Source organism: Sceloporus occidentalis, unplaced genomic scaffold (assembly GCF_023333645.1).
Source record: "Sceloporus occidentalis isolate IW3139 unplaced genomic scaffold, rSceOcc1.0.p SCAF_6, whole genome shotgun sequence".
Lineage (NCBI taxonomy): Eukaryota > Metazoa > Chordata > Lepidosauria > Squamata > Phrynosomatidae > Sceloporus > Sceloporus occidentalis.
Window position 1 is genome coordinate 72,065,799 of NW_028316986.1, and position 144,179 is coordinate 72,209,977.

Sequence of the window (144,179 nt, forward strand, 5' to 3'; positions counted from 1 at the left end):
AGGGCTGCAGCAGGGAGGGGGACAACTGTGTTGTATCAGTGGAACATAATGATTAGATTTAGGCCTTTATGACAACAGAATAAGTTAGGTGATGAAGGTAGTAGCATCAGCAAGTGCCTCTGTATCATACAAAGTATTTTGTGTCTCAGCATGGAAAAGTTCAATTGGTAGAAGTTCAGTTTAGAAAATGAATTCAAATTACTTGGTCACATCTGAAAATCATTGTCATTGATTAGCTTTTTTAAAACGCTGCAAAAGAGATTAATGTACAGGATATGGCTATCTAAGAGTAGTAAGTCAATGACCTGGATGACAGAATTGGGAGCACACTTATCAAATTTGCAGATGACACCAAATTAGGAGGAATAGTTAATACTCCAGAGGACAGGACCAACATTCAAAATGATCTGAATAGACTAGACAGCTGGGCCAAAGCTAACAAAATGAAATTCAACACAGAGAAATGTAAGGTACTGCACTTAGGGCAGAAAAATGAAATGCACAGATATAGGATGGGAGACACATTGCTGAATGAAAGTACATGTGAAAGAGATCTAGGAGTCCAAGTAGACCATAAGTTGAACATGAGTCAACAGTGTGATGCGGCAGCTAAAAAGGCCAATGCAATTCTAGGCTGCATCAATAAAAGTAGTGTCTAGATCAAGAGAAGTAATAGTGCCACTGTATTCTGCTCTGGTCAGGCCCCACCTGGAATATTGTGTCCAGTTCTGGGCACCACAATTCAAAAAGGACATTGAGAAACTGGAGCGTGTCCAGAGGAGGGCGACTAAAATGGTGAAAGGTCTGGAAACCTTGCCCTATGAGGAACGACTCAGGGAGCTGGGGATGTTTAGCCTGGAGAAGAGAAGGTTAAGAGGTGATATGATAGCCCTGTTTAAATATTTGAAAGGATGTCACATTGAGGAGGGAGCAAGCTTATTTTCTGCTGCTCCAGAGAACAGCACCCGGAACAATGGATGCAAGCTACAGGAAAAGAGATTCCACCTCAACATTAGGAAGAACTTCCTGACAGTAAGGGCTGTTCGACAGTGGAACAAACTCCCCCGGAGTGTAGTGGAGTCTCCTTCCTTGGAGGTCTTTAAGCAGAGGCTAGATGGCCATCTGTTGGGGATGCTTTGATTTGGATTTCCTGCATGGCAGGGGGTTGGACTGGATGGCCCTTGTGGTCTCTTCCAACTCTATTATTCTATGATTCTATACCTTTACTATGGTGGGAACAAAAATCCATATTGTGCATCGGTGATCTTCAAAAGAACAAAATATCTACATTAAAATCCATGGAGGTCTTCAAGGCTTTCTAGTCACTTCCTCTGGCAAGATGTAGAAAAAGGAGGCCCAAGTGGGAATGGGCTTACTTGATCTTAAAATCTGCTGATGAACCTCACTAGTTGGTTTCATCATGTATTAGCTTTCAATTTGAATGGATTTCTATGCTTGCTGGGAACAAGAGAAGCAGTAAAAGGAAATAAATGATTATGCATTTTGAAAATATACCCCTCAAAAGTCTCTGTCCCGATTTTTATATCATGGGAGTGGCATACAGTATTTCTATAGTACAGTATTAACTTCCATGCATGCTTGTTTTGTATGTGTAATCTGCCACCTTGTGGTCTGAGAGCAGCTGATGTGGCCTCAGATTATTTAATTTAAAACCATAACATGGTATTATGTAGCATAGCTTTTCTTTTACCCTGAACTAATGGCCCCGTGACTATAGCTTTATCATCAGCCATTTAAAAACAAATTACAATACAAAATTGCTTGTGCCACATGAAATCCTTTCTTTGCAGCTGTCGCATACAGATCACAGGAAACTGTAAGCCTGAGGGCAGGGAACCGTCTAACTAAAAGATTGTATGTACAGCGATGTGTAAATTTACAACGCTATATAAATAAAGGTTAATAATAATAATGAATGAAATTGCTTTTCACATTTGGTATTCTCATGACATCACTAAGGACAATTAAGTCCATATTTTTGCAAGAGTATTGATTTTCTTTCCCAAAAAGGAGAAAATGTTCAAGAAAACTAGGAGGTAATTTATGATCAACTTTAATGGGGATAATCCAGGGCAAGATTTGAAATCAAAGCAGTTTCCAAAATGTTACACTGATAAGATTGCAGTAAAAAGATTTTAAGTTTCACTTTGTTTTTGAGGAAGAATATGTGGAAATATGCACAAATATATATGTCAGGTGGACTAAAAGATCAACCACCCCCCACCCCAAAAGGAAACATTTCCCAGTGTAAGTTCTTCTATATGCACCCCTGTGAGAGAGACAGCAAAGAGTAATTTTATCACACAAATGCAAGTAATTGGAAGTACAGAGAATCATGGGAATGCTAACATTCAGACTCCTTCCTCATATGGAAATGTTTACATACAACTCAACTACCAAGTGGTTATATACATAGTGTGATAAATTACCATTTGGTAAAGTCATGTTTAAACCATGTCTGATTTTCCTCAGCTCATTTCTTTGAAAACTGATTGCATGAAATATTTTTACTGTGGCCATATTTGCCAGCACTCTCTTTATGGGCAGTTCATTGATTGTGCTTGGGTTGCTTGTACATTCAATCCCTACATGGAGTAGGGGGCAGTGTGCATTTAATCCCTACATGAAGTAGGGGGCAGTGTATACCTGCCAGCCCTGTATCCACAGCCATATTCTGCAGTGGCCCCATTTTCCTGTGCTTGGCACAGCATGTGAAAAAGAGCTGATGTGTAGAGAGCTTTACAACTGCAGTGGGAAAGCTGTATGTAAATTGCTGTATCTGGATAACCTTCTCATGCATTACTCCCAAAACACAGTCCTAAAGCCTGGGATGGCAGACATGGTCCTCCCTCTGGGTAAAATGCAGGGCGGTTTAACTGTAATTGGATGCTTTTAACTAAGAAGGAGGCCTGACTGGATGGAGATGTTTGCATCTGGCTAGATGAAACTTTCAACCAGGAAAATAATTTTTAAAAATCTTACTACAGGTATCAGTTTTTATTTTCCCAGCAGATTATCATATTATTTTCATTTTAGATAAGATTTAATCTGTGTCTCTATTCCTGATTCTGTTACTATGGAAATCACTGAAGAATAAAATGAGCACAGTAGCAAAAAGTTGGAGATGCCATGACCTGATGATGTCTTTTTTGTGCATCAAAATAAGAAATTATCCAAAAAATTCTGGTCTAGCCATAGCATTATCACTTTTTTTGCCTTTCCTCCATGCCCATCTGGTTGCATATCCTCATACAGACCTAAATTATTTATCCCCTTTGTTCACTCTGCATCTCATACTGCCTTTTTTCAGGTAACTATAGCAACATGCCTTTAAATATTCACCTGCTGTTAGTTCATTTTTTAAAACGGGGATTTAGACCCAGGACAGATGGAGTGATTCAACGGTGGGAACTGACCCAAATTCAGTAAGCTCTGAGCTATAGCTGTCCTTTATCAGTGCTGATTTCTGCATCTTGTGATAAAGAAATATGTAGAATCAGGCAATTGTGTGGGAAAGACCAGGTGTCTAAAAGGAGGGCAATATGTTTCTACTACAGTTAAAGTACAATTTCCTGCCTGGAAATGGAGTCTAAATTCTCAAATTCTGAATATAGTATGAGGTGTTAAGTACTGTTCCCATTCATTTTTATTCTATGAATTGTATACTGTAGTGTAAGCTTTCTTACTCCTTTTTGAAGTATGTACTCTAGCCTCTATATCAGGGATAGCCAAACTGCGGCTCTTTGACGTACAATGTACAGCTCATGGAAATAGGTTGAATGAACTCCTTTTTGCATTACAATTCATATAAAAAAAATTTTTTTTCAAGCTTTATAATTATTTATCGGGTATAAACTGAGAGTCCGCTGCATTAAAACCAAAGTTTAATATTTGTGGTGAATATATTTCAGTATTTAAATTCTAATGTTAATGCTAAATTTGAGTTGAGAATTGAATAAATTTTTGGATTAGCAAGGAATGCTACTGGTTTACGTATTCTATATGTTTTGACTAGGTATTTTGTTGTTCACTGCCCTTGAGTCGGCTTCTTCGACTCATGTCAGCCAAGTGAATAAGACAACTCTAAGCCCCCCATCTTCTACTGCCCTGGTTAGGTCCTGTAGGCTCATGCCCATGGCCTCCATATTTGAGTCTATCAATGGTATGTGGTCTTCTTCTCCTTCTATTGCCCTCCACTTTCCCTAGCATTATTGGGGGTTTTTCCCCAGTGAGCCATCTCTTCTCCTGATGTGGCCGAAATATGACAACTTTAATTTAGTCTTCTTGGCTTCCAGGGAGAAGTCAGACTTAATCTGTTCTAAGACTCATTTGTTAGTCTTTTTGGCTGTCCACGGTATTCTTGTCACTCTTCTCCTGCACCAATCTCAAATGAGCTTATTTTCTTGGGTGTTCAGCATGATACCTTTGCACTTTAAGCTCTTGTCTAGTTCTTTCATAGCTTCCCGTCCCAATCCTACTTGTCTTCTGATTTCTGCAACCCCCCTTCTGATCAATGATAGCAAATTTTCATTGCGATTTCCTTGTCATCTCCCTTGAATTTCTGTAGCTCCTCAGTGGTGATAGAGCCGGCTTGTGCCAGTTCTTCCTATGGAGGCTTGCTTTGTATACATGCACATGCAGGGGTTTGCAAAACAAGGTGAGGGACAAGGAAGGCACCAAGCCAGCTACCTTTAGTGGCCAACCGAAACGCATATTATACTTGTTGCAAGCTTTCAAAGCTCCACTGGCTTCTTCATCAGGCAAGATGTTACATACCTGACAGGAGAAAAATTAGAGATGTTAATAAGATGCCTGCATTTTGTTGTTTCTGTCCTTAGTTAAGATGGCTGGCCCCTCCTCCTCTGGCCAAACTCCAGGAAATTTAAAGTCCGTTTGCATATCAACAAGGACTCCTCTTTAGCAAACCAATAGGTCTCCAAAAATGCAGGCGTCTTACTAACATCTTGAATTTTTCTCCTGTTTGGCTTGTGACATCTTGCCTGACGAAGAAGCCAGTGGAGCTTTGAAAGCCTGCAACAAGTATTTTGGGCATTTCAGTTGGCCAATAAAGGTATCACTCTTTGGTGGATTTTTGTTTGAATTTCGTAAATGGCCAACACAGCTACCCCTCTTTGTTTCCTAATAAGGCATGGTTTCAAGACCCTTAACCATTTTGATTACCCTCCTCTGGACCTGCTCCAATTTGTCAACATCCTTTATCGCAGTGGTTCCCAACCTGTGGGTCGGGACCCCTTTGGGGGTTCATGGGGGTTGCCTAAGGCCATTGGAAAACACCTATTTAATTACAGTTATGAAGTAGCAATGAGAATAATTTCATGGGTTTGGGTCACCACAACATGGCAAACTGTATTAAAGGGTCACGGCATTAGGAAGGTTGGGAGCCACTGCTTTATCGAGGAGGGAACAGGGAACACTGGTTGGGCGAAGGTGTTTCCGGTTTTCCTCGACTCGTGACTTCCGGTGTGCTCTTCTCTGACTGGCCGGCCGAGCGGAGGGAGAGCGAGGCGAAAGTGCTGAGCGTTGGCCCTGGCGGCCATGGAGAAGCTCCGGCGGGTGCTGAGCGGGCAGGACGACGAGGAGCAGGGGCTCACGGCGCAGGTGGGAAGGGAGAGGGCACTGCCCCCGCCGCCCCCCCCCCTTTCCCCGCTGCGCTTCAGCCTTCTGCCCTGGGCAAGTCACTCCTCCTCAGGGAAGGCAGTGGCAACGCTCCTCTGAACCAGGGGCCAGGCGCTCTCCTTTCCCAGGCCATGCCCTACTTTCAGCCTCCTCCTCTCCAGGACCAATTCAAAAATGTCCTCCGTTGGGAGCATCTCACTAAGAAGCGGGGACTGACATTCCTGCTGTTATTTGGCCACATCCTGCTTTTTTTTAATGCCCTACGTTTGCAGCGATAACATCTGGTCACCTTCCTTTCTTCCTTCCTTCCCTCCTCCTTTCCTTCCTTCTTTCTCCCTTCTCTTTCCCTCCCTCCCTCCCTCCCTCTTGCCCTCCCTCCTTCCTTTCTTCCTTCTTTCCTTCTCTTTCCCTCCCTCCCTCTTGCCCTCCCTCTTTCCTTTCTTCCTTCTTTCCTTCTCTTTCCCTCCCTCTTGCCCTCCCTCCTTCCTTTCTTCCTTCTTTCCTTCTCTTTCCCTCCCTACCTCCATATTTTCCTTCCTTCTATCCCTCCCTTTTTCTTTCTTTCCTTCCTTTCTTCCTTCCCAGGGTGATCAGACCTCCTCTTCCAGAAGCTCCATTTCTAGGACCTACATTTCAGCCTTCTTCTCTCCAGGAAGAATTCCAAAAAGTCCTCCATTTGGAGCATCACTAAAAAGCAGGAATGCATACGTCTATGAGTGTTTTTCACTGTTATTTGGTGACATCCTACATTTTTTCTTGAGCATGCTACATTTTCTGGTGCCTTTGCAGTTGACATCTAGACACTCCCCAGGATCCTGCCCCGCTTCAGATTACAGCTGGCAAGAGTTGTTTTGTGTGTGTGTTTGTGTGCCTTCAAGTTGTTTCTCACTTATGGCGACCCTCATACTTACAGGGTTTTCTTGGTAAAATTTGTTCAGTGCAGGGTGACCTCTGAGGTCCTAACCTCAAAGGAGGACAAAGCACCATAAAAATGTAGGGCATCCAAGAAAAAATGTAGAGCCTGACCAAATCAAAGCTAAAAATACGTAAATATAAGTTCTTGCTCTTTAGGTACAAAACACTTTTAACTGCCCTGGATCAGGACTAGGGAATCCTGGGAACTATAGTTTATTGGTGCACCAGAGCTCTGATAGAAGGCTAAATGTCTCACAAAACTACAGTTCCCAGGATTCCCTAGCATTGATCCAGGGAAATTCAAGTGGTCAATTGGATTATTTCTGCAATGTGTTTTGGACCTTTAGTTGTGCTCAGAATGGAGTACCTTTTGGAATTCGTCCTGAAGGTTGAAATGGAGGACATGGCTTGGAAAATGAGGATGTCTGGTCACCCTGGTTCAGAGGAGGTTTGCCTGGTGCGAGCTGGGGATGGAACCATGAACTCCTGAGGCCTGATCCAACACTAAAAACACTACGCTGTGCCTGGCTCCCTAAATGGGGGAGTGGTAGCAGCCAGCCTCAGAGGATGGCAATGAATGGCAAACCCCCTCTGAATTAACTTGCCAATGTTAAGAGAGCACCACCACTACGTGTCCTCCTCCTCATTATCAAGGTGAATTCGTATACACTACTCTATGTGTAACTAGACCCAACAGCATTGTCCCCATCAGAGCTCTCTCACAAACCAAGTTGAATATTTATTTAATTAGAGTACATTTGTCCTTCCTCATTCGCGGACTTGGGAACTGTGCTTTTGGTCCTTTGTGGACAAGAAGCAGGGAGGGACATAATGGGGCGTACATGCAGGAGTGTGCCCCATTATAATCAGTGGGGTTTGAATATCTGCTATATTTCTTATTTGTTGGGGGGGGGTCTGGAAAGGATCCCCACAAATTGGGAGGAACGAGTGTATTTATACCCTACTCTTCACCCACAGAGGCTCTCAGAGTTGCTTACTGATTGCTAATTGGACAGTTCCCTGCCCTAAGGCTTACAATCTAAAAAGACACCACACAAAAGGGGAAGGGAATGTCAGTGGGGAAGGGGATCAAGTCCATTACATACTACCATTTCCTCTTTCCATCCAAGGCCATGGTGTTGGCAGTTAATAATAAATAATAATAAATTTTATTTATATACCGCTTTTCCAAAAATATCAAAGCGGTTTACATAGAGTTTAAAACCAATTACAAAAACATCATAAAATAGATAAAACCAAGAGCACTAGATACAATATATAATCTAAAAAAATAATTCAATCAATAGGGTGAGGTAGAGAGTCAATGGGATCAGAATACACTTCATTTTCCAGGGTGGAAGGCTTGACAGAAGAGGAAGGTTTTAAGCCTCTTTTTAAATGTTTCCAGGGGGGTGATAAGACGGAGCTCATTGGGAAGACTATTCCAGATTGGGGCCGCTACTGAGAAGGCCACCTGGGAAGTAATAACATATTTAGAAGGTGGAATTTCCAGCAAGTTCTTCCCGGTTGTTCTGAGTGTGTGGGGTGGATTATATGGCGAGATGCGGTCCCTCAGGTAATTCGGGCCCAAGCCATGTAGGGCTTTATAGGTAATAACCAACACCTTGTATTGCGCTCGGAAGCAAATAGGCAGCCAGTGCAGATCTTTCAGAATAGGTGTTATATGGTCAAACCTGGAAGCACCGGTGACCAATCTGGCCGCCATATTTTGTACTAATGAAGCTTCCGGGCTTGGTACAAGGGTTGCCCCATGTAGAGCACATTACAGAAATCCAAACAAGAGGTTACCAGAGCATGTACCACTGTTTCAAGGTCCCTTTGGCCCAGGTAGGGTCGCAGTTGGCATATCAACCGAAGTTAAAATGGGGGGAAGGCCATTCATCTTCCTCTGAGGCTACACATGGTGGAGCTGTGCCTGCCTCTCCTTCTCTCCCTCCATGATAAAGACAGTGGCAGTTAAGATAGAGGGAGTATCTTTCCTCTGGCTCTGGGGCTGCTAATAGCAGATAAGATGGATGGAGGGCCTTTCATCTTCCTCTGGGTGTAGGCTTTTAAAGCCATAGGGTAACAATTAAGGTGAAAGAAGGGCCTTTCATTTTCCTTTTGGCCTAGGCATGGTGGAGCTGTGCCTGCCTCTTCTCTCCCTCCAAGGCCAAGGTGAATACCTCACCAGACTACAAATCCTAGGATTCTATAGAATAGAGTCATGGCAGTTATTGGTGTCAAACTGCTTTAATTCTGCAGTGTGGATACACCCATAATCAGCAGTGAAGGTTTATGATATTATGTCTTTACTTGAAATGTTTTTATCTGTTGTACATCATCTCAGGTGGGTTGAAAGATAACCAATAAATTCTTTAAATAAAATGTTCATCCATTCTGCCTGTTGGTGTCCTTCGACCAGCTAATCAACCAAATGCTATCTAAATGCAGCCCCCTCAGGACCATCCAGATCTGTTAGGGTTATGATAATAGACCTGAGGGGTGGACTGCAGGAGGGAGATGCAAAGGATAAACTTTGTTCACCTATTGGGATCAGATCTGAAGTTAACAGCATCTGTCAGATCGCCTATATCCACATAGTTATTTATACTTGCAAAAACTCATTTAAGTTGTAACAGGCTTGCATTGTATGTTTTCTTGCAATACCTTTGGATGCTTCAATGAGGCAAGGTTCTAGTAGTTTCTGGTTTTATTTTTCCAAAACATTTGCTCCAGTGGAATCTCTGCTCTGAAATATGGGTGCCTTTTTCTCACTTGATATTATTGTTGAATTGTTATTTTTCCCTCCTTGCTGCCTATATAAGGATAAAGAGTTGGATCAGGAAAGGTAAGTTAGGTGGTCATTTGAAAGTTTTAGCTATCTATTAAGACTGTTAAGACCATTCAAAGTTTGTCTTCAGTCATTGGGCCAATGCCAAAACCAATATCTAGTTTTCCATAAGAGTTGGAAGAATTAAGGGTGAGGACTGGCTAGAGTCAATGCTACTATCTCTTTTTGGTACAGTTTTCCTCAGGAAGGAAATGGAAGAGAAATAACCAGGGGATATGCACATTTTCCACTTATTTATAGTTGCCAATGGTCTTGTGCTCCTTGCTTAGTAAAAAACGTAAATATTGTACATTTCTTTTTTAGCCTAACTAAAATCAAAGCAGACATATAATCTCTTAGACCTGATTGACATAAAATAATGGGGGGTGGGGGGAGAGCTCAAACACGATACATATGGCATGCTAATTCCTGCATAGTTCTGATGTGGGAATGATAGGACTGAGTAGGGCAGGAACTGTTTCTTCCTGCAATGAAGAATGTAGCTCCTACCTCCAGGAAATGGCACATTTTATAGCACTTGGAGAACCATCCATTGTGCCCATCTGACTGATCTTGTTTATTCCTGTTTTTATGATTTCTAACAGCCCAAGGCAGCAACTTGCTCAAAGCAAACAAGAATGCTTCCTTTTTGCATAAAGCTAGAGAGTTCTATCTAGTATTTTCTAGCTTTTGCTTCTTGAAAGTTCCAATCTCATGGCTAAATATATATTTTGTTGCCCTTTTTAAAGCAAAAGCATGCGGTCTAGAACAGGGGTTCAGAATCTGTAGGCTTCATTTGCTCCCTGTGTGTCCCCCCATGATGGGATAGGTAGCTGTTCCTTGTTTTCCTGGCTCACTGTTAATAACACTTATTGGTAACTGGTGAGAGATGGAAATGATCACTAGGCTTCAAGAAACAGTTGAGTGGAGATTCATGCTGAGAGAGGGAGAGAGCATGTGTGTGTGTGTATGCATATCCATATGTCCTCAACCTCCTACCAGCACCTGATACGCTTCTCAGACAGAACACTTTCGGATTTGTATGAGAAAAAAATGTTATATCTACTTTCGTCTGGGGGCGGGGATATATATAGAAAAGTAGTATAATAAAAACACTATAGCACTGGAAATAAATATTTACCCTTAGATACCATGTGTGCTCTTATTTAGTTATTCACATGATTTAAATCATGATTTAAATTGCTAGTGGAATCACCTGTCTTGCACAGCTTCATTCCACTTTAGTGAGATGAAGAGAGTTTTCCATAATGGCACCTTTCTATCCAAGGCACAGTTGGGACATGCTTTGTGCTCTCAAAATAATTTGACCAGCAGAGATTATCTCCTTACTTAGAAACATTGTTTGTTTGAATCATTTTTCCCTGATAAGGGCAATACATCTTGATTGGCCTTTACACTGGGTATGGTAAAGACTAATTTGTTCTCTTAATAAAATTCACTTTCTTCTTTTTTCACCCAAAGGTGTTTGATGCGTCATCTCTTAGTTTTAGTACTCGAGTGAAATGGTTTGCCATCTGTTTTGCAGGTGGCATTTTGTGTTCTATTCTTGTAAGTATATAGTTTTTTGAGCTTATGTTTATACTTGTCTTTCCTTTCTGTTCTGGGACAAATGTTGCACAGATGCATCAGTTCTTCAAGTTAGATAAATGGTCTGTTTCCTTGTTCAAAAAAATGCTTAGTACTGTCTTCATGGCACTTTACCACTTCAAAATGAAAATAAGGCAGTGGATGTTGGAATATTTTTTACATCTGAATCTCCATGTCCCTGACAAACAATCATATCTGTGTGAAGCATGTACAGGGTGTCTTTTGTGTGGGAAAGCAATTCAAATAGGCACTGTTCCTGGAGATTATGATTGTTTAGGAACTGCGTGTAACAGTGTGTGTTAGGTACACTGCTTTTCACTTGAAATTTTATCATTTGCCTTTCCCATATATTTTGCTGCCTTGAAAGACTAGTGATTGGTCCTATAGGGGGTCAGTGTGGAGGGCTGAAGAGGAAAAGTTGAACAAAATCCAAGGTTATTGAGTCTCATAGGGAGGGCTCAGAAACTGGCAAGATAACGGTTATGTTACAGTAACCATTAAGTTCCTCACAGTGGGAAAAGTACTTAAGGACCATAAATCAGGCAGTAGCTATGAATACAGCAAGGCAAAGAGCCTCATACCCTCAGGTGTTCTGCAACTGAGGAGGATCCAATATCCCACTGGTGCAGTATAACAGGAAGTCTAGGTCTTGATTAGCGTTGGGGCTTTTGCAGCCTCCATTGAAAGGATGCCTATTTTTCTTTCCACTCTTTAAGATACCTGTATACACCATGACTAAACAATTCCCATTTTCCTTCATTTATGTCTTGGTTTTAAAATATTATGTACTCTCAGGGTTTCATTACCTAGTTCTTATTGGTTCCTTGTCTTGTTTCTGTCCTGGCATTGATTCAAATCAGTTCTTGCTGAAATCTTACTGGTCTAGCTAATGCCAGACTCATGAGGGATCTGTAAAGCCCTATATGTCTCAAGTCCAGGCTATGTGGAAGACTGTATTTCCTTGTATGAGCCAGAAATCATCAGGAGGAGCCCTTAATTCAGTCCCACCACCGTTACAAGCATGGATGGTGGGGATGCAAGCAAGGGCCTTCTCAGTGGCTGCTCCTAGACTCTGGAACTGCCTTCCTAGGGAAGCCAGAGTGGTTCCCTCCTTGGTATCCTTCTGTTGGCAGAGAAAACCCTTTTTTATTCCAATGCGATTTTAAAACAAAGTTTTTAAAGAGGGTGCTGGGGATACTATATTGCTTGAAAAGGAACTATTTTTAATAACTTTTTATCTTTTTATTTTATTCTTTTTAACTGGAGTTTTGGATTGTTTTAATACTGTGAATAGTTTGATAATGTTCTAATGTTCACTTTTCGCATGGTTTAATTGTATTGTTCTTTTACGTTGTAAGCAACTTTCAGTTTTGGGAGATCACCTGGGTAAAAATAAATAAACAACAAAAAGAGCCAGTTCTGGTTTGACTTGCTTCTTTGCTATGAGCCACCTTGCCTTGGAAAAATTGTATTCCTGTTGACAACCAGTTTTCACTGGTGAACTAGCTAAGGTAGGATTTCCAAGAGCATTATTAGCCTTACTCTGTCCAGATACCTAGTTCTGTCTAACCAGGTCCCTTTGTTTCCCAAAACAAACACATACCACCCTTCTCCAAGACTTAGTGTTCCTCTATAGCAGTAACAGGTCTTTCCATATCCTATCAGGTCTTCAGGATGTATCTAATGAGATCACATGAGAATTATTTTTCATATTCTGTTCCTTATTTTGGAGGCAACCTCCTGTAAACAAATCTTACCAGAAAAACTCCATAATAGGACTACCATAAGTTGGAAACAACTGGAAGGCACACAACAACAAATTTAATTATGTGCCTCGTAATTCTAAGTATGTGTATCAAATTGTCTTGTGCAGTTAGTTAGTTATTTAGATTGGTATCCTGCATTTCTCACTAAAATGAATCTAACGGACATTTTTAAAAAATTGAATAAAACAAATAATTACATTTTAGCTCTTTTTCTAATTGCTATAGAATTTTTATAGAATTTTATAGTGTGTTTTCTATGTACCTTTTTACTAGATCCAAATATTTAATTTTTTTGCTGCTAACCTCTTAGAGGCCGGTTTTAACTCCATTATATCCGATTGCCAGTAGAGGGTAATAGAACAACATACTAGAGGTTTACTGCTGTATTTCCTTCATAGAAATTTAAGAGCCTTCTGTTTAGACTTCACTGCACAGATTAAGTTTGCAACTGCCTTTATTTTGTCCAGGGGACGACAATGCTCTGGCTCCCAGGTGGTGGTATGAAACTCTTTGCAGTATTCTACACATTAGGAAATATTGCTGCTTTAGCCAGGTATGGAAGGATTTGTTCCATGATTATTTTTAAATGATTCATGTCTGTACACCTACTTCATTTGGAGAGAACTGCAAAACTAACATTTTTGAATACTGAGTATGCTATTTTTAAAACATACACATAATAAAAAAATTGACACTCTAAAATTAAAACTGGATTTTGCTATACTGTACTCATTAAAATTCTAAAAAGGGAGGAGGTGGGGGAAAGATGAGTCTTATATTAAATAAGTCCTAGATAACTCTAGTGTCAGAAAATATTGAGACATCACATAACTAGGTAAGAAAGAATGGGGGGTAGATCGAGAGGATGCATTTAGATTAGTGTTCACTTGTATTGCTCTTCAAAAGTATTGGATGCAATTCGTATCACTTTCTGGGCTGGCAGTGGATAGTGGATAGTGGAAATGATAGCCCAGGTATATGGATGGTATCAAGTTGGGGAAGGCTGATATAAGGTTGTGTGCACATATTTTTCAAAACTGAGTAGTTTACTCCAACAGTATTTTTGTTAGTCAAGAATTTTAGTTTCGTAGTATTTGTACTGCTGCTCTATTGAGCAATAACTTCTGCTGTTTCTCTTTGTCCCAGTAAAATATCATATAAATGATTTCTCTTTCACTCAGTAATTAAGCTTGAACTACTGTTGGCAGTGCAGATAGGCTCTTTAAAAATTAGAAAACCATTTTGTTGTTTCAAAATAAGAGCTCTGTCAATTGACAGTAGTGTGTCCTTAGTTTGCTAACATGTCCTAAATCCAGATGGCGGGTAGGCAGGGTTTTTGGGCAACTAATACTGTGCTAAGTGTAACCATACAGAGTTTCAGTCATTTAAATAATTGATAATTCTAATAACATTTAAATAAGAAATGTTACATGAACTCTTGTTTGTAAAATTTTACATTTAGCTGGAATTTCATACATCTGAATCTTTGTCCCCCAGCATGAACAGTCCACACTCATGCTGGAAGAATTGCATGCTTAAACTATTTTCACATTTTTTTTGTTATAGGACAGTGTTTATTCCTTCAAAAAGAGCTCCTCTTTGCTCTTCATAGCACTCATTTATTCCCTCTTGAGAATTCTGAACTTTTCCTCCCTTTGCCCACTCTTGATCCTAGTCATCCTTTAAGCCAGGGGTAGGCAACCCTTTTGAGCCGGGGGCCGGGTTGCTGTCCCTCAGACAACTGGGGGGCCGAAGCCAAAAAATAAATAATTAAATATTTTTTTAAAAAAAATTAAATAAATAAATAAACTGGGACAAATGTAGGACAAAATTTCCAAATGGAGGGCACTTTTTAAATAAAAAATGGAGGACACACGAAAAAATTTGCTGATTTTTTTAAAAATGTTAAGATAAATGCATGTTTCTGAGGCTTCTATAGACAATTGCCCCACCATGCCCCTCGCACGAGACACCAAAGGCCCCGGCGGCAATCGGCGGCAGGACCGGGCTGGGGCCGGTCCCAAGGCCTCGCCGGGCCACACCCGGCCCACGGGCCGCAGGTTGCCTACCCCTGCTTTAAGCAATATGCAGTCAAACTAACACAAGTTATTTTGGGTCATTTAATAGTTGACATGGACATTCTTTCCTTTGTTCCAAACCAGTACTTGCTTCTTGATGGGTCCTGTGAAGCAGCTGAAAAAGATGTTTGAGCCAACAAGATTAATTGTGACAATTATTATGCTGGTAAGTGAATTCTGCTTCACTCCTTGAAAACAACAGAACATAATGTTGAGTGGCTCCTGACAAGGTTAGTAATAGGAATGTGTAAGAATTTATATTGGTTCATAATGTCATATAAATCACTGAGAAGATGTTTAAAATCAAAAAGACAAAAGGCAATTTCTCTGTTCCGTAGAGTAGATTGGTTTGTACTTGGAAGTGAAAACTTGGTATATTGTATATAAAGATGGTGATAAACATTGAATTTATTTGTATGAGCAGAATAAATAATCCAGAAATTGCTTATAACCTTTCAAGCCGTACATGGCTTGGGCCCAACCTATTTGAGGGATCTCCTGCTCCCATATAATCCGTCCCGCACCCTCAGGTCCTCTGGGAGGAATCTATTGCAGCCTTTAAAAACCAGACTAACTGCGCCCTCCCAGAGGGCCTTCTCTGCAATTGCTCCCAGACTGGAACGGCCTGCCGGACGAGATCCGTCAAATTGCCAGTTTAGATAGCTTTAAAAAAGCTGTCAAGACGGATCTCTTCCAGCAGGCCTTTCCTGAATAAAAATGCCCAGCCACAGAATGAATGCCCCTCACATCATGTATTAGCCCACCACTCTGTCCTCGTTATATTTTTTTATGTGTTTTTAATAGATATTTTAATTGTGACATATTTAATCCTGTTTTTATGGGGGGTTGGGACATAATGTTGTAAATGTGGATTTTAATGTGTTGTGAGCCGCTTTGATTGTCTCGTCACAGAAAAACGGAATACAAATAAAAGTTTTATTATTATTATTTATTAATGCTTTTGATGTTGAAATGAACCTTCCCTTCATAAGGTCTGTTAGAGATGAGCCGGGGGTGGGTGGTGGGTGGTGGTGGTTATAAATATTTTAGAAAGCTATGAAACAGCAAAACATCCTTGAAAATAAAGGGAACTTTGTTAGATTTTGCATATGGCAGTTTTACTGGAGTAATGTTGCATAAACAATACCTGAAGTATATGCCAATTTGACACACTTTTTCCTTCTTCAGTTCTCTTTTATACTCACCCTGTGTGCTGTATTCTGGGTAAGTAGCATTAAAGTTTTGTGCTTCATGGTTATGCATTAATTTAATATTAGAAGCTGTGACAGTAAGGTTCATTTTATCTAATTCAGTGGTCCCAAAACTGTACTCTTTAAGGGATTTTAGACTTCAGCTCCCATAATCCCAGACTATTAGCCTACATGATTCAGGCTTCTGGGAGCTGAAGTCCAAAATCTCTTAAAGGGCACAATTTTTTTAATTGAACTCTGTGTAGTCCTTGAATCTAGTGTTAACACAAACTTAAATGTGTTTTTAATTGTGTTCTATTCAAGCCATGGGTTATGTATACCTTATTTACAAAACAAAACAAAAATAATTATGTATCAATTTAATGGTCTACAGCCATGATGGCAAACCTGTGGCACACATGCCAGAAATGGCACATGAAGCCATTTTTGTGGCATGCGAGGAAGAGGAGGGAAAGGTGTTCATCTGTTCCTCCTCCTTCCTGGCCATCTCAGGCTTTCAGATGCCTCCAGAGAGGCAGCAGAAGGCCTGGGAGGGTGCAGGAGGAGGAGGAGGAAAAGGAAAAGGCACATGCTTGTTTCTCCTCCTTCCTGGCTGCCCTTGCATCTTCATCTGCCTCTCCAGAGACAGCTTGAAAGCCTGAGGGGGTGGGGGAAGCCACCAAGGCTTTCACCTGTCTCTGGAGAGGCAGTTGAAGGCCTGGGAGGGTGGGGCGAAGAAGTCCCACCCTCCCACCTTGGAAGTACCACCCGTGGTACAAGGTAATACCTGGTGCTGGAAGGTCTTTTAGTTTGGGTTCATCATCACTGGTCTACAGGATGCTATACTATTGAAAAGGCCTGCATCGGATTTAAGCACCACTGGGTTGCGTTAGCCAATAACATCCAGTTTTCATATTCCCCCAAAATATGTGTTAAACATTTGTGACACTTACAAATTGTTGCAGGCTACAACTTCCTAGTCCCTGGCCCTCATTTACTTTCAAACCAAGATACTAGGGCCCCATACAGACAAGATAAAATAAAGCTGCTTTGGGTCACTTTGGAGGTGTGCTATTTAAATGATGCATGTGTCCTAAGAGTTCGGAAGCCGCACCAAAACCATGATCCAGTCTTAAGGACTGGAGAGCAGCTTTGGAGCAACTTCCAGACTCTTAGGATGCATGCATCATATAAACAGTGTACCTCCAAAGTGACCCGAAGCAGCTTTATTTTGGCAGTCTGTATGGGGCCTAAAACTCCTTTTGTTGAGACTCCTAAATGGAACCTCAGTCTGAGTATTTAGATGTAAGCTCCAGAAATAACAGGGTTAACTCTAATAACACCCTGCCCTTTGCAATTTCCGTGTAATTACCAGTTATTTACATACAATCTGGAGATCAGTCCATTTAACCATTTTTGTTTAAACAAACAAAAAAAGGCTAAACAACCTTTGCCGTTTTGTGTGTCAGCTGAGCCCAAGTGGTATGTTTCAGTACACACTTTTGTGACATGGTGGCATGGAACCCAGGGCTTGTGCCCCAAACAGCCTATAACTAACATTGATGTTTAGTCTAGATGCGCAGGTGACAGACTGAGGAGTTCATAGAGCTACCAGGGCCTGCCCCATTGACTTTAATGGAAATTACCTCCAATTAAAAATACACAGATTTTCAGTACATGCCACTTAAGCCTGCATGCATTAATAGATCTGAGATTATGTTTATTCTCTCTAGTGTAATAAAGAAGCAGTGTGTGTTTCTTCTTCAAGATCAACAGGCTATTGGAGTTACTGATTATACTTGTTGATATAAACACAGCACCAAGTTAATTGTATTTATCTTATTTTCCTTAGTGGCATAAAAAAGGGCTAGCGGTGCTGTTTTGCATTATGCAGTTCTTGGCAATGACCTGGTAAGACTCTAAAAACTTTTTATCACTTCCTACTGTAATATAAAGCTATTTTGTGGTACTAGATAGGTGATATTGCAAACCATGCTAGTGTACTGTAGTCATTTGATTGTTTTGTGATCTTCTAAAAATGTATCTCATCCCCTTATTACAAGGGACAAAAATCAAAATTTGTTTCACACATAGAGCTGCTCTCTTCTGTAACGTTTCAACATCTTGAGTGGTACTAAATAATAAATGTATATATGTACATATTTCATGCTTATTATCTTTATCATTATTACGGTTATAAACCAGCACATATATGTACATAACTGGTTTTGGAATTATGTTCTGGGAAGTCCTAGGTTTCCTTAGCAAGTTGTCAGGAACTCATGAGTGATAAAATACTAATAATGAAGAGTCTCCCCCCCCTCTCAAAAAACCCACCTTGCCCACCACTTTTTTTTACTACATTCTCACTGGAAGGAGAGAGTTAGATTTATTCTAAAGTATCTTTGATGTAGAATTACGTTTCATAAAAGAGAAACATTTTGAGGTACCCACTTGTAATGCTTTTTTCATTTTACCAAATGAAATATTCGGCAGCCCTATCTAGTTCATAGTGGGCTTAATATGCCCTCTTCATGCTCCAGAATTCTATTCTTCCCCAGCCATGTCTCATGTCTTCCATTTTAGAAGATGAGACTCAGATAGAGAAATCCCAGTTATCTTGGAACTCAAAAGTAGGATTTCCCCCCCCCCCCCAAAAAAAAAAAAAAAAGCTTTTTCCCAGTGGGGAATGTAAATAGTATAGAGGAAGAATGCTTCTGTTGTCTTCAGCTTGAAATTGAGGTAAGAGAGGGATTCTCTAAGCAAGTGTAAAATGAAGCAGGCTAGGGAAACGTATACAATATGCTTCACACATACATTGATTGTACTGGCAAGAAACATTTTGAAGTCATAATGTGTAGCAATTGAGAAAAAGGCAAATTCCTTGTTAGAAAAGAGATTTAAAGTAAGACTGCTAGGACTATAATGCCTGCATACACATCTGTATTGTAAATGTATTGAGAATATTGTATACAGTTCTGGCTGCTCTTTCTCACAAAAAGGATATTGGAATTTGAAAAGGTGCAAAAAAGGTATGCATCTTCTTCAGTGCTTTGAGCTTAAATCAAACAAGGAATGGCTAAAGCTTTCAGGGGGAACTTAACAGAAAGTGTACAAAATAAGACATGAAATAAATAAAACTCTCTCATAATAGCAGAATTTGGTATCACCCAAAAAAACTAGCAATAGACACACAATAAAACATTACTTCACACAGTATATAATTCATGGGCTTTGCTGCCATAAGGCACAGTAACGACCGTTTACTTAGAAGGCAAAAAAAGAAAGAAATCAGGGTATACTAGATCCACCTGTGACTGTAGCTCTTCTGAAATTCATTGTCAAGAGAATGTGCCACTGAATAAATTGCTGAAGGGCACTTATGCGAGAAAGCTATCACTTTCAAGTCCTGTTTGTCAGCTTCTCAGGATCATCTGCTTGATTATTATAGAGAAACAGTTGTTTGGCTGAGCAGAGCTGTTTTGATGTTCTTATTGCATATTAATTTCCCTCAAATTAAGAGTGCTTAGGGCTTTTAATGTTCTTTCCTGTATGGAATGTATAAATCAATAAAATGTATTGTTTTCTCTGGCTGGGTTTATTTTGAGGGGGAGGGGGTATTTGCATTGCATTAGTCTGTACTTCTTTGACTTCTTTGGGGAAGTCAAATAATGTGTGTGCAACAAAATCTGAAATGAAGACCAAATCAGGAACTCTTGGCAGTACGTTCAGTTCTTTTAAAAGCTCTTTCGTTCTGAAATGTATAATCTCAATAATTAATCTTATTTATTTACACTTGACTTCCTTGAAGATTGACTAAAACAGGATAAATGACCTAGCATGTTACATTTTTCTCCTCTTTCAGGTACAGTCTGTCATATATTCCTTATGCAAGGTGAGTCAATTTGATTTTCTCACACAAAAATTTGTGATTAATTTGCATTTTTTTAATTTAAAAGATTCTTTCAAGAAAAAGTTCTTTAGAATTTGTTTTTGTGAAATAATGTAGCATATCTTAAAACATTTGTGTTACTACTGCTACCAGATCTTAAACTGAACCTAATCTCCCACCATAATTGATTTACCCCAGGTAGGAACACAGTCCTAGGCAGTAAAGTTATGAGGGGCTGGATGTTTCCCCTCTTTTGGCCTTAGCGTGGAAGGAAGAATGCTCCATCTGCTCTGGAAGCCCTATTTTGCCTAGAATTTTCTGCTGGAAGTGTTTCTGCTCATGGAAATTCCCAAATCAAACTCAGAGGCTCAGGGAACTGGACCAACCACGCTTTATGAGTAGTCACTTGTAGAAAATATATTAATGTGAAATTGTCTTCTCCAAATAACAGAATATTTTGAGTTCTTGGAATACATGGAGCTAGACTACACAATTGTCATGTAGTATGAAAGTTAATTTAATAAAGGGGGGCTAATAAATTTGCACATTAAAAAGTGGCATACAAACTCATGGTGAAATGGTTTGTTTATTTTTCCTTTAAAGGGATGCTGTGATGAAATGCTTCACATCGTGCGTAGGTTAGAGTGAAGAAAGAGGAATGTTTCAACTTCATTTTCCCAAGTTTACTTGTTTCAGCTCCAGAAATGGTGATAATCTTTCTTCCACAACTGGGATTAAATTATGCTAGCAGAATTTTTTTTTACAAAAATGTCCATACCACCTGTATATCAGTAAAACTTTAAATGCATACTTAATGATTTATTTACCTCATATAATGGTCTTAAAACTGTTGGATCAGATTCTGCTAACATAATTTACTCTCAAAATTAGCCTTTGTCCTTCAGGTAAAATGTATGTAAATACTTTTGTCTTGGTTTTGCTATTTATCTTTCCTCTTTGTGCTTTATTTGTTATATGCTTTCCAAAGACCTTTAATATTATAAAATGAAGTATTTTATTAAATTTATAGCTAATGGAGCTCTCTGAAATGTTTAAACTTGTATTCTATGGAAAGGTTGTGAACTTGTAGTAAGACTGTTTTTAAATACATGAACCTTTTTTTTGTTAAGCTTTTTAAGCTTTTTAAAAACCACCTTTTTATACTGTGATACTTTAAAAATACTTGACAAAAAGTGCTTATGAGTAATATATTAAATCAGTGATTACAAAATAAATATAATTATTTTAAAATGCCATAGAGATACTCCTTTAATTTGTGAATGTAACAGACAGTATGCTTTGCAAAACAATTTCCTTTTTAAAAGTGGCATATCAGTTTACCTGTAATTCCACACTGACCCCCTCTGCATTATGACTATTGGTCCTTGGGCTCATAAACTCTTCTGGCACAATTGGATTAGTTGTATATTTGTAGTGACAAACCATGGAGTTATACAACAAAAAAATACAACAGAAGAAGGCTAGCAGCTTATGCACTTTTAGCATATCTTACCAATATCCCAATGAAGTTATGCTGGATCCCAAGCTTGGATTTCTGCAAAAAAAAGAAGAAGAAGAAAACCTTTGTGATTTTTGTTAGTCCCTCACAGTTGAGGAATTACAGTGTTTAGGTCACAAAATCGAAACCATTTAGTACACAATTACCATATAATAGATTAATGGATCCCAAGGTTAAAATCTTTTAAAGCAATAGGTAGTGAAGACAGTTTCAGAGGTTAAGATGTTCTTTGTATCCAGTGATTCACACTTTGTTCTAAACCAGTCACCACATCTTTGTTGTTTTTGTTTTTGTGTGCCTTCAACTCATTTGTGACTTAAGGTGAACCTAAGACAAACCTATTACAGTGTTTCTCAGCAAGATTTATTCAGAGAGGGTTTGCCTTTACCTTCAGCTGAGGCTAAGAGAGTGAGATTTGCCAAGATCACCCAATCAGTTTCCTTGGCTAAGCAGGGATTCAAACCCTGGTCTCCAGAGAAGTAGTGCAATGCTCAAACCACTTCACCATGTTGACTCACAGACGCCACATAGCAGTTCCTCATTATTCTAGGAAACAGAAGCTTGTAATCCTAGGACTTTTGCTGGGATCCATGTTGGAATCAGTAAAATAAAGAGGAAGAGATTCAAAAAGGAGAGAGAGAGTACTAGTGTGCGAAAAATCCCACACTTACTTTGCAAACAATTTCATTGTTTAAAGGTGCAGAAGGCAACAAGAGGATTGACTATTTTGGATTTTAGCCTTACCATAAGAGAACTGGTCAGCAGAGTAGAATAGTGGAATCCTTGGTTGGGAGTGACATTGTTCTTCTGGAATTTGTTATACAGAGGAAAGTGAAAGCCACACATAGTCACACATGTGCTCTGGACTTTAAGAAAACTGATTTCAGTAAGCTCAAGGAAATACTGGGCGAGATTCCTTGATCAAAAATGTACAGAGTGAAGGATGTTCATGATCAATGAGAGTTTCTTGAAGGCACAGTTGCAAACAATTCCGATGAGGAAGAAAAGTAGAAAATGTCTTAACACTAGGGTTGATGTACAAAGAAATTTCAAATGAGCAAAATTTAAGAGAGACATACAAAAGCTGGAAGAAAAAGGAAATACCAAAGAGGAATACATACAAGCCAGTACTTTAGCTTGCTAAATAGGATAATAGGATAAAAATAATGCAAAGAATATGGATGGATGGATGGATGGATGGATGGATGGATGGATGGATGGTCGGTCCAAGAGGAAAATGCTAAAGATGCTTTTCTCCTACTGTGTTGAGAATATTGTGAAATGCTAACGGGACAGAGAGAAGGTGGAACTGCTCAACACCTTTGCTTCAGTCTTCTCTCAAAGAGAACAAATGATATAGTAAAGGAATGACAGTTTGGAATAGGTAATGAGGAAGTACAGGAATACCTAGCTTCTCTAGTGTCCAGGACCATATGAGTTGCATGCAAGGGTACAAAAGGCCCTGCAGATGTAATCTCAGCTACTGTCTTGGAATTCTTGGGACAACAGGGAAGTTCCAACTTCCAGGAGAGTGAATGAGGATGAATTTTGCCCCATTTTCAGGGAGGGGGAAGAGGAGATGACCCGAGCAATTATTAACCTGTTAGTCTGATATCAATACTCAAAAAGGTTCTGGAGCAGATCATTAAAGTAGTGTATGAGCACACAGAAAAGAATGCTGTAATTATTAAGAGCCAGCATGGGTTTCTCAAAAACACGTCATACTAATCTTAGCTCTTTGATAAAGTTAATCAAATTAATCTTTGAGGGAGAGAGAAGGCTGGCCCAGTACCATCAGGGGCTAGCCTGAAGAAAAAGAGCCCTCCCTCCGGTCCATCTGCCTTGGTCCAGGCCTGAGAGGGAGAGAAGAATGCTGGACCTGATTCCCTCCCCCCCTCACCATTCCCTTCTCCTTTTGTGTCGTGTCTTTTAGATTGTAAGCCTGTGGGCAGGGAACTGTCTGTTATCCCCTCTATTGTAAACCACTCGGATTCCCAGTGATTGGGCGGTATATAAATAAAACTTATTATTATTATTATTATTATTATTATTAAATGCTTGGTAGATCTGGGGAAAACAGTGGATGTAGTATATCTTTATTTCAGCAAGGCTTTTGATAAGCCTTCCTTCCCATATTTATACTGACAAGCTTGTAAAATGTGAGGTAGGCTGTGCTGTTATTAAATGGATTTGTAACTGGTTGACCAACCAAACCCAAAGAAATCTTACCACTGGTCCTCTTTATCCTGGAGAAATGTGACTAGTTCTATGCCCCAGGTTCTGTCTTGGACTCAATGTTGTTCTTTATAAATCACTTGGGTAATGAATGGAGGGTGTGCTTATCAAATTTGTAGATGATACCAGATTAGGAAGGGTAACTATGGACAATATCAGAAGTGAAGATAACTTTAAGATACTGAAGAGCCAGACCATAGTTCAAAGGGGGCATAAACAAACAGGAATATACCCAGGAGGATGACCAGGATGTTAAAAAGTCTGGAAGCCTATGGAGAACTGGGCATGTTTAACTAAGAGAAGCAAATATTCTCTGAGGTGATATGATAGCTGTATTTCAGTACCTGGAAGGATGTCATGTAGGAGTGAGTTTGTTTTCTGCTGCTCTGGAGACTAAAACAAGAACAACTGGATTCAAATTACAGGGAGAAAAACCTGCCTTAACATTAGAAAGAACTCCTTCACTATAAGAACTGTTTTGACAGTGGAATCATTTGTTCTCAGCCTCAGAGAGTGGTGGAGTCTCCTTTGGAGGTCTTTAAACAAAGGTTGGATAGCAATCTCTCAGTTATGCTTTGGTTGTGCATTCCTGTGAGGTAAGGAGTGGTATGAGTCTTGTGGTCTCTTCCAGCTCTATGATCCTGTTTTTTTTCCCTAACTTCCAGTCTCTACCCTGACTCACTCCACTATTGCTTTTACAATGGCTCTCCTAATTCTATTGCAGATTTTCCACAGTATGTGTAGCTCAGCCTGGAAATCAGGGGCCAAGTGCAAGATGTGCTTTCCTGTGGCTTTTGTGATGCTCTTTACTGTGTACAGAATTCAAATACAGAGCCGTGTTTGTCTGGAAAATCAGAATGCCAAGGGATCTTGTAGCACCTTTGAGACTAATGGAAAATTTCCTGTCACTTAGGATCAAAACACACTGCAGAAATAACCCAGTTTGAGACTGCTTTAATTGCCCTGGCTCAGTGCTAGGGAACACTGGGAAGTGTAGTTTGTCATGGCACCAAAGCTCTCTGACAGAGAAGGCTACATGTCTCACAGAGCTACAATTCCCAGAATCTGCTAGCACTGAGCCAGAGCAGATAAAGGGGGTCTCGGATTGGATTATTTCTGCAGTGTGTTTTGGACCTTAGTCTCAAAGGTGTTACAAGATCATTTGCATACTGATTTCCTGTGTGTCCATCTGCATACTGCAAGAAAGTACTAGAGCCAGAGCAGGGTCCTGTGCCCCCCCCCACCACCACCACACACACACACAAAGGAGGAAAGCAAAGTTATGCTGGATCCCTGCAAAAACAACAAAACAAACCCTTGGATTTCTGCAAAAAGCAAATGAATTGATCTAGATCAGTGATTCCCAAAATGGGTGGCACACCCCTCGCTGGAGGTGGTGGAAGGATCCGGGGGGTAGTGAGGGGAAAAAGGGGTTGCAGAGGGGCCTTAAGTCAAAGTATTGGTTTGCAGGAAAGACCAGGGGAACCAGTGGTCTTTAGGATTTAGGTCTTTAGGTGGGGATGAGGGTCACATTAAAATTCTTTTCAGGGATAACTGGGACATCCAGGAGTGACCACATTACAACAGAATGAAAATCACTCCAGTGGCTGCCAATGAGTTCCTGGGCAAAATAACAAAGTGTTGGTCATTACCTTTAAAGACCTACATGGCTTGGGTCCAGTTTACCTACAGGATTGCCTTCTCCCATGTGATCCGCTCTGTATGCTCAGGTCCTCTGGCAGACTTTTACTCCAGTTAGCCAAGACTAGGGAGTTTATCACACGGGAGGCTAAGTGCCTCAGTCCCATGCAGGAATGGGATTTAGATCCTGGAAAAATCCTGCAGAAGTGGGATTGTTTTCAGACTCATTGGGGGCACTGAGCATCAATGCAAAAATAACCTGCACAGAAAGTGGACAAAATTGGCCACTTTTTACTTTGGGGAGAATCCCAAAAGTAAAAAAGCAGGATTAATGCTCAGTGCCTCTGATGCTGTGTGAAAACTACCCCCATTTTGTGGGACATTCCTGTGCCTGGGATAAAACCTGTGTGATAAACTCCTAGGTTGGCAACTGTCCGCCAGAGGACTTTCTTCATGTGGACTGCCCTCCTGGAAGAGACCCAGCAGCTGAATATGCTCTCTGCATTCAAAACAGCATTGAAGACCTGCTCCTTCCAACAGGATTCCCAGGTGGTTTTTAAATGGTGAATTTTCAGCAATGAATTCTAAATGTGAATTGTTTTAATATGTGTACATCCTGAACTTTTAAATGGATGTGTATTTTAATTGATGCGTTTTAACTGATGAGTTGTGTCTGTTACCTGTTCTTGCTCCCTGCCTTGGTCCATGCGGGGAGGCAGGTACAAAACAAGAATAATGGTTGGGGGTTTGGGTGGGTTTTGGGGGCTATGTGGCCATGTTCTAGAAGACTTTATTCCTGATGAACATGCTGGTGAAATGTCAGGAAGAAGCTCTTCTAGAATGTGGCTGCATAGCCCCAAAAAAACCGCCCAAAAACGATGGGTGCCAGGCGTGGAAGCCTTGGACTTCACCATAATAATTGCTGTTTGTAGAGAGGTTTTGAGAAGGAAATTGGCAGCATGAGCTTTCATAGACTTCAGCCGACTTCCTCGGGTGCAGTTGTTGTTGTTATATTAATATTAAAACTTGTGTTATTAGTTCCTCGCAGTTGGAGAATTGTGGTCCCCAAATCCCAACCGTTTAGTGCAGCAGATGCATGACTGTCCATGTCTTTGAAGCCAAGGGAGAGTGTGAAGGCACTTTGGAGGAAGGGGCGATGCTCTTGGCACCCAGTCAGCCCCCCTTCTCCCCCTCCCTTTTGGTGGGCCTTCGGAGGTCCTTTCCGACTTTGGACCAGGGCTTCGGTCCGAAGCACAAATGCGCTTCCTGCCCGGAAGGGGCCAGGCCAGGCTCACTCCGCAGGCGGCCAAAGGCAGGAGAGAGAGAGAGAGAGAGAGAAAGGAAAGGGGACCATCGCCGAGCTGAAGGAGAGGAAGAGGAAGAAGCAGCCCAGGAGGAAGGAGAAGCGGAGGAGGAGGAGGAGGAAGAAGAAGAAGAGAAGCAGCAGCAAAGGAGGAAGAGGAAGAGAAGGAAAGGGGAAGAGTGATCTTGTAGCATCTTTGAGGCGAAGGAAGCAGAGGAGGAAAGAGAAGAAGAAGAAGAGAAGGACTAGGGAGAGGAGGAAGAGGAAGAAGCAGAGGAGGGGGACTAAGCAAAGGAAGAGGAGGAAGGGTGATCTGATAGCATCTGAGGAGAAGGAAGCAAAGGAGGAGGAGGAGGAGGCGGTGGGTCTGCATCTGGCGGGGGCCATGCACTCCCTCCCCCGCCTGCCCTGCCCTCCTTCCCCGGGGCCCCGGCTGCAGCCCAGGAAGCCCCTTCCCCTTCCTCCGGCTGCGTCTCCTCCCAGGCGGGCTCCCAGAAAGGGCTCTTCTTTGTCGGGGCTGCCTCCTGCCTCGCCCTCCCGGCCCCTTCGGAAGGCCCTCCTGGGGCTCCCCGTGGCGGGGCTCCCCTCCTTCCCGCCCGCCTGCCCCAGCGCTCCCCTCCCGAGGCCCGGGCCCAGCAGCCCCCGCAGCAGCAGCAGCAGCACCGGCAGCCATCGGAGGGCAGCCCCGGCCTCGGCGGGATCCCTCTCGCCTCCTCCTCCTCCGGCGGCGGCGGGCTCCTCTCTCCGGGGCGCCGGGGCTGTGGCGCTGCGCTCCTCGCTCAGCCTCCCGCCTGAGGCCCCCCGGGGGCTCCCCCGACGCAGCCTCCTCCAGCAGCAGCAGAAGAAGAAGAAGCAGCAGCAGCAGCAGCAGCAGCAGGAGGAGGACCAGCGGCAGCAGCCCCTGAGGCCTTTGTTTCGGAGCCCCCTCCTCCCCAAGGACCCCCAGCAGCAGCAGGAGGAGGAGGAGGAAGAGCCCCCAGGGCCCCCCGCGGGGCCGGACGAAGGCCTGGTCCGGAGGTGCACCGAGTGGCTCCTTGGGGTGGAAAGGGCCGCCCGGGGCCGGAGCGGGAGGCTGCAGCGCCTGCCCCACCTCAGCGCACCCTGAGCCCGCCCTCGCCCTCCGCAAGACAGACAGACAGACAGACCGAGACCCCCAAGGGAGACCTGGCACCCACGCCGCCGCCGCCGCCTGCTCCGGGACCAGACCCACACGGCGGGCCTTCCAGATAGCCTTTGGCCACGGCCTGCATTTTCCGGTGCCTTGTCCTCTTTCGCAGTGATGACACCCGGTCACCGTCCTTCTTTCCCTCCTTCCTTCCTTCTTTCACTCCTACTTTCATTCTTTCCTTCTCTCCCTCCCTCCTTCCTTTCTCCTTTCCTTCCTTGCTCCTTTCCTCCCTCCTTCCCTTCCTTCCCAGGGTGACCAGATGTCCTCCTTTTCCAGGACCTGCCCTACATTTCAGCCTTCTTCTGTCCAAGAGGAATTCCAAAAGGTCCTCCATCTGGAGCATCACTAAGAAGCAGGCATTTCTATGTCCACAAGTGGTTTCTTTAGCTTTTGTTTGGTCACATCCAACGTTTGCCTTGAGGGTCCTCCATTTTGCAGTGCCTTGTCCTCCTTGGCAGTGAGGACGTCTGGAAGGAGACCCACAGAGGACCCTCGCAGCGTCCTGCCTTGTGCCTCCTGTGCCACTTGCTGGCTACAAAGTGGGCTTCTTCCTCAGGCTGGATTGTCAACTCTTTTGCACTGAAAGGAGGCTTTATTATTATTATTATTATTATTATTGTCTAAGAAATAACACAGAGACATTCCGTTATAAACAGGGTAACAAGCAGCCAGATCTCTCTTGAAGAATTTGCCCAGACTGTAGTCCAGCAGTTTGCTAAAGACCCAGCAGTGGCATCATTGAAGGAGTGGAAGGGGCTGCAGACTGCCCTGGTTGACAGAGACCCAGAAGAAGGGTAACCCCCAGTTGGGCCCTCCAGAGGGGCATATGTGTGCCCTTGCCCACTGATCCAGCCCCAGGCTTCCTCCCAAGGAGAAAGCCCAGGGATAGAGGAGTGTGCCCTTTGGGTCACTGCCCCCCAAGCACCCTCCACACGTACATCAAGTGCTAAAGTGAATGCTAGACATGGGCCTCCTGGAAGAGCTGAGAAACTAGAGCATGTCCAAAGAAGGGCAACTAAAATGGTGAAGGGTCTGGAAACCATAAAGCCCTATGAGAAATGCCTTAGGGAGCTGGGGATGTTTAGCCTGGAGAAAAGAAGGTTAAGAGGTGATATGATAGCCCTGTTTAAATATTTGAAGGGATGTCACATTGAGGAGGGAGCAAGCTTGTTTTCTGCTGCTCCAGAGAACAGGACCCGGAACAATGGATGCAAGCTACAGGAAAAGAGATTCCACCTCAACATTAGGAGGAACTTCCTGACAGAAAGGGCTGTTCGACAGTGGAACACACTTTTTCCTTGGATAGTGGTGGAGTCTCCTTCTTTGGAGGTCTTTAAGCAGAGGCTGGATGGCCATCTGTGGGGGATGCTGTGATTGAGAGTTCCTGCATGGCAGAATGGGGTTGAACTGGATGGCCCTTGTGGCCTCTTCCAACTTTATTGTTCTATGATTTTTGGATACTCCAGGGGTGGCGGTTCTTCTTTTTAAATTATTTTGCCTTTCTCTCCCACCAGAGCCATCACAGAACAGGAATAAAGGAAATCAAAGAAAAGGGGAGCAATTGATTTTTTTAAGGACTAATAAGAACAATAAGTAAGAAATAATAAGAATGATACAAGACAGATTAAGAGCAGATAAAAAGGTCCAAGAGAAGGAGAGAATAAAGAGAGCTCTGCTCTGGGCAAAGGCAGTGTGGGGTTTTTTTAATGTATTTGTTCCAACTTCTATAGAAACAAGTAACTGACGGTGAGGCTGGCCAGGGAGGGACTCTGACTCCATCCACACTGCAGAAATAGTCCAGTTTGATACCACTTTAACTGCCATGGCTCAATTCTATGGAATTCTGGCAGTTGTAGTTTGTTGTGATTCCCAGTATTCCATCACATTGAGCCATGGCAGTTAAAGTGGTGTCAAACTGGATTATTTCTGCAGTGCAGATGCATCCTAAGTGTGGTATCATGCTTGGTTTGGGCTGATGCAAATTGCTGAATGTGACAGAGAATGGTGGGTGTAATGTAGCCCCTTTGGGAATAGGTTGTTACAGTGACTAGCCAACAATAAATGTTGTCATCTAGGTCAGTTTAGCTTACTTTGGTAACATTTGAACAGGTGTGTAGCTTTTTTAAAAAATTAGTCGCTTAAAAACCTTGAGAGGCAGATAGATCTGTTTTGTCTTACTTTCTTTTAACAATATTATCTGAGCTCCAGGACAGCATAAGGAATGACAGAGAAACCTGTCCCTCTAACCTTCCTTCCCAGTTCTGTAACCCAAGACTGCAAATGTGATGAAAGAGCTTATATGTTATACCACAAATTCTGGTGGCACACAGAAACATTTGTTAAGTACAAAAATTTGGCACAAAGTGCTCTGTAAAAAGATCAGCTTTTTTATTCTTCAGAAGAGTGAATATAATGTAAATGAAGACTAGCACAGTGATTTTGTAAATTTGTAATACAGGTATTTCTATTTATTTGAATAAATCATTAACATTGTTTGTGATTTGATTTGGTAAGGTCACTGCTTGAGCACTCTAAACTGTTATTCCCATTGAAGGAAGGAAGAACATTGGTGAAGAGGATGGCATGATCTAGCCACAGTTAAGCCTGAAATTCACATAACTTGGAGAGCTTAAAAGTACTTAATACTGAAAAGCTTATGTCCAGCCTGACAGCCACAGAAACAGAGAAGGAATGAAGATGTTTTTATTGTGTGTTTCAACTTCATAAAACATATGGCTGTCTTTAAAGACAGTCCAGTTTAATAACTTAGCAGTCCACACTGGAATGATAACTGGGCATTTGAGATATTTGCAGATTAAGACGCCAATGTTTTAAAAGGGAGGGGTCAAACATTGTAGAGAGTTTGTGAGGTGTATATAAAATAGCAGGTACTTCTGGTTGTAAAACTTATTTGCATACCTATTTTTTTTTAAAGATTAGCAGCAGATTTCCTTTGTGTAATGCTTGTAAAGGATCACCAAACATTTCTTTTCTTGCCAGTTGTGATGGACAGTTTCATATACATTAAGGTAATCACAACAGAGGGTTATACGTGGAGTAAATTAGCCGGAGGTGGTGTGTTAGGATTATCTGAATAAGGGCAGCAGCCAGTGTTCTGTAAAGAGGAAACAATGGTGAGCTGGCTCACAGGGTTGAACTTTTTCATATGCCATCATATGATATGGCTTGATCTTGCATGGGCGAGAATCAGCTTTACAGAAGACCTATTCCTGGTGGCAATGACAACTACAATAAATTTCTTATCAATACATGAACACCGTCATTTACATTTAAAAGATTATCCTTGGTGTTGCTCCAGAGACGGTCATGATGAGCATCTGCCCTTCGAAACTGACCACTACCCAGATTGGGAGACTTGGATATGCCATGTTAAGCATTTCAAATAAAGGCTGCTTCTTCAAATAAAGAGCTGGATTTTTCAGGCTGATTCAGGAGGCTGTACTAATGAAGCTGTGTGTATATTTCGTTGAGAGGAGGTTTCAGAAATAAGGGACTATCAGTGAAAATACTTGTCTCTAGTGACTCCTAGTCTGACTGACTAAAAAAGTGGGTCTACAAAGCAGGGCTTAGAAGCCAATGTCATTGCGCAGGCTGTGTAGGCAGACTTTCCAATAATCTGGGCTGCAAGCCATGTCCTTACTTTCAAAGGGGTCTAGGTACAAAAATGCTGCGACACAATATCACTCTGGCATCTTCTGATAAGTCACACTCTCTCAGCCTCAGAGGATGGCAATGACAAACTCCCTCCGAGCAAACTTGCTAAGAAAACCCTATGATAGGTTTGCCTTAAGGTTGCCACAAGTCAAAAGTGACTTGGAGGAACACTACAACAACATTTTCCAACCACCTGGTCCCTAAACCAACATCTGAGCAGTTGTAATTTGTGCCAGATGAAGTTTATAAACTATCTTTGAAAGAAACCATAACGTTTCATCTAGATGTAACCAGTGCATGAATGAACAAATCAGTTTTTCAGTTTTATATGGTTCCTGAATTAAAAGATTATGGTAGTGGTATGGTCACATTCATAGTTCTGTACTGAATGCATAAGAACTTGAAAAGTGTAAACTTAATACATGGATGTAATATAAATGCTGGCATGCTTAGTTTTTAGGCTTGTGAAAGTCAATGGGGCTGCTTGTGCTCTTCCCATGAAACAATTGCATAATTACTGGAGGCAAATGCCAGCAGCAGCTGGGAATGGATCTCTGACAAGTAAAATGGTGTGACTGAGAGGATAGCAACCAGGGCACTGTCAACACATGAGGTCATTTTGCTGCTAAATGTTAATTACAGCAAGCCAGCTAGAAGTGAAAGGTAGCCCAGGTCTGTGCTGTAATTGAGTTCCATAAGAAGACATTTGCGTGTAAATTGGGATCTGCCGTCACTTTTTAAAAAACAATAATAATTCACGAGCAAGATTCAGTTTCGGACTTAGGGATACAATAGCAGGACTGTTGAGAGCATTTTGTGAGCATTTTGCCAGAAAAGACAGAAAACCATGAGCTTGCTGCAAGGAAGGTGGATGCACATACAATAGCTCCAAAGGACCAACCCATGGGAGGCTGTTGGTGCACTAGGACCCCTCTGCAGGCAGAGAAGAAAGTCAGCTTGTAGGGGGTGCTTCCATCCTGGGTGGCTGTGGGAAACTCCCCTCTCCATCATAGGCCTCCTCTCAGAGCCTGCAACAAACAACGAAGTACTTGATTTACAGTTTCACCCCAAATCCACAAGACAGTGATACCTTTATTGGACCAACCGAAATGCATTTTATAAACTATTTATAAGCTTTCGAAGCTCCACTGGCTTCTTAGGCAAAGGGTTTAAATGATACAAGAGAAAAAAAGGAAGGAAGGAAGGAAGGAAGATGCTTGTTACAGCCCTGCGTTTGATCAAGATGTTGTGGTTGCCCTCAGTTCATCTGATAGAGCAGGGTATTCATGGAGGTGCCCCTCTCCTCCTCCTCCTCCTCCTCCTCCTGGCCCTGGGGCTGCTGGGAGATGCAGTCCAGGGAAGAAACTTTTAAATCCCATTAGCCAGATTAAAAGCTACTGCTGTGAGGTCCCCTTTTTGTCTCAAATCTTTTGTGAAGCTACAAGCTCCTTTGCTGGGAAGAAATTCCTCAGGAAGTTTACAAGCTTTTGCATCAGGAAAAGTGAGGCTTTTTGGAAGCGGTGTGTGTGTGTGTGTTTGTGTGTTTGTGTAACCCCCTTCTTGCCCACAGGGCGCTGGCTGCGAGGTTCCTCAGGCTTCCTTGCCAGGAATTGGAGGCTCCCGACCTTGCTGAGGTAAGGCAGAGAGGGTCCCCTTCCTTCCTGGAGCCTGCCTTTCCCTCAGAGGCTGCCTCTTGCTGGGCGGGAAGCGGGTTAAGGATTGGAAGGAGAGCCCAGGGCCTCTGTGTTGCTGAGAAAGAGGAAGGAGGGAAGCTATAGTCGCCTCTTTCTTGAGGAAGCTTTCTTTCGGAGGAGGCGGCTGGGGCTTTGCTCTCAAGGATTGAAGCCAAGGGAGAAAAAAGACGTCCATGTTGTGGAGCAATAACACCTGCAGTCCACCAAACAGGGATGCTTTTATGGGGCCATCTCCAAATGCACAACACACCTTTGGAGCTCCACTGGCTTCTCCATCAGACAAAGGGGTTAAAAACCACATAGGAGCCACTGGAGCTTCCAAAGCTTGCCAACATGTCTTTTGCTTGGCAGGCTCACAACTAACATTGTCATATCCCCCCTCCCCCCCAACTCCTGTATGATTTTTAACACCTTTGGCTGATGAAGAAGCCACTGGAACTTCAAAAGCTTGCAATACTGATTTTGCTTGGTGGGCTTTTGAGTAATGTTGACACAATTCCCCCCCCCCCCCCCCGTATGGTTTTTAACACCTTTGTCGGATGGAGAAGCATTGGAGCTTCGAAAGGTTGCAATACATATTTCGCGCTGCAGGCTCTTGTGACTAATGTCATAATTTCCCTCCACCCTTGTATGGTTTTTGACAGCTTTGCTGGATGAAGAAGCCACTGGAGCTTTGAAAGCTGGCAATGTGTACTTTGTGTGAAGCAAAGCAAGAGGACAAGGAATTCAAGGGCACTGCCTTGGCGTCCGTTTTCATCGTTCTTCGCCTCACAGAAGGAAAATAGCACCCCAAATCCACAAAACATAAAACTTAAATCAAAAGCTTCACAAACTTTATATCTTCTTTAAATGGATCTATATTTAAATTATCAGACATTATACCTTACTCATATATGATTGTTCTCTTGACGGTATTTCTTTTTTAATTTAATTTTAGGGATGGGGTGGTTTACATTATGGTCACTTTAAAATTATTTTTGCTGTATGATTATTTTATAGGTAAATATTATTATATATTATTAAATATTAGGTGACTTATATGGTTTTATTATTCCATTGGATTGTTTAAAATGTTTAAGTGGATTGTTTAAAATTGGAGTAAACATAATGTATCAGTTTAGTAAACTTTTGCATTATTGTTAAATAAGCATTCATAAGTACCAGACTTTGCTTCATGACCAACACAACTACCCCTGGATATGTTTCACAGAGGAAGGTGCCCTTATCCTCAGCCATGAAGAGGAAGGGTTGCCTGTCTCACCAACCCTCAGGATTTGGCAAAGGGGGGGGGTGCTTTCTTTTGCATGACAACTCCCACAATTTGCAGGGCCATTCATGTGATAGTAATTGTAGTACAGAACGGCAACTGTTCAGGGTTGCATCTAGGTCCAAAGATCTGTGGCCATGCTAGCTGGGGGATTCAGACCATTCTAATCCAAAGAAGTAACTTTTCCAAGCTTTCCCCTAGCATTATGCTGGACTACTGCTGGAGCACTTCCTTTGGAAACAAGAGATCCCAGGTTCAGTTCGTTTCCAGACACACCTCTGGCGGACAGACCTACCTAGCAAGATGTTCCCAGTTGGGTGGACAGCATTGAGCTTAGATGGATCAATGGTCTAAAACTGTTACAAGGCAGCTTCTTATATTCCCATTAACCCATGCAATCCCCTTCTGGACATGTTAAGAAGAATAGTATTTCATATTGCAAAAAGTCTAGTTTTCATGATCTGAACTGCAAATCTTCATTTGTGTTTGGCAAAGTGAATAGGGATTTTTTTTAAAAAAATGTAATATGTCCTTCTTCTCAAACCAAAGAGTGTCCCAGCAATGTTACACTGTGCTGAATAACTTCTTTTGTTTACTCTGCAACAAAAGCAGTTCTGTTATTAAACTGGCCACAACAAATTCCAGAAAACAAAAAGCAAACAAACAAAACAAAGCCTACCACCGTTAAGAATATTTAATATAACGGTATATCTTGCTGTGGGGTAGACTATGCTTCATATAAAATAACTGCAGCTCAAATATATTTAGCAGCATTTGCTGGACCATCCTGGGTAAGTCATATTCTCTTAGAGGAAGGCAACAACAAATGTCCTCTGAATAAATCTTGCCAAAAAACACTACAATAGGATCTGTATAAATTGGAGTTGGCTCAAAGGCACTTAGCAACACTTACAACAATAATTTTCTAGTGTGGATAAGTAAGAATGAGTTGAGTAGGAAGGAAGGGAAATGTGTGCACCTTTATGTGATTGTAGGTTATATATTGCTGTTGTTGTGTGCCTTCAAGTCATTTCCAATTTATGGAAACCTTAAGGCATACCTTCCACAAAGTTTTCTTGGCAAGTGAGTTTCCATGGTTGAGCAGGGATTCAAACCCTGCTGTACAGAGACCTAGTCTAATGCTTAAACTACTATGCCATGCTGCAAGCAGATGTTGTGGGATATTTTTGAAGATGTTTTATTTAAACAAAAAGCTACCATGTATATATAACCTTTTTGTTTTAATAAAACACCTTCAAAAATATCCCACAGTATCTTCTTGCTTTTGCTTTCATAGTATCAGAAAGTGAAATACAATGAAGAAATGGATAAGCTCCTCATATGTTAAAAAATATTACCAACAGCTATGAGATTTTATATGAATGGACTGATCTGGCAAATGTTCCCATCTATTCAGATATCAAACTGATTTATTCTGTGTTGATATTTCTACTACAGTTCCTCTTAAACTCCTGTCTGTTGCTAGCAAGTGAAAACATATGCAGTAAAGAAACTGATAATTTAAGTGTACAGGCAGGAGACCTATTTGATAACAAGTGTAGTGTGGTGAGGGAAAGGATCCCAACAACTCTGAAAAGGAAATGAAAAACCAGAAATTTTTAAAATTGTTTTAAGATTTGGAAATCTCCAGTAGTTGCTGTGGTAACAGGCAGAGCTGAAGTGTTCTGTTGGAAATGTCAATACAGTAGCTGTGGCACAGACAGAGTGTGCCTCAAACAAATTGAAGGGTCCTTCATTGAAAACAGTATTTGAACCAGAACTGTCAAAATGTTCCTTTGAGAAGAATAATCCTGAAGAAAAGTCAATATTTGCAATATGTATGAAGATGGCTGTCTAATCGATTAACCGCTGACTAACCATTACTCACAAAAATGTAACATTATGCTTTTGTAGTGAGTGGTTGGACTGACAGTAGCAGCAGCCTATTTGTTTAAACTAGGCTGGTGCCGGTGCAGTACTCTGAGGATTGAGTTGCTCAGGTAACCAAAGTAGTGCTGAGGTGAACAATGCCCTGTACTGGAATGGAAGCATTTTTACAATGCCTAATGTTGATTTATGAGTTGCATTCTCACCTAATTAGTTGTGGTAATAGTGTGTTCTCTTTGATGTACTCACAAAGCTTATTTACTTTTGTCTTTCCCAGTTAAAAAAGCAAAAAACAAATGGTAATGTGAGATGGCAACCCACTTCCATCCTTACAAGAAGAGCACACTTCCTCCACTTTTGGATCGTTACCTGCCAGTTAATTTCAAGAATCAGGTAATCCTTTCAAAGGAGTCATTGTTTATTAATATGTTTTGCAACATGATCATGAGTGTTGTAATAATTATATCTTAATTCTTGGGGTAACATTATAGCATATAACTATATTGTAGCATTATTAACAGATTTTTTTTTTAAAGGGACAAGGAAGGAACGGCCAAAACCATCTTTATCAAAGGGAACTCTTTAAAAAAATGATTTTGTGGACAATTCATATAAACTTTTAGAGATGGTTAATATCACTATGCACAATAAATATCCAGCCATTTAGGAAGAATATTAATTTGTTTCAGGCGTTTCAGAATCATAATGAAGGTTTCCTTGACAGTGAGGTTGCTGTTATCAATGACTTGGATGAAAGAATAGGGGGCATCCTTATCAAATTTGCAGATGACACCAACTTAGGAGGAATAGCTAATACCCCAGAGGACAGGATCAAAATTCAAAATTACCTTAATAGATTAGAAAGCTGGGCCAAAGCTAACAAAATGAATTTAAACTCAGAGAAATGTAAAGTACTGCATTTATGGCAAAAATAAATAAATAAATAAATAAGAAATACATAGATATAGGATGGGGGACACCTGGCTGAACAAGACTATGTGTAAAAGGGATCTAGGAGTCTTAGTAGACCACAAGTTGAACATAAGTCAACAGTGTGATGTGGCAGCTAAAAAGGCCAATGCAATTCTAGACTTCATCAATAGAGGTAAACTCATCTCTCTATATTTGCAGCTTTGATATTTGCGGGTTTGATTATTCATGGATTTGATTAATATGTTCTCTCTAGGAATATCTAGGTCCTCCAGTGCAACTCTATGGTCAAACTAGAAGTTGCACTGAAAGACCTAGAGATTCCTAGAGAGTAGTCTAATAGGCATTTGTAGCTCCTCCAGTGTGGTTCTATGGTCAGTGTCTGTCAGACGTTGACCACAGAGCTGCACTGGAGGACCTAGAGATTCCTAGAGAGGTGTCTTTTCAGGTAAAAAAATGGTGTTTTTGTTATTTGTGATTTTTAAACATTCATAGGGGTCTTGTTCCCCTAACCCTAGCGAATATGGAGGGACAAGTGTACTACATTAATGGGGTCATCCAGATAGATAGATAGATAGTGTGGTGAACAGACCCACAAACCAGCCAATCACCAGCCAGAGGCCATAAGCCAATCAGGTGCTGGCTGGGGGATTTTGAAGGTTCCATGTGGCAGTTGGTTGTGGCAGTTGGGATTTGACAGTTAGAACGAACAGTTAGCTGGTTGGGATTTGACAGTTGGGGAACAGTTAATTGCGAGTGAGGACAGAGTTCCCAGAGTTCCAGAGGGAACAGTCAGTTAGGGTTTGGTTTGAGACCAAGAACGGTCTGCTATGTCCAGTGAGGGACAGTGATATAGTTAGAGTCTGAAATTGAGAGACTCAAGAGATAACTGAACTCTGGAAGCGGATTGTGGTTATTTATTATCCTGCGGGATACAGGAGCCTGGATGGCTGAGTTAATAATAAGAATACAAAGATACATCTAAAACTAAGTAACCAAGAAAGATTAAAATAGCAACTTCATATCCATCATACTTAATATACTTCTGTTATTCAAATAAACTTTTATTCTTGTTTTGAAATCATTTGACTTGCGTTGTGAGAACAAACCACACTATGCTTCTGAAGGTGTGGGACATCATATTAATAAATAAATAAATAATTTTTTTATTTTTATACCGCCCTTCCATAGATCAGGGCGGTTGACAGCAAAATATCAAACAACATATACATCAGGGTTAAAAACAATTACACACAAACAGAATAAAACCCCCGTTAGCCAGTCCTCTTTGCCACAGAAGAGGAAGGGAGGCCCACTGGACTTTAATCGGGGAATGCAAGCTGAAATAGAAAGGTTTTTAGGTCCTTTCTAAATTGGGCCAGGGAGGTGGCCGAGCGGAGCTCTGTGGGCAGTGTGTTCCAAAGGGCCGGGGCGGCGATGGAAAATGTCTTCCTCGCGGTGGAGGTCAACCTAGCCCCTGGCACCTTAAGTAGTTGCTGCCCAGATATTCTGAGGGTGCGGGACGGAATGTACGGGGAGAGGCGGTCCTTCAGGTATCCTGGGCCCAAGCCATTTAGGGCTTTATAGGTCATCACCAACACCTTATATTGTGCCCGGAAGCGAATAGGCAGCCAATGCAGATCTTTAAGCACCGGTGTAATATGGCTGGCCCTGGAAGTTCCAGTGACCAGCCTGGCTGCCATATTCTGTACCATTTGTAGCTTCCGGGTTTGGTATAAGGGTTGCCCCATGTAGAGTGCGTTGCAGAAATCCAATCTCGAGGTTACCAGAGCATGTACTACCGTTTCAAGGTCCCTCTGGGCCAGGTATGGGCGCAGCTGGCGAATAAGCCGAAGCTGATAACAGGTGTTCTTGACCGTCGCATTCACCTGAGCAGTCAGGTGAAGCGATGAGTCAAGAAACACCCCCAGACTGCGCACAGAGTCCTTCACAGGGAGCGTGACCCCGTTCAGGACAGGTGGAACTACCACCATTCCTGGACCAGGGGAACCTATCACAAGTACCTCCGTTTTCTCTGGATTCAGCTTGAGTCGGTTTTCCCTCATCCAGCCCATTACTGACTCCAGACAGGCCACGAGAGGAGAGACACCATCCCCGGTCACTGCATCAGTCGGAGACATAGAGAAAATTATTTGGGTGTCATCAGCGTATTGATAACCCCGCGCCCCATGTCTCCGGATGATCTCTCCCAGCGGTTTCATGTAAATGTTAAATAGCATGGGAGACAGAATGGCTCCTTGAGGGACCCCAGTTATAAGGGCCCTCTCATCGGAGCACACGTCTCCCAGCTGCACCATCTGGGACCTCCCAGAGAGGTAGGACCGGAACCACTGGAGCGCAGTGCCCCCGATTCCCACCTCTGCCAGGCGTCCCAGAAGGATACCATGGTCTATTATATTAAAGAACAGTGTGAATCCTTCACGCAGATACATTGGTGGCAAGAGTAAAGATAACAACATCCCAAGAGTTGCCACAATATTAGGGAGTAGTTGAGTGACTGGGTGTCACTGTGACATGCCACATATTTTGGTGGCAGCGGTGGCATGAAAAGACCCAGGTTGCTGTCACCTAAAAGAAATTGAGTGTTGGTAATTTAAGTGGTCATCATAGATAGATAGATAGATAGATAGATAGATAGATAGATAGATATTACAAATCCCAGGTTTTCATAGGATGGAGCCATGGAAGTGAAATCAGCATCAAACTGCATTAAATCTGCAGTGTGGCAGCAGCCATACTTACACTACACAAACACTGTATAGGATCTTGGCAATTGTATTTGTACGGGAGGCAGACGTGTGTGTTTCAGTGCAGATCACACAACAATTTGTATTTACTGGACTCTCCTTGCAGGTATTGCAGATAGGTAAAATAAACTCCACAATGTCCCCGCTGTATGTACATATTAAGACAAACATCACAGAGTCAGGTGGCACCTGAAGTTTCCTTTCCGTGCCAAGTGATCTGTTGCCGCCTCTTTGGGCTTTTATTAATAAACTAGCAGTAACTTTGTGTGTGTGTGTGTGTGTGTGTGTGTGTTTTACACCGTAAGCCATCTTGGAAAGACATCAGCCTTGAAAAGGCACCCAAGAAATGTATTAAATAGTAAATATATTCACGATCATAGATATCTCGTGTTGCACACCAGTGACTTCTGCAAAGAATTCATGCATTGGAAATTTTATTTCTCTTCCAGCATTCTCTCTTTACCCAAGTGATGTTTAGCTTTCTTCCAGGAAGGTGTAGAAAACCATGTTGTCAAGGGGAGGCCATGCTGGGCCATGCTGCTAGCCCCATCTTCAGTGGACTAGTCATTACTGAAGGAGTTTACACAAGAGGGTCACGATGTCCTTTTCTATTTTGTCCAGAGAATCCAACGTGCATTTCTTGGCATAGTCGTGACGGGGAAGGTGAGGCATGTCGGCCAGGCTTGCATCCTCGTCTATGACCTGGGTTTAAGAAAACAACACTAAGCGGTTGTTTGGGGAAAGCATTGGGAGATCCGGGATCTGAGAAAGAAGTCTTGCAACGCGATTCAGTCCAAAGATATAGCCACATTAGTCTGTAGAATCAGTACAGTGGAATAGAGAGATCTTGTAGCCCCTTTGAGACTCACTGAAAGAAAGAAGTTGGTGGCATAAACTTTCTTAGACTTAAGTCTGCTTCCTCTGATGCATTTGGTGCATCTCCAGGTGCATTTAATGCATCTGCAGATGCATCTGAGGAAGTAACCTTAAGTCTAGGAAAGCTCATGCTGCCAACTTCTTTCTTTTAGTGAGTCTGAAAGGGACTAAAAGATCTCTCCACATACGGACACAATTTAATGAATCTGTTTGGAGCCATCGTTTCAAGGCCAGACGGGGCCTTCTTGGTGGTTGCCCCTACTTTCCAGATTCCAGAAAGTCCTTCCCAGAGTGGCCAGAGTGGTCCTCTCCTTTGCTGTTGTTGATTACAGATGCCTTCAAGTCATTTCCAACTTATGGTGACCCTAAGGTGAACCAGCTGATTTGCTCTTGAGGGTATTTTTCCTTTGGTTTTCTCTGAGGCTGAGAATGTGTGACTTGCCCAAGATCACCCAACTGAGCTGGGATTCAAACCCTGGTCTCCAGAGTGGTCATTCAATGCTCAAGCCATGATATATGTATATAAAATGTATGAGTGTTAAAGCGTTGGACAGAGATGTCTGCTTTGGATATACTGTATATGCATGAGTTTTAAACCCGCTGGGTGAGTCACAGTCTTTCAGCTTCAGAGAAAGGCAAAGGCAAAGTCACCTCTGAACAAATCTTGCCAAGAACACCCTGTCTGCCATGGGAGATTCAATGGCTCCAGATCTCTGGCTCTCCCAGCCCTTCACCTCAGCTTTGTTCTGATCTGCTGAAGGCTGTATGTCCTAAGTCAGGCAAAATATGAAGCAACAAAATCCCACCAGGCTCAGTATCCAGACTCCGACTCTGCTCCAGCCACTCTCCGGAGCCTGGGTATACACTTGCCTTCTCTGTCCATGGGTCCCATGCTGTCCTCCTCCACCAGGATCCAAATCAGGGCAGCTGAAACCACAAAGTAGCAGAGGGCAAACAAAGTCATGGTGACTGACTGGCTTCCCAACTGCTCTGAGTGACCAGTCATGACATTGTTCCAGTGACCATTAGAGACATCACAAACCCCTGGACTCTATGCATCATGACCAGTGCTTTACAACCTTTGGCTCTCCAGGTGCCCATCATTCCTGACTTGTTGGGCACCATTTCACACTGCCAGGGTAGCTGGGCTGGTGGGGATGGCCAGCAATGTACAACGTTCCTTATATTTGTGGCTGCTGTGGCAAAACTACTCCAAAATGTGGTCAGGAAATAAAGCCAGTGGTTGTCCAGTGGGACCTTGTTATCCACTAGTATTGGATTCCAGGACCAAAATCCATGGGTGCTCAAGTCCCCTTAAATACAATGACAGATTAAACTGGTGTCCCTTATACAAAATGACAAAACCTAGTTTGCTTGCAGGATTTATATTATTTCTGGGTATTTTCAAGCCATGGATGGTGGAATCTGTGGATAAAAATATTGTGGATGCAAAGGGCTGACTGTACATCTTGCAGATCCTTCACCATTTTAGTTGCTCTCCTTTGGACATACTCCAGTTTCTCAACATCCTTTTTTAATCGTGGTGCCCAGAACTGGACACAGTATTCTAGGTGGGGCCTGAGCAAAGCAGAATACAGTGGCACTATTACTTCTCTTGATCTAGACACTACACTATAAACTTGTCCCTCCATATTCACTATTCACACACACGCATGCTTGTGGAAAAATAATGTTGGAAGGGAGAGGTAATACTTTATTTGCCAATGCAGTCTCACCCAGCCCTGTGGCACTTGGTTCCTCTTCCAACTCTATGATTCTATGATTCCTCCAAATTACATTTGGCACCCATAACAACATTGGTGGTCCTCATAGATGGGGGCACATCAAATGTAGTTCAATGCTACATCCAGGTTTTGGGGAGTCCTTGGACCAGTCATCATCAGTGGGTCCCTTTTACTCGCTCAGCATCCACTCTTATGGCTGCTGTCACCTGTTACTTCCCCTTCTCTTTTATGCTTGCTTGCAAAGAAGCCTCCCTTCCAATGTCAGCTTCTCCCCCCCCCCCCCCACTGGGCTCAGAGACTAAATAGATTACCGATCACAGTACACTCTTATAGCTCTACTATTCCACTGCTGCTTCCTGTTGCATTCTGGGAATTGTAGTTTAAGGAGGGGCATTTAGAATTCTCAGCTAGAGAGTTTTTAGACCTCACTGAACTAAAACCTCAGAATGCAACAGGAGAAAGCCAGAGCAGTAAAAGTGGAATAGCAGCACTATAAGAGTCTAGTGTGGAAATGTGGTACATGTGAACCTAAATGGCTGGTAACAAGTGCCTGTGATGCTACAGTGGAAATATGCAGAGACTAATAAAGTTACTTGGACCACAGCTCTCAGAATTCCTCTGCTAAATATCCATGCTTGCTGGAGGAATCTGGTGTAGTTCTCAGAAAAAGCAACTTTTCTAAGCTTTGGAGATAAGCCACAGGTGCAACAACCATGCATCCTTCTTGCTTTAAAAGTCACCTCCTCCCCATTGTGAACATGATTGAGCTATAAATATGTTTGACCCAAAAGGTTTTCTATTCCATTGTCATTTCAGCCTAAACCTAACAGGGATCCACACAGTGATTATGGTGGCAGGGATCAAATGCAGGAAGTTAAATCATAGAGAAGTTGTTGAACATAAGCAATGGGGCTGGAGGAAGTCACTCTGAGCAGCTTTTTAAAAGCCAAAAGCCAAAGAATGTAAATACTGAATGTGATTGGGGAATGGGGAATTCCGGCAACATGATACTGCAACACAGAATGCTCTTGTATGGAACAAGAATACTGAGGATTAAATTTGTACAAGTGGTCTATGATTGGGATGGCAGATGTAGACTTCCAAGTGTTGTTGGAGTTCAGCTCCCATTACTTTGACCAATTCAAGGCAATTTTCAGGGATGATTTGACCTGAACTTTAGAAAGATTTCAAGAGGCAGGGGTTCACTATCCCTGCTATAGAGCAAGAAGAGAAACAGTTATAATCATAGAATCGTAGAGTTGGAAGAGACCACAAGGGCCCTCCAGTCCAACCCCCTGCCTTGCAGGAAATCTCAATCAAAGCATCCACGACAGATGGCCATCCAGCTTCTGCTTAAAGACCTCCAAAGAAGGAGACTCCACCACTCTCCGAGGGCGTTTGTTCCACTGTCGAACAGCCCTTACTGTCAAGAAGTTCCTCCTAATGTTGAGGTGAAATCTCTTTTCTTGGAGCTTGCATCCATTGTTTCAGATCCTGTTCTCTGGAGCAGCAGAAAACAAGTCAGCTCCCTCCTCAGTATGACATCCCTTCAAATATTTAAACAGGGCTATCATATCACCTCTTAACCTTTTCTTCTCCAGGCTAAACATTCCCAGCTGCCTAAGTCGTTCCTCATAGGGCATGGTTTCCAGACCTTTCACCATTTTAGTCGCCCTCCTTTGGACACGCTCCAGTTTCTAAACATCCTTTTTAAATTGTGGTGCCCAGAACTGGACACAATATTCCAAGTGGGGCCTGACCAGAGCAGAATACAGTGGCACTATTACTTCTCTTGATCTAGACACTATACGTTTATTGATGCAGCCTAAAATTGCATTGGCCTTTTTAGCTGCCACATCGCACTGTTCACTCATGTTCAACTTGTGGTCCACTTGGACTCCCAGATCCCTTTCACACATAGTTTCATTCAGCCAGGTGTCCCCCATCCTATATCTGTGCATTTTATTTTTCTGCCCTAAGTGCAGTACCTTACATTTCCCCGTGTTGAATTTCATTTTGTTAGCTTTGGCCCAGCTTTCTAGTCTATTTAGGTCATTTTGAATTTTGATCCTGTCCTCTGGAGTATTAGCTATTCCTCCTAATTTGGTGTCATCTGCAAATTTGATAAGTATGCCCCCAATTTTGTCCTCCAAGTCATTGATAAAGATATTGAATAACACTGGCCCCAGGAGAGAGCCCTGTGGGACCCCACTGGTCACTTCTCTCCAGGATGAAAAGGAGCCATTGTTGAGCACCCTTTCGGTTCAGCCAGTCAACCAATTACAAATCCATGTAACAGTTACCTTGTCTAGCCCACATTCTACAAGCTTGTTTGTCAAAGGCCTTACTGAAATCAAGATATACTATATCCACAGCATTCCCTTCATCTACCAAGCTGGTAATTTTATCAAAGAAAGAGATCAGATTTGTCTGGCATGACTTGTTTCTCTGAAACCCATGTTGACTTTTTGTGATTATGGCATTGCCTTCTAGATGTTCACAGACTCTCTGTTTAATGATCTGCACCAGAATCTTTCCTGGGATTGATGTCAGACTAACTGGACGATAATTGTTGGGATCCTCTTTTTTCCCTTTTTGAAGATGGGACAATGTTTGCCCTCCTCCAGTCTGCTGGGACTTCTCCTGTTTTCCAGGAGTTTTCAAATATTAATGCCAATGGCTCCGATATTACATTTGCCAGTTCTTTTAATACTCTTGGATGTAGTTCATCTGGTCCTGGAGACTTAAATTCATTTAGATTAACAAGATATTCCTGTACTATCTCTTACTTATTCTGTGCTGAACTTCCCCTATTCTGTCCTCTGCTCCATTATCCTCAGGTTGAGCACCCTATTCCTTTTCTGAGAACACTGAGGCAAAGAAGGTATTGAGTAATTCTGCCTTTTCGCTGTCCCCTGTTAGCATTTTGCCATCTTCTCCATGCAGTGGCCCTACCATTTCCTTCTTCTTCCTTTTGCTGTGGATATATCCAGAAAAGCCCTTTTTATTGTTCTTAACCTCTCTAGCAAGCCTGAGTTCATTCTGCACTTTAGTTTTTCTGACTTTACCCCTACACATGCCTGCTATTTCTTTGAATTCCTTTTTCATGATTTCCCCCTTTTTCCATTTCTTATACATGTTCCATTTAAAACTTAACTCAGTTGAAAGTTCCTTAGTCATCCATCCTGGTTTCTTAAGACACCTCCCATTTTTCTTTCTCATTGGAACTGTTTGAAATTGTGCCTTTCAAACTGGAATACCTGGAATAAAAATGGCACACAACTAGCACTAATAACTGCCTTATGCCAGTATTAAGAAAGTACCCTTGTTATCGTAAAGCAGGGGTTCCCAACCTTTTTGACTCACAGAGCCCTTATTTCTATGGTGGAGCCTCTAAGAGGCCTACCCTATGTTTTACAAGTTAACAATGTTTAGGAGTGTATATACAAATATATCTTATTCTTTAAATTAATTCTGTTTTTATCTCTTTCATTTTCCTGGAGCAGCTGTGGAACACCTGAGAAGTGCACACAGAGTTCTAAAAGCTCCTTGGAGTGGAATGTGACATTGTTTCAAAGCTGGATGTATTTAATTCTTTCTCTCTCCAATTTCTGCCTCAGCTAAGCCTTGGTTTTTGAGCCAGTAACAAATTGAGGCTGTTGTACTTTGGCCACATAATGAGAAGGCATGGATCACTAAAGAAAACAATAATGCTAGGAAAGGTAGAGGGTAGAAGAAAGAGGGGAAGACCACATACGAGATGGATGGACACAATCAAGGGGTCCGCAGGCATGGGTTTGCAGGGCCTGAGCAGAGCAGTGGAGGACAGAGAGTCTTGGAGGTGTCTCATCCACAGGGTCAACATGAGTCAGAATCAATTTGAGGGCAGCTAACAACAAAAAAACATCAATATATCCTTAAGCACATCTGTGGAAAGGCTTAAAGTAGAATAGGGAAAGCCTTTGGCTAGATTCCTGAGATAATTAAAAACACTTATTTAGTGGCAGGTCATCTTCAAAGCAACAGATAATGAGGCTGTGTTGTAAGTACAAAGAGGGAGAATGAAAGCAACAATATGCTAACACACATCATGCATAATATTGCCATAGTAACAAGGTGATAAATATAGCCATTCATTGCAAATGGGATGATAGATACATATAGATTTAACATTAAATCTAACTGAAGTCTTTCTTCCAAGTGCTGTAGCATGACTTGTACATACACTGCTATAAGTTGTTTTTAAAATAATGTTTATTAAATGCACAGCTTTATAGCATAAATTACATAGAAAGAAAGACTACTACACAGAAAATAAGCATGGTAGCCAAACTAGCTGAGCTTTGTGGGGGTTATTGTCTAACACATCTGGAAGGTATTGAACTGATCTCTTGGTGCTCATTGAAAAAAACAGTAGCCACTGAACTCTGTTGGCCTAATCTAATATGAGAGAGTTAATGTATTAAAAGAGAGCCAACATGGTGTGGTGGATTAATGTTGGGCTAGAATTCTGGGAGACCATGGTTCGAATCCCAGCTCACCTCAGCCCAGCCATGGAAACCTGCTGGGTGACCTTAGGCAAGTCACATTCTCAGCCTCAGGGAAAGGCAGTGGCAACCTCCCTCTGAAGAAATGCTAGCCAGAAAACCCCATAATATGACTACGTTAAGGAAATGACTTGAAAGCATAGAACAACCACCATTCATTAAAGCAGGGTGAGACTATCTGAAATGTGGGTGTTCTTTAGCTGAGTTGGTGAAAAATACTACTTGATCTGCAACACCTATTGTTTGTCTCAGGCTAAAGAATATACTATAGGCAGTCCTTATTGGGGTACATCAGTGTGCTCCCTTCCTTTTGCTGTTCCCCAGGGTAATAATATATAGGATTTCATAACATCAACATATGTTTGGCTAGCATTCACCGAGTGCAAATTTATCAACTACTTTAAATTTTTCCAGCAGCTCACTCAGGCTTTTGTTGCCTCTTCTGCTGCTTTTGTAAACTTTGAGACTTTGCACAACTAGACCTTTCTGGGAATAGCCAGGATTATGCATGTTTGCAGTGTGTCCTTGGTAGCAAAGAAATGCACACAATGTGAGGAGAGCGCTTGCCAGCCTGAGCAATGTGCTTATTAAGCACTGCTGGTTCTCATCCAAAGGCAAAGATTTTGCAAAAGGGAAAAATAGTTTTAGAAGTTTATAGTCTAAAATCATATCTTTTATAAACAGATAATTTACCTTCAGAAGTAATTTCAGTTTCACATAATTTTGCCCATTATAATTACTTCAGTCATTTCTGCCTAAACTTCAGTGCATTATATTCATTTGTGTTAATATAGCACATTGTATTCAGGGAAAAGAATATACTCTAAACAGCCTTCTGATGCTGAATTTGCTCTCTGTTTTAAAGATGCTTTTTATTTTATTTTTTTCAATTTAAATAAGTCACCCCAAATTCTTAAAATGGGTTAAATGTTCCCTTTTAATTTATTCATTCTGAGACACAATTTAACGCTTGGTGTGAAGGATGCTGTTATTCCTAGTGAAAACTGGTGTTCATCTTATCTTTGGAGCCCCACTGGGTGACCTTAGGCAAGTCACACTCTCTCAGCCTCAAACGAGGGCAGTGGCAAACCTCTTTTGAAGAAATCTTACCAAGAAAACACCATGAAATAGGTTTGCCTTAGGGTCACTGTAAGTTGGAATTGACCTGAAGGCACAAAACACACATATGCTAAATTCAGAGCTTGGAAGAATTACTACAAATCAGCCAAGCCTTCCAATACAATCACATCTGCTCAGACCCACAAGATAAGAATGCCAAGCTCAAAGAATTACAAAAAGCATTACTCAAACTACAGTACCCACCACATGAAGTAAAAAAAAAATCATGTAAACAAGGCATGACTTGTACCCAGGATTGATCTATTATAGAACAGATAGAAGAGAGAAAACGACAGAACACCTCTAGTGGTCACGTAGACCTCCCAACCAGGACCACTCAGGCACATCATCAATGAACTACAGCCCATTCTGGACAATAATGCCACTCTTTCAAGGACTCTTGGTGGCAGACCTTTACTCGCCTACAGACAGCCTTCAGACCTCAAACAGGTACTGACCTATGGGAAGACACATGACACAGATGGGGACACCAGTACTAAGCCTAACCACAAACCAAGATGCCAACTCTGCCCCACACATTTATCCAGAAAATATCATCACAAGACCTAATGGCATCACCCACAATATTAGGAGGACCTTCACATGCTCATCCTCCAATGTGATTTATGCTATACTATGTAGTCAATGCGCATAAGTACTCTACATCGGGCAAACAGGCCAGTCCCTGCGCCAGAGGATAAATGGACATAAATCAGACATTAGGAAAGAGAATGCACAAAAACCAGTGGCAGAACATTTCAATCTCCCTGGGCATTCCATCTCAGACCTCAGAACATTTGCTAGAGATACTGTAGCACTTTCAGAGTGGGGGGGAAGTCAGATTTGTTTGGCATACATATTGATAACAAAATTCTGTAATGGGTGAAATAGAAAGTAAATGTGATGCTAGGATAAGATCCAAAATTACTTCATTTTCTATTTTTAAATTATCCAGATCAATTCAAATCAAGGAAAGTCAGAAACAGGCAATAAAGGAAGGACAAGGAACAACAACCAAGCTTTAAGTAATGAAGAGAAAGAAGAGCTCATTAAGCAAGCTCTGCAAGAAAAGGTAATGCAATCTGATATATATATATATGTGTGTGTGTGTGTGTGTGTGTGTGTGTGTATATATATATTCAAGGATATAGCCATGTTAGTCTCTTGAAGCATAAAAAGGAGGAAGGGGGGGAAGGGAATGTGGCAGCACCTTTAAGACTAACTGGTTTTTATTTTAGCATGAACTTTCATAGATATAAACCCAGTTCTTCAGATGCAGTTGCTGTTGTCAACTGCCCTTGAGTTGGCCCCAACTCATGGCAATCGTGTGGATGAGACATCTCCATGACTTCCTATCCTTCATTGCTCTGCTTATGTCCTGCAAATTCAGGTCTGTGCCTCCCTGATGGAGTCTATCCATCTGATGTGTGGTCTTCCTTTCTTTTTGTTGTCTTCTACCTTCCCTAGCATTATTGTCTTTCCTAGTAAGTCATGTCTTCACATGAAGTGGCATGCACCTGTTCCTCTTTTTTCTTCCACCCTGCTGGACCTTCAGTGTCTCTGGGGAAGTCCCATTGGAAGTCCCAGCCCCAGAAAGCAGAATTCCCACTCCCTGGAAGTCCCATCCCCCCCCCCCCCTGGAGGTCCCCCCCAGCACAGGGTAACACCCAGTGCAGGAACACCTTTGAGTTTGGGCACTCAGCCTCTAAAACAGGGGTAGGCAACCTGCGGCCCGCGGGCCGGATGCGGCCCGGCGAGCCCTTGGGACCGGCCCCAGCCCGGTCCTGCCACCGATTGCCGCTAGGGCCTTTGGCGTCTCGCGTGAGGGGCATGGTGGGGCAATTGTCTATAGAAGCCTCAGAAACATGCATTTATCCTAACATTTTTAAAAAAATCAGCAAATTTTTTCGTGTGTCCTCCATTTTTTATTCAAAAAGTGCCCTCCATTTGAAAATTTTGTCCTACATTTGTCCCGTTTTATTTATTTATTTAATTTTCAAAAAATTATTTAATTATTTATTTTTTGGCTTCGGCCCCCCCAGTTGTCTGAGGGACAGCAACCCGGCCCCCGGCTCAAAAGGGTTGCCTACCCCTGCTCTAAAAGGTTCGCCATCACTGCATAGTCCATAAAGCACATGCTGATCTTCTTCTTGCTGTGCTCCATTATCCATCATATGTTTGCAATGTGGTCCTTAGTGCCTTTTCCTTTTCTGAAACCCTCTGGCACCTCTGATACAGAGTGATATTAAAGTGTCAGGTTGTAAAATTTATTTATACACTTGTGAGAATAGAATGGGATAGAATGTAATAGGATCCAAAAGATGCAAACTTTTTGAAGGGCTGGGCCAAGTGATACAACTCTTTCAGATCTATCTATACAGTGATCGCTCCCACACCTATATCAATATGCTTTATAACCTGAGGCTTTAATATCACCCTATACTGTATTTGAAGAATGGGGATTGTATCCACAAAAGCTCATGTTAAAATAAAAATCAGTTAGTCTTAAAGGTGCTGTCACATTTTTTTTCTTCTTCTCCTTTATTCCTCCTTTATGTGATGTGATTTTTTTTCTGCTTGAGGAGGTATCGTTTAGAATTTTGTCATTTTGAATATGGAGAAGAGACAGTCCTAAATCAATTCTATAGCAGCTTACAGGACCAGGGCTGCATTTGGGACAGACTCGGGATGGACCCGGGCAGCGATTTGGTGGCGATTTCCGTGTGACAGGATTTGGTTGCCTCCCAAATTGGCACTGAATTTGGGAAAGGTAAAATGGGGTTTTAGCCCCATGTGATAGGGTGCTAAGTCAACTTTTAATGCTAGTCACTTTGATTAAATTCAGCTGTTAAAGCCATTGGATTCAGGCCAAAATGTTCTCTTTGCTAGACCATAAAGCATAACCTGACAAATGAAAGGAACATGGTCAAAAACACACACACTGTACTGTATTGTGATACCAGATAGGTTCCCCTGTAGTGATGCCTTAGGGTGAATAGAAACCCTTGAAATCCCTGCTGTGATGAGAACACGTTGCTTATTGTTGGAGGTTCTGATTAAATGGAAAAAATTCCTGATGAAGTTTGTTCCTGTCTTTCCCACACCAGCTTTCTTCTACAAATAACTGAGAAAGAAAATAGATTTTTTGTTTACTGAGCCCCAGTCTTTAGACTGTGGTGTTATGTTTAGGGTAGTCATGGCAGAGTTTGTGGTGCTGTGACCTCTCTGAATAGATGGAGTATTTTCACTGAAGCCTGCACTATTTGATTGTAGAATTCAGGTGTGTGTCATTGTTTTATTGTTATGTACTGATCAAGAAATTCCAAATGATCTAAAGCTGTCTTGCTCATTTTAGGATCATATGTTCTGAATTTTCTAATAAATTAATGGTCAGGCTGTGTGATCTTTGTGGGAGCCATAATTAGCGCTCTTGACCAGAGCTTGGAGATTTTACCTTTTTGTGGGACAGAAGTTCCCAGAATTCTCCTGCCTGCATTTCCATCATTATCAATACACAGAACCACTCTAAGGCCCCATTCCCACTCACCTATTTGCCCTGGATGGAACTGGGCAGATTCGGATCCCCCCTCCCGAATCTCTCTGGAAGAAAGTGCCAACTAAATTTACCTTTAATCAGGGTAATTTTACCCATGAATGCCATTGTAGCTCTTGTAGAGACTTCACATTTGCGGAACCGGTTTAAAATGAAGGCGTCTTTGCTGTCAATCAAATTTAGTTCTGCTTTAGTCAAAGTGACGTTTCCTACAGCAATTGGGAAACCATATGTGTGCTTTCCCCCCTCCTTTTTTTTAAAAGAAAACAGGCGGCAGTATGCACGTATTTTGTCAAATTTAAAAACCTCGAGGTGTGTGTGTGTGTTGTGTGTATTTGTGTCACTACAGATTATGGATCTTCCCCTGCCTCCGTTTTCAACCCTAAAATGCAATCTAATGCCATCTCTGCATCCTCCCTCCTTGCGACCCCAGAATGCCTGATACACATACAATTATTATTATTATTATTATTATTATTATTATTATTATTATCCTTACCTCGGAATGCCATTTCTGCATTCTCTTGCTTTCCTTCAGCCACCCCAGAATTCCTTACAGACAGAAGCAAAAGCATTTGCCAAACTGAAAGAGAAACATTTGTAACATTTGCACTGTAGCATTAGAAAAAAAGCCTCTTGCAAAGTGAGTGCTGGGAGCAAGGAAATGTAGCACAAGCAGCCACATTCTATCTATATATGTATCTACCTGTAGCAAAAAGCATGCACATAGTCTGTCAAAAATAAAAAATAAAAAGAGAGAGAGAAAGCTGCCTGGTGCAAGAGGGAGGCTTGTTCCATTCTGTGCCCTCCTTCTGACCTAATTCCCTCCTCTGAACTTGACCCTTCGTCCTACTCCTTCCTTCTCCTCCTCCTCCTGCTCCGTCACCCCAATTGCCCTTCATGGCCCCCTTCTTTCCCCCGGCTCCTTCCTTCTCCTCCTGTTCCTGCTTGGTGACCCTGATTTTCTTGACACCCTTTCTCTAAGGCTCCTTCCTTTTCTTCCTGCTCTTGCTCCATCACCCCAATTCTCTTGGCACCCTTTCTCCAAGGCTCCTTCCTTTTCCTCCTGCCCCTGCTTTGTCACCCCAATTCTCTTGGCACCCTTTCTCCAAGGCTCCTTCCATCACCTCTTGCTTCTCCTCCGTCACCCTGATTCTCTTAGCACCCTTTCTCCAATTCTGCCCTCTGCCCTCCCTCTGACTTAAACCCCTCCCCTGAACTTGCCCCAATCATGATCGGAGCCAAGTTCATGTTCTCCGGACCTGGTTTTTTCCAAAAGATACAGCTTTTACTCCACTTTCAAAAGACCCATGCTAAGGTGCATTTGCCCATGAACAGGTGTGAAAGCCTTGATTTCGCTTGTGGAAGGATCAGGGCCAATATGAACTTCCCATGGTTAATTCATGGTTAGATCAGGGTGCAGAATGAGAAACCTTTAGAAAGCACCTTTTACAAATACATTTACTCTGGTGCTGTGCGAAGTGAATTAACATGCTCATGTTAAGGAAAATCATGTAATAGTAATATATTAGATGCTAGTTTATCCCTTCGTTGGAATATAGCTGCCAACCTACAGACATCATAGCACCACACCATAATAATATGAACAATTATTCACAATATTGTGACTATTGGAATAAATATTGAAGTCCCAACATAGCTTGGCTATGCTAAAAACCAATAAGCATTTGGAGATGCATGGATTAAAACCAGAGTGGGCAAGAAGTAGCTGGCAGTCTGAATTTACTCCCCTTCTGTTTTTATTTGCCCTGATCTCCCCCCCCCCCCATGTTGACATTTGGCAGTGTAGGGTGGAGATCAAGTTTTTGCTGTAAAACAAAGCACATGAGGATTGTGCACTTAGGCCCTGGACAGATGGGGAGGAAAGGGCGGCGAGATGCTGCCCCTTTCTGCCCCGTATTGTTGCCGCAGCAACCGCATGGGCAAAACGCAGCTCCTTTCCGTGCCGTTGACAAGGCACCATTAGTGCCCTGGAGTGGTGCGGTGATGTCTCTTGTGCACCACGCCATTGGGACGCAGCACACAAAGCAGGTCATTGGCGTGCATGCCATCTGAACACATGTGCACCAAAATGGCACCAGGAGAGTGCAGAGCGTGCAGACACTGTGGTCTCCCGAGCCCTGTACCAGGCCTTAGCGTTAAAGCAGAACTATCCTTCCATTGCTGTATCACTAAAAATCTGGGATCTATGCAACCCCTATCCAGATGAAGCAGGACTAATGCAGCCCTGGTCATAAGAAGCTGCCAATTTACGGATTACAGGAAGCATAAAAAAGGATTTTACGATACACTGTAACACCAATGGTCTTTTTAAAACTTTTTTTTTTCTTGAGGCTTAACTTTTTACAATACCCTTTAAGACATCAATCCACCAGTTAAAGGTTGCAGGGTAACTTCATCTGTCAACTGAATGAGAATCAGCATTATTCATATTTTGGGGAGAAATACCATAACAGCCTTTGCCAAACACAACAGACATTGCTGTTTGGGGCTGAACTTTATGACAGACTGAGTTTGGAAGAACTGATTTTTTGGAATACAATTCCCAGGATCCTCAAAGCCAGTGATCATGCCAGCTGGAAAATTCTGGGAGCTGTACTCCTGAAAAGTATCTTTTCCAGGCTCTTTCTTAATGTAGAGCCAGTGTCACAGATAATATGTTTGCAAATCTTATTTATTGTGCAAGGTGGGTTGAACTGTAATAGAAAGACACAACAGTAGGTGGCAGTGCAGAACTACATTAGGTGAATAAGCATTTCCAAAATAAGATACCATTGGTATCCATTCAGTTTGGTTCCAGGACACCTTCACCTCCCCCGCTCCGTGGATACCCAAATCCATGGATGTTCAAGTCTAATTAAATAAAAGGGTTTTGGAAAATGATACCCTGCTATATAAAGTGGAAAAATCAAGGTTTGCATTTTGCAATTTAATGTATATATTGAATAGTTTTAATCTGTGGATGGTTGAATCTGTGAATAAGGAATTCATGGATACAGAGGAGCAACTCTAATAGCAAAAAATAAAGTACTCCTGCCCCCTCTCATTTTTTCTGGCCACGGCAAGTGAATGCTGGAAAAATGTGGTATTCATAATCTAAAACACTTCCTTGATTAATGATGTCTGAATCCCATTCAATAAATACTGTTAAAAGGAAGATTTTATATAATGTATTGTAGTTATTTTAAAAGAGGTAGCCAAGTTAGTCTTTTTTCATAGAAAAAGAGAGAAAGAGGGGAGGAAAAAAATAGACATACTACCTTTAGGGTTTACTAATTCATTCCAGCTTTAATGGGTTGCAGTCCTTTTCTTGAGATGGTCAATTTTAAAAGTGCCACAAGACTTCATATTTCCCTTCCCTCTAATAATAACCTCATTTGGGAATGCAGAAAATAGCCCTCTGTACATAGTATGTCATAACTGTAAATTAAACACAATACTGCTACAAATTGAGTTTAATTTTCTTTATGACAATTTCAAAATCAAATATAAAGGACTAATCTTTTTTCTGCCTTTCCTTCAGTGTTATCTTGAAACCTACAAGAACCTGCATAAGTTAAGGAAGATCTTATGTGAACGTTACAGGATTCTGTTGAATGAGAAAGTTCAAAAGCAACGAATTCAGATCAAAATGTTTGATCTCAAATTCCAACACAATCTTAAACAGAAAGCAAAAAAGGTAGGAGGTAGTATTCTGTAGAAGGAAAAGGAGATGTTGACTTGCATTGGCTTTGTGATCCCATCAGATTATTCATTTTTATCAATACATAGTTTCTAGAGTTTTCCACTATTGTGGAAATATTGCATACTACTATAATCCATAAAACTATTGTTGCTTTGGGTTTTGCAGGTCTGTATTTTTGAGGGGCAACCTGTATATTTCATATTCAAAGTAATTTGCTAAAATCTAAGTTTATTGCCCTGAGAAAACAATAGTAAAATAAAGGATTTTAATTTTCTTTAAATGCAGTACATATCATTAAGAATAATGCCCTGTCTTTCTAAAATGCAACAGATATTTAGATGATTTCAGAGACTGGACATAATCATGCTCTACATGTATGAAGGGCAGGATGTGCAAAGACTGCTGCAGGAGGAGCAGTCTTGAGGGCTTCTTAAAGACACCTTTAGGGCTTTCATCCTTGTGTGTGTACAAAGTCCTTGCCTGTGCCCAAATTGGTACAATGAAGATTGAGAATCTGAACATGAAACAAATGAAACATATGGAAACAATTTGAAATGCTTTCTTAATTAGAAAAATGAATAAATAAAAAAAAGGGGGGGAAGCCCTTTACACCATACGTGGCTTAGTCTTTCTTTATTTATTTTGTGCAATATAAGCTGAAGATTTAAATGGGAATGGTTTACCTATAGGCTGTTGTCCTAAACACACTTACCTGGGCCTAGGTCCCATTGAACTCATGAGCAGACATGGATGGGACTGTGCTGGTAGTTTGACCAAGTGTTCTTTAAGCACTGCTTCTAAGTGAATTTCTTTGATAATGTACATTTGGACTGACCACATATTTTTTGCAGATTTAACAGAAAACATAGAATAAAGGGTTTTTTAAAAGCAAAAAACACCAGCAGCTGTTTTCATATATTCATTGTTTCTACTCTTGCCACCTCTCAACTTCTCAACACATTATAATTTTCAGAATTTTCCTTCAAATCTCAACTGGTATTTAAATATTCCTTTGTAAATCTTGTTATGTGTATGAAAATAAGAATTAGGATTCATCTCCAAAATGATAATATTTTTCACTCTTTGTTACTCATAATAATAAAGAAGAAAATCCAGAGTCTAACATTGTAAAATGAGCTTTCACCACTGTTTTGAAAATTCAGCTTAGTTTTAAGTAGTAAATGACTACCACCAAAGCAATGAACTTTACTTTCACAAGACTTCTTTTTTTCTCCTCATATTTCTGAGGAGCACAGCCTGATTTTCTCACTATGAAGAGAGAAAAGACCCCTTCTGTCTTAAGAAAGCCAATATATCAGGCTGTCTCCACAAACCAAAGCAAAAGTAGAGATCGTAGTCTTATTAGCATCCTATTAATATGTGCATAAAATGTAGTCCGTGTCTCAGCCCAAATACACAAATTGGGAAATCAAAGAGAAATCCTTCACACCTTTTGCTGGCTTCATCCTGAACTTTTATTTATCTTAAAACAACTTCCTTAAGAGAATTTCCTCTTCTAAAGGAAACACTTCTCCATATTTAACAGGCAAATACCACATTGGGTCCCTTTTACAGCTACAAGATACCTGAGGGGCCAGAAACTCCTTCAATTGGGATCTTTTGAATTTTTAACTGCAGTGAATTTTGACAGCAATAAAAAGAGCAACATTGAACAACAGTTTCAACTTTATTTTTGTCTCTAGGGAGAAAAAAGAGAGAAACATTGCTCTTTTTTAAAAGAAAGTCTGTCTTCCTTTAGAATACATCAGAAATGGTTGTTTTTAAGCTATTTTGACAAATAATACTTTGATAGTTCCAGGCAGGTCGATTGGAAAAGTTCAGGTGTTCTTGCTGTAGAAACCAATTTGAAAATGTAAGAGTTAGCATGAGTAACACAAAAGAGATGCAGTCATTTAAGGTAAATCTGTTTGTTTATTATTGCATTTATATGCCACCTGCCCCTCTCCCATGTGGAACCCATGTTTGTTCACAAGTAATAAAACAAAATCAGCTAAAAACATTAAAATAAAATTAAAACATAACATTAAAAGACTACCATATTAAAATCATAAATTAAACAATATAAAATTATCTAAAAATATAAGTTAAAACTAGAATATAGTCAGCCCTCTATATCCACAAATTCTTTATTTATGGATTAACCATCCATGGCTTCAAAATACTCCAAAAAGATATAAATTCCAAAAAGCAAAGCTTGATTTTTCTATTTTATATGAGGGACACCATTTCATTACCCCCATTGTATATAATGGGGTTTGAACATCCATGGATGTTGGTATCCATGGGAGTCCTAGAACCAAACCCCAATCGGTACCACGGATCCACTGTACCTCCCCACCCCCATAAGAATGCTCTCTGAAAGCAATTCTGCATTAAAAGCCTGCTTGAACAAAATGGTCTTTTCTTGCTGGTGAAAGGAAAACAGAGACACAATATTTTATGACACAGTCAGGGTGACCAGGCATCTTCCTTTTCCAAGACCTGTTCTACGTTTCAACCTTCTACCCAGGAAGAGTTCCAAAATGTCCTTCATTTTGATCAGGACTAAGAAGCACACATTTACTTTTATATGAGTATTTTTAGGTTTTATTTTGTAATACACTACATTTTTCTTGAATGTCCTACGTTTTGTGGTGCCTTGTCCTCCAGTTCTGAAATGCCTGTCTGTTGGAGATCTAGTTTTCACCAACATTGGTTTGATTCTGGAACCAAATTATAACTTGGTTTTTCATAAAAGCCTTTGGCAGATATACCTCCAGGTTTAAAATGTCAACTTTTTAAGACTATGCAATTGTTTAATACATCTTTCTATTATTTTCATTGCTTTAAATTTAATTGTAAAGTTTAAATGTGGACTGTTTTAATATGTATGTGTCTTTTTAAAAAACTAATGTGTGTTTTTAACTAGTGTTGTGTATTGGTTGGTCTGTTGTTCCCTGCTTCGATCCATGAGGAGAGGTGGGGAATCATAATCATAATTATAATCATGATCATAAGAATAATTGATATTTTTATTGTTAAGTTGAAGGCTTTCATGGCCAGCATCCATAGTTTTTTTGTGGTTTTTTTGGGAGATGTGGCCATGTTCTAGAAGAGTTTATTCCTGATGTTTCGCCAGCATCTGTGGCTGGCATCTTCAGATTTCTGTCAGGAATAAACTCTTCTAGAACATGGATACATAGCCCCCTCCCCCCCAAAAAAAATTCCCACAAAAAAAAAAACTATTTTTATTGCTGTTATTACTATTTGCAGATAGTACTTGTCATGATTATGGATGTAATGTAGCAGTGTAATTCCAGATCAAGGCAGTTTTGCTATAAAGGCCCTTTGTGGTTGGCAAAACAGCTGCAGAGATCAGTACTGGGGTCACATTGAGATAGGGAAAATAATGCTGTTGAACCATTATTTTTTTAGATCTCTAGTTGTATCCATTGTGCATTAGTATGAACAAGGTCCCTGGGGGATCCATCCCACTCCACATGAGACCCAAAATAGAAGAGATGACAAACAGTGAGGAGTCGTGAAAATCAAAATTAGAAATATACTTACAATTTCATAAAACTCATTTCTGAAAGGTTGGAGGCAAAATAGATTGGAAGAAGCCCTGAACCTTATAATCCAAAACCTGAAATCGCCACTCCTGTTAGCTTCCAGAAACTGAAATTGGCCTGGATTCTGGGAAGGATGCTGGAGTCTGCAAACACTTCCTTTGGGGCTGCATGTATCCCATGGGCCATATCCCTCAACATGCAATAGCAGGAGATACTGAGACCCACAGAAATGTAAATCCCATCTTTGTGTAGACTAATCAGACCTATTGCTGTATAAATATATGTATGTGTGTGTGTTGTGTGCCTACAAGTCATTTATGATTTATAGTGATCCTAAGGGGTTTATCATGGGGTTTTCTTGGCAATGATTTGGTCAGAAGAAGTTTTGCCTGTTCCTCCCTCTGAGGCTGAGAGAGTGTGACTTGCCCAAGGTCACCCAGTGGGTTTCATGACTGAGCTGGGTATTGAACCCTGGTTTCCAGAGTCTTAGTCCAACATTCAAACCACTACACCATGTGACAGCATCTTTATAAGCAAGGGAATATTTACTATAAGCTTTTTATGGGCTGCATTTTATTAGCAGTGGGAGTGACTCAAAAACATGTTGGTGTGAGAAACATTGTTTTCTGAGTGATGACACTTCATCTTTGAATACCTCCTGGTTGAGATTTGGCTGCTCCCTATTTACTGTCTCTGCATGAAAGACTGAGTCAAAGAGGAGTAGTGTCACTCCAATCACTACTTATGATATTAAGTAGTTATTATAAACACAAAATATGCAAGTTTAAGATGTTTTTCTTATACCTAGAAATGCTTATATCAGGAAAAATCAGAATGCAACTATAACATTACCAACAGTTAAACAATACAACTGACCAATAAAAAAATGGTTAAAAAATAGGAAAACAGCAAGCAAGTTCCACATTAAATCTCTTCTGAATTTTTCTCATTTATTTCTTTTTATGAGAAAAATTTAATTAGAACTGTAGTGTGTAATTCTTGTGTTGTTTTTCTTTTTTAAAAAGAAAAACCCAACAAAACCTTTTATTGACTTCAGCTGTATTGTATTACTGCTTTAAGTAATTGTTCAGAGGACTACTGGCTCTTTGGGAATCAATGCATCACTCCTACATATTAAGCATGTTAATTTGATGTCAAAAGCACACTGTAAGAGTACACAATAAGAATACGAAAGCACACAATGAGAATACAAAAATCACAGTGCACAACTGCCCATATTCTATCTCTAAAATACTGTTTAACTTTTTAAAAATCTTTGTGTCCCTCCCCCTCCCCCCCCACCCCTTATTCCATTGTGGAAAGGATACAACATTTACTATGACAAGAAAGAAGTAGGCTACGATGAAATGACAAAGAAATGTGGGCAAATGCTCTTCTCCATACCATTTGAATTTCAGTAACTTTATTGGTACTATAAAGTTTGAAAGTGTGGAGAAAGTTAAAACAGTGAAGCAGCAGTAAAAGGATGCAGATCCTCCCACCCCAATAAGGGCTTGTTTTATCTTTCATAATTTCTTTACAGTCCCTGCATATGAACAAATTGCTTTACCTTTCACAGCAGCTTGATTCTATCGGAATTGTCCTTGGATTTTTATTCAATTCCTTGCCTCTATAATATCACCAAATTAATGCCCAAATCCTGATCTAGTCCCATATAAATTAAGTGCTTGCTGACTTTGGTTTAAATAATTAGCATTATAAAATCAAATTCTTATACAGTATTTTAAAGTGTTGTAATAGGAAGACCAAATTAACCATCGGCCTGCCTTTGATCAGTAGGCAGGTTTGAAATAATGGCTTCCAAATAAGTTACAATTGCTAACAGATTGAAGTAGGAATTAAGAACTCCCCCATGAGAATCTGAACTTGGAATAGTTATTTTTGGGGACTACAATTTTCAGACTCTCCTCCCCAAGATGGCCATTCTGTCTAGTGGGTTAAGGAAGCTGCAGTCCCAAAAAATAATTTTTCCAATCTATTTTTACGTAATCTTGCCCGAACAGAGAATTTGCTAGGCTGCTGTGGGCCAGCCATTCTCTTTCAGTTTTAGCCATGCATTTACAATATTGGGGTCTTGATAAGGACCAACCTTCCTCAGTTGTAATTATTAAACAAATGTGATATATGCGAATCATTGTATAATAATAGTTACTTCTAATGCATTTCAAGAAGAAAATAGTATATTTCATTAATTCTCAAACAGAATCAATTCTCTATATGACAGCACTCTATGGTATTTCTAATTTAAAGTTGTGGGTAATGGAAAAAACCTTGGCTAACATCTGCCTTCCAAAATAGCTAATACTGAGTCAGATAGACTGGTTGTCTGGTTCAGATGTAATAGCTATGATGTTCTGCTTCATAAACGTGCCACGGCTCACACGCTTGTCTTCCCTTCTTTTATGTGTCTTAACAATACATTGGTAAGATCTCCCAATTCTACACTTACCAGCTTCTTGTGAAGTCAAAATCTGGTTATCTTTGATTAGTTTAAAATAAGTTTGGTGAGAACAAACCTGGATCTGAAGCCACCACTGATCTTAGTTTGTTTTCATTAACCATATATAAAAAAAGTCAAACATTAAAGAAACCACAGTTCGGCACATTGAGATATCACAGGGGATGGTTTTAAAAAGGAATAGAAAACTGTGAGGCTTCAGATGTTCTTGGTCTGCAACTCCCACAATTCCTAGCCAGAATAGCCAGAATGAGGGATTATGAGAGATTCAGTCCATCTGCTTCTGGACAGCCAACATTTTTCCACCCTTGGTTTAATATCAGGATGGGATCCTTCAGGTTTCCTCCTCTTGTTGTTGTTGTTGTTGTTGTTGTTGTTTGCCTTCAAGTCATTTCCAATTTATGGGATTTTCTTGGCAAGTTTCTTCAGAGGGGGTTTGCCATGGCCATCCTTTGAGGCTGAGAGTGTGAGTTTTTGTAGCTGAGCCAGGATTCAGACTCTGCTCTCCAGAGTTTGTGTCCAATGCTCAAACCATTACACCATGCTGGCTCCTCTTCCTTGGATGCAAAAAAGAAGAGAAGGGCCTAAACTATCTATAGCTGATTTCTCTAGCTGGAAACCACAGATTCCTGTAACAATGGGATTCAGACAAAATAGGGCAGATTCACATGTTCATATAACTGAGATTTAAGCAAGGGACTTTCTGGCCTAGTCACACATTCAGCTCTTAGCTCAATGTAACAACTATGTCCTGTCCCAAATGTAGACTAGTTAACCTTTTGTATATTTGCTTCCTCCCACTACCTTTCCCCCAGAAGAAATCTGGACCAATCTAAAATAATGACATAGATATTAATTGCACAAAACAAGGACTATATATTTGCTAATAATCTGTTACTAAAAGAACAGCAACTGAATATTGCCTTTTTGAAAAAATGTTGGTTCTAGAGGAATGTATTCAGGGGAAAAAAGTGAGGGATGTAAAACAGCTCTTTCCTTCCTAATTGAAGTGGGTGGGTTTCCCCTCTCCCAAATGACTTGCTACATCCTTGATTTCTTTGTCTGTCTTCTACACTCTCAGTGCATTCCTTGATATGCTTACTGTGATGTACGGTCCATTAAACACAGTGGGACTTCTGAATATATACACATAAAACTCTGCTACATGCATGCCAGTGCCAACTGATCCAATTATCCGTTTAAAAGTAATTCCGCAGCATCAGAATATACCCCGAGAAAGCCAAGATAGTGGACTCAGCTCCAAGGAAAAGATTGATGGTGAATTTTCTGCCTGATGAAACAGAAGTCTTTCCAAAATTATAGAGGACCAGACATATGTTGAGACTAGGTAGAGTTAGTGCATGTGTATATCTTGTTCTCCATTCACTAATCTCTGTTGAGAAGCTTCAAAAGCATATCCAGAATAAAAAAATTAAAATTGAATATTGCACACAGTCATAGGCAAGATTATTTAAAAGTACACTTCCTTGAAATCAATGGAAGTTCCTTCCCTAGGAATGTAGGTTTAGGACTACACTGGTAAACAGTTCCATATTTTTTTTTAATATTGCATGTACCTCAGCATGAAACTTTATTATGGCACTACATGTGTGATGGTAGAAAATTGTTTTATATTAATAAGAAACTTAAGTAGATAATTTTGTTCCACACACCCTAAAGCACAGATAAGAAGTTCAGGAGAATGAAGTCAGTGTATTTGCTTTTTTGTTAAAACAACAAACAAACAAACAAACAAACAAACAAACTAAATTACATTTACATTGAAAGGGGAAAATTAATTTTAAGCTGATGATAAAATACCACTTAAAGTTAGGTTAAGCATGTATCATAAAACCTTATCAGACTGAATCTGGAATAACTGGTGGGGGGAATTTAACTCCCTTTCTCATTCATATCTGAATGTTGGACAGAAGGAAACAAGTGCAAGAATCATTGAAAACTCAATTTCTCATGCAAGCCAACCAAAAACTATTTGTTGCTTTTCTTTTTGTTTTGATCATATACCATGCTTAAAAATCCTTTTCTTGTTTTTCTCTCCCTTACAATCTCATCTTTTTACTTTTCCTTCATGAAGTCCTCCACATTGTTTTGTGACAGCAATATAGATCTGTTATTATTTTTGGAAATAGGGTGTTGATAGGAAAGTATCAGTTACTGAATTGACTAATCTCAAAAGCCCCTTAGTGCAGTCATACTCTTGAGTAAGTTCTTAAAGTCTTATAACCTAAATATTTCACCCCCAACTCTGAGAACCTAAAAAAATAAATAAGCAAATATCTATGAAAACTATGCCTGGGATAAAGAACCAACTAGGTAATGAAAACTGGTATGCATTTAATTAATCTTAACTAATAAATTAATTTTAGAGGAACATTTATACTGAAATTCTAAACCGAGTCATTCAATTCAGTTAATAATAAACCATTTCCCCTTTTTGCTAATAAAATTGATAATTTAATAAATTTGAACTAGTTTGTTTCTATCTCTGCCCTAAGTCTGTCCCCCAAGTTCAGCTAAAATGATTTTCTAGTAAAGTCTTTTTTAAAGAGTGTTTTATAAACAGGAGAGGATATTTTGAATTTATAAATAGATTGCTCTGAATCCATTGTTGCATGTAACTGTAATATGTGTAAGGAAATAAAAAACAAAACAAATGGATTGCCACAACTTTATTTCTTCTTCCCTCAAAAGCATTTTCTTTGGGACAGACAGTAATTGTGACTTCTAATGACACAAATGTGAAGGGAGCTAGAAAAAAACTACAAACAGGTTTATAAGCCTATCAGCAGGAATATGGGGCTACAATTTGCTGGGCAAATGAAACAGCCTGCTTCCTAAGCCTGAGTTTGTGGGCCTTTGGTCAAAGCATCTGGGGTGGAGCAAAAGCACCAGGCGGTTTTAGGAATACCTGCTGGGTCCTAATTGGTGCCCAGTGTTGTTAATGGCTTCCTGTGGTTGAATGTTTACTTGTCATTTGTTTTGAGCTTTGTTTCCCAGCTTTTGGGGGAAGAAATGCTGAACAAAATTTTTTCTTCTTTCTCCAAAGTGTCTCCCTGGCCATAAAGTACCCTTCTGCAAATTGTCTCATGATACGAAATACCTGGAGTCCATTCCACAGTCACGTAGTTATTTGGTAAGATGTTCAATTTTGTTACTGTTTTAGGAAATGCTACAAGTACTAGAAAGTATCCCAGGGAAACAGATTGCCCTTTTAGACCCTTCTCAGGTACTAGAACTTTCACAATGGCTAAGAGTAGAGCCTGGAAGCCTTAGTGGTTGATTCTGTGCCCACCACTTCCAGGGTGTGTGTCTGATAGAAAGTGTCAAAGGATGTGGACTGCAAAAGTATCAGGGGTTATTCAGCCAGTGAAAGTAATCCCAGTAGAATGTGAATTGAATCTTTGTTGTTCACACGCAATTTGAATGCACCTGAGTATGTTTGGGGCAAGGCTGCCAAAAACTCCACTTAGCCCGGGACAATTGATTTTGGTTTTTTCCTGAGTTTTCCTAAAAGATTTGCATTGTGAGCTGTGTATGAATAACTGATGCGAATAGACCCAGAATAAACTGGGATAAATCTCTGCGTGCTTTGAACATGTTTTGAATACATCCACATCATCAACACCATATTTATTCGCAGTGCTAACACGTTTAAGCAACAGAACGCTCAGAGATGCACATAGATGCATTTCTGATAAAAAAATAGTGTTGACAACAAAACTGGAATGCGTGAGTGAGATTATTCACATAGTTGTGCGAACAACAATGATGTCTGAATAACCCTTCAGAAAAGGGCATTTCTGATTTTGATCCTTCTTAAATGCTGTGAAGTACCATTAGTTACTAAGCACTGAAAGGGCTAGAATCTCTACCAAAAGATGTTGATATTTAAAGGCTTCTGTTTACTTGGATAGTTGGCATAATAATTGGTTTAAATAGAATTCAGATTTCTGCTGCTTCCTGTCAGAAATGTCTGGCCCAAAGCACAGCAGCTTGCAACAGTTCCCATTTTTATCCCCAGAAGCATAAAATGAATATATCCCAATCATAAGAAAGTAATTTTTAAACTACTAATTTTAATCTGGGTAATAGATAGCTATTGGATGATATCAAATTTACATAGTGACATAGTGAGTAAACAGAGGGGAATAAGTATCTGAATTATATTCAGATCTTCTTAGTAATTTGTCCTTATGGAGATGTTTTGGACTTTTTTTTGAATTACAAATAGACTCGAAACAGCTACTCACAGCTCATTGTGAAAGTGCCTATTAACTCCAGGAACTAGCTGCTAATTTACATACCTTTATGTTCTTTCTCAAATGCAAATTTTCACTTTTGGATATGCAGTAGGAAAACATTTCATAATCATGAAAAAAGTACTTTCAATTCAAAAGTGGCCCTATATACTATACTATACTATACTATACTATACTATAAACAGTGGTCTGATGCCTTTCCTTTAATAAAAACTGATCTGGTAGATATGAGAGGCTTGCTTCCCTCTCTGGCTATATATATAATGCTCTTATCATTGAGCTGTTCTTTTTTATTGTAGACATATGGTGGCAGCTGTAATAGAAACGTTGCAATTTCCAGAGGAAAGCCATGTAGGCCTGTATCAGGAGGCTTGCATTCATTAACATTTTTCATTTTTCTTGCTAACAATGAAGGAAGGATTTCTGCATAGATGCAAAAATATTTTTGTTTTCTGACACAAAGTGAAAGAAATGGTTTGCCTAAATGAGAGTTTACTTTGTAACTTCCTATTCAGTAACATCTTTCTTTTTGCATATCTCTGGGTATCTACTTAAAGGTGATTTCTGGTTAAAGCTACCATAGAATGATCAGTTATGCTGATTTTACTGGCAAATAAACTTTTTCTTGAACTAATGCAGTTCTAATATGATTATATTACATAGAATACTTTTATGACTAGGGATTGTAATATTTATACTGAACAAAATTAAAAGCTATATACTAAAAATATTTGTGCTAACCTTCATGTAGACACTCATTAATTAGTAAATAGCAGTTCTGCAATGTCAGAGTGTTATTGCTGTTTGCTGTCAAGTCTGTTTTAACTTACAGCAACCCTATGAATGGTAGATCTCCAAGAGCCCCAGTTATCAATAATGTGATGTTTTCCATTAATGTGGGAAAGAGGTGGGTGCAGATGGTATAAGAGTACAGTTGGTCCCCTATTTCCATGGATGCTGCATCCACAGAGTCAACCATCCCTAGTTTGATTTTTTTTAATTCCAAAAAGCAAACCTTGATTTTGTAATTTTATTACGCCATTGTATATAATGGCCCTTGAGAATCCATGGACTTTTGGGATCCATGGGGGTGTGTGTCTTGGAAACAAGCCTCAGTGGATACCAATGGCCCACTGGACACTTCTGCTGCCTTCCTTTTCAGTGTGTGTGTGTGTGTGTGTGTGTGTGTGTGTATATATATATATATATATATCCTCAAAACTTATTTTAGCATTATGATTCCATTTCCTTTGCAAGCCTTGCAAAATCCCATCTGGCCAGCTGCTTTGATTGAAAAGTGAAATGTGTAAAATATCACTGCACCTGTAATATTCACAATGAGACAAAATGTGACACTTAATAAAATAAATCATGTTATATTTGGTGTTGATCTTTGTTAATTTTTTTAAAAAATCGTGTTATATTTGGTTTTGATGTTTGCTAACCAATAATGAAATCTCCATACACTCTGCCTTATTTTTTTTCCTCCAACCTTTTTTCTTTTTTAAGCTCATTGGATTGCAGAATGAATTAACTAAACTTGGAATGATAAAGAACCAGCAAGATTATGAAGACTTTTGGAAACTTGCCTGCAATGGCATTCGTGGTTCCAATCTCAAAGAAAAGCTTCCAGATATAAAAGCAAAAAGCTGAGTATCTACAGATACATTCACTACTTCTACATAACATTAGAGCCCACTTCCATAGAAAAGAATACAAACCTAAATAAACTGGGAAGCAGGTTCATTCAAGTCATTGCAATACCACCTCATACATACTTCTGTTAAACAACTCTTTCCACTGACAAATTTCCCCCTCAACAGTTTTTGTTCCTGACTGGGAATCTGAATTTGTATCACAGCTAATGGGGAAGTTGGAGGAAGAAACTGGCTTGTAAGGGAAGAGTTAAGCACTTGTCTTGGGCCTGTGAATTCTCTTCTCAAAATACCCTCTCTAGATGCTGTGAAGAAGCAATGGCTTTGGGAAATGTTGATTTGGTGTAAATATATAGTAAAGCATGTGCATTACACAAATATTACTGTGTTCATAAACAGAGGGCAAGAGAGTGAGAGTGAGAGATAATTTGTGAAAGCTTCAATACTTTGTGTTTTTATTCTTCAGTGTTTGCTACGAACTCTGTGTTTCTCTCAACTTCAGCAAGACCTCTCCCACAACAACAAGTTAATGGCTCTACAAACAGTAGCAGGCTGAAAAAAGTAAATAAATAAACATTTGGGTTTTTTCTTCTGTTTATCATCTGGGATAAACAATCTACTTTAATATGTGAAGTTTTAATTGTAGTTAGGAATTTATTATATGGTTACATTCCTTCTGCTTCTCAAATCAGTACAAATGAGTGGTATTGGGGAATTGTTCTGATAGACTCTTTTTATGTGACACTCTAAAGAAGTTTCTATATTTCCTACATCTATAAATTTGAACGAAGAACCAACAATAAATACAGTATTCTGTGTTTTTGTCTGTAGACAGTTTAACTTGTTTAGGGCAGAGAAAGGCAAATTGTGGCCCTCCAATTGTTGTTAGATTCCCATCATCCTCAGCCATTGAAAAGAATTTACAGCAACTTTTGCTGTAGGTGGTTTGCACAAGGTTTAACTTCTATGATGAAAATGATGGGACTTGACTTGTTTTGATGCTTCGTCCCATCACTAAGTGTTTGTGTGTGTTTTTGTGCTTGGTTGCATCTTAGGGGTTACCTGTCAACACAGCTTCGGGTGGCTTCCTCCAAGTCTTAGAACTGATTTTCAGAGGTGGTTCTGTGGCCAAGTCTTGCTTCTGTCTTAGCCTAAATTCAGCTCTTATTTCTCCCTTCCTCTCCCTTAGCTTGGAATGGTATTGCATCTACAAGGGAACCTTTTGGGAATGAAGAGCTCCCTATCTTAGGCAGGAAAATTGAACCCCCCCCCCTACTTTCCTATGTCTCTGGATCACAACCTGTGCTCAGGATCTAATGGGGTTGTGGAGAATGGGAACTGGCCAGTTGTTTCCACTGTGGCACATAAAAGGCTTTCTTGTTGTATTTTCCTAAGTCTCATGCTGGTTAGGTAGCCACTCCTTTAAAGACCTAAAGTTTCCAGGAATGGGTTTCTATCACAGTGGGGGTTGGTGATTAGTGGAGCCATGAATCTACTCTAGATTTTAGTTACATGTTAATGGAGTTGTCCATGGTGCTATCACTGGCCCGGGACAGACCACTCCAAAAGGGTGGCCTGCCTGCAGCCTATTTCCCTCAGGAGGGAAGCCTCAGCCGCCAAACCGCACGGCTTCCCTCCAGAGTATAAAGAACCTGGTGTTTCAGGGTTCTTTTTAAGGTGCCAGAGTGATGGTGTGAGTGCACCACTGGCAACTTGAGATGTAATCATCATGCAGTGCCATGCATACGCTACACAGCAGTTACATCACAATGGTGGTGCCTGTGTACACGGGAGGCCACCATTAGTGTGCCGCCACTCCATACTAGGGCTAGGGACTGTGTGGTTGGTGCAGGTCTCTAACCCTAGTATCACTGCTGCCACGCCACAAAGTGCCCGTCTGTATTGGGCCACTGTTTTGCGGATACAGTTCACTACTTTGGATAGCTCCTCTAGAATCTAGCTTAAAAACCAGAATGGATTTGCCACTCCACTGATTTGACAGCCACAGCCACTGTTGCCTGTTAGGCATTCTGGAGAAATGTACTCAAGGTAGACTCAAATTACTTTGCTACCTGAAGCTGAGCTGTAAATGGTGGCCACCATCTCTTCAAGTTAAGATACATAATAACCAAAGCCAGACAATTTATTTTTCTGCATGAGGCAAACAATTTCACAGTACCTTTACACATCCTTGGCAATAGCAACACAATAATAACTACATAACTAAGAATTGGCTGCCCTTGAATGACATCCAAGAGCTGTTGTCTTGTCCAGGAATCATGTCCTAGGCTTCAAGTGGCAGCAGGCTGATCTCTCAGCTTGGAATCAAGCTTGGTAAGAAGAGGCCTTTCTTTAAATAACATTTTGCTTGAGACACCTTAGAGAGAGTAAGGTTGGAACTCTTGGGTGGGAAGGGATGCTCCAAGCTTATTCCCAAGATCCCTTTTTCCCCTTTGCTCTTCTCTACTTCAGTGTGTACAGTTCCCCAGCTGTGCCTTGAGAAAAAACTAACCCAAGCTGGCTGGCTTTTTCACACCTCTATGCAATGATCCCATCACTCTTTCAATCCACTCTACCTAGCAGTGAACTCTGAGCAAGTTGTTATGTTGCTGAAACTGACTAAAGGGTTCAGTTTGTGATTTAGATTGTTTACTATGGTATGAATTCTTCAAAGTAGGTGTGGGTGGCAGCCATGGTGGGCCAGAGGGGGTGGCCAATTTTCTGCCCCTCCAGTCCTCTGTAGGGGTTACATAAACTGCCAAAAATGACAAACTCTGACTCTCTACTTTTGGTTCTGAAAAACTTGGTGTGTGTGTGTGTGTGTGTGTGTGTGTGTTAAAGGGTGCAGCAGGAAGCCTGCAAAATATTTATTAGCTAAATGACCACTCCTTTAGGCTTCTGCAGAAGGACAACCCATCCTCTCTCTCTCTGTCTCTCTGGCCAGAAAAAGAGAATTTTAAGGAGTCTGAAGAGGTCAAGAGCTATAACAACAACATATTTTTTGGGGAGGGGGGTTTCAGGCTATGTGGCCATGTTCTAGAAGAGTTTCCTTCTGACGTTTTGCCAGCATCTGTGGCTGTCATCTTCAGAGAATGCTTTCCTGGAAAGGAGTTGGGTGTGTGTGTGTGTGTGTGTGTGTGTGTGTGTGTGTGTGTATGTATATATATATATATATATATATATATATTGTGACCTGGAAGGCAGGAGTGATTTGCATGTATATTGTTCTGTTGCTAATGGCAGTCCTCAGGGTGGGAGGGTTTGCAAAGGAGGATTAGTGTCTGCTTGATTGGTGCTCATTGTCTGCTGGGAAACCCCTGACCCTGGGAGATTTCTCATCTGCATGAGAAACAGGGGTTTCCCAGCAGACAATGAGCACTAATCAAGCAGACACTAATCCTCCTTTGCAGACCCTCCCACCCTGAGGACTGCCATTAGCAACAGAACAATATACATGCAAATAACTCTTGCCTTCCAGGTCACACAGTGTGTGTGTGTGTGTGTGTGTGTGTGTGTGTGTGTGTGTGTATAGACACACACACACACACACACATCCAACATCTTTCCAGGTAAGCATTCTCTGAAGATGCGAGCCACAGATACTGGCGAAACATCAGGAAGAAACTCTTCTAGAACATAGCCACATAGCCAGAAAAACTCACAAAAAACTATGGATGCAGGCCATGAAATCCTTCGACTTCACATATAACAACCACCTTGGGAAATGCATACAGCTTCATACCTGCTCTTTGCCAATACTTGCTCAAAAGTGTCATTTAAGAGGAACTTTGATTTCACTGTCTGTGGTCCCCCATTTATTGTTGTGCTTTTTAAAAAACTTAAATTTTCCCCCATATTAGATTGCAGTGCTCACTCTAAAACTGTGAGGAGACTATTTGAGATGTTGTTGAATTACTGTTCTCATAATCTCAAACCACCTGCACTATTTGTTAGATCTAAGAGCAGCTGCAGTACAGCTTTTTGTGAGCTATAGATTTCTCAATCTGAAATAACATGAGCACATAGTATTGCATGTTATGTCTGAGGAGGAACTCCAAATTCACCCATGGGACCTCTCCAGACGGGCCTTTTCACATGTAAGGAATGCATGCTAGGGTTGCCTTGGGGCGTCCTTTACAGACGCCCCACAACCCTAGTACGTACTCCGTATGTCAAAATGGCGGCAACCTGTAGAGATGGGTGCCGCCATTTTGATGTGACAGCCACGCTGTGTCCAAACATCGTGGCACGTGCTTGATGTGCTTGCACAGGGCACATAGGGCACCCTATTTTGGGTGCCGGAAGGAGCTCTGAAACAGAGCTTCTTCCTGGGGAGCGCCTCGTTCCCTCAGCCACCAAACGGCTGTGGGAATGAAGCCGGGCGGAAAGGGACCAAGCGACCCCTTTCTCTCCTGGCAGCAGCTCCCTGGGGTGTCCTGGGGCATGAAGCCCCAAGAACACCCCTTTCCAGGCTGGGGGGAAGCAGCATTTTGCCGCTTCCCCGAGGCCTGGAAAGTGGTGGATCGGGGCTTCCGGGGCTGCTGATGTGGCTGCTCAGGCCCCGACCCAGCAGGGAAAGGGCGGGTGCAAGCCGCCCCAAAGGGGCGGTCTGTATCTCGCCAAAGTTTCATTTGAACTGATCTTCAAGAAGAACTCTAATGTCCTTTGATGCTCTTGCAAAGTGAACTGATTGTTGGTAGGTATTTATGGTTAGGGAAAACAGAGTATGGAGTACACCACCAAGTTGATGTAAGGAATAAAATTGGTGGAACATTTTTTAAAAGCCATGCAGAATAATACCACTAAATTCGCATGGAATTTTTTATGTTCCAAGAAAAGTCATAATCCCTTGTAATATCTCTTTTTATTACCAATGCCTTTTGCATCTTTTTTTGCATTACTTATATTACCAGTGCCTTTTGCATCTTTATCTAGGAACCTAGATAATTACAATGATAAAACAGAAATCAGTTAAAATCAGAACATGTCCAGTTTAGACCAGGTTTTTTTGTTTCTGACTGGTGGCTTTTGGAACCTCATAAACAGAGCATGATGATGATGTAATTTCTGTTGTTGATTTTTGTTTCTTTTCTGCCTCTAGTGCTTGGAGACATAAATTCTCTGAAACTTAAGATTCCACAGTAGCTGTATAATTTCAAATTGATAAATCCATCCTTCATAAATTTGTGTGACCCATTAAAAACCCATCTAAGCTAGATCAACTTGTCATACTTCCATGTGACATATTTTCATAAGTGAATTTCTCAGTCAGTTTCTTCAGTTGATTCTGAGTGATTTCAACTCAATAGAATTATTCAGACATATGACAGCATGTTTTACTTTGACTCTGAAACTGAAAGCTCTTTAGACCTTGCTGTGGAAACATAGGTAATTTTGAGTGATTTCTATAATTGTTTCCAAACAGAGAGGGATTAGTAAAGATGTCACCAAACCGTTAGGAGGCCTTTCTAGTCTTTCATCCTGTCCAAGTCAGAGGTAACCCACATGGGCCCTTGTTTGCCTGGCCTAAGACAAATATATCGTAGCTGAATCCTTATTACTGAGAGCCTAAAAAAAATCAGGAGAAATTGTTCACAAATATGTGAGAAGAAAATAAAGTGGAGAAGTGCAAAAGCTCCCATTATAAACTTTGTAATAGTTGAAGGCTGCTTAGAATTGAATTAAAAATTCATTTTAGATTAGAATGCAATACTGAGTGAGGGAGAAAGCTAGGACACTAAAATGGATAAAATATGTATTTGAGAAATTGCTAATTAAAAATAAAGAAAAAATAACTGATTACATCTTTATATGTTCAGGTACTGGAATTCTGTTCTTTTCTTTTCAAATCTAAAAATAAATTGAGTTTAAATTTGAGTTTGAATGTACTAAATCTTTACATCGCTCACTTTTGAATATATTTAGCTTGCTTCATCTTTAAAAATAATTTTACAGGAAGAAATTAAATAGATATTGTGTAGAATGTGGATATGCAATCTAGAGTCCTTCAAATGTTTTAGACTACAGTTCCTGACCATTAGGTGAACTACCATTATTTGAAGAGAGCTGGAGTTAAAAACTCTGGAAAATGCCAGGTTGCCTAACTGTCAAACAGCAAAAAGTTTGAAATGCAAACTAAAGATAAGTCTTTCTTCATATTGCTATATTAACCATATATCTCTGGATGCATCTGCACTGTAGAAATAATGCGGCTTGACTGCTTTAACTGCCATAGCTCAATGCTATGGAATTCTGAGATTTGTAGTTTTGTGAGATACTTAGCTTTCTCTGTCACAGCATTCTGATGCTATAACAAACTACAAATCCTGGGATGCCATAGGATGAAATCCTGGCAGTTAAAACATGGGCACACTGCATTAATTCTTCAGTACAGAAGCAGCCTAAAAAGAATACTTATTACAGAAGCAGTACATGCTCACTAGAATTCTTTTTAAAAACTTGATGAAAATGACAAAAATATGAATATGGAACACACAAATATGCCTAGAGACAAATAGTCTCTTTTTCCCAAAACCAGGAGACAGAGTTTCTCTGACTTTTTAATTCTTTAAAGAATTCAGCATCAATACATACATGCATGCACACACACACACGCACACACAAAGAGCATGTATATATTTTAGGGTGTTGGGGACCCACTTGCAGCCACAAGCTGCACAATACTCATGCCTCTCTCTCTCTCTCTCTCTCACACACACACACACACACACACACAGGTGCTTTAGAGCAGGCCAATAAGGCTACAAGAAGTGCCTTGCTCTATTAGATTGGGACCTATGAAGAGAGAGTTTAAGAGGTTCTGTTTTAATGTAGTATTTTTGTATGTTTTTAACTGTATTTTTATAATGTTGTAAGGCACCCTGAGTCCCAGTCTTGGGAGAAGTGTAGGATGATGATGATGATGATGATGATGATGATGATGATGATGATGATGATATTTCCAACAGAAGACAGCCAGTTACATTACAAAATTAGTGCCATGATTGCCACCCAGCTTTTAATTCCTTTATTGGGGATCTGTGCTGCATTATAATGCTTTGCAGAAGGACAGTAGAAGTGGGAAAAGGACTCAATCCACCTAAATTAGTAAGAAGTCTAGAAGATTTACATTGGCCTGTGCATACAAGTGATTTATTAGTACAAACTCTCACTTTTCCATTTGTGAATCTGGCTCCCAGGTGAGAATATTTTACCTCACCTGTACTTGAAAGCATTTTCAGTCAACTCAAGAAAGTTGTAGAACTGAAAAGAGAAGGAAATTACCAAGAACTTTAAAAATCAAATGTATTTATTATATGATATGCATGGGAAAGTATTGCTTCCATTGTATTATTTCCTGAATGACTCACCAAGAGTGTGGTGCTGAGTTAAATAGGTGTAGAGAATGCTTTAGTACTCATTCACATGTAATCATAGACTCCAGCCACTTCTTTGAATTGAGTTTATGCTACTTGTATGATAAATTTGTGAGTTCTATAAATCTGTTCAAGAAGACACAAAATACATGTCTAAACCATAAACTGTTGCATTTCACCTTGCCCTGTCATTTCCTTCAGTGCAAAGTAATGGTTAATTGGATGGTCATGTAGAACTTGACTCTCCTGTGAAATGACCTGCATTTTTACATAGTGTGAAATCATCTGAATTGTACAGATACATACATACAGACAGACATGTATACATTACTGTGGATGGATAACTATATTAACAAGTTCAAACATAGCTTGCCAGAAGGCTGTCTAAACGATTATAGTAAGAAATGTTTAAGTGGAGGGTGAGATCCTGAGCTTTGTCAGCCATATGATCTAAGACCTGAACATTTAGTTGTGAAGGTATCACTAATGATGTGCTAGTTCTCAAGGATGTATCAGAGTGTTGCAGCTAACACCCGATAATATCGCTCACTCCAGTGCCGGCACACTTTGACTGCTTAGTGCAAAAATCTGTCACGAAAGAAATTCTAAGAGAAACCAAAGAGCTGTGTTTGCATTAATACAGGGAGTTCATCCACACATCACCAGAAAACAAACATTTTTAAAAAACCAATTTAACATGTTTAGAATTTGTTTTCTTTTTTCTTTTTTGAACCTCTTTTTGTTCACAACCATTTATTTTGATGTTTTAATGCCATTCTTGTATAGAAATGTGTCCTGTGTAAATACGTATAGGTATACATTAGATATTGCAAGCAATACTCTCATCTTGTGGGTTCAATAGTGTGGCATCTTTGTACTTGTTTTTTTCTTTAATTGCCAAACATCTTAAGGAAAATTACTATAATAGAAATGGCTTAAGCAATTGATTGGATTTGATTATTTAGGTCATTGATCTCAGAATTTGCACACTGTTTATTCATTCCGAGTCCATTCTTGGAACTGTTCTAAATACCTTGCCGTTCATGAGCCCTTGCTGCTTACAGTACATTTGCAGATTACTTTGTACAGTCAGCCCTCTTTATCCATGATTCTTTGTCCATGCATTCAACCAATAAATTCTAAAAAGCAAACCTTGATTTTGCCATTTTATGTAAAAGACACCATTTTACTGTGGCCTATATAATGGGACTTGAGTCTCCGTGAATTTTGGTAACCATGAGGGTTTATGGAATGTCCACTGTAATGTGTTCCCCACTTTCTTTCTTATTTCCATCTTCATCTTTGAAATGACCTAACCAGTGTCCCATATTTCCTTAGTCTCCAAGCATTGGTTACTCTTCCTATACTCTGCATGAATGCTAATCACTGTGGTTTTAATTCATTCCAGTCAGTTGCAATTGAAATTTTAAAGATTACCAAATGATTTCTCTGGACAGACTTCTTCTTCATTTTGCTTGTGTCTCTAGTTGAGGAGGACAGAGTGATCAGTATCAGCAACATCACATATTTAGTGACACTGCAGATAATTCTGTTCTTGTATTGTTTTCCTCTTGGGCTCCTTTGACATTATCTGCTCCTGATGATTCTCTACCTGCTTCTTAAACCAGTAGTTATTTCTTTTCAGTTTATTCTGATAGTTTTATTGCTTCACTTCCCCCAGTCCTTGAGGGGGGATGCTGTTAGATGCAGTGCTTTGCCACCTGCTGGTTGCCCTCTCTTTCTGGATATTTTCAGTCTTGGTCCCCATCTTGACTTTATTTATACCCAGATCTAATTTCCTATATTTGATCTTCCCATTCTATTTGAGACTAAACCTGTCCCTAAAACACCAACATATTCTCCTAAACAGCTTATCATATTCTCAGTTGGAATCCAGAAATGATAAAGTCCTCTTGTTTTTGTTGAAAGCTTCTCGTATGTTTCTATCATCATTTAAAATGTCATCCAACATGCATTGATGCAACTCTTTTCCTTTCCTGCTCCCTTCTTCCAAGACCAAGTTCAAATTTACCATTAGCTTTTCAGAATTTTAAGAATACCTTTCTTTTTTTCTGCAACAATAATTTAAACCCTCATTCATGTCATGATTATCTCATATCTTAAGTGCAACAATCTTTAATGTTCACATGTATCACATATCATTGTGTTTTTGTAATTCACCTAGCTGAAGTTAAAAACATCACAAAATGATAAGCTTTATACCTTGGCTTTGGGAATAATTTCTTTTAGCTCTCTTATTAGTATGTGTTTAGTGTGGGTGGAATAGGGACTACTTCTGAGAGATGTTTATTGTTTACAGAGTAACAGTAAAATAGATGGCCAGCATGTGGCACAAATTCAGGAAGAATAATATGCAGCCCCCTCTTTGTTCAGCTGGCTTTTGCTTAAACAACCTGTTGTCACAAAGATGTTTGTACATGGATCGAGAGCCAAGATACAGCAGTCTTGTGGTTTAAGATTTGTTGTAACAGGAAACCTAGACTTGTAAATTTACCACATAATTTTCAATGAACTGTCTTTTCTGCCAGTACTGTTTAAAAATTCAGCTGGTTCCCCTCTACAACTTGAGGATTACTACCACCATGGTATTAAAAGACTCAAAAGAAAATAAATCTGTGCTGATCATTTACAATGTCAAGCCTTTCTTGACAGTTCAATTCTTTTTTCAGTCTTGTTTGGCTTATACTTTTTTCCTAGATTATAATAAAGCCTGTGTGCTTGCCATGATTTCACAAATATGCAGAAAGACCTATCCAGTTGATCTTGGCCACATGGTTAGCAATATTCTTATATCACATATACTGCAACCCCACGATCAGAATGGCTTCCACATGGCTCAGAAGCAGTATGAAGAGAATTTCCCAAGTGGTGCTCACGTACCTCATTACTGTCTGTTCCCTAGAAAGACTGAAAGAGAATTCATGAACAATCTGCATTGCTTTTGGTTCCATTTCCATGCAATGCCCTCCTAAGGCTCCTGAAACCAGTGCTGATGTTTACTTTGTAGGGTTAACAAACTGAACATGTTTAAATTTGATGTCATATTTTTCTATATAGTCTCCAGGATGCTAACAAAATAATAAAAAGGTACTGTAGCTTCTATATGCAAAATAACACTGTCTATAAAGTTTCCCCAAAGCTCAGAAAGGTGATTAAAAAACAACAACAACTACCACAAACTAGAACTTCCACATGCTGTGCAGTGGAGTCTGGGAGTTATAGTTTTAAAAAGTCACTTTTCCAGAGTTCTGCCTTTTCCCCAAGGTGAGATTAAGACATGGGTGGCAGGACCACCCCTTTTTCTAGAGACCTACCTCTGAATTCTCAGAGATGTGTTCACTAGTACAACAGAAGATTTTATTTCTCACGTGGTTTATCTGGGAATACCTAGGTAGATATCTGGGAATGCATACCTATCTGAGAATAGGTTCCATGGAACTCAGTATTGTTTACAACTAAATGTTTACAAATATGATCTCAATTTTGTGATGTATGTCTCTCTGCCCGCCAAATTGTTTTTAATTTTAACCTAATGCTGTATAGCATTTTATTGTTTTTAAACTTTGATTGTTTAATTTTAGTTTTAATATTGGGCAGGGGGTTGGGAAGGGATCAATTAGTATTTTATTGTATTTTTAATGCATTTTTACTGTTGTAATCTGCCTGGATTCCTAGTGATTGGGCATGCTATAAATAAATCATCCTCATCATCCTCATTATTAATAGACTTTTTTTTTAAAAAAAATTGCATTTTCCTACCTAGTACTCATAATTTCAGTTACATTCAATTAACTAAGAAAACAAAAATCTTCTAATTTTAAGTTGGATTCAGGATCAGCTATTCATGAATGAATGGCCTCTACTTGTCAACAGTGTCTTTGCTGATTGGAGAATATGTGTCCCATACTTACCCCATTCAAAAGCTTGATATTTCTTTAGTTTGCTTCAGCCATCCCACTTGTATGCACCAAAATCTGGATACAGCCCTCGGCTCTGTCCCTGTTGTTCACTTGTTTTCTTTCTACAATAGAAGCAGAAATGTTTTAATTAATCAAATGGATTGTATCATTCAGGGTCACTTTAATGCAACACAGACACAAACTAATGCTGATAAGTTAAAGAAGTTAAATTTATTTATAAGTACTTCATTTTTTCACACAAACTCATTACTTAGTTTTGCTTCTGGGTTGGTTATTTATATCTTTGGGAGCTTTTTGGTTCGGGAAAAAGGAATTCATAAACAGTATATGTATTTGACCACAAGTCATTTAGTGTGTATGCTGATCAACAAATATTAATCATCTGGTGTTCCTCCTTGTTAATTTTTGTGACAGAGCTCAGTGTCTCCACTGCGGTCTACAGGTACTTGCCAGCCTCCAACTCATCATGAGGGTAAACAGATGAACACCCAGCAAGAAACTGAGCAAATGTTTCCCAAGGTAGGTGAGAAAACCTCAGGACTCTGTTCCCTGTGAGAGAGCTAGACTAAAACTGGTGAGATTCTGGTACTGTTGGAATTCTGATGTGTTATTATTAATTCTCTGGCTCTTCCCCCAGCATTAGAGAATAATCTATCAACACCAATGAAATCCCTGTTGAAACCACTATTTTAACACAGTAAGAAATGTAGCATTTTGCAAATTGCGTTGTATAGAGGAAGTGTAAGAAATAACATAATTTTAGTCATGATCCCATCTGCCCTTCAGATACTTTGATGTGAATTGGTCAAATGTTCTGATGCAATGATCAAATAAGAAATGACAAGTCTGTGAGATTGCACTGGAGACAATCACTTGCTAGAGACTTTAATCTGAAGGCTGTCTATTAAATTCCTTTTTATTTAGAGTTGTAGTTTGTCCTGTCCCACTGTCATATCATGCCATGGCCTTCTTGACCTTGCCTTCTATTGGCTCTGGATGTAGCACTTCCCCCTACAGTTGGTTACGACTACACATTCATGTCAATGGACTACCTTTATCTCTTTGCCTTTAATTTTGTAATAGATGTTTTATATTTAGATTTGAAAGGAAGTTTGTATATTCTGGCCAAAGTTGAGTATATTTAATTTTTTTGTTGTTTTTTTTGAAAATTGAAAGCCATTATGAAATATTTAATAGTGTTTTATTTGGAATGGACTATACCCATGGTTATGAACCCTGTGCGTAGCAGAATATGAATATTTCACTGACAGATCATATAAGCAATAAATGCAAAACAAATGAAGCAATTATGGAAAGGAGTTAAAGTGTGTGGACTATTCCCATAAACTCATATGGTAGAATCTTGAGTAGGAATTACTTTTTTAATATTCCCCCAGTAAAAGCAAAGATGTTCCTTGAACAGAAGAAGCTAGAATGTCAAGGAGAGTATAGCTTACTGTATATACAGTATAAGGAGCCAGTGTAGTGTAGTGATTTGAGTGTTGGACAGGTTCACATACCAGCTTGGCCATAAAGCCCACTGGGTGACCTTGGGCAAATCACATGCTCTCAGCCTCAGGGGAATGCAATGGCAAACCTCCTCTGAACGAATCTTGCCAAGCAAACCCCATGATAGGATTTCCATACATCGGAAATGGCTTGAAGGCACACAACAACAACAACATACAGTATAATTTTTGACTAAACTAGAAGGTTTAGTCAAAAATTGACCAAAAAAAAGCTGGGTCAGCTTATCCACAGGTCAGCGTTAGTACTGTAAATGAACTCTGATCAAAAAAGGAAACATCCCCTTTTCTGACTAGAGTGATGAAAAGCAAGTGCTTAGTCCATGCAAGGACAACCTAAAAGAAGCACTGGTCCTCTCTACTCTCTCTGCTGTGGTGTCACTATGAGCCTTTTTGAATGCCTTGGCAGGAAAATCAAAGGGATGCTGAGCTAATAGAGCAGGGTCAGTGCTTATTTTAGGTTTTCCTGGGATGGATGAAGCTCTTACCTTTCACCACTCTACTCAGGGAAGGGAATAGTTCCTTTCTTGAGAAGTTCTAACACTGTACCTTAATTCTTGCCTTTACATCCTTTTTGACATGTGCACATATTTTTATCCTGCCCATGCCTGGTCACCTCCCCCATCCATTGCACAATCACCATTTATCATACTTCCCTCCTCATCTGTCACGTTTTTAGAGTGAACACAGTTATGCTTGCCAGAATTTTGTAAGTTCTTTGGCATCGTTTTCCTTTGCTTTGTCCTTTACATCTTTCGTTACATGCCCCTAAGTTTTACCCTTGACTTTTCCATGGGTCATATCAAAGTCCAAACTTTTGCTTCAGAATCTGCCCTTGGCAACTACATGTGGTCAACTTATAAATGAGTATATATGGTAAGCAATTCCCTGATCCCATATGTTTCCCAAATGTTAATAGAATACATTTATTTTACATGGGGACGATTCAGAAATGTTGTCCCTTTTCCACTGCATTCTGAAGTGATACAGAACTGTGTGTCTGTATAATGTGATTCTCCCCCCCCCCAAATGCATAGCACAGCCCTATATATAAATCTTCTCTTTGAGGAAAATTTGCATAATTTCATTTATGTGAGGGTCCACTATAATAGTAGCAGTGGTTGCAGATTTGAATAATTTACATAACAGAGGGTTGGTTGTATGTCAGATACACAAGAGATTTGCAACGAATTGTGATCTGTACAGTTACTCATTACTTATATGTCACACATCTGCAAAAAACAAAGTTATGAAGTCCAAATAGAAGACTTATATGATATATTAGACTTTTGTAAGAAAGGGATTCATAGCAATGTTTATAATAACAATTAAATCCTTTGGTACAGAGCTGTTCAGGCTTTTGGAAGTTTGTATTTATTGGGTGCCTTCAAGTTGTTTCATATTTATGATGACCCTAAAGTGATCATGGCAGAATATAATATGTTCAGAGTGGCTTTGCCCTTACGTTCCTTAAGGCTGAGAGAACTTTGTCCAAGGTTACCCAATGAGTTTCCATGGCTGAGCAAGGATTCGAACCTTGGTCTCCAGAGTCTTAGTACAAAGCTCAAACTACTACACCATGTTAGCTAGTGGCAAATATCCCTTTATATCATGTTATAGTGGGAGAAGTTGTTAAAATAGAGCCTTAGAACATGAATGTGAGCATTTTGGCTTTTGGGGATGTATCCACACTGCAGAATTAAAGCAGTTCAACATCACTTTAACTGTCATGACTGTATCTTGTGGAATCATTGGATTTGTAGTTTTGGTGAGGTATTCTGGTCTGCCAGAGAACACTGGTGCCTCACCAAACTACAAATTCCAGGATTCTGTAGGACTGAGTCATGACAGTTCACACTGCAGAAATGAAACCGTTTGAACTGTCATGACTCTGTCCTACAGAATCTTGGGATTTGTAATAATTAGTCCAAGCTCTGCTCAAAACTACTCTATTTCTGACTCTGATAGGCAAGGAATCTCTCTCCCCTCACATTCCTTGGCAATCTTCCCATTTCCCACCAGTGTTCACATGCAGCACTCCATGGAGGACCATGGAATACAGCCAATCTCCTCAGTTTACATCAACTTGCCAATTGCAATACAGTCTTGTGAACTGACATCTAGACTGCACCTCCATTATGCTGCACAAACTGTGCAAAGAGAACATGTAGTTATAGACACTCCATGCTCTCTTTAAGAATATAATTGTCCCAGCTGATCCCACTCCTGCCACTATGGTTTGCATAAAAAATAACACCAGTGGTAATATAATGCAGATCTCATCCACTACCTCATAAAGCATTAACATTCAAATTGTCCTTCACTTTCTCTATTTTCACAGCCTTTTAACAAATCTGATCGTCATCCAACATTACCAACAGGCTCCTCCTACTTATTCATACAGCAAGGTCTCATGGATCTTTAAAAAACAGTTTTAACACTAACAGTGATAGTCTAAACATACAAGCATACAAACACCAAACTAATGTAAAAATGACACATACTTCACATCAAGTAATTATTTAATAATTATACAAAACTACTTCCCTTGTTGCTGGGACATATTACTGTAGTATGGAGAGGCACACATTTTACACTTAAGTCTTCTAACAAGTAAAAAAAAATAGCATAATACTTGGAGGAAGTTTGAGAAGAAGTTCTAGGAAACTGAGGAGTACAAAAGAAATCAAACTTAAGCAAAATACTACAAACCAAAATGGTTACCTTGGTGAACAACCTCCATATTCTAAGATGGGGGTGCAGATCCACTGTCGCTCCAGTAGTTTTGACCTACAACTACCATACTCCCTGACCACTGGCCATGCTAAGGGTGTATCCACACTGCAAAAATAAAGCAGTTTGACACTACTTTTACTGCTCTTTCTCTATACTACAGAATCCTGGGATTTGTAGTTTGTAACACCAGAACTCTCTGACAGACCAGGCTGAATACCTCACCAAACAACAAATCCCAGGTTTCTATAGGAGGCAGCCATGACAGTTAAAGTGATGTCAATCTGCTTTAATTCTGCAGTTTGGAAGACCTGTAAGTCCCAAAAGGTCATTTTACCCCCTTGTTTTCTTTTTTTTAACTGACAGAAGATATATTTAGAGAAAATGAGTTAAATATTCAGTTCTCATGTTTAAAGGTGTAGGAGCTTTGTGAATTACAGTTTTCCTACCCAAGTGACAAGAACAGGTGTAGCATGGCTGCATTGTGAAAGCAAGGCATTGAAAACTGGAGTGGGGATCATATTTTACTTAATCTCCACTTCTTAAATCCACTTACATCTCTGTTTCTTTTCATTAGAGTTTTAAACTATTTTTTTCCAGTTCATGTTTTTCAGCAATCCATGGCTATCATTAACTATGGATAGGATGAGTCCCTATGCTGATGCCTTCATTAACAATTAACAATTCATTAAATTAACAATGGTTAACTGGTTCCACTAGCAATAATTTTTGTCAAAAAGAGTAGGACATGTTGATCCTGCATCTCATTTTTAGTCCATCATACATAGTTAAAGTATGGTTTACATACTTTGGCCTTCCCTGACTGACCTTTGTCCAAACTAGAACAAGTCTGATCTTCTGATTAAATCTCACCACTGTCGCTATCTCTTAACTGATTTTAATTTGTTATTGTGATCTGTATTTATATGTGGTTTTATTGTGGTAATTTTATTCAGGGAGGGAGGGTGAGGGTTGGGGAGAGTTGGGGGTTTGCGTTGTTTGATTATTTTGTATTGTATTAACTTCTGTTGTTACCCACCTCAATCTCCAAAAGAGAAGAGGTGAGATATAAATAAATAAATATATTATTATTATTATTATTATTATTATTATTATTATTATTATTGGTCCTCTTCACATCTATCTGGGTAAAACTCAGTGGCAGATAGAAGCTCCATGTCAGTGAGGTGGTGAATCCATTCCAAGTTTTGGCAAGCTTTTAAAGAACAGGATTCAGCACCTTGGAGAACTCCCTTTAAAACCTGGATTAAAGCTAGACAGAATTCACCTCCCCTGCTGACAAGGGATCTCCTGGCTGCCATAGGTAAATCCCACAGATGGTAACCTTGAGATAAGATATTTCAGCCTCAGCTGCCATTTAGCAATTAGATTTAGGTCTAACTCTGATGGACAACATCCGTTTCCAGTACAGTTGGCCCCTGTCAGTACAGCCAACCTTCCACATTTGCAGCTTTGATTTTTGCAGATTTGATTATTTGTGAATTTAATTGACATGTTCTCTCTAGAAATCTCTAGGCCCTCCAAGAGTGGCTTAGCTGGAAGTTGGCCATAGTGTCATGCTGGAAGATCTAGAGATTCCTAGAGAAAACACTTCTCTAGGCATTTGTAGGTCTTCTAGCATGATTCTGTGGTCAGTGTCTGGTTGATGTGGACCATAGAGTTGTGCTGGGTCACCTAGAGATACCTATAGAGGTGTACTCTCAAGTTAAAAAAGCTTTTTAATTTATGTTTTTCCACTTTTATTGGAGATCTGTGTCCTAAACCACATGTGTTATGTGGCGGGCCCACTGTGTTACATCTTTCAGCAAAATTGGGGGAAGGGGAGTGAGGGGTGAAAGAAATGGCCCCAAAGGGGCAGCATCATGCTGACCCTGAGAGAGACAGATTGGGGCCACAGCAACTGCATGCCATGGCCCCAATCTGGCCAGCTTCCACCACAAATAGGAGCAGAAAAAGTCTGCTCTTATTCGGGGTGGAAAAAAGCCCTTTTGCCTCTAGAGCCAGCTTTTCACCAGCTCTGGGATGAGTGGCATCTGAACACCACTCCCCTGAGTCACCTTGAAGCTGACTGGCATGACTTCCGGCTGACATAATAATAATAATAATAATAATAATAATAATAATAATAATAATAATAATATTTTCCTGCCTCTCCCATTAGATCGCCACACCCCCAAGCCGGCTTTACCAGGCCATCTGTTTTGGCCCTAAGCTCTCTTCATGACAGCATCCTTTCTTCCCAAAACCTTCTTGGGAGGTCTGGCTGGTTTAAGGGTACAGTTAAGAACTGCAGGATGGTGTTGGAAAGAAAGTTTTCTTGTACTGGTGCTGCAAATACAGCACAGTTATTGCTTTTAAACCATAGTTTTTGTATTGTGCCTCATGTTTTAGGAGTCATACTATCTCAGATAAGTTGATAATCTGATTTGCAAAACATTTTTAACTTACTGGTTTTACATTCCAGCTTGGTTGAGAAGTGCATACTCACAAGATATTACATGGGTAGTTCAGTCTGCAACACAAGCAGAGAGGGTTGGTAGATTTTGTTGTTATAATATTTATATATTCTATCTTTTCCCCAGTCCTGGACTTGAAGCAGTTTACAAACACTGAAACAAATGCAGCAAAGCACATTCTGATGTTGTACAATCAGAAAATACTGTCCTGGGATGAATAAAAGTCAAACACCTTCAGCTTGGCTAAAACTAAGTGGTTACTAAATCTCATTGAAAGCAGCAGCTCTTGTTAGTCATCATTAAAGTCTTCCATGAATTATAGTGAGGCATATATATAACCCTGTGCATGTTTACTTTGCAAGCAACTCCTCTTATGTGCCTTGAGTTGCTCTCTAGCAAGCAAAGATGCTTATAATTTCCAGCCTTCTTCATAACTAATAAGTCACAACTCCAGCATTGCAAGGGATTGGACTAAATGTCCCTTGCAGACCCTTCCAGTTCTTTTCTTAGCCAACTTATGCAAAGAGATCTTGTAGCACCTTTGACTCTAACTGAAAGAAAGATGGAAAGAGATCTTGTAGTACCTTTGAGACTAACTGAAAGAAATAAGTTGGTAGCATGAGCTTTCATAGACTTCAGTCTATTTTCTCAGATGCATGCTTGGAGTGGATCATGATTTGAGGAAGTAGGCTTAAGTCTAGGAAAACTCATGCTACCAACTAATTTCTTTCAATTATTGTCAAAAGTGCTCAAGATCCTTTTGCAAACTGATTTTCCAGACTAACACGACTATACCTTTGGATTTGGCCAATGTGTAGGACAGTTAGGCCTGCAGTAGATTTTCCCCTCTCGTTTGACAGCCAACTTAAAACGACATGGAGTTTTCACTGAATAAAACATTTGCAAACTGAAGTTAAATAGAAAGTAAAAGTCTTAGCTGTGGTGTGACTCCACTCCTATGTCTAATTAAAGCCTCAAAGCATTTTAAAATGCTGTATAAGGTGAATCATTTCAGCAAACAACCCTTAACGTGGAAAACCAACACCTTTGCATTGGAGAGAAGCAATACAAGCCAGAATATGTTTCCAAACAAAGAGAGGTGGTCTTCTCTAGTGCAGCTCTCTTTCTTTAGCAGCACAGCATGGGGTGCCAGAAAAACCATTAAGAGACTCATCCTGAGCCTTTTCCCTTTTCCACACCTGCATACCATGGTCCCTGCTGCTGTAACTTTATGGACCATGAGGAGGCAGGTTTGACGCCATGAAACTCAGGGTGAGCTGACAGCTGCAGAACCACAAACAGTAAAATGTAAAGAGGAGGAAGGAGAGATCACCTTTGAAGTCTACAAAAAAAGAATGACTTTGACCACTTCCTTTTTTAATTAGCTGTCTCAGGTACATTAAGATATTAGCCACTAGGTCAGTTGGGGAGAGGAAGATGAAGAAGCAGTCACAATCGATTAGTTTCAGGTGTGGATTTTGAAGCAATCTCCCCTTTCTCCTTCACAACTTAAGGATTGTCCTAGTTGGAAACTAACACTGTGTTTGCAAATGTGTACAATTGCATTACTTCAATCAAAATTAAAGTTGGAATCACATGTCAGGCAGAACAGAACAGTCAGAGTTTCTGAGACTACAGTAAGTGCTCTGAATTGTGCATATATAGTATTTATTATTTATAAGATGTTAATTCAGGTTTCCCTTTACCCAGCTGAAGTTTACTGTACACTTGTAGAAACACATGTAGGGTAGAGTGCATTGGCAAGTTGTAAAGCTCATCCCAACCCATTATCGATTTCCATTTTGCATTTACTTATAAGAAATTGATTTAAGTAAGGGAATGGTTTTTACTGATCCTAATTATCATAAGCAACTGTACTGAAGTCCGTGAGCTTATTTGATGTATCACTATTGAGAGCCCGAACATCAGAGTTTTTCAAATAAAAAATGGGATGAAAGAATGGAAATTGGATAATTTTATCATTCCTTTTTAAGTTGATGCAAAACTAGTGAGCATATGATTTGTATTTGTTTTTTATTTGAACTGAGAATAACTTCAATGCAACTTGTTCATGTAACTGGACCTTCTTTTTTGTAAAGAGACTGATCATCTAACTATAATGAACATGCTTCAACCCAAACCAAACACTTTTATGTTGTTGTTTTCAACTGATGAGGCTTAAATGTTTGATTAACTTTCCTTTTGAGACTTTAAAGTACTTACCTTTGGTTGGATTGTGTCCATAGGGCTAAATTTAATCTTCCTCTTAATTAGAGAAAGTACTGAAATCAATGGGACTTAGTTGAACAAATCCCATTAACTTAATAGGCCTATTCTAAGTGAGAGCCAGCTTGGCTAGTGGTTTGAGTATTGAACTTTGACTCTGGAGACCAGATTTTAAGTCTTCGGACTGCTCTTAGATTCAGCTCATTGCATTAAAAGGTACTCATTTACAGAGAACCAGCATGGGGTAGTAGTTCAAGCATTGGAACAGGACTCTGGAGACCAGGATTCAAATCCCCACTCAACTATGGAAACCCATTGGATGACCTTGGGCAAGTCACACTCTCTCAGCCTCAGAGGAAGGATAAGTCAAACTTCCTCTGAATAAATCTTGCCAAGAAAATCCTATGATAGGTTAGCCTTAGGGTCTCCATAAATCAGACATCTTGAAGGAAGACAACAAAAACAAAATTTACTGAACTAGATTTTAAAAGCCATTACAAAGGATAGTTTAAGCTGAATTCTAGACATTTTAAAATAAGTTTGAAGTACTTAGAAAGAAATGGCAAGCCAGTTTTGAAAGGCATTAGAAGAAGAATTTTTAGAAATGCTTTAATATTGTATTATTTATTAGAGAACCATTATGATGAAGTGTTGGAATGGGACTCTGGGAGATCGGGGTTTGAATCCCCACTCAGCCATGGAAACCTATTGAGTGACCTTGGATGAGTCAACTTAAAGGCATAAATGATATCTTTTATTATATTAAAATCTGTGGTTTTTATTAAAAGATGCTTTTGCACAAACAGAAAAGGTGTGCCATCCTGAACAGCTGCTGTTGAGTTTTGGGGACCCTCCTTAACAGTTTGAGATATGTGTGGGTGGGTGGGTGTCTTTCAGATAGTGAGGTCAGTAAAAATAAGTGAGCTGTGAGCTGTATTTTGTGTCAGTATTAGGGACACTTTCTGCTTATGTAAAAACATCTTTGAACACAAACCTATATGTTATATGTTACTGTACATCCAATGTTAAAGCATTCACCACAGTCATATAACTTGATCCTGTATTTAATAATAACAATAAAACACTGTTGTGTGTTTGTTAATGTCATGTATTTGTTAATTGTTGTTTCCTGCTTCAATCCATGAGTATTATTATTATTATTTTCTTACCCATCTCTCCTCATGGAGCGAGGCAGAGAACAACAACAATTAACAAATACATACCATTAACCAATACATGCAAGCTTTCAAAGCTCTACTAGTTTCTTAATCATACAAAGGATGTTAAAAATTATAAAGAAGAGGAAAAGTTAAATCAGACTGAACACAGACTGTAAAGAAACAGAAAAATCACTTTAGATTTTACATTTTAAATCATGTATCATGGTCTGCAGTAAGCCAAAATTTTTTAATAAGGAACAAATAACTGACATAGATCTGGCTTCTGGTTATTGAAATGAACTTGTCATGCTGTGTGTGTGTGTGTGTGTGTGTGTGTGTGTGTGTGTGTTGGGGCATTAGAATCAGGCTGAAATATACAGTCTGGTCAAATGAAAAAAGCATTCTTTAATCCCTTGATGTCAACAGAAGAGATAGCAATGTGTGTAAAATCTTTATCATCAAAATTAATAAAGTAAACATTTTCACCTTTTTTTCTGACTGTGTCTTGATCTGTACCCTGATTTTTTTTAAAAAAATGTTGTGATTCTTTATCTAGTTACCCTTGATCTTTTGATTAAAGGATGAGGATAAATAAGGAGCATAAACAAAAATAACTAAATACAGTTATCAATTGGACCCTAGAAAACAGGTAATAGCAAAGAGAAGAAAGAGGAGATCCAGGCAAGAAACAAGAGCTGAGAAAAAGCAACTGTCAGCACTAGTCCAGTTGCTAGTCCATTTACCTTGTGCATTCTGGCCCATAACAAAGCTAGATTTCAGAATAAAACGTGACGACACTCAGCAAGTTTGGTTTTCAGCTTGGAACTGGAAATAGCAAGGAGACTGTGCTTGGTCAAAGATATAAAGCAGAGGTGGGAAACTGTATGGCTCTCCAGAATATTACTGGACTGTAATTTCCAGCAGTTCCAGTCAGCATAGCCAACGGTGAGAAATGCTAGGAGTTGCAGTCCAACATCAGGAGAGGAACACTTTGCCCACTCATAGTGTACAACAAATAATTTTTGTTGGAATCAGAATACTCCTTTCTGCATCCTTTCATACTGTCTGTTTTAGGCAAACATTGTTCATGACTAACAAATGGCATACCCTCCAACTGTCCCCACTTGGCAGGGGCAGTCCCAAATAATCCAAATGCTTTTAAAATGTTTCTGTTTTTCTCTCTCCTCCTTCCACTTTCCCCCTTTTTCCTCAGCTTACTTCAGTTACTGCAAACAGTGTTCACAGTGCAAAAGTGAGGAGAGGAGATGATGGAATCTTATCCTTTCCATGATGATCAGGCAAAAGTAAACTGCAGCAGCCTCTCCTAGCTTTTATGTTCTTTCTCATTGATAACTTTTGCCATTTTGGCCACACGTGTCTCAGTTTTCATCTGTAAAATGTTGGAGGTTATGAAATAAGAGCCAGAGAATTGTTGGTAGGAGACTAGTGGTAAACCCCAATCTGGATCAGGAGAATGACACTGGATCAAGGTCATGTCACTGCTTCTCCTTCAGAACAAAAGTGGCCACATCCAACATGCTTTTGAAAAACATATCTAATTCACAGTTTGGCCCTTCTCTACTCAGTGGCTGAATAGTTTCCATTTCCTTCCAGACTCTAATTAACTTCCCCCTGCCATCTTGATACTCATCACTCTCAAGTTTAGCAAAATGTTATACTGTATTAAGATCAGACTAATAGCTAACAGTAGATTAAAATTAGATATTAACACCTTCACTTGAAAATATGAGCCACACACCTACGATTTCATGATTATGTCATCAGTAAATGCCAGTGTGGCCAAGACAAACATGATGCTCTAATATAATAGATGGTCATTATTGGTCCTGTCAAAAACAGTCACTTTGGTGCGTTCCAGACGCGCCAATAGTACATGCTCAGCACGTACTAGGGTTATGAAAGGGTGTCCTTTCCTGACGCCCTAATCCTAATATGTGCCAAGCATGTACAAAATGGCGGCGCCCATGTAAAATTTTGACGTAGCAGACGCTTAGCTTCTGCACGTCGCAGCGCAGAAATGACGCCGCAAGTGCACCATTGGCGCCTTGCGGCATCATTACCGCGCCGCAAAAAGAACCTGCTTTTTGCGGGTTCTTTTTGCTGCGCCAAGGAATCACACGGTTTGTCTGCTGCGGTTCCCTGGCGCATCAAACACTGGTGCTGGAAGACTGCCCTTTTTGGGCGGTCTGTAAACTGCCATAGTCACTTTTTTAAAAATCCAAGAAAGAAACATGATTTTTAAAAAATAAATGATTTTAAAAATGATTATAAAAATGATTTTTTAAAAAATAAATAAATAAGGAGCTATGGTGGCGCACTGGTTAAATGCTGGTACTGCAGCCATTCACAGCCACAAGGTTGTGAATTCAATCCCAGGCAGGGCTCCAGAGTCCACTCAGCCATGCCTCCTTCCATAGGTCGCTAAAATGAGTACCCAGCTTGTTGGGGGCAATTAGCTTACACATTGTAAACTGCTTAGGGAATGCTTAAGTGCACTAATAAGTAGTATAGAAATGTACTTACTATTGCTATTTCTGTTGTACATTTATCAGATTCCTGTGTATTCTGGAAGTCAGATGATTTATGGTTGTTTCAGGCTATAGCTATTTAATTTCACATATTCACTAAGTAGCCATTATTCTTACTCCAGAATACTGTAGGCACTCTGTTGATTGGGAGGGAGGTAGTGGTGTAGAGAGTGCAACTACTCTGTTATAAGGGTTTCACTGGGTACCTGTTTGTTTCCATGTAAGCACAATTCAAAGTGCTGGTTATGGCCTATTAAGTCCTATACTACTTGGAAGAGGCTGTTTGGAATATTGCATTCTTTCATACAAATCTGCCTAGAATTTTCTCAGTCCATCTGCTACTGGATGTAAGGCATGTGAGGGGCTTCTAGGTGGCTGGTCCTGGACTCTGACTTCCTGCTGAAGAAAGCTAGGTTGTCAACTATTCTGTTGTCTTTCTCCCAGCAAGTAGACATTTTTATTCAGGCAGTACTTTGTCATGTGATAAATTCACCTTAGGATCACAATACGTTGGAAAGGACTTGAAGGCAAACAACAACAGTCATGTAACCTAATCTGCTATTAAAGTTGACTGTACTGGTTCAGAGCTGGGTATATATTTCATTGTTGTATTTTATTTTTATTTCCATTTATATTTCTTTTTATGTATTTGTCAACTGTGTGTGTGTGTGTGTGTGTGTGTGTGTGTGTGTAGTTATTATTAACCTCCTTGAGCAAATTTTGGGCAGAAAGGTAGGAGGATTAATTAATCAACTTTGTCCTAAACTTTGATGTCTTCCAAAGCTGCAATAAACAGTACTGATACATTCCAATGGGTAGCAGAATAACCCCTTAAGAAAGCAAAACAAAATGGGAAATTGGATCTTATCTATGATTATTTCTGCTACAGTACTTGTTTGTTTTTGTTTCTTTTCCCCCCTCTGTCTGAACATTTCTTGAAATATCATTGGAGATTTCCTTCTCATCATTTCCTCCCCACAGTTGCTGCTCTCTTGGCTTTCTGAAGTGCAGAAAAGGCATGGGGAGCCATCCCAAACCCAGCAGGTGGTGACTTCTTGGGCTGATCATCATCAGGTTTGCATCTCCCCATTCCCATGCCTCCATTTCCCCAGAGGGTTTTACAGAGGGGTGGGGGTGAGGTGGAGGAGGGTGAGTTCTTGTGTTTGTTCTCTGTCTGGAAGAGACACCCAAATGTTACAGTATGGAGGAGAATTTCTGAAGACTCAAGATCAAGCTGAGATCTGAAGGAGGAGAAAGGGAAGCACTGGCTTTGTTATGATGATAATAATGAAGCTGGGCAGAAAGGGCCCACACAATGGGGCTAGGCTACTGTGCCATCAGCTGCTTCCTGCTAGAGAGATTCACAAGTCTTCTTTACTTAGGATGATTAGAGAACTACAAAGTCAAGGGGAGTGGTAGGTTTCACACTCTTATCTGGAGCACATCTGACTCACTCAACTGTCTGCTCAAGCTAGTTGTTCTTATATTCCTGGTCTGCCAGGTTATATTAAATGATAAAAGTTGATATTGGCATTGCACAGAGTGAGTGCTATTTGTGATCTTGTAAACGGGGCCACACATTGTGTGAAGCAACAAAGTTCTTAACACTGCCATTGATGTAGGTAGGACTTTAAGTTAAATCAGGATTGCTATTCAGCTGGTCTAAAGTCAAGATGCACCCATTGCTTGTAAAGAAGGGCAGGGGTCACTTTAATTTTGGGGAAGGTTGTTTCAGAGAATGGTCTTAACCATTCAGAGGCAGGCTCCAGGTCTGTGTCAACATGGTCTTTATTCCAAAATGCAATTTCCCTTTTGCATTTTACTCCAGGGCACTAGGGCTCTTAAAAGGTGCAATCAAGCTTCCTAATCAATTATGCAGATAAGGAACAGGTTCTTGCCTTCTCCCAGAGAGGGCTATAAACTGTGTCTTACCCTAGCTACCCTTTTCTCCAGATCTCTTCAAAACCTCTTAATATAATAGTGTTTCATCTTTTAGATTATTTAAAATGACAGTGTTTTATGAGAAGTTTGAAAAGCAACAACAATAACAATAGTATAAATTTTCCATCAAAAAATAAGAAGCAAAGCTCATATTCATTATTACATATGCATACTGATCACAGTAAAATATTAGTTTTGTTCCTATGTATAAACTCAGTGTTGAAGTCATGTCTGTTTGAATTATTCAGTTAGAAATCGTGAACTCTGTGCAAAATTCTTACTGGACTGAGAGACAACAGCATGATTTTAAAAATAATCACTCCGATTGGCCATTTTGTTTTTCTAGATAAAATCAGACTACACCAACATAGTGATTCTTAATCATGAATTTAACAAGGGCAGGAAACAATTTGTGGGATAGGCCTTGAACAACACTTGCATTCTAAGTTCTCTAATGTCAACAATAAGACAGCCAGCATGGAATAGTGGTTTGAGTATTGGACTAGGCCTCTCAGAACCTGGGGTTTGAATCTGAGCAAATCACACACTCTCAGCCTAAGAGGAAGGCAAATGACATCTGCTGAGTCAGTTTTGTTAAAAAAAGCCCAAAGATAGGGTTACCATAAGTTGGAGTCCAATTAAAGACATTAAAAAACACATACACATGAATTTCATGTATGTGGTTGTTGTTGTGTGCCATCAAATCATTTCTGATTTATGGTGACATTAAGGTGAACCCCCTCTTGTTTTCTTTTTTGGCAAGATTACTTCAGAGAGGGTTTGCCATTGTCATTCTCTCAGACTGAGAAAGAATGACTTGCCCAAGCTCAGGAAGTAGGTTTTCATGGCTGAGTGGGGATTCAAACCCTGGGCTCTGTACATTGTCCAATACTCAAACCACTATACCATGCTAGCTTTTAATGTATTTGCCAAAAATAAATGTTACACACCTGTGTATATGATATTGCTTTTTGAACTGAGAGCAGAGAAGAGTGCACTGTGTTTCAGAATATACTTCCGGAAGTGTTTGGAAGAGGTTTGAACAGTAGCCTAATTTGAACAGAAAACGTTTACTCAAACTATCTGTTATAAATATGCCACTAGTATCTTCAGTACATTTTGGACAAATATTTGTCCTAGTTCTTTCTAATACAGTTTGAAAAAAATATGTGAAAGAGAAAAAGCAGCAGCAGTAGTAATTTTTATATACAGCTTCAGAATAAACAATGTCATCATGAAACTGCTTCATGGAGAAGGTTGTTAGGGACTTTACATTGTACCCTGCAGTTAAGGCACACACTTCCAAACCAAATGTGCAGATAAAGATTACCATACTTCTTTTTTATTGACTGTTAGAATGAAACATCTGAAAGACAAAGAAAAAATGAAAAACATCTTTACTGTGTGCGCAATATGTATTATTTTTCCCTTCTGAACATGGCTTTATCCAAGAGGTAGGTTATATTCAGAACAAATTACATGATACAATTTGCACATGTTTTGTTTTGTTGTTAAATATACAATTTCATAAGGAGCTTTTATGATTCTATACTCAAAAGATTGTACAGGAAAAGTCTATTGACATCTAGACACTAGCTGGAGCTAGAAGGAGCCGTTTGAGTAGTGATGGGGGAGTAAGAAAATTTAATGGCTTTTTGGGACTACAGTGCCCATCATTCCTTATCACTGTCCTGGCTAGTTGTGGTCCAACAACATCCAGAAGGCCAGAGATTCCCATTTGGGGATCACGGTATCTTTTTTGGTGTGTTGTTTACTTAAGCACCTAGCATCTTTAAATGACAGTTAAACTCAATGTCTAGATAAACGTTACAGGTTTGTGGCTTTTAAAACATAACACACCTTAGGGGATGATGATGATGATGATGATGATGATGATGATTTCATTATTTCATTATTAATAATATTTATTAGAGACAAGAAGCTTATTCCCCCTTTCACAACAAGTAAGGTGTTTGACTAACAAGAAAGAGGACACTTAGAGGTCTGGCAATGGACATCCTTTTTTCAACAAATATAAGCATTTTAAAAAATGTTTTCTTGAACTTATGATAGAGCATTCATTGCCACAGTTTGCAATCCTAGTAAGAAGTGAGAAGCAACCAAAGGAATTGCCTGCCTGGGAAGCCCAGAGTTGTCTACAGTGGACCCTTGTTATACACTGGGGTTTAGTTCCAAGATCCCCCGTGTATCACAAAATCCGTGTATGCTCAAGTCCCATTAAATATAATGACATAGCAAAATGGTGTCCCTTATAAAAAATGGAAAATCAAGGTAAATTTATACTTTTTTTGAACATTTTCAGACCGTGTATGCTTGAATCCGTGTATAAAAAATCTGTGTATAAGAAGGGCCGACTGTATTCAATTCCCACTTATCTTTAAAAGGCCCTGCCTTCTTCCTTTCTTCCTCTGAACGGCTCTAAGCAGGACTCAGTACCATGAGCATCTCAGGAGCAAAGTAACTGAGTAACACCTAGCCTTTCTCTCAATCTTGAAGGTGTGATGAGGAAAGGACCACCAAACAACCAACTCCTAAAACTCTTCCTGCTCAATTCTACAGAAGGAAACTTAGGTCTAATCTAGAGCTTGACAAATGTTATTTTTGGACTACAGTTCCCAGAATCCTCCAGACAGCATGGTAAATGCTTGTGCTAGCTGGGTGATTGTGGAAATTAAAATGTTACTGTTCCTTGCTCATCATATTCAGCACCAGACAGTGGGGATTGTCAGTGTGGTTGTCCCCTGGTAAATGAAAATGTTAAAACCTGCAACTTAACAAATAAATTTATTGGGATCATTGCTGATTTGAATGTGTGAATGTACTGAAGTAAATATTTATTGCTTAAAACCAGTCTAGTAAGGCCTATTGAAATGAAATGAAATTAAGCAACAACAACCAGGAGCCCTTTCATACTACCTAAATTATAGCACCGTGATCCCACTTTGATTCTTTGATTACATCCCAAGAATCCCGAGGTTGGGTTGGTGAGGCACTGGAGCTCTAGGACAGAGAATTATAGATACCCATCCCTAAACTGCAAATATCAGAATTCTGTAGGACAAAACCATGGCAGTTAAAGGGAAATTATACTGCTGTCTTTGGGTAGCATCCATGTCATAACCACTGTCCTCAACAGAAAGCTTGGTAGTATTTGCTTCTTTGTGCGGCATATCTCTGCATATGAGAGGACATGGGAACTCTTGCATTTTATCAAGAGTGATAAAATGTCCTTTTTGCAGTATCCCTTTATTTCAAAAGGTTTAGGTTTAAGAGCATATTGGTATGTGTTTTCCATATCTACATGATAATATTCCACTGACCAGTCATTTATAATATTAATGGCGGGATACAGACGGGCAGGGGAAGATGTCTTGGAGGTGTATTCTGCTGAATACGGAGCCTCCAGACCGCCCGCCCCGGGGGCGTGGCTCAGGAGATGGGACTTCCACATGGGGGGCAGTGAAGACGCCTCACCTGGGGCCGTTTCTGACCCGGAGTTTCCAAACCGCCGCCTCAGAGGACGCTGCAAAGAGAGAGGCAGCTTCTTCACGGGCGGCCAAAAACGGGACTTTTTTTTTCCTTTGCCGGCTGGTGGATGCGCAGCTGCGCAGCTGCAGCGCTAAGCAGCGGCGGCAGAAAGCCTATGGGCACATTTAAAGTGCCCAAGCCCCTTTAAAACTTTTTTCCCCGCTCTGCCCAAGAACAATGGTGGTCTCCTGCCAGCTGGTAATCAGCTGGTGTTGGCATCCTTGCCCGCTTGCACTTTGCCAGTGTCACCAGCATCATGGATGCCTCCTCTCCTTTGGTCCCCGCGCTCTTGCTGAATCTGCAATGCACAGCCACAGCTGTCGCCGCTGCCACCGCTGTCCCCCTGCCATCCCCCATCACCTCCCTTGTACATATGTAAATATTTACAGTTTTAGCGGTTTTTATTGTTAGGTGAAAATGGCACAGGAATGTGTGTAGGGGCTCACTTTAAAGTCCAAACTTTCCAAGCAGCGCATGCGTACATGTTGCTCTAGGGTTAGGGTTAGGGTTAGGGTTAGGGTTAGGGTTACGAGTCTTAAAATGCGCTGCAGCTGTGCTGCAGCTTCCACACCTGCATGGCAGCTGACGCTGCAATTAAAGCCTGACTGCAACCTATGCATTTTCCAGGACCCCAACTCATTATGCGACGCAGCTGACTCGGAGCTTTTAAATGGGCAACTTAAATTAGCGGCGTAGCAATTCTGACGTACCGGTGCAGCAGCTTACAGACGGAGCTGCGCAGCTGCGCATCAAACGGAAAAGAAGTGGAGAAAAGCAGCACCTTTTTAATGCCGCCTCTTCCCGCTTGGGGCGTGCGGGGGGCGTGTTCATGGCGGCATTCAGGTAAGGCCCGTCTGAAGGCTCTACCTTCATGACGTCATGAATACACCCCTTTTTGCCCGTCTGTATCCCGTCTGTATGTTTCAAATTCTGAGGAGTAACTTGGGCGGGTTACAGACCGCCAAAAAATACGTAGTGACTACGTATTAGGATTAGGAAGGTGCGGTGTTTCCGCACCCCCCTAACCCTAATACGTAGTCACTACGTATTTTTGGGCGACGGCCATTCCAGACGGCCACCGCCATGTTTACGTCTTGGACGCATAGCGTCCAGACGTGTCGCAGCGCCTATGACGTCATGAGTGCGCCAGCGTCATAGCTGCGCCGCGGAAAGAAGCTCCATTTTGGAGCTTCTTTTTTGCTCCGTAACGGAGCCACGCGGTTTATAACCTGCCATAGATACATCTTTTCCAGTGGAGCAAAAACCATCCCAAAATACAGTGGTTGGCAGGTAATTGGAAAGAAACAAAAATATTATCACATTTCCAGATCTAAACCTTAGCAATATCTAAGGACTGTTATTCACATCAAATTTGATTCTTGCGTGTATATACCACATTGGCTACATTTACAAGTTGTTGATTTTTTTAAAAGATGATGTTGAAAGACATTTTTATGATACTTTGTAATAGTATCAGTGGAGGTGAGAATCTTATCAGACAAATTCCAGGTCTCTGTCTCTCTTGTGTAAAATATACTGAAAAATGATTTACTGATCTCTTTGCAAACCCTTCCCAACTATAATGTGTTTCCAGTGAACCAGGCAGACAGTAATATGAAGGCAACTAGAATAAAATCTATTGAGTTTTAAAGCAGTTGGTGGATAGTTTTTCTTCCCTCTGTTCATTTTTTTTCTTTCTTTGATAATTATAATAATAATAGTGGTTTATTGATGCTTTCTGATAGACTTCTAGAAGAAAATGGACAGTTTGATCACATCAGAAAACAGCAAACCCTTCATGATCTGGTTAGTATTCAGTCACTACTTTCATCTTAACAGGCTGAGTTGTATACATGCAGAAGTTCCTCAGTAGGCTTCTCCTAGATCATATCCGTGTGCTTTGATTCTGTTTTTCCCTTTATTTACTCCTGTTTTGACATTAAACAATAAATTAAATTTTACTGCATGTTAAGAAATAACAAGCAGATCTAAAATGACTTATTCCTTAAGTACTGCTGGAAATGCTTAATATCCAAAAATTGATTATGATTTCCAACTGTTTATCCTTGCTTACATTCCTGGGTACAGACAGGCCAAATAAATAAATAAATCTAAAATGGAGTGCCAAAGTGCTTCTGTGCTCATATTAGGCAGGCTATGTGATTTTCATAAAGCTTTCCTGTAATGCCAACCACCAGTTATTTCAGTATAGCTACTGTGGGAGAATTTCTATACAACAGCACATAGCTGATTATGAAATGTTTTTCTCAGGAGTAAAACTTAAGAGCACCAGTATATAATAGGGAAAAGGAATGTGATCCCTTCCAGATGATGTTGAGTTGCAACTCCCAGCAGGTCAAGACAGCATGACAGTGTTGAAGGATGATGAGAACTGTATTCCAGCATGATTTGGAGGGCCACACACTCCTTGTACCCATACTAGAGAGTGTGTGGGATTAAATGAATGTCAGATATTAGGTATGGAGACATAGGTCCAAGACACACTGCAGAAATAATCCAGTTTCAGACCATTTTAACTGCCCTAGCTCTATGCTGGGGAATCCTGTGAACTGTAGTTTTTGAGACGTTTAGCCTTCTCTGTCAGAGAGAGTCCTCATGCCACAATAAACTACAATTTCCAGGATTCCCTAGCACTGAGCCAGGGCAGTTTAAAGTGGTCTCAAGTTGGATTATTTCTGTAGTGTGTTTTGGACCATACTGATGTGTTGCACATAGTTAAATTTACTTTACCTGCTCTAAACATTTTTTTTACTCTCTCTCTTTTCTGTCTGGTAGCATTTGTTATTTAATTTTTAATAAATACACTCATTTTCTTGATGACTTTAATATTCAAAATAGCATGTTTATTTCATTTTAAGCATTATACTAACGTTTATTTTCATGGTCTCAAGATGGAATATTTATTTCCAAGTGAGCATGAAGGATCTGGAGTGAATCAAAAGAGAAAGATAGTGGGTGCAAAACAACAGGAAATGCATCATAAGGACACCTCACAAATATTCAGATTTCTAAAAGAAAATAAGACATTGAAGCAGGAGAAAGAGAAAGAACTTGTTGAAATGTAACTATTTTTTTATTTTATTCCAAATTTTATTTGATGACAATTGTTTGTGGACTGAGCTTGTTTTATTTTCCTGCAATATTATTAAGATCAAAGAGAGAAATAGTTGTCTTAATTTTTTTCTAAGTGAGTAATACATATCTTCAGGCTTCAAGTATGCAAGGGTAAAGTTACAGGCATCTTTACTGATGAAGAGATGGAACATCACATCCTGGTGATTGTTTTTAAAATTGAGTAAAAATACTTGTTAAATGTTTCTGATTATTCCATTATAACAAAAAATTCTTAAACATATTAATAATGTAGTATCTAATAATTTTGCATACACACTGTGCTATAAATACTAAAGTCTGCTAATTCTGATTGTCACCATGTTCATGTATATTACTTCATTTTGTGAGGAATAAACACCAGTTGGCATTTAGAAAGTGTATTCCACATAGTGTGGAAAAACAGGGCTCTTGGAATGCATAGTTGTATTTGTTGTTGATTTCGACTCAAGGAGACCCTGTGAATGAGACACCTCCAAGACCCCTATCCTCCACTACTCTTCCCAATTTCTGCAGATTCATACCCATGACCACCTTAACTGAGTCCATCCATCTAACATGTGGTCTTCCTCTCTTTTTAATTACAGTGGACCCTTGCCTTACGCGTAAGGCGAATTCCGCCTATGCTCAAGTCCCATTCATTTGATTGGGGCTCGTGCGCGTGGCAGCACATGCACATCATGGGTGCGCGCCCATTCCCCTGAATGGGACGTGCTGCCCCTTGTGCCCCACACACTCCCCGCGACTTGAGCAAGTGTGCTCAAAGCCGCGTATAGTGCACCCGCGTATAACGCAAGCGCGCTGTACTTCCACTTTACCCAACATTAGTGTATTTTCTAATGAGTCATGTCTTCTCATGATGTGACCAAAGTACGACAGCCTCAGTTTAGTCATCTTAGGCGTGGGACAGACGTGTGCGATAGGGCACCCTCGTCAAGTGCGAGGGGCGACGCTTCCAGATGCCCCTCGCACGTGATGAGGGCGTCAAAATGGTGGTGCCCTGTACAGATGGAGGCCACCATTTTGACACGACAGATGCTTAGTGTCTGCACATCGTGGCGCCATAATGACGCACTGCAAAAAGAACATGTTTTTTGCCGGTTCTTTTTGCTGCATGAGGAAGCCGCGTGGTTTGTCTACTGCAGCTTCCTCTTGCAGCAAAACAAGGCACGGTCTGTACTGGGCCTTAGCCTCCAGGGAAATGTCAGGCTTGATCTGCTCTATGACCCACCTATTTGTTCTTTGTGCTGTCTATAGTATCATCAACACTATTCTCTAGCACCACATCTCAAATGAATTTATTTTCTTTTTGTCCATTTTCTTAATTGTTCAGCTCTCACATCCATACATGATAATGGGGAATACAATTGCTTGTACAATTCTGACTTTCATGCATCGTTGTATATCTTTGCTCTTTAGGACCTTTTCTAGTTCTTTCATAGCTGCCCTCCTCATTCTTTGTCTTCTTCTGATTTCTTGACTGCAGTCCCCATTTTGATCTATGTTTGATCCCAAGTATAGAAACTCTTTTACTATCTCTCTTTCCTCATTGTCTAGATTGAACTTGTGAAGATCCTCCATGGTCATTATTTTTGGCCCTCTCCAGACGGCCCTTTGCGGCGCGTCCACAACGTGCTGGGGTTGCCTCGGGGTGGCGCATGCACACGCCCCGCAACCCTATCACATCGTGCACGCGCTGCTGTTACGCAGTGCCTTACACATGGTGCGCGTAATCATTACGTTGCAGCTGTGCAGCTTCCATACGGAGATGTGCAGCTGCGGCATATATGCGCCGTCTTTGGCACTTTGCGGCGCAGTAAAAAGGAGCCGCTTTTTAGAGCTCCTTTTCTGCTGTGCAGCTGCACCGCGCAATTTGTATGCTGCGGCGCAGCTGTGCAGCAGAGAGAGGCGCCGAGGAGGCGCCTCTTCTGGGTGGTCTGTACCCTGCCTTTGTTTTCTTTATGTTCAACAGTAAGCCTGCCTTTGCACTTTCTTCCTTGATCTTTCTCAGTAGTTACTCTAGGTCTCCACTGTTTTCTGCTAATAGTATGGTGTTGTCTGCACATCTTAAATTGTTGATGTTCCTTCCTCGTATTTACTCCTCCTCCTCCTGTGTCCAAGCCTGATCTTCATATAATAAGGTCTGCATACAAGTTGAAAAAATAGGGTAAAATAATGCATCCTTCTCTGACTCCTTTTCCACTTGGGAACCTTTCTGTTTCTCCGTGTTCTGTTCTAACCATTGCGCCTTCTCCTATGTACAGATTCCTCATCAGGATTATTAGATGTGTTTGCACTCCCATGTCTTTAAGGGCATTCCATAGTCTTTCATGATCTATGTATTTGAAGGCTTTGCTATAATCTATAACGCACATGCTGATTTTCTTTTGGAACTCCCTGCTGTGCTCCATTAGTCATCATATGTTTGCCGTGTGGTCCCTAGTGCCTCTTTCTATTCTGAATCCCTCTTGGACCTCTGCGATTTCTCTCTTCATGTATGGTTGGAGTCTGATTGGAGAATTTTGAGCATGATTTTGCTTGTGTGGGAGATAAGCACTATATAGTTGCTGCAGTCTGTGTTTCCTTTCTTGTGAATGGGGATGTAAATTGATTGTTTCCAATCTGTTGGCCACTGTTTTGTTTTCCATATCTGTTGACATATGTTGGTTAAAATTGGAGTTGATTCTGTCAGTGTGAGTTTAGTAGTTCAATTGGAATGTCATCTGTTCCTGGTGATTTGTTTTCCCCCATTTCTCTTATTGCAGCTTCTACCTCATTTTTTAGAAATTGTGATTCATCTTCATATGTCTCTTTGTTCCATGTGTCCTTCATTTTTTCATCTCTTTTGTATAGCTTTTCTGTTTATTGCCTCCAACATTTTTTTATTCCCTCTTGGTCTTGAATTATGTTATTTGTGTTATCATAGAGAATCCCGGCCGTTGGTTTGACTATCCCTTTAATTTCCAGAATCTTGTGGGAAAGGTCTCTCATTCTTCTTTTTTTGTTATTGTCTTCTATTTCCTTGCATTGGTCATTGTAGTAATTATCCTTGTCTTTTCTCATTAGTCTTTGTACTGTTGCATTCATGATTCTGACTTTGCTCCTGTCTCCCTTTTGTTTTGCTTCTCTTCTTTCCTTTACTGCTTGAAGCATTTTATCTGTCATCCATTGTTTCGTCCCTTCCTTTTGGCTACTATAAGTGTCTGTGTGTATTCATCCTTTATTGCATCTCTGGCTTCTGTCTATAGTTCTTCTCGGTCGATTATGCTTAATAGTGCAAATCTGTTTCTTATATTGTCTATGAATTCTGTTGAGGTGTTGTTCAGATCATATTTTGGTATGATGATTTTGATTTTTTTCTTCAGTTTTACTCTTACTTTTGATATAAGTAGTTCATGGTCTCTACTGGTCTAGTTTTGGCCACAAGGATGGAGCTTCTCCATCTTTTGCTTTTGCTTATGTAATCTATTTGGTTTTTGTGTTGGCTGTCTGGTGACGTCCATATGTGTAACCTTTTTTCTGGTTGCATGAAGAAGATGTTTGCAGTGAATAGTTTATTGTCCTCACAAAAATCTATCAAACATTCACCTGCCTCATTCTTTCTGCCTATATATACCTTTTGCCAATATAGTTGCATATTGTATGAATATAAGTGTACGTTGAAACAATTTTGTATGTTGATGAATATTTTGTATTTTGAGTAATATAATTGTATTTTCTCATAATATTGAAGATGTTCTGAATTTACCTTATAGAATAGAAGATGAGAAAAATAATATTACTCCCTTTACCAAATATGAAATGATTCCTGTGCCTTTAACTTTGGAAGATGTTGCTCTCTACAATCCAGTTTTGGTAGGTTCTTTTTAGTTTTAGTTTTCTTCCTTGACTTTTTGGATCCTGTTGCATAGAATTGTATTAGTAGTTCATATGTCAGAACATGGTATCTGTTAACTCATGAACAAAATCCAGCCTCTGCATGGTTTTTGGCAACAACTACACCAGATTCTTGCAAAGGTTACATGGCAACATGGCAAACTAAACATCGGTATTCCTAGCCTAGGTGATTTGGAAGTCTTTTTCAACTCTGCAATTTAGCAAGGTTATTGGAGTGGGTGCATTACTGTAAAGTAACTCGTGGGCTTTACTACCAATGGAGATTATGTTTAAAAACAAACAAACAGAACAAGTAGAGGAGTTTTCAAACATCTCTGCCCACTTCTACTTTAACTGTATATAAAGTAGCTGTACAGTTCCTGCCAGGCATTTGAAGTTAATCCATAATTAATAATGTATACTATACTATTTTTGTGAAATAAGTAATTTAGACTGTACTGCTATGGTTCCTAGAATGATACCCTGGGGATCATATAATTTTTTACAATCTCTGTCTCCAAGGCAGGGATGTGAAGAAGTAGGGAGGAGAAGCTAAAGAGTGATGGGAAAAAGAGAGAGGGAGAGGTCTGTCCTCAGAGTGGGAGACCCAACCTGGTAAGCCTATGAGGCTGTGGAAATTCCTTAAGCCATGTTTTTTTATGAAGAGCTCAGAAATTCTGGTGTGCCAAGAGCAAAGACAGCCTATGGCCTCAGCAGGAGGTGCCTTGCCTTGAAATGTCAGCATCCCTGCTGCTCAGATCACAATCAAATGGTTTGTGTGAGAGAGATGGAGGAAAAGAGGGACAGCAGGCAACAGATTTTGGACTGCAGGGATCTGTCCCAAAACTGGAAAAGAACTGGCAGTTCCTCCCATTAAAATCATCAGGAAACAAAAGTAAAGAAAGACAATGATCATTAAAAAACAAACATCTTCCTGAAAGAATACTGAAAAACTATCTCGATTCCTCTCATTGTCCCTCTCATAGGATTGCACTGGCCAACATCTTACTTCAAAGGTCAAGAGTAAATAATGTGGGAGAAACTGCTTCTCTTCACCCTGCTGTACATGTAGTTAGTAATAGTTACGATTACAATACAAAAAGTATTATAGAATTGTTGAGTAACTATTTCTCAAGTTCATGCTGTTATTCATCTGCTTATATTAATTTTTAACTGTTGTTAAATAACTTGGACTGTATAGCAAATTATTGTTTATATTAAACGTTTCTTTACATGATTATTTTTAGGAAGCCAAACTTTTAGGCAACTACTGGACAAACTATGCTGACCAAGACCTCATCAACAATAAGGAAAAATATTAATTATATATGTGGTCCTACACAAATACTTTATGGATGATCATGTTTAGTCCTATCATTCCACCTTTTCTTTCCTTGCTTCTTTTCCTGTACTTAAAGCTGAAAATTACTTTTGTTTAATAAGATTGTTCTATAACATTGATTAGTGTGTATTTTGCTTGGCTGAAAAGTTGAACAATGACTTTCTTTTAAAATCTCTTATTATTATATATCATTATATTGCCTTTAAAATTATAAACATTTTTACTACTCCATATATGGGTGATGGTGTTGCTGCAGGGAAAAAAAACATCATGGTAATGTTGCTGGCCATTTCTCTGAGAGATAACAGTATGTCCTCTTAAATTTTCAAATGACTCTGTTTTAAGTCTCAGGTTTTCCAAGTTAATATTATTTATATTTTCATGGATGATGAAGAATAATCACTTCAGAGTGACAGTGTCTTTGCCTTCACAACTGCACTGGTTCTAAAGACAATGGGAGACTTATTAGGGCCCATGTAAAAGATACCACTTTTTCTGGAACACGTTCATCTCAGACACAGTCTTTTGGCCTTTTAGCTTGAGTTGATATCTTCTAAAACTGCAAATTCTTCCACATGTGTGCATGTGCCTTGAAGTTGCCTATTGACTTATGGCAACCCCATGGATTCCATAGGGTTTTCTTAGGCAAGGAGTACTCTGGGGTGGTTTAGTCAGCTCCTTCCTCTAAAATATAGCCCAAAGCACCTGGTATTCATTGGAGGCCTCCTGTCCAAGTAGTAACCAGGGCAGACCCTGCTTAGCTTCCAAGATCAGACAGAATGTGGTGCTTTTAGGTACATATACACCATTTCATAATAGTTTTCTATCCCTCCCACCCCAAGTGAGCTTCAGACTCAAAAAGTAACTTTTCCAAGCTTTGATCCAGCATTGGACTTCTGGTGACATAATAAATCAAGATGCAGAGGAACCAGGAATGGGGCAACCACCCTTACTGATCTCCTCATGGACCCCCCAAACCTGCTCTGGTAAACTCTCCAGAGCCAATTTTTCAACAACTCTAAGGTCTGCAATGGAGATGGGGAGGAAAGGGAAGGAAGTTCAGCTGTGGACTGAGCAAATGCCATAGGAGAAAAAAGATCTAACATCCATATACCAATCACCTGGCCCAAACCACCTCCTGTGCATGAGGGGTCTTCAGAGTTGTGTGGGTTTTTTTGTTTTTTTAAACTAGGCCTTGGCTTGCTGAGTGGTATAGCATTAGAGTTGTATAGCAAAAGTGTCATTTCACTGATGTACTGTAACTCTAAAAAAAAATTTTTTTTTAAAGAAAGAGTAAAAATGAATATATTGTTCCCTTATGCTTCAGAATTAAAAAGAAACCCACTCAAAGTTGCAAATAAAATGTTGTGGCTAGTTTGGGAATTGCCAAAAAATAGTCTGAGACAACAGAAGCATAGAATCATAGAGTTGGAAGAGACCCCAAGGACCATCCAGTCCAACCCCATTCTGCCATGCAGAAACTCTCAATCATAGCATCCCCGACAGATGGCCATCCAGCCTCTGATTAAAGACCTCTATGGAAGGAGACTCCACTACACTCCAAGGGAGTGTGTTCCACTGTCGAACAGCCCTTACTGTCAGGAAGTTCCTCCTAATGTTGAGGCGGAATCTCTTTTCCTGCAGCTTGCATCCATTGTTCTGGGTCCTCTTCTCTGGACCAGCAAAAAACAAGCTTGTTCCATCCTCAACATGACACCCTTTCAAATACTTAAACAGGGCCTCACTTCTTTACTGTCTCTTCTCCAGGCTGAGCATTTCTTAAGTCTTCTCCTCATAAAGTATGGTTTCCAGACATTTCACCATTTTGGACACCCTCCTCTGGACACATTCCAGCTTGTCAGCATTATTTGGATTTTTTTAAAGGAGAACCACAGCAACAAATACCACAACCTCCAGACACATTAACTCCATCTGGAGGACCTGAGCATCCTGTGCAGCTTTGCTCTTAAAAAAATTGCCAGGGCTATCCAGCCATGGCTATCCTCCTAGTTTTCTCTTTCTGTGTGTATGTGCCTTTATGTTGTCAGTCATCTTATGCCTGCCCCATGCATTTCATAGCGTTTTTGTCAGTTTCCTCCTCTGAAATATATTGTACAGCCAGGGGTGTCGGGTGTGGGGGTGTGGTCTTCATCAGATGACACCCTAGGAGGGGGAGACACCATTGCTCCTCAAATGTTTGGGCAGAAAAAGGCTGTGATGTTCATCTGTGCCCCTTTAAAATGGTGAAGAGATGATCTGAGTCAGGTGAGGTGAAAAAATTCTTTAAAACATATCACATCTTACCAATTTTTCACTTTTACCACATGAAATTATATGCATGTAAACACATTTAGGCAGTGCATATGATATTGCAGTTTAAATTTTATTTTATTTTATTTTATTTTGAGTATTTATACCTCACTCTTAAGCCACAAAGGCTCTCTGAGTGCCTTACAAATTTTTAATTTGAGTTCCTTGCCCTCAGCTTGCAATCTAAAAAGACATGACACAATAGGAGAAAGAAATAGCTGTGGGGAAGGGGATCAAGTCCAGAAAATATTGCTCATTCTTCTCTCTCTCCAAGGACAGGATGGTGGCAGTTGGAATAGAAGGAGGATCTTCCATCTGCTTCTGGGTCTAGAAGGAATTTTAATTTTGCTAGTTGTTCATGTCAGGACTATTGCCATTACATTCTGTGATATACTGGAATTACAATTTATGAGTAAAATTAGTACAGAAAACATTACTAAGGATTTTGTATGGTGTAGTATGGGAAGAGGTCAATGGAGGGATGACACTGTACCAGGTGACACCAACCCTAGTTACAGCATGGGGTATTTGTTGATAGTCTCCCATCCAGGTACTAACATGGGCTAACTTGCTTAGCTTCCAAGATGAGATAGGATCTAGTGCCTTTAGGGTATTTTACAGTCTTCTTATTTCCATGTTCTCTAAAACAAATCACAGAACCCAGAAGTAGCTTCCATACACATGCTGCATAAATGTGCAATCTGATACTTATGGAAACAAAACCAAAAAATGAACTGCAGACATAGAATGGAAGTTTCAGGATCACAAAAACAAGTTCTCACAATACCTTCCAGCTCCTTTTGTTCCTCTCTTCACACATTTGCACAATCCTGGCTTCAAAGGAGCTTCTTTATAGAATCCTCACAAACCTTTTGCTATTAGAGTATATTTGCATATACTTATCTTAAAAATACAACTAAATTCACCAAGAATTCCAAATGCTTCATAGATAGATGAGCATTGTTTGTTTTATACAGAAGAAGAATGACAGCCAGGAACTTCCAAGGAATTGTTTCTCCACAACCATCCCTCTTATGAAACCTCTTATGTACCTTTCTTAACCCCTAAATAGCTATTGAGAGAAAAACACTTCCTTAAGGTAGATTTGGGAAAAAAACTGCACCCAAATCCTTGAGATGTGTGAAGGCTTGGGAATATATTGCCCTTGGGTATGTTAAGTACTTTAAAGCATCCTGGCTATTTCCTGTAATTATGGCCTCACTTTCTCTGTTTTGCTCCCTGCCTTTCCTATTCCCATCTCACCTACTTTTTTAGGTTGCCACTGCTCCAAACAAACAATTTATTTTCGCCATCATAGCAGCAAGAAGCCAAGTTCATTTTTGCTGCCTTCCAGCAGGACAACCCAGGGTCAGTGGAAACATACCAGCAAACAAAGATGTGGTAGAACATTACCCAAAGTATGCGCAGTAAACTAAGTAACACTTTACCCTGATGGTGAGAAAAGAGCCATCCACATCCTGCCCACATGCTTTATAGTATGATAAGGTGGAATAATAATAATAATAATAATACATGTGATCTTGTAGTACTGTCCATATGTGAAAGTGAGAACAAAACAATGTTAACTGCCTCAAAATGAACCTGCTTGTTTTACTTCAGTGCTTTGAAGTCTGCATTCTTTACTTTGAGCAATGATTTAAAAGAAATCCTATATAAGCTGATGTATAGATGGTATGTATGTGCCTTCAAATTACCTATGGACGTATGGCCACCCCATGAATTTCACAGGCTTTTCCTAGGCAAGGTATACTCAGGGGAGGGTTTGCCAGTTCTTTCCTCCGAAATATAGCCTACAACACCTCCCAAATAAGTTGTTGAACATGTCTAAGAATGTTTCAGATGAATGTTGGCAATGTCAAGAGAAGAAGGGCCCCTAATTTCATATGTGGTAGACTTATAATAAGGCAAAAAAGTTATTGGCCTAGGATTTATTTGTTGATTCAAAACATTTAAAAGTAGATTTTGTAATGTTACTAGAAATGTTTTTATTGGGCATAGTAGATAAAGAACTGGATGATAAATCTGGATTACTTCTTTGTGATACATGATCACAGCAGCAAGATTATTGTTTGCACAAACCTGGAAACAGTCTGAAGCACTGATGATAGAAGACTGGATTGTTAAAGTTACTGAGTTAGCCCAAATTACCAAATTAGCATGGGCTCTAAAGGGAAAGACAACTGAAGGGTTTTTTCCCCCTGAAAGATTGGAAATTGTTTATGGACTTTTTGAGCAATAAAAAAGCTAACTGTAATAATATGTGATTATGGTTATTAGTAATTCTAGTAGAATTGTTTAGTTTGATCTGTGATGGTAGAATAATGTATTTTTTCCCCAATCTTCTTATTTTTCTTTTCATTAAAGTTAAAATGGGGGTGAGGTCAGAGCCCTACTGTGTTTTAGTTATATGTCGTTCTTCCTCTTCCTCCTCCTCCTCTCCATTTCTTTATTTTCTGTATGTATTTTTAAATGTATTTTGTACAAGTTGATTCTCCCTTGTCTAGAATTCTGAAATCTGAATTACTCCAAAATTAAAAATGGTCCACATGGATGGCTGAGATAGTGACATCTTTGCTTCCTGATGGTTCTGATGAAACTTTCTTTTATGCGCAAAATTATTAAAAAGATTGTGTATAAATTTACCTTCAAGTTATGTGTATAACGTGCATACCAAACAGAAATAAATTTCATGTTTAATCTTGAGATATATCCAAGATGTCTCACTATGTATATGCAAATATTCCAAAATCTAAACAAATCTGAAATCCAAAACACTTCTACTCGCAAGCATTTTGGATAAGGGAGATGGCGCAGTCTCCCTCATAATCATCACTGGAATGTACATCTCACCTGATTCAAAACAAAACTAGCTTGGCCTGATCACTAAGAAATATGGTCCTTTTTGAGCTGCAAAGCTATTTCTCAGTTCCTCAATTACTCAGGAAAAGAGACTCTAGTACTGGAGTGAGGTAGGTAGGGGAGACTACAAGGGCGGTGGCAGGGAGCGGGAGGAAATTGAATTGTTTTCTTTTCATCTAGAATGGTCCTTACTGGAAATCCATCTCCAGACTATGCAACATAATCATGGCATATATATTTAAATAATAATAATAATAATAATAATAATAATAATAATAATTTATATTTCTCGCCTCTCCCTGCGGATCGAGGTGGGATTACATCCAATAAAATGAATACAGATACAAATACAAATACAAATTTGGTCACAAAACTCAGAACATTGTAAGATTAAGCAATTAATTAAGCAATTAACTTTCTCTTTGACCAAGGTCTTTGAAATTACTGAGACTTTATTGGTAAGGAAGTTAAAAGTGAGCTGTGGAACATGCTAGCTAAATGTGATATCTACAAACTCAATACAATTTACTGAAATATCAGCAGAGGGTAATTAAAGATCAGCATTATTAACTTAAGTATAGATAATGAGAAGAAAAATCAATATTAAATTTCATTGGTAGGCATTAGAGATGTTTTTAGGAGTTATTTTTTAAAAAAACCCCGAAGTTGAAAGAAATGGTAAAGAGGAGTGTAAATGGCTGCAGTTCAAGTATTAAGGAAGTGAGAAGTGGTGTGTGACACAGATCAGAGTTAGGATTAAGCTTGTTCACACCATCCTAGACGGACCTGTAGAAGGGAATATGTGCCTTGCATATTCACAAATAGCCTGCAACTGGAAGAATTAGTACCAATGGGAAGAGCAGTGAGTTCACTGCTTGCACCAAAAATAGTTAAAATAGTTGCTGCAATAGTATGTGCCTTATAGGAAGCCTCCTTGGGATGATTGAGTATACGCTAGGCCAGGGTAAGTGCCTGATCATATTCTAGAAGTAACAGCAGCTTCTGAAACTTTTTCGGGCCTCCATAGAGCTCTGTGTTTAAGGATGAATCTTGTTACAATGCAGAAAGTTATTAACAACAAAAGGATGATGATGATGGTGATGGTGTGTGTGTGTGTGCATGCGCAAAACCTTTGCCATATGGCTTAGAGAGAGGGGCTACGATAATTCTATATTCCTTACCCATATTCTTTTTCTGCCACCAAAATATTTACCATCATTTTGTTTGCTGATTATTATTATAGTTTTATATAGCGCCATAAGTTTACACAGTGCTTTACATAATCATCAACCAAGATACAGACAAAACCTGCCTACGGCATAGTTTGCTTGGCATAGTTCCATGCTTAAAGACACAGAACATTGCTTTCATGCTCAGTTTTGCCCCTAGAAAGCACAGAAGGTGTGCTATCCATCCATAGACTTTGCACTAGTGATGAGTTTTGAGACAAGCCTGGCTGTATTGTTCAGGATTCAAAATGCTGTAAAGACTCTGTTTTGAGCATGGAGATTTCTTATGGTGAGGGATGCCTACTTTATTTCCTTCAGTGTTTGAAATGTCTACTGAATGCTCAGTAAATAAACTACTGTGAATGATTGGGAACATTCCTTTTCTGTGAAAAAAGAACAAAACCCTTTGCTCACCTGGAGCTCTCTTGGTTTTCTAAAATGCTATTGGTGTTCAGAAAGCTCTAGAAACAAAATCCTAAAGAATTTGCCACACTGGTAGATCTAGCTCAGAAATACATTAATAGAGAAAATGAAGCTATGTTTCAGCATGGGAGAACTGGTTCCAATTTTTCATTTATCAATACTATTTACATATAGTCCAAGTAAAGCCAGTGATGTCCACTATAGCAGAATCTGGAATTGTTACTTTTCAAGGTAAAGTGTTGGCAAATGTGAGAAATAGTACTGTATTTCACAAGCAGAGTAATTAGTATTCACAAACAGAAGGTGAACAACAACTAGTCCCACGCAACCACCACCACTGATACACAGGGTGTAGCAGAGAAATACAGTCATTCATCCATATTTGCGGCTTTGATATTTGCAGATTTGATTATTCACGGATTTCATTAATATGTTCTCTCTAGGGCTGTCTAGGTCCTCCAGTGCAACTCTGTGGTCAACCTTAACTAAAAGTTGCACTGAAAGACCATTTGTAGCTACTCCACTGCCATTCTATGGTCAGTGTATATTGAACATTGACCACAGAGTTGCACTGGAGGACCTAGAGATTTCTAGAGAGGTGTCCTCTCAGGTAAAAACAGTGTTTTTGTTATTTGCGGTTTTTCCATATTCACAGGGGTCTTGTTCCCCTAACCCTAGCGAATATGGAGGGACAACTGTATATTCCATTTAATTGTGAAATGACGGCTCTGGTTTTATATTCTGATTGAAGTTTAACCATAATCCAACAAGGGATCAACATTTATTCAGGCCACACTTCACTCCCTGTATATTGTGAATAACTAAGAATATATTATCTAAATTTTAAAAAATGGAACCACACTTCAGGGACTTACAATCCATTCTTTTCAGATAACTGGATTTTCACATTTCTTCTCCAACATTTATAAAGTATAACAATGTTCGTTTGTTAACATTTCCTGTGTTTGAAAAAAGTTCTCTTTTGCCTTCTCAATATGTTCATAAGCATTTTGAAAAGTTAGGACATATGTTTCTCACTTCCATCAGATATATTATGAGTCACTAGTTCAGCAGGCAATCTAAACTGGACACAACGAGACTTGTTCCTGAACAGATGAATGTATAACTTCCGGACAACATCGATGGAGTCCACAAACCAGTGTATGCCCCTGGGCCATAAACATCTGGATCAACAAGATAACTACATAAAGTTAGTCAGTGACTGACCTAAATATCCCAAAGGCACCAAATCCTTTCTGATCATAGAAGCTAAGCAAGGTCAGCCTTGGTTAGTAACTGGATGAGAGTCTGACAATGAATACCAGGTGCTGTAGGCTATATTTCAGAGGAAGGAACAGGCAAAAACACCTCTGAGTATTCCTTGCCTAAGCAAACCCTTCATAGGATTGCTATAATTCATAGGATTGCTATAATTCATTGGCAGGTGTGTGCGCGTGCACGCACACACACAGAGTTAGTGAGATTCAGCCTCCTTGAAGTCAACAGAACAGTTGCTGACTTAAACCCAGCAACTTGTTTTACTGGCTCATGTTTTGGACATCTTGCCACTGTAGCACTTTCATTAAGTTCTCATCTCTTTCCTTTGGATCAGGCCATGTATGACATTTAATATTTTTTACACAATTAGGGACTAAACAGACCGCCCCTTTGGAGCAGCCTGCTGCCGCCCTTTTCAACAGCAGATTGGGGCTGCAGCAACTACATACTGCAGCCCTGATCCAGTCTTTCCCCAATGTTAAAAGGAATGGCAAAATGCTCCAGTGGCACTTTCTGGTGCTCCTTTTGACACTACATCATCTGTGGAGACTGGCACATGGCATGATAGTGGCATTAGGGTGTGCATCGTGCAGACGTCATGCCCCCACTCTGCCGTGAGGCCAGCTTATAACACTGGTCTGTACAGCCTCTTAATTGTTTTTCTGAGAAGGATCTCCAGATCTCCCCCACCCCAGCATTAATGTCCCTTTTCCTTCCAAGACTTTGCATCATGAGTGCTTTGCAAAAACAAAACAAAAACAAAACCTCATGGAAGAAGGATGGAATCAGAAGATGGAGGATGTGGTGAAGAAGAACCTGAAAATCCTCGCCTTTTGGCTGCATTGGCAGTAATAATTTTAAAATATTTGTTGTGGTTGTGTGCCTTCAAGTAATTTTCAACTTATGGCAACCCTAGGTATTTTAATTATCTCCAGTATTGCTAATAATTAATTATCTATATTGAAAACTTTCTCAATTTTTTAATTTCTATCAAATTTTATGGCACGTTAAACAGACTGAAGCCTACAAGCTTTACAGCAAGAATAGGAATCAAGGCTATCCATGTTTCACCAGATTGAACCACCATAAATGAATCATCTCTGATTTCAGTGTATTTTCACACATGATCAGTATGAGAAATGATGAAAGATTGGTAAGGAGCCAATTTTCTCCCTCCATTTTCTGTGTATTTCCATTGTATTTCCATTTACCATGTATAGAGATGCAAGAGCTGGACAGTGAAGGAAGCAGATAGAAAGAAATCAAACTCATTCAAAACATGGTACTGGAGAAGAGTACTTAGGATACCCTAGACAGCCAAGACAAACAAATGGGTTCTTAAACAGATCAGACCAGTGCTCTCCTTGGAAGCAAAAATAATCAAGTTGAGACTCATACTTTGGCCACATAATGAGAAGGCACGGATCACTAGAAAAATAATGCTAGGATAGGTAGAGGGTAGAAGAAAGAGAGGAAGACCACAGACCAGACAGCTAGATTCAGTCAGGGAGGCTATGGGCAAGGGCTTGCAAGATCTGGGCAAGGCAGTGGAGGATAGGGATTCTTGGCGATGTCTCATCCACAGGGTCACCATGAGTTAGAGTTGACTCGATGGCAGCTAACAACAACAACAACAAAGACTGCTGGGATAGTCTCATAATTCAAATGTAGTAATGGAAGGATGTAATTCCAAAGAAATAGACACAATGGGAAAGGAGGAGGAGGAGCATTATATGTCAAGGATATGTGCACTTGGGAGGGGATCCCTGACTTGAAGCATGGAAAACAACAGTGTCTTCATTATGGGTGTCAATTATAATGCCAGCCCAGACAAACGGAAGATTTGGATGATGTGTTCCTAAAACAAATTATCAAATATTCAAAAAGAAAAGAGAGAGTAGTAATGGGAAACTTCAGTTACCCTGATATTGGTTGGAAGTCACATTCTGCTAAGAGTGTAAGCTCCAGCAAATTCCTCACTAGCCTTGCAGACAATTTCATTGTACAAAAAATGGAAGAAACAACAAGGGAATGAGTTAGATTTGATCCTAACCAACAGAGGTGAATTGGTCAATGAGGCAAAAATAGTGGAATCCTTGGGTAGGAGTGACTCTGTCTTCTTGGGATTTGTTATACAGAGGAAAAAAGAAGCCAAACACAGTCCAGCACACAGTCTGGACTTCAAGAAAACTGATATCAATAAGCTTAGAGAAATACTGTACTGTGTGGCCTGAAATGCTCAAAGATAAGGGAATTAATGGTGCATAGAAATTTCTTAAATTTGTGCTATTTAGTAATTCCAGTGAGGAGGAAAAATATGGAAAGTATAGAACTGAGGATGGATGTACAAAGATTTTCAGCTGGTTTAAAAGAAACATGTATAAGAAATGGAAGAAGGGGGAAAACTACCAAAGAGAAATACAAATGGACATTCAATACTTGAAGGGGGTTGGTCAGAACAGCTAAAGCTCAGAATGAGCTCAGGCTCACTAAAGAGGTTACAGATCATAAAAGGGGCTGGGGCTATGTTCAGACAAGGATGAAAAACAAGGAAATAGTAGGGCTACTACACCGATAAGACGGTGAAATGGGGGACAGAAAAGGCCAATCTATTTAATACCTTCTTTGTCTCCATTTTCTCCCCCAAAAGAAAACAGTGTTATAACTGGTAAAAATAGACTAAATCATGCACTAAGAGGTCAATAGTGCAGAACAGGTACAGTGCTAGTAAAGGAATACCTAGCTACTCCAAATGAATTCCACATTCCAGGCCAGACACACTGCACCCAAGATTACAAATGAAACTTGTAGATGTAATCTCAGCGCCACTGCCAAAATCTTTGAGAATTCTTGGAAAACAGCAGAGGACTCAGGATATTGGAGGAAGGCAAATACTGTCCCCATCTTCAATAATGGCAAAAAAAAAAAGAGTACCTAGGCAACTGACTAGTCACTTTGCTGTGATACCAGGAAATGTTCTAGAACCTATCATTAAACAGTCAGTCTACATGCAGTTAGAAAAAAATGCTGTGGTTACTAAGAGCAAGTATAGCTTTCTCAAAAGTAAGTAATGTGAAACAAATCTTATACCTTTTAATGACAGAGTTTCAAGCTTGGTAGATCAGGGGACTGATGCGAATGCAGTATATTTTTATTTCAGTAAGGCTTTTACAAGATCTCCTGTGGTATTTGTGCAGGAAAGCTGGTGGACTAGGGCTACATAATGCTACAGTTAGGTGGATCTGTGTAATTGGTTAACAGACCAAACTCAGAGATTGTTCACTAATGGCTGCTGTTCTTCTTGGAGAGAAGTGGCAAGTGGGATGCCTCAAGATTCTGGGCCTAGAGTCCTTTAACATCTTTATAAATAACTTAGATGATGGAATAGAAGACATACTTCCTCAGCACCATGTTACCACCATTGGAAAGTTGCCCAGATTTTGAACAGGTTCCCCCAGCCCTGCATTCTGGACAGGAGTCTCCTGTGGTTTAGTTACTGTCAGTAAGACCTTCCCTTTTGCCTTCAGCCCCAGCAGTAAATGCCTTCCCATCTTTGAAAGTGAATTGGCACTCAGGTTGTTTGTGGTCTCTATTGTGATATATTAGAGCTTTGTCATTTTCTGTATGTAATATTATACCTTCTACATTATTTTAATATTGCCTTCCTGTTTAATAGTTTCTAGGTTTCTTTTGGATTCTCATAACAGCAGGATGATGAATCTGCTCAGGTTTGTAGACTGGCCTTTAATCCCATTGTGGGAGAAAGACAGGATATAAATCCTTGAATTAAATCAAATTAAATGAGGCATCCAAAGCGCTGATGCCCATCCCCAAGTAGGTTCAATTGCCTTGGAAGATCAGAGTAGAACCCAGAGCAGATTCACTTCTCTCTTTCCCCTCAAGGGCCCTCTTATATCTTGATGATGATGATGATGATGATGGTTGTTGTTGCTGTTGTTGTTATTGTTATGGAGTCTTAAAGGTTAAAGGTTAAAACAAAGACCACTAATAAAATTTCTTTTGTGCAAAAGTTTAAAATGTAATTAAACTATCAATAAAATTGATAGTTTATAGTAACTGTTTGTAAACCAGACTTTTTAGAGAGCTAGCCTGATGAAGTGGTTTGTGTGTTGGACTATGACTCTGGAGACCAGGGTTCGATTCCCAATTCAACCATGAAATCTACTGGAGGACCTTGGGCAAGTCACGCTCTCTCAGCCTCGGGGATACTTACTTATTTATTTCATTTATATCCCACCTTTCTTCCTGGAGGGACCCAGGGCGGCTCACAGATAAAATCTTTAAGTTGGAAACAACTTGAGGGCATACAACACATGCAAGCCAGACTTTTACAAACAGCAAAACATGGTGTCACAGCAATTTTTAAATATCTGACTCTAGGTTACATCTATACTACAAAAACAGTGCACTCTGGCACTACTTTAAGGGCTGCAGCTCCATCCTATGGAATTCTGGGATATGTGGTTTTACAAGGCCTTTAACCAAGAGTGCTGGTGGCTCACCAAACTACAAATCCCAGGATGCACCCCTAGCTATTAAAGTGGTCTCAAAGTGCACTATTTCTCCAGTGTAGATGCTCCCGTCTAACAATGCTCAGAGAATGACAACTATGTAGAAGGGGACCCAGGCTGGGCCAGGGGCCTTCCACACAACATGGGGGATTTTCCAGGGAAATGTAGGGCAGGAGCAAAGGAAGGCTACAAACACTCCTAGACATATACATCCCTGCTCCTTACTTCTGCTCCAATAGACATGGGGGGGGGGGGGGAAATCCCTCCTGGACAAAAGAAGGTTGAAATGTAGGACAGGTCCTAGAAAAGGAGGCTGACTAGTCACCCAAGGGAGGAAGGAAGGAAGGAAGGAAGAAAAGAAGGAACAAAGGAGGGAAAGAAGGAAGGAAGGAAGGAAGGAAGGAAGGAAGGAAAGAAAGAAAGAAAGAAAGAAAGAAAGAAGAGGGTGACTAGATGTCCTAACCTCAAAGGAGGACAAGGCACGTCAAAATGGAGGGCTTTCATGAAAAATGTAAGACGTGACCAAATAAAAGCTCATAGTACTGTAATATAAAACCATGCTTCTTAGTCCTGCTCCAAATGGAGGACATTTGGGGATTCCTTCTGGCGAGCAGGTGGAAAGGTAGGACGTGTCCGGGAAAAGGAGGACGCCCAGCCTGTCCTGGCCTCCCAGCCCTCGCTGTGTCCCCTGGGTGCCAGGTGGGGGATGGTCCAGGTGTCGGAAAGGCAAGGCAAGGCTCCGCTCTGGGCCCCACAACAAACTCCAACTCCCAGAATTCCATAGCCTTGAGCCAGAAAAAGTTAAAGCTCTGCCAAACCGGGTTATCTCTCCAGTGTGGGCGCTGCCTATCATTAACTCCGCCTCCGAAGTCCTTGCACCAGAAATACAGCCTCTGCTTAAACCCGTCTTGATTTCGACGATATAACGCTAAAGAGAGGCCCCGAGAGATCTAACCATGAAGAAATGTTTGGGGTTGTTGTGTGCTTTCACCTCGTTTCCGATTTATGGCGACCCTATTTATTTATTTGCTTCCTTTTTATGCCGCCTTTCTCTCAGATCGTGGCCCAAGGCGGATCATAAGGTTAATTTTTTTTAAAAAAAAAACTTTAATAATAATAATAATAATAATAATAATATATTTAAAATAATTGAAATCATCTAATGAACCTAAAAAGAGGTTTTCTTGGCAAGATTTGTTCCGAGGAAGGTTCCCATGGCCATGTATTGATCTTGGAAGGGTCCCGAGAAGACCGGGTGAGCCTGGAAAGAGAAAAAGATAACTTTTGTATCTTTTTTCCCGCTAACTTATATGGTTTCCAATATATTATTTTAACTGTTTTTTTTTAATTACTGTAATGTTTGTGATTTTTTAAAAAACCCCAAAACCCCTTGTAAACCGCCTTGGGTCCCTTCCTGGGAGAAAGGCGGCATAGAAATGAAATCAAATAAATAGCCCAGTCAACCCGGCAATAGCTCAATATATCTGTTTTGATATTTTGATCCATTTACTTCACAGCATTAAATCTGTCCTTATTTGTTTATTCACAATACATGTGTTTGTTTTTTCTGAGGCTGAGAGAGTGTGACTTGCCCAAGGTCATCCAGTGAACGGTTTTTTATTTATCTAAGTAATTGTCCAGGGCCCTTTTATTGTAAAGTATCCAGCTTCCCTGGGCAACCTGCAGTCATGTTTGAGAAGCTGACAAACACAAAAGTCCAAAGCGGAGGAAACTAAATAGCAAAACGAAATAAGAGTTTTAAAAGCGCTATGTTTTAAGCCACAAAAGTCAGGAATACTTAAAGATCTTTCTAGTCGTAGCCCAGGGATCAAACCACTACACCAAGCTGGCTCACTTTTTCTGATCCCTCTTTTTCTGATCACACCAAGTTGCTGGGCGAGAGAGATCCAGTGGAGCAGATCCATATGGCCCAAACTGCCCTGGCTCACTGCTATGGAATCCTGGGAATTGTAGCTTGTTGTGGCACCAGGGCTCTGCTCTACAACAAATTACAGTTCCCAGAATACCATAGCATTGAGCCATGGCAGGTAAAGTGGTGTGGAACCGGATTATTTCTGCAGTGAGGATGCAGCCTGAAAAGGAAAAGGAGAGCAGGGCAGCGAAGGAGGAAAGACCTAACTACTTGAATCTTTCCCTGTCAACCTTTTGTCAACCCCCCCCCCCTCCACCTCACAATTTCAACCTCAGGGAGAGGTAGGCAAGGGATCGTCCTTTAACACCAGAGATGGGCAGGGAGCGTGTGATCCCCCAGTTGGACTGAAGGTCCCATCATCCCTCACCATTGGCTGCGCTGGCTAAGGATGAGGGGAGCTCATTCACCTGTTTATAGCTTGCACTCCGCTCCCAGTATCAGCAGTCAGCGAAAGTGCTGAAATCATACAGCTTGACACCACTTTAACTGCCATGGTTGCATCCAACAGAAAATAAAGAAAGAAAGGGAGGAATGGGGGAATGGAGGAAAGAAGGGAGGGAGGGAGGGAGGGAGGGAGGGAGGGAAGGAAGAAAGAAATGAGGGAAAGAAGGAAGGAAGGACGGACTATGACTCTGGAGATCAGGGTTCGAATCCCGACTGGGCCATAGAAAGACACTGGGTGACCCTGGGCAAGTCATACTGTCTCAGCGTCAGAGGAAAGCCATGGCAAACCGCCTCTGAAGAAACTTGCCAAGGAAAAACCATCATAGGGTCGCCTTTGGGTCGCCATAAGTCGGAAACGACTTGGAAACACACAACAACAACAACAACAACAACAACAACAGGGACACTCTTGGGCAGAGAAGGCATAAGACTTTGTAAAAACTACAGATCCCAGGATTCCATAGGATGGAGCTACAGTACCTAAAGCGGTGTCATACTCCATCATTTCAACAGTGTAGATGTACCCAAAGTTGATAGGATGTGAATCCGCCCTGGGTTTTAATCCGGGACCTATTCAAGATGTCCAAGCTTTATATTTTTTTTTGTGTGGGGGGGTGATGTCCAGTACCCTCGGATAATTCCTTTAAAGTTCGGAGTAAAAAGCAGAGTGGATTCTTCTTTTCAAACTGGATTATTTCTGCAGTGTGTTTTGGACCTCTTGGGCTGCACCTGCACTGCTAAAATAATCCGGTTTGACAGTACAGTAACTGCCATGGCTCCATGCTATGGAATTCTGGGAATGGTAGCTTGTTGAGTAAGTAAATCGGGGGGGTGGAGGGAGGGTTGAGTTACAGCACAATCCTACACATTGGTGTTGTTGTTGTGTGCCTTCAAGTCGTTCTCGACTTACAGCGGCCCTCAGGCCATGGGTTTCCCATCCAAAGCCTGGCCATAAGGCCGTATCATGGGGCAAGAGTTGTTCAGAGGAGGCTCGCCATTGCCTTCCGTTGAGGCTGAGAGAGTGTGGCTTGGCCAAGATCACATATTTTTTAAATCGTACTGTGCTTTGAAACTGTAAGCCACTCTGAGTCCCAATTTTTTGGGAAAAGCGGGAAAATAATAATAATCACACTTTTCAAAATTATACTGTGCTTTCAACCTGTAAGCTGCTTTGAGTGCCAATTTTGGGCGGAAATCAGGATACAAATAATAATAATAATAATAATAATAATAATAATAATTAGCATCCCACTTTCCCCCCAAAACTAGGACTCAAAGCGGCTTACAGTTTCAAAGCACAGTACAATTTTTTTAAAAAACGTGATCTTGGCCAAGCCACACTATTATTATTATTATTATTATTATTATTATCCCGCTTTTCTCCCAAAACTGGGACTCAGAGCGGCTTAAAAGTACAGTACAATTTAAAAAAAATCTGCGATCTTGGCCAAGTCACACTATCATCATCGTCGTCGTCATCATCATCATCATCATCTTATATCCCCCCGCCTTTTTCCCAATATAGGGACGTTATTATTATTATTATTGCTGAGAAATAAGTGCCCCTGGGTTCAGCTGGGCTCCCTCCGGCGCCCAGACTCCAAAGCCTTTCCAAACGGAATCGAACCGGTTTCCTGCCTGAGTTGGGATCTTGTCAGGGAGGGGAGGGGAGGGGAGGGGAGGGGAGGGGTCCCGGGAAGGGCCCCCTTCATCCCTGGGTCCTTTCTCTGGCTTTATGAGGAGGCCCTTGGTGTGGGAACCTGGGCCAGGAGGGCGAGGTGACAATGGGCAGGAAATGGGCTGGCAGGCCTCCCCAGACAACGCCGCTCTCGTTAAACCGGACCCACAACACACACACACACAAGTTGTAAAAGCAACCCGCCCACCAGCACCAGCACCAGCACTAGGTAACCCTGGGCTCAGAGACGGAATGAATGCAGCCCAATCGCCCCAAGACTCAGGCTGCATCCACACTGGAGAGATAACCCTCTGAAAGTAATGGAACAAAGGAGATACGATATATATAACTGAATTTCTTACAAGGCTGTAAAGGAGTGCATCTGCACATTCGCCCTTTAAAAGTGACTGTGTGGAAGGGCAATGGGGAATATTTCACCCATTCCCCCAATACCAGATTTAGTGCTGATGTTACTCAGCAAAGTTTTCTTAGGTACAGATGCCAGTCATTTCAGTTTGGTTTTAGTGTCTTTTTGACACCTAATGATGAGATAAATAAATGGGTCCTAAAGCAAATGAACCTGCATTCTCAGTAGAAGCCAGAAGGAATAAACTGAGGCTGTCACAGTTGGACATAAGCGGAAAGAAGTAGGAAAAGAAGAATCAAGAGATGGATTGAATCAGTCGATCAATCAAGGATGCTACAGTCCTGAATCTGCAAAACCTGAGCAGGGCTGTTAATAACAGCATCTCTCAGAAGCCTCATACTTGTAGGGTCCCCATAAATCAAATCTGACTTGATGGCAAACAACAAGTTCTAGTGGGCAAATATTGTCTACACTGCAGCTGAATCCTCTTTGGAGTACAAAGACCCTAGGAAAGGAAACACTGGGAGGAATTTCAAGGAAGGAATCAGGACTAGATTCTTAATTCTTAATAAAAGGCCCCTGTCCAACAGTTTAGTCTCTCCAAAGGGAGCCAGTGTTGGCTACAATGGCTATCAATGGATGAAGAAGACTTGTGTTGTAGGCCTGACCCACACACTGCTTAAGTCGTAAAATTTGTTTTACCTGGATTGCACAAGTACACTTGTGTTCAAGATCCCATGGATTATTAATTGATGGATAACCAATTTTTCATGGAACATTTACAAAGAGGGTATTTTATATCTTTTGAGCTGCAGTTTTGATGGGGGAAAGGAACAAAAGAGATGTAGTTGGTTTATTGTTGTTATTCACTGTTTTCTTGCTGAAGCCCAAGGAACATTATGTGCCACATCCTTTCTCATTCAAAAGCTCTATCTGAACTTACTTGTGGATCAGGATATTGGGGGTTCCTAAAAGGTGAGAAAGAGCCTCTCAGGTTGAAGTACTAGACTGATCTGGATTGGGAATGAGTTCAAAGGGTGTTTGCAATTTAGTAATAGCAATAGTAATAGTAAGGTGTCTTTCCTCCTTACTACCCCAAATGTAGTTGGTTGAGAGAAAGTCCAACTCATCCTTGTTATTATTGTGTGCCTTCAAGACCTTTCCAACTTATGGCGACCCTAAAAACCTCATCATGGGTTTTCTCCTTGACAAGATTTGTTCAAAGAGGGGTTTGCCTTTGCCCTCCTCTGAGGCTGAGAGAGTGTGACTTGCCCAAGGCTACTCAGTGAGGTTTTTCCCCCATGGCTAAGCAGGGATTCAAACCCTGGTCTCCAAAGTCCAGGACTCCAACCACTACACCTTACTGGCTCCAATTGCAATACAATTCCTAATAACAGTCCTGCCCTAATACAATTTATTTCTACAGCCATACTAAGAAATGATTAAAATATCAGGGACCTTAGTATGTGGGATCTAATATATCTGGACTCAGGGGTGACTTCCACTGGTCAGGCCCTTGTTGGGCCTTTGTTTTTGGCCTAAGAAAACAAAAGCAGAATGAAGCAGTACAAATGGATCTTTCTTCCTACATTTTGTATCTCGCTTTTGTGCTGTGATGGTGCCTTATAATTAAATTATAAGGAAATAAATGGGTGTGTTGGTGCATGGCTGGAGATGGGTGTTTCATGATTCCTCCTTCCTTCCTCTCCCCATGATTTTTGTGTTAAAAAGAGGACAAAAGTTGTGTGGCCAGAGACCTCTACCTTGCGACTGGTTTCATTAGGGAAAGTTTTAAGCCGAGGTGTATATATAATATATAGTATGTATAGTATATATACAATCTATAGCTAAACCCTAGGTATAAATAGAGCAGAAATAAAGCAACATCCCCTGGCTCTGTTCTAAAGCAAGCAACAGGCTTAAAATGGTTTCCTCGAACAGGAAGGGACCACTTTTGTGATTTACTCTGAGTTGACAGGCATTGATGGGCACAGAAAAGTTTTTTTAAAAGGATCAGGCCACTGGAGAGGAAAGTTGGAAGTCTTCCTCAGTTGTACTGATGTAGTTATATGAGAATAGTCTTCCTTTTGAATGTGTTTTCTAAATTTCTAAAACATATAGCAGATATTCTGTAGTTACTAAGAAACATACAGGGCTAGCCAGGTTGGCTATGTAGCAAGTCCAATAACATCAAAAGTCTGCCAAACAGTAATTTTTCTCCTGAATGGTTTTTAAGACCTTGCCTGAAATGCAGCCCTAGGCAGAGTCTGTGGAGCCTAGCCAGTGGAGCCTCGAAAGCTTGCACCATGCATACTATGCATTTTGTTTGGCCCCAGAAAGGTATCCCTGTTTGGTGACTTTTGGATGTTATTGTAGATGCTAAAGTGAGTGTGGCCTCGATGATTTCTCCCCCAAAAAGCAGCCTGGAGATCTGCTGGAGTGTCAGGGCGCATCTGATCCCTGGAGAGGGCCATGCTGTCCACCGGTTCTCTCTCTCTCTCTCTCTCTCTCTCTCTCTCTCTCTCTCTCTCTCTCCTCTCCCTCCCTCCCTCTCTCTCTCTGCCCTGGACCATTTCCTCTGGGGCGGCTTTGACAGAGGTGCAAACATTTGGAGCCCGATTTCCATAAAGCCGCCGCGTTTAATCCCACCGGCGGCCATTCACTTCATAGGCATTTTCCCCGGGCAGCGTTCTGATATGGCCGCAGGGAGCCAATCAGCAGGGCGGGGCGGAAGACATCAAAGGGACTCTCCTCCAATCAGGGGAGCCCCCCCTACCTGGCATTGTGATGTCATAAGGGGGCTATTTACAGGGGGGATGTAACAGCCCCCCGCCTGGACACTCTCGAGGGGCGCTGGCCGGAGAGGTCAAGGGGAATCCAGCCCCCCAAGAGAAACAGAACGAGACAAAGAGAGACCCTCCCCCGGAGAAGGGCCTCCCCCCACCCGCCTCACCGGGGCCACTTTACTTCGGGCTGAGCCGGACAAGAGCTCCACTAAGATCTTGGACTACTACTTGGAGTCGCATGCTAGGTAGGAAAGAAGGGATCTTGGAGCACAGATAAAAAAGGAGGCAGATTTCAGGTGGGAAAGAAGGGATCTTGGAGTAGAGATAAAGTGGAGGAGGATTCGAAGTAAGGAAGAAGGGATCTTGGACTATAGATAGAGGAGGATTCCAGGTAGGAAAGACGAGATCTTGGAGGACATATAAAGTGGAGGAAGATTCTAGGTAGGAAAGAAGGGATTTTGGACTAGAGATAAATTGGAAGCAGATTCTAGGTAGGGAAGAAGGGATCTTGAAGTACAGATAAAACGGATTTCAGATAGGAAAGAAGGGATCTTGGATTATAGATAAAGTGGAGGCAGATTCCAAGTAGGGAAAAGGGATCTTGGACTAGAGATAAAGCAGAGGAGGATTCCAGGTAGGAAAGAAGTGATCTTGGAGCCGAGGTAAACTGGCGGCGGATCCCCGGCGGTAAGGCGGCTGGGTCGGGGCGGGAGGCAGGATGACGAGCCCGAGCACGGAGAGCTCCGGGAAGAGCCTGCAGTACCGGGTGGACCACCTGCTGAGCGCCGTGGAGAACGAGCTGCAGGCGGGGAGCGAGAAGGGGGACCCCACCGAGAGGGAGCTGCGAGTCACCCTGGAGGAGAGCGAGCTCTGGCTCCGCTTCAAGGAGCTCACCAACGAGATGATCGTCACCAAGAACGGCAGGTAGGAGGAGAGCCCCAAGGACCCCCCCCCCAACGCTAGCGACCCAGATTTAGGAAGCAGACTCTGCCTAGGGCTGCATTCGCACTGCAGAATTAACCCGGTTTGACACCACTTTAGAGGCCATGGCTCAAGGCTGTGGAATTCTATGGAAACTGGTGCCCCACCAAACTTACCATTCCCAGAATTCCCAAGCCTTGAGCCATGGCAGCTAAAGCAGTGTCAAAGCGGATTATTTCTCCAGTATAGATGCAGCTTTTGTTTCTTAAACCTGGAGCCCCTCCAGAGCATCACCTGCAGTGCCCCGGCTGTACGTGGCATCGCTCAGCACCTTTCGGGGGAGGCGCCTTTCCAAGCTGAATTTCACGCTTTTTGGAGGACGCCACTTGCCTTTTTGTGCAGGCAGATGCAGGCTGCATTCAAACTGGAGAAATAATAACCCGGTTTGGCACTGCTTTAACTTTTTCTGGCTCAAAGGCTATGGAATTCTGGGAGATGGAGTTTGTTGTGGGCCCAGAACGGAGCGGAGCCGCTGGAAAAGACAGGATTTCTTTGCATGATAAGCCGCAATGATATTAGTAAAACGTTATCTAAAAGCAAAAACACAAAACAGACACTTCCTCAGTATTCCCAGTAGGAAGGGTGGCTGGGATCCTAAACCGACTTGGGTGGAAGGAGATTCCCTTCACATCGCTTAACATCAATATGAATTGACATCGGTTGTTATGAATAAATAAATGGTTTGCGGTGGGTGGGTGAAGTGTGTAAATGTCTTTAGGAAATTACCCCTGAAGTGTAAGACCATTGAAACAACCCATTGCCTTCGAACCAGAGAAGTGAGGTCCATTGAAAGGATCTGAAATGTCCACTTTGGTCCTCCTTTCCCCGTTCCTTTGATCTGGAAAAGGATCCCGACCATTTTCCCTTGTTAGGCGCCCTGAGAATCAATCCCAGGCTAATAAAATGGAGAAGGTTTGACTTTCCCTTCCTTTGCTTTTCAAAAAGGGAATGGCCCCATTGCCCGGCGCTTTCTCATCCTATGTGCTGCGCATCTTCAAAATGAAGAATCTGATCAAATCACCGCATCAACAAACTGAAGGAGACTAGACACTGTTTGTTTTCTGTTTTCCAGTTCCCTATTTTGTCCTTTCTCACACAAATTGCTATTTTAAACGATGTCTCCCGTATTCAGAAGAATGTTTACTGGAGATGGACTTATATCGAAATCATTACAAAAAACAGTTGTCCAAAAACTGGAATGCAAGTTTGCTTCCAAGTTAGTTTAATATCAGAGTGCTAAACTATCTCTGTGCAGATTTGTGTGTGTCTTTCTCTCTATATATACAGTATATGCATACCCTTTCTAAAGTCTTCGCTAGCATTTTTAGCAAGGTTGAGAGGAATTTTCTACCCCAATTTTGGGATCAAAGTCTAACCTGCAAAACTCCCGACTTTTGAGCCAGAATTGCGGGGCGGAGGAATCTTCCTTTCTTCCACAGCAGGCGCTTCCATACAAAAGGAAGGAAGCTGGCTGCATCCACAATGGAGAAACAACTCGGTTTGGCACCGCTTTAATTCTTGCAATCTCCCGGGCAGGAATGTCTTGTGGCAGAAAGCTGAGCAGCCTTGCTCTCCTGCAGAAATAATCCAGTTTGAGGCCGCTTTAACTGCCCTGGTTCAATGCTAGGGAAATCTGGGAAACTGTCGTTTTGTGAGCCATTTCGCCTTTTCTGTCTGGTGCCACAATAAACTACAATTCCCAACATGTGAAGAGATCTTGCAGCGCCTTTGAGACTAACTGAAAGAAAGAAGTTGGCAGCATGAGCTTTATAACTTTATTTTAATGTAAACCGCTTTGATCGTTCGGGGTAGCGGGATATTATTATTATTATTATTATTATTATTATTAACACAAGGGGTTTCCTTGGCTGAGTCGGGATTCGAACCCTGGACTCTCTTAGTCTAGAGCTCAGATTGGTCTCCTTTCTGAAATGAGCTGCTTTTTTGCTTTCCCCTCTGAATGAGGAGTGGGATTAAAGTGGGATTAAAATGGGATTAAAAATGGGATTAAAGGCGGGTGCTTGGGGGCTGAGAGGAAGCCTTGTGTTCTCCTTGCCTGCTGCCTGTTTCCCTGCTCCCTCGCCGGCAGGCGGATGTTCCCGGTGCTGAAGGCCAGCGTCTCGGGCCTGGACCCCAACGCCATGTACTCCTTCCTGCTGGACTTCGTGGCGGCCGACGCCCACCGCTGGAAGTACGTCAACGGGGAGTGGGTCCCGGGGGGCAAGCCCGAGCCCCAGGCCCCCAGCTGCGTCTACATCCACCCGGACTCCCCCAACTTCGGCGCCCACTGGATGAAGGCCCCCGTCTCCTTCAGCAAGGTCAAGCTCACCAACAAGCTCAACGGCGGAGGACAGGTCAGGAGCAGGGGGCGGGGGGCCACTAGGGATGCAGCCACACTGCGGGTATAGTCCGCTTTCGCACCCCTTTTGCTCCGCACCAAACGGTCATCCCCAGCAATCCATAGCATGGAGCCCTGGCAGTTCAAAGTGGCGCCATGTGGAGACTCACTGAAAGAAAGACCTTGGCAGCATGGGCTTTCCTAGGCTTCTCTCTGCTTCCTCAGAGGCCTACAGCAGAGTGGAAGCCAGGGGCATGCACACTTATTATTATTATTATTATTATTATTATTATTATGTTTATTTATACCCCGCCTTCCTCCCAGTACACAGACTCAAGGCGACTTACAAATCTTAAACTATATATGCCATTGGTGTGGGAGATTTTGTTGTTGTTGTTAACTGGCCTCGAGTGGATCTTGACCCATGGCAACCCTGCTGATGAGACACAAGGGCCATCCAGTCCAAGCCCCTGCCATGCAGGAACTCACAGTCAAAGCCTCCCCTTTGACAGATGGCCATCCAGCCTCTGTTTAAAGACCTCCAAAGAAGGAAACTCCAAGGCCTGCTCTGCTCAACTCCTGCAAACTCATATTCATGATTGCTTTAATAAAGTCCATCCATCTTGCATGCAGCCTTCCTCTCTTTCTACTCTCCTCTACCATTCCTAGCATTACTGTTTTTTCCAATGATTCTCACGATGTGTTCAAAGTATGGCAACCTGAGTTTTGTCATCTTAGCTTCCAGGGAGATTTCTGGCTTCACCTGCTCCAGGATCCATTTCTTGGTCTTTCTGGCTGTCCATGGGATCCTTAGCACTCTTCTCCAGCACCACATTTAGAATGAGTTGATTTCCCCCCTCTCCTCCTTCTTAACTGTCCAGCTCTCGGATCCATACATGGCAAAAGGGAATGCAATGGCTTCTTCCATTCTAACTTTTATGCTGAGTTATATATCCTTGCATTGTACGATCTTTCTCTAGTCCTTTCACAGCTGCACTTCCCATTCTTATCTTCTGATTTCCTGGCTGCAGTCTCCATTTCTATCAATGCTTGATCCCAGGTATGAGGATTCTTTTTACTATTTCTGTTCTATGGGAGAACATGTCAATTCAAATTCAAAATCCTTGGTGTATGGCATTGTGTCTCCAGTGTGGATGCAGCCTTGGGTTGCCAGACTGGCAGCTCCTGCACCTACAACAGTTGTGTAACAGAAAGCATTTCAGCTGGTGTTGCTTGGGAGGCTACTAGGTAACAGGCCACCCCTGTCTAAATGCCCTCCTCAAAACAACCATTACAGAGACTTATAGGTCCACAACACACTGCAGAAATAATCCATTCTGAGGCCACTTTCGTTGCTGCGGGTCAGTGCTAGGGAATCCTGGGAATTAGAGTTGATTGTAGCTCTCTGACAGAGAAGGCTAGATGTCCCACAAAACTATAGTTCTGAGAACTCCTTAGCTCAGCCAGAGCAGTGAAAGCGGTCTCAAACGGGATTATTTCTGCAGTGTGTTTTGGACCATAGCCATGTTGGTCTGGAATATCACTATGCAAAGGGATCTTGCAGGGCCTTTGAGACTTAATTGAGGGAAAGGCATCCTACTTCAAGCTTTCCTAGACTGGCATCTGAGGAAGTAGACCTTGAGGTCTACCTTTTGCTTGGTTAGTCTCAAAGGTGCTACAAGATCCCTTTGCACAAAGTGCAAGAATCCTGTCCTGTTTTCTAATCTGGCAACCCTAGTTGGCACAGAAGGGACACTTCAGAGCAGGTCAGTCTTGAGCCCATACTCTAGATTTTGGAAAGAGAGCCATCTTTTCCTTCTTTCCTTTGATTTTGAAAATGCTGACTTTCCTCTAATACCCAGTTCATGTGGTTCAGTTATCATGTACTCAGGGAGCCATGGGTGGGCTGCTTGTCCTCCTTTCAGTACCGTTGCCACTTTGCTCCTTTCATGTGAAGAGAATTTGTGCAGAATTGGGCCCTGGGAATGCTTTCACCCTAAGAAACCTGAAAGGATTGGTGAGCTGCTTTGCTTTCCCTTTGTAAGGAGGAGTGTCTGGTGTTACTTCCAGTGGAATTGGGACACTTTTGTGTACTTGTAACACTCCTGTTCTCACACTAAGGATTGCTTCTTGTGTGTTGGGATGCTACCCATTGCTGCAGGCATTTGGGTAACTGTGTATTCCCCATGTCTTTTACCTTTTTAAATATTGTGACTATTCTGTGAGGGACTGCAACAAAAAACATCTTGTGATATCTTAAAGACTAACATATGTACTGTGGCATAAGCTGTTGTTCCCTCTTCCACACCTTCATCTGAGGGTCTGTGAACAGTCTCTTCCTATGTACACACAGCTGTATTTACACTCTTTTTAGTGAGGTATCTGTGTTAGTCTCTTGCAGCAAATATAGTTTTGGAAATCTTACATACTAGCATACTTTCTATGGCATAAGCTTTTGTGGGCTGCAGTCCACTTTATTAAACACAAATTACTGGAAACTAGCCAACACAGGATCATATTTGATGCATCTAGAACATAAATATGTATCCCCTAACAAACTTGTTGGTCTCAAAGGTACTACAAGACTGCAAGGCTGTGTATGAGCAACCTGGGGTCCATGTCTTTTGCAAATTTTGTATGTTATGTGGGTTGTATTCAGATCTTTGAGTGAATTTATGGAAGCCGGGATGGTAAGGATTGTCCTGATGCCTTGCTCTTCATATGTGTTCACTGAACATCTGAAAAGGCACATTTGTTTACCAGTGGCTTTGCTTCAGAAGAAAAGTGTCAGTAAACTGTCTGTAATGGTTTCATTCTTTAAAACAACAAGCTGAAGAACATTTAGTAGAATTTTAATTTTAAAATAGATTGGCTGTACTTATAACTGAACTGAAATTCAAAAACAACATTGAGCAAATTCATGTCTAGAATTGGGGATATCAGTGGGAAATAATCAGTGTACTGTCAGCTTGTGTCTCTATAATGTATCTGTACCCTAGAATGAAATGCAGCCATCTCTCACTGAGGTCCAAAACACATTGCAGAAAGAGAGAGTTCCTCTACTGTCAACAAACTCCTTTGTTCTCTAGAACATGAATCTTACAGGTCCCAAACACATTGCAGAAATAATCCAGTTTGTGACCGCTTTAAGTGCCCTGGCTCAGTGCTAGGGAATTCTGGGAACTGTACTTTTGTGAGACATTCAGCCTTCTGGGGTGGTAGGTCTAGGGTTTGATTTTTTAACTCTATTGTAATTTGTTGTATTTTATTGTTGTATACGGCCCGGATTCTTCGTGATTGGGCAGGCTAGAAATAAATCTATTATTATTATTATTATTATTATTATTATTATTCTCTGTCAGAGAGCTCTGGTGCAACAACAAACTACAGTTCCTAGGATTCCCTAGCGCTGAGCCAGGGCACTTAAAGTGGTCTCAAACTAGATTATTTCTGCAATGTAGTTTGGACCTGATAAGATTAATTTTCTAGAGAACAAAAGAGTTCACTGACAAAAGAAGAACTCTCTAGTGTATATGTGTACATCCTAACAACATTACAGAAAATATAACCTATTTGCCCCTAAAGACAATAGTGACAGGTTGACAATTGTCCCAGTAAACAGAGAAAACTAGATTGTGCCCTAATGTGGTCTGCCTGAAGGCTGCACCTATTGGCATACTCAGTCATATCATAAAGTGGAGTGAAGAGGACTCTGTTGGGCATTAGAGATGAGTTGAAGGACAATATTTAATTTGCTAAGTTCTTAGTGAGATATCTGGTGTGTGTGTGTGTGTGTGTGTGTGTGTGTGTTCAGTTTTATTTATTTATTTATTTAGAGTGTTGGTATCTCACCCTTCAGCCAAAAACACTCCCAAGAGTGGCTTGCAATTTGTTGATTTCATAATTCCCTGCCCTCAGACTTAAAATAAAATTGACAATTCCCTGCCCTCGGCCATAAAACATTAATATTACTATCAACAATAGTAACAATAGTAATAGTTGTTGTTGGCTGTTGTTGATTTTAATTTATGGTGATCCTGTGAATCAGAGACTTCCTATTCACTCTTTATCAGCTGCCCTGCTCAGGTCTGGCAAACTCAAGAGTTTTGGCTTTCTTGACATGTCTATCCATCTGTAGTGCAGTTTTCCTCTTTTCTTACTGCCTTCAACTTTGCCAAACATTATTGTCTTTTCTAGTGAGTCATACCTAGTTTGATAATTATATTTATCCTCTCCTTATTTTGATTGTGTTGTAGGGCTAAACCAGCCACAGATTACTGTCTTGGTAACAAGTACTTTCCCCTCAATTGTTAGCATTAACGCAGATTGAAGAATACAAGTACAAAGTTTTTAGGCAACAGCCCCTACTAATGATTCTACCACTCACTACTACCTCCAATGCTCCCGCCCTGTTTTCTGCAGTTTTGGATTAACAACAGTCAATCTCTGTGTAGTTTGCAAATGGCCTGATAATAAGTTTAATGACATATCACAAAGACCTCCAAGAGACTGCAGTCTTATGCACGCTTACCAGGGAGTAAGATCCATTGAATACACTAGAACTTACTCCAGAGTACATACATAGGCTTGTCTTTTAAGTAGATAAAACAGTTTATTGTATGACAAAGAGCTAATTAAGTGTCTGCTAAATTTTAGAACATCTAGGACAGGCTGGTACCTTAAGATTGCCAGAATAAAACCTGAAGTTAGTTTCTGTACCTTTAATTGTTGTGTAGGAGGGGGAATTTCAGTAACTGTTGTTACTTGGTTGCATGACAAACAACACTTGCAGAAATGTGCTCAGTCCCTGCGCCAGAGGATAAATGTACCATATCTGTTATGGTATGAATGGAAGCGCTGGCACTCAGCTGACCTTTAATGAGGAAAACATAGATAAAAATATATTATTTTCCATGTGTATTTTATTTTTATTTTTACATATACATTTCATTATTAACAGTTCCTTCCCCAATTGTTATTAGCAAATACACCTTACAAATGTCTAATAAATGTACTGCGCAGAGTATTTGGAAAGATGAATTTCATTATTAGCCAATAAAACTCTTCCATACTTTATTAACACTTGATTACTATGCTTGATTAATTGTGATTAAATGTATATTTATGGATATAAATTAACTCTAAATATATTTAAACAGACTTTAATATGCCATATACTTAAAAAATGGAAAATTGTTTGTAAACATGTCACAAAAGGGCAGTTAAAAACTTTATTTCCCCATCAAAAATAGTGCATCTAGTTTTTTCCCCCTTAGCTATAGTCTATTTAGTGGATGACCATTGCTGAGTTTGGGCAGCTAACCACAAGGCTAATTTTTAAATGAGGCTACAAGGATGGCTTAGGACTGAGAGACCATATTTTGCCCACATGTGAACTAGAGTCATTTAGAAGTATACTTGATAGCACAAATGTTCATGTGCTTTTATTTGAGCCCCATAACACTACTGCAGAAAATTGAACATGAATCAGTTAATATTGTTTAATTCAGTTTTAAACTAAGAAACATGCTAGTTGGTCAACCAAACCTGAATAGTATATGCCAATGTTAGGCAAGTATATGGCAGTTGTTACTGTGTCTGTCATAGTGTTAGGCATAGTATATGCCAGTTGTTAGTGTGTACCTGTCATAGGTCAACAGAAGTTATGCCTATGAATTAAGAATAGTTAGATAATATGAATTTATATTCTGAAGAACCTTTCCCTCTACCTGTCTGATCTAAAATGTAGAGAGATCTTGTAGCACCTTTGAGACTAACTGAAAGAAAGAAATTGGCAGCATGAGCCTCCGTAGACCTCAGTCTACTTGCTTAGATGCATTTGGTGCTGTGGAAGCCAGGTACAGACATTTATGCCCTTGGTTATGTGGGGATGTCAATACAAATTACAAGTCATTTGTGTATGGAAATGAAGTTGCAAGTCCAGTTTTAATGATGGCCCTTAGTGCACAAAGACCTAGGAAACTAGGAAAGTGGCAGATCCAGTTTTGCAATGGGACTATTCTGTGATGAGACGAATAGATGAATGTAGGACACCCTCATGAGGATGGGATCAGATAGTGTTGAAGTGCATTTAGTGTGTTAGGAAACCATTGTCTTTGTTCGATCCATTGCTAAGGGACTGTAGTTTGTAGATGAATTCTACTTCTGATGTTTCTCTTTCCAATCTACCTTCGTAGTTATGACTGTCCTGAGGCCTGAGATGGAATCCCCAGGGAGATTGAAATGTTCTCCCACTGGTTTTTATGTATTCCCATTCCTAATGTCTGATTTATGGCCATTTATCCTCTGGTGCAGGGACTGGCATGTTTGCCCAATGTAGAGTGCTGAAGGCCATTGCTGACACAGTATAGCATAGATCATATTGGAGAATGAGCATGTGAAGGCCCCCCTAATATTGTGGGTGATACCATTAGGTCTTGTGATGACATTTCCTGGATATATATGGGGGCAGAGTTAGCATCTTGGTTTGTGACAGGGCTTAGTACCTGTGTCCTCATCTGTGTCATGTGTCTTCCCATAGGTAAATACCTGTTTGAGGTTTGGGGGCTGTGAGTAAAGGTCTGCCACCAAGGGCATTATTGTCCAGAATGGGTTGTAGTTCATTGATGATGTGCCTGTGTGGTCCCAGTTGGGAGCTGTATGTAAGAGGGTCCTGTCATTTTCCCTCTTCATTTTGTTCTGTAATAGGTCAGTTCTAGGTACTCGTCTTCCCTTGTTCATTTGTTTGGCATCCCTGTCTTGTGGGTCTAAGCAGATCTGATTGTATCAGAGGGTTTGGCTGTAGACTATGGATCTAGTGGTGTGTTCAGGTGGAAGCTGGAGGCGTGTAAGTACGTGTAGCAGTCCGTGGGTTTGTGATATAGTGTGGTGTTTATATGTCCATTTTGTAGCTGTACTGTGGTGTCCAGAAAGTGAACTTGTTCAGTAGATAGTTCCAGGCTGTCTGACCCAGAGTACAGTCAACTATTGCTGCCTAATTAGTTTTGCATCTCTGTGTGATTGTGTACATTTGTTGTCCTTGGTTTGTTTCGGAAGAAAAGTAAACAACTTGTAACCGAAGTATAGAGTTGGATACACCTAAGTTAACTGATTTCACTGGAAATGCCTGACCCTCAGTGGCATAGTGGTTTGAGTGTTGGACTGTGACTCTGAATATCAGGGTTCAATTCCCTGCTTGGCCATGAAACCCACTGGATGACCTTGCGCCAGTCACATGCTCTCAGCTTCTGGGGAAAGCAATGGCAAACTTCCTCTGAACAATTCTTGCCAAAAAACATCCATGGGTTGCCATGAGTTAGAAATGACTTGAAGGCATACAACAACAACAATCTATCTGAATGAGAACAGGCTGAATTTTGATTTTTTTTAAAAAGGCATTATTCTAGACTAAAATTCAGAAAGCCAGTGTCTCCACCACTGAGCAGTCACTCTTCATTCATGTTATAACATTTGGACACTTTGAGATTTTTTTTTTAAAAAAAAGGATAATTGCTTCAGGTTTAAATTATTTGATGTTGTTATGTACCTTCAAGATGACTCCAGGTTATGGTAACCCATCCTAGGGTTTTCTTGGTAAGATTTATTCAAAGGAGGTTTGCCATTGCCTTCCTCGGCTAAAAGAGTGTGATCTGCCCAGTAGCCCTGATCTCCTGAAGTCTGCTCACCATGGTGGCTCCCTGTTTAAATTGTCTAGCACAACATATGCCTATGGTATGCGCCTTGTATAATATATTTTGTTTACACACTTGTGGTGTGCCTTCCAGTCTCCAACATATCACAGGGTTTTCTGGGGATGTGTCACTTGTCCAAGGTCACCCAATGGGTTTCCATGGCTGAACAGGGAATCAAATGCTGCTCTCCATAGTCATAGTCCAACACTCAAACCACTACAACACACTGTCTCTCATTCATACTCTACTGTGATATTTTTTGTTAAATTAGTTGCATATCTGTTCAGCTCCGGTCAATAGGGAGATAATTGTCTTAATAAGCTGGATACACAGAAATGTTTTGCCTGCACATGGAACCCCTTTAGTGCTCCCTGTAGTGCATGAGTAGATAAAATAGATAATCTCTAACAAAATTCATCTGAATTAGGAATCTGTGGTTAATAACTACTGGGATATCAAACTGACTTCATATCATTGTTTAAGATCTTTACCTATTTTATAGCTGAAACAAATTCAGAATATTGGGGAATTGTTAGTTAGAGACTATTTTGTTGGACTGCTTAGGCTGTGAAAGGGCTACATATGTGCAGTGGTGTCTCATGGCTTTCATGACACCTCATCTCCTCTGGATTTTAGTCTGAACTTTAAAAGAGCTAACACTGTTCCCAGAATAGCTCCTTTAAAGTTAAGACTTAAACTTGGAGCAGATGAACTACCTTCAGTACTACGAAAGACACTGCGACAACTGCATGTGCAGAATGGACACAAAGAGTGTTCTCATATCCTAGTTTACAACACCAAGACACAATTTTCCAAACAGGATCCCTACTTTAAATTAGAACAGAGGTAGAGACAAGCTGTTTTTTTTCTTTTTGTTATTTTATGTATCCTATTTCTTATGTACTTTATCCTCTGATTTAAAAACAACACAACTTTAGCTTATGGTGTAATGTAAACACCTTATTTACTTCTGCCTCAGTATTGACTAGTTATCCTTACATTAACAGATCATGCTGAACTCATTGCACAAATATGAGCCTAGGATTCATATAGTGAGAGTTGGTGGCCCTCAGCGGATGATCACCAGCCATTCTTTCCCAGAGACCCAGTTTATAGCTGTGACAGCTTACCAAAATGAGGAGGTAGGTACAAAGTGGGGAAGAACCCTGCATGGATTTTTCTTCTTTGAAGAGTACATAAGCAAAATGGGGAAAATTCTTGACTTAAGAAGAGGGATGTTAAATTGGGAGCATATTGACTGTTTAAAAGAGTTTGAAAGGATGCCAGACAAGAAATGTGACCATTGTGCACTTCCACTGGACAGTTTAAAAAGCATTTCAACTGCTGGTCTATAGATCTATAATACTGGTACAAATAGCCTATAATAGGAAGAACTCAGCAATGGAGTACGTTGATAATGAGATCAGTACATTCTTTTTTCAAAGGAAATAAATTTGACAGTTTTGAAAAAAGATTTGAGCAGCCACCAGTTGGGAATATTTATTTATAGAATATCCTATTTTATAACACAGAAACCTGGACCTGGGTTCCATTGAAAATCTTAATTTATATAATTCCAGATGTCTAGAATTAAACAACAACAACAACCCAACTCTTCTGTTACAGTTTCAATACAATTAAATTATCTCGTTCAATCAAACAAAAAAGTCATACTATTGTATTTTCTGTCCTTTTGCATTCAAATCACAGCTTTTAATGTAGAATGTCTGAATTAACAATTGGGCTTTTGATCAATTATTTCCTTTCCCTTTTGTTGTTGGTGCTTCCAAACAAAACAAATTGCCTACAAATATGTTGTGGAATTTCCTTCTAAACAAAATGTCATTAGGAGTGGGTGACAAATTATTCTCTTGTTCTGTGGAAAACAGACCATGATAAAAGAAAATTTTCTCCTGTGGATTGTCAAAACAAAAGACCATTTTGAAGATACTTAATTTAGTAAAAAAAAAAGTTCAAACAAGCAGAGTAATCAAATGCTGTCTATTTTGGAAAAATCACTAAGAATTGATATCTTAAATCAAGAGAATCTAGACCATTTAGCATCAACATCAAACAACATTTCATTAGTGAGAGAATGAGAAATCTTTTTCATTCATAATTTAAAATGTGTGAGAATGTGCCTTCAAGTCAGCAGTTGAGTTATGGCAACCCCATGAATTTCATACAGATTTTTAGATAAGGAATATTCAGAGGTATTTTTGCCAGTTCTCTTCTCTGAAATAAATGACTGTTTTCCCTCTTGTCCAGTTGAAAAATAATCAGGGTGCTCAGCTGTTCTTAGAAGGAAAGAAAGAGCAGGCTAGTTATGGCTGTATCTGTGCTATTCTCTGTGTTAGGATTCATCCAGTTCAGGGGATTTCCTTATAAGAAATCAAGTCTGCTTGTTCTGTAAAGCATTTCTCTTTTTTTGTTTTCCTTATTGTATTTGAATCTGTTGCTAAATTTTATTCATAACTGGTATACTACTGACTTTTCAATTCAGTGAAATGCATCAGGAAATCCTCCATAGGTTATAGTTTGCCATTGTACAATCAATATATGTTGGGTCAACTGTTTATGAAAATGCAGCATGACATTATGATTAATCATTACAATTTAAACCATCTTTTGTAATTTTCCTTATAATATTTTGTATCAAATGTCAAAGACTTGGAGGCAAGGGCAGATCAACTAAAGGGAAATATGTTCCTGCCTCTACAAATAACACTTTAAAGTGATATACATGATGAATTTTAACTTGTGTCAAATACCAAGTACTGATAACTTTTAAGACTCACAGTAACACATAACAGAGCAAGAATCCAAATAACTGAGCAGTCTTCTGTTAATTCATAGGAGAGCATTTTTATATAGGAAGTTTTAAATTTCTATGTTTCCTTTAAGAAAAATGGGTACAGATGTGACAATAGTCTCATGTTATCATGTTCTACATTCTCTGTAACTGGAAAGATATTAACATGGTTGACCAATATATTACTCTAAGTGTCCATTATATCCATGGTTAGTGTATCCCTATATTGTGTTAGCCCTTCTTTCCCCCTAAAAACCTGAAACTTTTTACAACTGTTTTTAGTGTACCCCCTCCCTTATGTACTTCCTTAATAGGATAATAAAAGCAAGCATCTAAAGGGGGGGGGGAGTTGAAGCAAAAAGAATGATTTCAAAGCTTACTTTTGCAGTGTGTGAGAAGTTTCAGTGGTGTTTTGGTAATTTCACTCTGAGCCATTATGAAATTCTTAGTGCAATTGCAGAAATTTTGTGTGATGGTTTTATGAAAAATGAATAAAACAGTTAAAAAAAAGTTTGGACCTGAGACTTTTTGTTTGTGTTTTTTAGATAACAGCGTTAAAAATTAAGTACAATCCCTTTGCAAAAGCTTTTCTTGACGCAAAAGAGAGGTGAGAGCTGTTGGCTGTTTTTAATTGCATTTACAAAGCACATTTCTTCAAGATTCAATCTTTTGGACTAACAAAGTATGATTTCTTTGACAGAAGTGATCACAAAGACATGATGGATGAAGTGGGAGATGGTCAGCAGTCAGGGTATTCACAATGTATGTCTAAGCTCTCTTCTGAAAGTTATTATGTAATATACCACCAATATCAGTTCTGCTTTGCTCAGGTACCCTTTTTGCTATGTATCTAAGGATATTGTGCATAAGTCTAGTAAAAATATCAGTGCTATTAGAAATATCCACTAATCTATACCAGTTTAACTGTCTCTCAGTCTTGAGCTGTTTTTCATTTTTTTCTGATTTCATGTCTATTTAATCAATATGATTGTTACTGTGTTGTTAACATTCTGATGCCAAGTTCTATGAATGCAGTAGTCACATTACTCTCTTACCCTTTCCTACTGAGCATGTCAGGTGGAAGAAAATCTGCACTCATATTTTCCCAAAATACAGGCCAGGATAGGATGGCTGGTCATGTCTGTATCACCAAAAAAGAGAAAACATGTGACCAAAGGCCAAAAGATTATGCTGATATGCTTAACATTTCCCCATGCTTATTTATGTAAATTTTAAAATAACTGGAATATAAGTAGATCTCCTCATGTAAGGGAAGCTACCTGTTCAGTCATGTGTCCAGGTACTATGGATTAGTCACTTAAAGGCCTCTGATCCTCTTTTTGATGACTCTTGATCTCTAAACTTTCAAATATAGGATGCTTTCATTTGAAAGACCCCTGACAGTTCTTGAAACCTGACCATCATAATCAAGAAGGAAAGAGCATAATTCTCCATGAAGAGAAGAGATGGAGATTTAGATCTTGTACAGTGATTACTGTTAGGTAGTGCAATTTTTAAAATTAGCAAGCACTTTTGGATCCATGGTAGAACTTGTACCTTTCCTACACCATGTCCAAAAAGTAGAACTGGCATGCTTAAAAATAGCTGGATGTCCATATCCCCCTGAAATGGGCATTAAAAATATGATTGCTTTAACCACTTAGGTCTGTTCTTAAAACATTTAATGTTGCAAAAGAGCATTCTGTGTGTGCCTCATGGGAGAAGTATTCACATTCATGGAAGTTAAATGGGTTGAACACACAGGAGATCAGCCACTGTAGTTTACTGCCCAAATAAATCCAAACAATAGGGTAACATTCTACAACTTCTGAAATAACCTCATTGCTTCAGAGTTCGTGGAGCACTGGTAGTAAAAAACACTGGATTAGTTAAGAGCTTGATTAAATTAGTCAAGCGTGTCAGAAATGTAAGTGAAACTGTATTTATTTATTTATTTAGGGCATCTCTTTAGCACCTTTTGACTTACAAGCACCACTGGTTAAACGATACATGTAAAAACGAACTGTGAATTAATTTCAGAACAATGTAGCTGCTGTTATTTAAAGTTCACAAGTGACTATCTAGGTTACTCATATCCTGCCAATGTAGACAGCATCCTCTTTATTCACAGCTCTAAACAGGTAAAGAAGAGGTGTGAGCGTATAAGTATACGTTATTAATTATGTGAAGATAGTTTGCTGAAAGTGGTAACTTTGTGTTGAGTTTTCCCCTTACCTGTGTAATGCATAATACTTAGGTGGTGCTGTTGCACTGGCTTCAAGCTGGGGTTGGGAAGGTGCACAGTTTGATGACACTGCAACTTTGGCCTGTTACAGACAGCCAAAATAAAGCTGCTTCGAGTCACAGTGGAGGTATGGTGTTTGAATGATGCATGCGTCGTAAGAGTCCAGAAGCCACACCAAAGCCACGCTCCAGTCCTTAGGGCTGGAGCATGGCTTTGGTGCGACTTCTGGACTCTTAGGATGCATGCATCATTGAAACACCATACCTCCACTGTGACTCGAAGCAGCTTTATTTTGGCTGTCTGTAACAGGCCATAGGTAAGTATTCCAAGGGAGAGGAAAGGTGAATTGGTTACAAGGCAGCCATGTTTGTAGTTCTGTGGTAAATAAGCAGTTGAGTTATTTGATGTTCCTGAACTATTTGTGCCAAAGGCTCACTGCCATCTTGGGCAGACCTTACTGTTAATATCTTAGCAGGATGAAACTTTCCTTCTTCTTACAGTAGGTGGTTGGCTGATTCCTGGAACAGGGGCTCTGTGTCCTCCTGCCAATCCTCACCCACAGTTTGGCGCACCTCTGTCACTTTCCCCTGCTCACAGTTGTGAAAGATACTCATCACTGAGGAATCACCGCCCTGCTCCTTATCCAAACCCATACACTCATAGAACCAGTTCTCCAAGTGAGTGTTTTGTATTGTCCTCTTGTTGTTTGGTATCACTGGAAGTTAACCAGCAGATCAAATACCAGTGTGTACATAAAGAATGGACCAATAGTATCATGTTGGTGTACTTTAAGTTGTTGAGAAACACTCAAACACAATTTTAAAAGATCATGGTGAACCAGGCAAATGGACTGGATGAGATTTGCTGGTAAGGTCCTCTACTTTGTTACATAAACTGTATCACAACAAGAAAACAAAGCATGCCCATTTTTTAATAATATGAATGTTTATTGTGACTATTTTGATGTTTTAACAACATTAAGTTGTTTTAAGTGTAATTTATATTTTATTGCTTTACTCATTCTTCTTTGTGAATAGCTTTTGGCAGCTTTGCCTTGAACCTTACTTATGGAAATGTTTTCAATGAATAATTACATTTTAAAAATTCTGCCACCTCTAGTGCAGGTTTTACTGCTGTTTCGACGCAGTACATGATTTTAAAAAGTGATTTCTTCTATTTATCATTTGCAATTCCTTCTGGACCTAGAGACAATCAGGTTGTAAAAAGCTGGTAGACTTAAGGAGACAGTAGATCATCTGTGGAGCCAATATGGGTGATCTTGTACTTTTTAAAACATTCTCCAATTGTTTGAGTTTTGCAGCATGTTCACAAGTTACAGATATTTATGAATGAATAATCAAAGTGAATGCTTTACTTTCCATCTTCTTTAACAACAGTATTGCCAAGTTCCTATCACCTCTTGCCTGGGAAAAATCTGAATGCTTATAGTGCAGTCCTGTACATATTTATTTAGTAGTAAGCCTCATGTATTGAATGAGGCTTACTCCTAAATGAAAGTGCAGTAGGATTGCAACAAGATGATTCCTTGCAACATAATTCAGTGCATTTGCTGATGTTTTTTGTTGTGAAGTAAGCTTTGACATTTTAAAGACTGCATTCTTTTGCATACTTAAAAAGGCATAGGAATATAAGGTCTTGTCTACTATCCATGAATTCTTTACAAAGAAGCCTATTCATGCATTAATTTCTTGCTTTCCTGGCCCCAGGACTGGTAGGTGGTTGACTGACCCATCTGCCTCTTTCATGAGAGGGAGTGAAAAAGACAGGCCCAGTTCCATCAGGTCTTCCTGTGAATTCTGTGACTTACGTCACTCTCTTTAATCTTATTTTATTGTATTCTCTGTATTTTTATTGCTGTAATCCGCCCGTATTCCTTGTGATTGGGCGGGCTATAAATAAATTATTATTATTATTATTATTATTATTATTATTCCACGTCTTTAATGGAAATGATTTTTATGGCTTCCTGGTAAAACCAATAACAATGATACATCATCACAAAGATTCCCCCCCCCCCCCCCCACTATAAATAAAGACTTCTTTTCCTTTACAGCAGCTTATGGGGACAGTTCTTCTGCCTGCCTTTCTATGCTTCAGTCCCATGACAACTGGTCCAGCTTGGGGGTTCCACCACCGACAAGTATGTTGCCTATGAGTCACAGTACTGGTCCTCCAACCAGCTCTAGGTATGCTCTGTTTCATGAGCAAGAAAGCTTTTAGATTTGTATGAACTGGAATGTGCTTTTTTCAAAGGAATTTGTTGTTAGAAGGCTGTGCAAGTTTTGTTGAAATGAACAGAAATTCCAGAAGAACACAGCTGTAACAGATACAAGTTCCTCCAAGGCTCAGACTGCCCAAAGCCTTTAGGAGTTGTAATTGCACTCACTGTGATTTTGATATACCTCATGTCCCAGTTTACAGTATTTTTCTTGAACTTCTGGGACTAACCATGACTTTTTGAACCCAGGGTGGAGTGGTAGTGATATTTCTTGTCCATGGAGTTTCTGATACAGGGATGGCTAAATTTCTATATTTGTATCAATTGTCTCCATTTCTTTTGTACTTCTGAGCAATGCCCTTGATGATGTTTTGAATGAGGGTGTGACCTTTGCCACTGAGCTTTTTTTCTGACCTTCCTTCCCTTGTTACATTTCTGGTTACCGGGTGTAACGAATAACCTTTCTATTGTGGCAGGCGCTTGGGACTTTTGTTATCCCACCGCTGTCGCCCGTGTTTTGTATTGTGAGTAGCGTGGTATTAACTCAAGTCCAGGTGTGTCCTTCTTGAATCAAACAAATAAAACTTTATTTACAAGAAGGTTTAACAGTGTTGGTTTTAATATAA

General features: G+C 40.4%; 4 protein-coding genes across 10 annotated transcripts in view; all 4 read left to right on the forward strand.

The window, feature by feature from the left end:
• Positions 1–5,476: 5,476 nt before the first annotated feature.
• SFT2D1 (SFT2 domain containing 1) lies at positions 5,477–21,196 on the forward strand. 2 transcript variants are annotated; one of them, XM_089530041.1, is made up of 8 exons: positions 5,481–5,640; positions 10,889–10,975; positions 13,248–13,333; positions 14,943–15,024; positions 16,047–16,082; positions 17,901–17,959; positions 19,914–19,943; positions 20,544–21,196. In XM_089530041.1, the coding sequence occupies exons 1-8, from the start codon at positions 5,578–5,580 to the stop codon at positions 20,581–20,583; spliced, it is 483 nt and encodes a 160-aa protein (XP_089386167.1). In that variant the 5' UTR covers positions 5,481–5,577; the 3' UTR covers positions 20,584–21,196. The 2 variants fall into 2 exon arrangements, with proteins under 2 accessions (XP_089386168.1, XP_089386167.1); XM_089530042.1 differs by lacking the exon at positions 10,889–10,975 and having other exon boundaries at positions 5,477–5,640.
• A 5,827-nt stretch (positions 21,197–27,023) lies between these two features.
• Positions 27,024–30,438, forward strand: PRR18 (proline rich 18). The gene has a single exon (XM_089529462.1). The coding sequence runs from the start codon at positions 27,024–27,026 to the stop codon at positions 27,741–27,743; it is 720 nt and encodes a 239-aa protein (XP_089385588.1). The 3' UTR covers positions 27,744–30,438.
• A 2,627-nt stretch (positions 30,439–33,065) lies between these two features.
• LOC149310929 (uncharacterized) lies at positions 33,066–105,583 on the forward strand. 3 transcript variants are annotated; one of them, XM_089530045.1, is made up of 14 exons: positions 33,066–33,115; positions 36,607–36,722; positions 49,270–49,386; positions 55,412–55,567; positions 64,692–64,778; positions 67,414–67,552; positions 68,026–68,120; positions 79,291–79,395; positions 92,529–92,621; positions 94,845–94,942; positions 98,783–98,843; positions 99,950–100,119; positions 103,925–104,024; positions 105,293–105,583. In XM_089530045.1, the coding sequence occupies exons 2-14, from the start codon at positions 36,639–36,641 to the stop codon at positions 105,365–105,367; spliced, it is 1,380 nt and encodes a 459-aa protein (XP_089386171.1). In that variant the 5' UTR covers positions 33,066–33,115; positions 36,607–36,638; the 3' UTR covers positions 105,368–105,583. The 3 variants fall into 3 exon arrangements, with proteins under 3 accessions (XP_089386171.1, XP_089386170.1, XP_089386169.1); XM_089530044.1 differs by lacking the exon at positions 33,066–33,115 and adding an exon at positions 35,212–35,233; XM_089530043.1 differs by lacking the exon at positions 33,066–33,115 and adding an exon at positions 36,164–36,442.
• A 20,382-nt stretch (positions 105,584–125,965) lies between these two features.
• Positions 125,966–144,179, forward strand: part of TBXT (T-box transcription factor T) — a 25,681-nt gene continuing 7,467 nt past the window's right edge. Inside the window, exons 1-7 of one of the 4 annotated variants that reach the window (XM_089530046.1) lie at positions 125,966–126,171; positions 128,318–128,582; positions 137,265–137,399; positions 139,615–139,676; positions 139,770–139,831; positions 141,815–141,991; positions 143,389–143,521. In XM_089530046.1, the coding sequence (XP_089386172.1) occupies positions 125,966–126,171; positions 128,318–128,582; positions 137,265–137,399; positions 139,615–139,676; positions 139,770–139,831; positions 141,815–141,991; positions 143,389–143,521 (1,040 nt within the window). The remainder of the gene's footprint in view (positions 126,172–128,317; positions 128,583–137,264; positions 137,400–139,614; positions 139,677–139,769; positions 139,832–141,814; positions 141,992–143,388; positions 143,522–144,179) is intronic. The other 3 variants (XM_089530047.1, XM_089530048.1, XM_089530050.1) reach the window with 3 other exon arrangements.

What these genes read in the sequence shown, in the direction of transcription:
- LOC149310929 (XM_089530045.1), top strand. Translation starts at nt 36,639, where the DNA reads ATGGCAACCCACTTCCATCCTTACAAGAAGAGCACACTTCCTCCACTT. An exon ending in CACAGTCACGTAGTTATTTG is followed by an intron (nt 64,779 to 67,413) that starts GTAAGATGTTCA and finishes TTCTTTTTTAAG; the next exon opens with CTCATTGGATTGCAGAATGA. An exon ending in AACATGGCTTTATCCAAGAG is followed by an intron (nt 94,943 to 98,782) that starts GTAGGTTATATT and finishes GCTTTCTGATAG; the next exon opens with ACTTCTAGAAGAAAATGGAC.
- SFT2D1 (XM_089530041.1), top strand. Translation starts at nt 5,578, where the DNA reads ATGGAGAAGCTCCGGCGGGTGCTGAGCGGGCAGGACGACGAGGAGCAG. An exon ending in AGCAGGGGCTCACGGCGCAG is followed by an intron (nt 5,641 to 10,888) that starts GTGGGAAGGGAG and finishes TTTCACCCAAAG; the next exon opens with GTGTTTGATGCGTCATCTCT. An exon ending in TTGTGACAATTATTATGCTG is followed by an intron (nt 15,025 to 16,046) that starts GTAAGTGAATTC and finishes TTCCTTCTTCAG; the next exon opens with TTCTCTTTTATACTCACCCT.
- PRR18 (XM_089529462.1), top strand. Translation starts at nt 27,024, where the DNA reads ATGCACTCCCTCCCCCGCCTGCCCTGCCCTCCTTCCCCGGGGCCCCGG.